Genomic DNA, 144,179 nt, shown 5'->3' with positions numbered 1-144,179 from the left:
TTTAAAAAGTAAATGTTTGATTACTGTCTAATGCATATTCATAAATTTTCTTCTATTTCTAATCCTTTCTAAGCACCAATATGGAAGTGATTAAAGAATATGATAGCTTACAACACAACATATTCCCCATTTCCATTCTCAATTTTATATGAATAAGAAAATTAGGACTGGACACTGAATTTTTATTTAATACATACATTTAAAATTACTAATATTTTATATCCAGGTTTTTTTTCTGAAAAATATTTAATCATAAAAGTTACTTATGTGTAAGTACTTCATGGACAACAAGGGTTTATGGTGAAAAGGTTAGTTCTTCCAAATTTAAAATCCGAATGATAGCATTTTTAAGCTGCAAATTAATCTGAATTTTGAACTTTTAACCATGGTAAAATGGATCATGAAGGTTATGAAAATTTGTACCCTAAAAAAAACCATTTTCATAGTATGTTAAATTATTACATACGATCATCTTTAGGTAGTGCACCAAGAATGCCCTGGAACCATGAATCTCTTGCCTGAAATGAACAACACAAAACTGTCGTTTACTACAATAAGTGTATTTTTTATCTTTAAATATTTTTATAAAGTCAGATAGATCAGTGTATATCAACATATCAACAGTTTAATTAAGCTGTAAATTTAGTTTTCAGCAACTCATTATATATGAATAGATTTTAAGGTTATCACATTACACAAAAAGAACTTATTTTACTGTGTGTTTTTCTATGTTGTGATGTTATACTATTGTTTTAGAAAAAGGGAGCAGGTTTGGATCCATTTAAACGTTTAATTCCGCTGCAAATTTTTGCACCTGTCAGGAATCGGATTTACAGTAGTTGTTGTTTGTTTATGTGATTTATACGTGTTTTTCGTTTTTTTGTATATAGATTAGACCGTTGGTTGTCCTGTTTGAATGGTTTTACACTAGTAATTTTGGGGCCCTTTATAGCTTTTTGTTTGGTGTGAGCCAAGGCTCCGTGTTGAAGGCAGTACATTGACTTATAATGGTTAACTTTTTATAAATTGTTATTTGGGAGATTTGTCTCATTGGCACTCACACCACATCTTCCTATATCTAATTATGATAGCTAAACTGACAAGAAACAAGAATTTGTCCATAGTACAAAGATGCCCCACTCACACTGCAGTCATTTTCTATCTTCAGTGGACCCAGAAAAATTGGGGTCAAATCTCTAATTTGGCATTAAAATTAAAAAGATCATATCACAGGAACATGTGTAGTAAGTTTCATGTTGATTGGACTTCAACTTCATTAAAAACTACCTTGACCAATAACTTTAACCTGATACGGGACAGACAGACAAACTGGTGGACAGACCAACAAACAGACAGAAGCACTAACTGAAAAACATAATGCCCCTCTTCTATTGTAGGTGAGGTATACAAATGCATACAATTTAGGACGACGACGGACGACGACAGACGCCAAGTGATGAGAAAAGCTAACTTGGCCCTTCGGGCCAGGTGAGCTAAAAATATATAAGTAATAATTTCGAAAGGAGTAGGTCCGGTAAGGACAAGTTTTGGCCTCAAATTTCAGGTTAATCTGACGTCTATATTTCACTTGATTAAATTAGTTTATCAATGATGAAATAAAAACTAATTTAGTCATTAACAAGAGGCTGTCACAACGACAGCAAACCGGATTTATTAAAATTTATTTGTGTCCTGGCAATATCACAAGAACCATTACTGATGATTGGTGAAAGTGAAAATCGTCAATATCAAATTTGACCTCTATTTTGTCATCAGTATCAACATATTAAAATTTGAAAAGCTTACATTGAATGGTTTGTGAGTAAATGCAACAACGTGAATGGAAACACCATTTTACGATCTTTCAAGAACCATAACTCCTGAACGGTAAAAGTCAAAATCGTCATTATTGAACTTGACCTCTATTTTGTCATCAGGCCACACCAATTTAATTTCTTGTTCTACGGATTTTTGGACTCCAAAAATTGGGGCGAGCGAGCGATTTGAAAATTTTAATAAAAAAATATTTCATTTGCAAATTTTTGAGCAAAGCTTAAAAAGGAAAGAGCGATTATAATTTTTTTTTGTAAACATAAAATAGTAGGTTTTGACTATATTAAATATATTAAAACTTGATTTATCACTTGTACCTTGACATTTCTTTAATTTATGAAGTATTGTTTCCCTGTTCAACAAGAAATAATTGAATAATTAAATCTGGTCTATGTATGTGTGACTGACAATGAGACAATTCTCCATCCAAGTCATAATCAGTTTCAGAACAACCCCTTAATGTTATGAATATCCCTTTTATGAGGGGTCAAAATATTAAAGTCATAATATATTTTTTTTGTAAAAAGTACATGCAAAAGGGCTTATATTTTCCTAAAGAACTATAATATTTGGTATTAAATGGTCAAAACCTGTCCAAGAATTTTGTAATATTCCTGGACTTTAACCATGTTAACACATTTACTTTAACAGTTTAATATTATTCAAAATATTAAAGTGGACCCATCCCTCTTTTAGAAAAGTTGTTTAAAATATAATGTATTTCTCCTCTTTTTGAGTAAAAAATTCTAAGTTGTCAAAGGTTTTGTATAGTAGCACTGTACAAATCCTTAGTATTTCTATTTTCTTTTCTACAACAGACTGAACAGTAAACATGGTAAAATGACCCCTTCAAGGCCCTTGTCTGAGGGAGGGTTGGTCCCAACCTGATAATAACAAACATAGGTCAAAGTACGGCCTTTTACACAGTGCTTTGATCAAGACCAACCAGCAAGCTATAAGGGACCACAACTTAGTAGTTTACACAATTCGAACAGGAAAACCAACGATCTAAATAATATTTCTAAACGGGAAAATACCAATGAACCACATCAACAAACGATAACTGCTGAGCGACAGGTCTCTGAATCAACCAGGACAGGTGCACAAACCTGCAGCGGGTATGACCGTCACCATACATTATAATTGCAGTTGAAGGCAAATCCTTCAGAAGTTCTTTGTACTTTATTTTAACAACGAACATTTTTTTTATAGGAAATATAAGTAAGGGGAAAGAAACCAACGTTTTGTTCTGTACTGGTATTTCTATTTATATCGGAGCACTCCCTCATGCTGAAACAAATATTCTCGCAGATATTTACAGTGTTGTGGGGTGCTGATAGGTTTAAAATCGTTATATAAAGGCTACTAGACTGTGATTTTAAAATAAAACAAATGTTGAGGTAGCAATACACAGTTAGGAAAAAAACTTAAAATTGACACTCATAATTTTTAAACACCCCCTTTCTCCTCCTGTCTAACAAAGAAGGCTTTACATGTGTGTTATGCATGTATATACTTGTAGAAAGAGAATCTTCCATAGATTTGATTTCTAATGGTCATAAGGGTGAAATATAATCCCTTTTGGGTGTAACCATGGCAACAATCTGCATTTCTTAGATACAAATTATAGCAAAAAAGGGGGGTGAACATGTCACAAAAGTCTCCAAAATTTGGTCTAAAGGAAAATTTCAATGAATTACAGTGATACCTTTCCTGAATCCATAGGTTTATATCTATCAAGTGGTCCAAAAAAAATTATATGTCTTCCTGCTGGTTTTTCCATAAAATTGAATTGAAAAGATCGAGCGCAAAATCTTTGTTGATAAACACTACAATAATTTATGGACCTATGAACGGTACGGATAGGAAAATACGGACTGTCAATCATTGAAATGGCCTATAAAACATGTTAAAATCAATCTAAATGTTCATATAAACCCACTAAGAAGGCTATATTATTCTTCAATAACCTAAAAATCAATTTTATTGTACAAAAACTTTCATATTTAAAAAATTCACAGGGGCCATAATGCGAAACTAAACTTCTAACTGTGTATTGCTACCTGAGATCTTCATATAATATTTACCAAAAACGGTGCGGGAAATGGACATGATTCCATTTCCGGATGCGGGAAGCGGGAATATAATATAAATAAAAAAAATCTGTTTTGAAAAAAATAGGTGCGGGTGGGTCCGTCGAACAAGGAATCAAACTGGTGTGGCCTCAGTAACAACATATTAAAATTTGAAAAGCTTTGGTTGACCGGTTCATGAGAAAATGCACGGGCACGAAAGGAAACACCATTTTTTCAATCTTTCAAGAACCATAACTCCTGAACGGTAAAAGTCAAAATCGTCATTATTGAACTTGACCTCCATTTAGTCATCAGTAACAACATATTAACATTTGGGAAGCTTCGGTAGAACAGTTCATGCGTAACTGCACGGACACGGCTGGAAACACCATTTTTCAATCTTTCAAGAACCATAACTCCTGAATGGTAAAAGTCAAAATCGCCATTATTGAATTTGACCTTCATTTAGTTGTCAGTAACAACATATTAAAATTTTAAAAGTTTTGGTTGAACGGTTCATGAGTTAATGCACGGACAACATTTGATTGCTGCCCGCCCGCCGAGCATCCCCAAATCAATAACCGACATTTTTGTCACAAAAATCCGGTTAATAAAAATCAGCTTCTCTCACTAACTAGGGAAAACAATTCTTATACAGTACTGTGTAAATATAAAAATAAAACCAACCTGTCAGATTAATAAATTCTTTCCTTTTATGATCATCAATTAAGATATGATTTGAATTACTGAAACATAACTAATCTATTGACAATTGTGGTGTGGAACCTTGAGATTAACCCTTTCCTCCATTGATATTTTATTTGTACATACTTGATTCACATAGGATTTTTTCAATAAAAAAAAATCATCAGGTTTAAAGTATCAATGCATTGCAAAAAGGAATATTTCATCAATGAAATTCCAGTCAGAGTTTCTCTTGAATATCCCTTTTTATATTAGATAAAAATTTTATTAGGTCTGATACAGATTTTTCGTAGTTAAGACGTTTCAACTGAGGCACTACACAGGCGTCAAAAGGCGTCATTATGGAGTAAAGGGGGTGGCGTCAAAAAGCGTCCTTATGGAGGAAAGGGTTAATAACCATCTAGATTTCTAATATGATAACAGTTTAGTGGTGATTTTTTTATGAATTGAAAATTTGAAATAAATCCTATTTCAGTCTTTTCTTAAGTCTCAATATATTCCTTTCAACAAGATAAACTATACATAAATAATTTAATTTCACAATTGGCCATTTTAGAATATGAAGAACTATGAGTAATCTCATTGTTTGTTGCCCAAATTGAAAAAAAGTCATATTGTTAGTTGAATTTCCATTTTTTAGGACATTATAAACCATTCACAGAGTTTTTGGTGTACACTTTTTACCCAGATTAATTAGATTCGGATACAGAGAATTATATAGGTAAAAGTGATTAAGCAAACCTGTAAGAATTTGATCCTGAGCTCTGCCTCTGTGAAGACATCCATACGTCTGAGATATCCTATAACACGTAGACAAGCTGGTAACTGTACATTGGTCCTTAACTGCTGTATTAGATGGTTCAACATCAGCTGTGTGGAATTCTTCACTTCATTCACTATATTCTGTGAAAAATATTACAACAGAAAATCAACATTCATCATTCCCTGTTGTGAACATGTATAACAAGAATTATGAGAGATCGAAGACTTCATACAATTTATATTCCTTGAATTGTTTTACATCTGTTTGTGTTATATGATAAATGAGGACTTGCAGTGCTTGAAAAAATATCATTTAAATCTATGTATACAGAAGTAAAAATATATCAATACAGTGGAGAAGTCTAAATGGGAACAATAACTTACATTTATCACAGATATAGAGGAATGTTTCTTTTCTAGTCTCTTGACGTGGGCTGCAAGTTCCAGAGCCTCTTCAAAGTAACCATTCCTGACACAAGTATCCATTAGCTGAGGGATTTCTAGGACCTCTAATAACTGGGTGTGTCTCTGTAGGGTCAAATTGTTCATCCTCCGACTTTAAATAGGAAAGCAAATTAATAATTATGAATGGCCTTTTTGGTTAAAAATAGGACTAAAGGTCAAAGATCCAAAAAGGGAGATCTTTTATTTCTAAAAGAGAGGTTTTCCTCCTAGACCTGGTGTTTTGGCATGTATTGAACACCATGCCCCACACAATATCAAATTATCATGTTCAGTAAACCATGAAATCTGTTCCAAAATCCTAATGAGGTATATTTTATGGAAAGATGTTTTGTACCTGGAATTAATTTCTTAATTTGCTTGTTTAGTAATAACCATTATTATTGTAAGCAGGGCATTTAAACAATGCTATGGAACATATTTTAGGTTTTACCTGGAATAAATTTCTTGTGCTTGTTGGTATCCCCCACCCCCTTTCTATGGTAAGCAGGACATTTAAACAATCCTATGGAACATATTTTAGATTTTACCTGGAGTTAATTTCTTGTGCTTGTTTAGTAACCACTTCACATTCCTCAGACAAGCTAGGTAAGTTCTGTAGTAAATTGTCCACATGTTTTTCTATAATCTGGAACTATAAAACAAAACATTTTAATGTCATGAAACAATGTTGACTGGAAAATATTCAAAATTACAAAGCATTAATATCCAACTATCATTATCCTATCAACAGACAATGTAACATGAATGTGAGGTCAAGATCAAACCATGAAAAAACTATCATACTATTTTGTTATCCTTATTACGAATCTTTATATATATGGTATATTTGTACCAGGCACCTGTTACAGGGATTAAGATAGTACTATAAGGGACTTAATTTGAACTATACCCAATAAGATAAAAACAATCTTTTACCTTCTGTCGAAAAATTCCACCCAAAAACAATCAAAGACTAGCATTCATCATTATTATTATGCCCCACCTACGATTGTAGGGGGGCATTATGTTTTCTGGTCTGTGTGTCCGTTCGTCTGTTCGTCCTCTGTCCCGCTTCAGGTTAAAGTTTTTGGTCAAGGTAGTTTTTGATGAAGATGAAGTCCAATCGACTTCAAACTTGGTACACATGTTCCCTATGATATGATCTTTCTAATTTTAATGCCAAATTATAGTTTTTACCCCAATGTCACGGTCCACTGAACATGGAAAATGATAGTGTGAGTGGGGCATTCGTGTACTGGGGACACATTCTTGTTTTCTTTATATATCAGTTGCAGTACTTCCAAGATTATTTATTTCCACAGACAGCTGTATAAGAAAGCCTAAGGTTAAGTTACACTTACATCTTCAAATATTTCTCTAGAACATTCAGCAGTTTGTATAAATGTTTTATAATGTGTAAAAGCTAAGTTCTGAGTTTCTTGAAGAATCTGTGACTTTTCATCTGACAGTCTGTCAGGCTCCATGGCTGAAACACCAAATAAAAGATTTAACACAATAGGTATATTCTTACATATTCAAAATATCTTAAAAAAATCACATTAAATCTGTACAGATACAGTGTGTTAAATGTCCCCCTTTAAATCATGACCTTGAGCTAGCTAAATAACTTGTACAAAAAGTGCCATCGTTTGAATTATTTTACATTTAGCCATGTCAGAACCTTTACAACATGCTATGCTATGTGGGTTTTTCTCATTGTTTAAGGCTAAATGGTAACCTCTAGTTTCTAGCATGTACATTGTTTGTTTCCTGGAAGATAGTTGCCGCATTGATAATCATACCACATGTCCTTCTTTTATACACATACAACAACTTACATAATTTGCTGACTCCATAGGAACTTAGTTCTGATAAATAATGGATAAAGTCAGGACTCTCTGTCCAGGAATCTATAAATAGAAAAATATGGAGAATGAATAACTACATGTTATAAGTGCATGGCTATAAACAATTACAGAGCAATCAAAATACTTTAACAAAAGTTATTATCCTGAAACTAGATAAATGCTTGTTTTAGGCCCCTTTTTTACCACTCATTCCTAAACGGTTAGGACCATCACACCCCAAAACGAAACCAGCCTTCCTTTTGTGGTATTGAACATTAAGTATAATTTTATAGAGATCCATACACTTAAACTAAAGTTATTGTCCGAAAACCAAATGTGTCTTCAAACGACAATGACATCTAAGCATTCGGCTGTTGTCTGCTCTATGGTCAGGTTAATGTCGCTTTGACACATTCCCCATTTCCTATCTTAATTCTATATTATACAAATTCAAAAATTATTTTTTAAGGTAATATAAAAATATTGAAATGGAAGGGTGCAAAGGAAATTTGTCATTTTACATGCATACAATTAAGCCTGAATTTCAAAGACATGTATATATTAAAGAGTTGCCTAGTTTTTTATGATTTAATCCCCACAAAGTTCTATAGAACTAATAATCTAAAAATCGTCAAAATTGATAAGCTAGTGTTCATGAAAACCTATTACTGAGAATTAATTTATTTTAGTGAGCGTTAAATTTTGTGAATTAAAGAAAGAAGAAATAATAATAGTGGATCTTTGATTTTGTAGGTTTACATTTTAGGTCTGCATAAGATATTGTGTTGACATCATTTATATTGTGTGAACTCTCAAAAACATGTCACTTCGTTTACATTTTTATCTTTGAGAAATTAAGAAAATATTAAGGATACCATGTACATTGATGACTACTCACACGTATAGAAGTTATTGTCAGTTAAAGGCAAACATCCTTGTTAATTTTTCAATTATTGCTTTTTAAACTTATAAGTTATACATTTTTATATCAAATTGAAAAAAAAAGTGAACAAAAGTTAGATGTTTTTTGGCATATTTATGACAGATTACCGAATACTTGAAGTAGCGATATGAAAAGCAAAACAAACATGCTAACTCCAGTTATAACCAGATGCTTCGCAGGGCGTAGCTTTATACGACCGCAGAGGTTGAACCCTGAACGGTTGGGGCAAGTTTGGACACAACATTCAAGCTGGATTCAGCTCTAAATTTGGATTGTGATTAAATAGTTGACACAGCATAGGTTTCTGACACAGAATGAATGTGTTCTAATGAACTTAAAATTTGTGTTTTCTCTTAGAGCAATTCACTATGCTGTTCAATATTAATCCTCTCAAAAAAATGTTTGAAGAAATTTTCTTTTTATTTATGAAATTTCAAATGAGAAAAATTGAACCCAATTTTTTAATCACATCCCCCTTTCCCTTATTCCAAAACTAATCTCAATTAAAATATTCTAATGGAGTTTGCAACAATAACTACTCATTTAAATACATCATAAAATATTAAGATGTAAAAAAACTGCTTGATATCACTGAATGGTAAAGATTATTTAAATTTATCAGTTGGTAGTAAAACGTGAATATACATTGTATATTGTATATAACAAAGATTTAAGTTGATTCTGGACAAAGAAAGATAACTCCAATTAAAAAAAAATCTTGCAATAAGATATTTCTTGCTTACTATTTTGGACAAAGAAAGATAACTCTAATTAAAAAAAAAATTGCTATTTCACAATATTGTGAAATTGGATATTTCTTGCCATTGCACAATACTGTGCAATTGAAAAGACTTGCTATTGCACAATACTTAATATAATAATTTGAGATCCTGATTTGGACCAACTTGAAAACTGGGCCCATAATCAAAAATCTAAGTACATGTTTAGATTCAGCATATCAAAGAGGCCCAAGAATTTAATTTTTGTTAAAATCAAACTTAGTTTAATTTTGGACCCTTTGGACCTTAATGTAGGCCAATTTGAAAACGGGACCAAAAATGAAGAATCTACATACACAGTTAGATTTGGCATATCAAAGAACCCCATTTATTCAATTTTTGATGAAATCAAAAAAGTTTAATTTTGGACCCAGATTTGGAAAAACTTGAAAACTGGGCCAATAATCAAGAATCTAAGTACATTTTTAGATTCAACATATCAAAGAACCCAACCGATTCATTTTTTGTCAAAATCAAACTAAGTTTAATTTTGGACCCTTTGGACCTTAATCATTAATGTAGACCAATTTGAAAACATGACCAAAAGTTAAGAATCTACATACACAGTTAGATTCGGCATATCAAAGAACCCCAATTATTCAATTTTGATGAAATCAAACAAAGTTTAATTTTGGACCCTTTGGGCCCCTTTTTCCTAAACTGTTAAGACCAAAACTCCCAAAATCAATACCAACCTTCCTTTTATGGTCATTAACCTTGTGTTTAAATTTCATAGATTTCTACTTACTTATACTAACGTTATGGTGCGAAAACCAAGAAAAATGCTTATTTGGGTCCCTTTTTGGCCCCTAATCCCTAAACTGTTTGGACCTAAACTCCCAAAATCAATAACAATCTTCCTTTTGTGGTCATAAACATTATGTTTAAATTTCATTGATTTCTATTTACTTAAACTAAAGTTATTGTGCGAAAACCAAGAATAATGCTTATTTGGGCCCTTTTTTGGCCCCTAATTCCTAAACTGTTGAAACCAAAACTCCCAAAATCAATCCCAACCTTTCTTTTGTGGTCATCAACCTTGTGTCAAAATTTCATAGATTTCCATTAACTTAAACTAAAGTTATAGTGCATAAACCAAGAAAATGCTTATTTGGGCCCTTTTTGGCCCCTAATTCCTAAAATGTTGGGACCAAAACTCCCAAAATCAATACCAACCTTCCTTTTATGGTCATAAACCTTGTGTTAAAATTTCATAGATTTCTATTCACTTTTACTAAAGTTAGAGTGCGAAAACTAAAAGTATTCGGACGACGACGACGACGCCAACGTGATAGCAATATACGACGAAAATTTTTTCAAAATTTGCGGTCGTATAAAAATAAAAGTCTGTGATTTAATCGAGCGTATATATATAAAAAATTTAGTCCTGGTAACTACATGACGTATGATTTTCCGTAGAAAGACCTTTTGATTTTGTTCTGACTATTTTATTTTTCTTGCTAAAACAGCCAGTGGCATAGCTAGGTCATTTTTACGTGTATGCCCGAACCTCAGCAATGAGTCTAATGACCTGTCGGTCATTCGGTAGTGGGTTCAAATGAAAAGGGGTGGGGCAAAATAATGAACTTGAAATAATAAATTTTCAGAAATATTAAGTTGCAATATTAAAATTTGTGTTTTGGGGGTTCTGTGGAATTTCAAACCCTGGTGCCCGCCTCAGATTTCTTTGCGGCAAAACAGGAATTCATCCTTTACAGCAGCTAAAAAGATCAATCATTATTTTAAGATATTTTTTATTTAATCTGGAATATTGACGTCTGCACAAGTTTCATTACCATCTAAGCATGTTTCTAAGTTGAGGGAGCTACCATTTGAATTTAAGGGGGGGGGGGGGGGGGGGGGGGGGGGGACAATTTATGTTAAAAAAAAGTCTGGATATATTAATAAAAAAAGCAGAAACAAATAAAGTGAAAAATACAAAGGTAGCAATACACAGTTAGGAGTTTAGTTTCGCATTATGGCCCCTGTGGATTTTTCAAATAGGAAAGTTATTGTGTAATAAAATTCATTTTTAGACAGATGAGTGCTAATTTAGCCTTCAAAGATGGTTTATAAGGGCATCAAGATTATTTTTTACATGTTTTATGGGCTGTTTTCTGTTTGACAGTCCGTATTTTCATAGCTAGACCGATCATCGGTCCAGAAATTAATGTACTGTTTACAAACATTCTTTTTCTACACGAAGTTTTTGACGCAATTTTACAAAAAAGTGAGATGAAAGACATATGATTTTCATTGGATTTGCTGAATGATATATGTACACATTTTCAGAAAAGGTATTACTTCAAGCAATTGAAATTCTACTTTTAGTCAAATTTTGGGGAAATATGTGACATCTTTCCCCCCCTTTTTGCAATATTTTATAACAAATAAATGCAGATTGTTGCCATGGATACACCAAAAAGAAATTATATTTTACCATTTTATATACTGAAAATAAAATCTATGGAAAATTCTGATTACATACACATGCCCATATATGACACAAACAGTAAGCTTGATATTGCAAGAAAGCAATGAAAAGGAATAGTAAAATTCATAAGGGCAAATTTTAGTATTTTTTCCTAACTGTTTATTGCTACCTTATGGCATACTTACCAAGCTCAGAATTGTATAATTTAAGACTTTTCATGCCACAAATCTATTGATATTTAGATTCAAAATCAACTTCTGAGTAAATTAAGTGTTTAAAAATGACAATATGTGTCAATTTTATTGTTTACAGTCCTTAGCAACCAAAATTAGACATTTTGACACTAGGCTTATATTTGTACTCTATCGGCTTAACGCTTGCTTCTGATGGATTGGGCTGCATGTAGTAGCCCAAGTATTGAACGCGTTGGTTTTTTTCTTGCGAATTTATATCAAATCATTGTTTTTATCAAGATTTCATGTTACATTTTGGCATATATTAAATGTATAGTTAAATCAGATGTAAGAAATTGATTCCCTATCACCAAGTTTTTTAATCAAGTCTTTGGTATGCAATAAGCATAAAGATTAACATTTTATGCTTAAAATTGCTCAATTTTGTACAATGGTGCATCATCAGAGATCTTATTATGATATTCAACATTAAAAAACTGACAAAAGAGGTACAGTTTTTAAGATTTGGCTAAAAATTGAGGTAGAGACAAGATTTTACACTTTGACTTGGCACCTTTCTTAAAATCAGTTTTTGTCGCGTTTCAGTGTCAACTGCTTACCTTCATATAATATTCATTACTCAACCAATTTTCAAAAATAAAAGGCCATTTTACTTGTTTTAGCTAGCAGAACTCAGAAAATAAGTTAAAAGGGAGAATTTGAAAAAAAAAAAAATTGACTACAGTGTTCTCCCCAGGATTTTTGGATAGCACCAGGGTAACGCGTGACGAAATGAATTTTACAATATTTTGTGTCGCGTTGCGTCGCTTATTTTTTTCTTGTTGGTTTTCGTCATTACCTTTTTGCCTTTGTTTTGTTTACTGTGGTACTGTGTTGTATGGACTTTGGGTCAGAACATTATTGGTAGAAAAAGTAAATCAATAAAACAGTTTGTATTTAAATACTTTAATATCTTTGAAAAAGAAAAGAAAGCACAATTAGTCTTTAAACTAAAGTCACTTCTTATATTTGGATCAAGCCATTGTAGTTACACTACACATTCCCTAGGTTAGATTTGACCATACTAAAACAATGAACTTTGAACAAGATTAATTTTTGTTACAGAACCTTCAGTAAATTGAAAACTACTTTCCATTCTTTTTAACAACAGTTTTATTTATTTTCTTATGCATCTTAATTATTATTTTTTAAATTTAAGTTTATAGATACTTTATTTCAATTGTACAAGTAATTCTAAGCTTACATTCCTGTTAAGTTTAGGCCCATTAAGCTTTTGTATCCATGACCAATCCGAATATATATATGGAAGTGTTTAACGACCTTGACTGGCTTTTCAGCCTTCGCACGGTCGGTAATGAACATCTATTTAATATTAAATGACAAAATGTCTGTTTATCAATAAAGGTATCATTCTCTAAAATAATTTGCAAAACATTTTTGTTGGTATGTTTTAAGAAATTTTTTATCCTTAATGTAACATTCTAATATAATTTTGCATTCAATTTGTACTTTATTTTAATTTTCAATGAAAAATTATATGTGAGGAGCATTTATTTGTAAAAAGCAAAATCAGGGGAAATAACTTCACAATTAATTTTTATAACAGTCAAATTATTTTGACTAAAGACTGGCGTAAAAGAGTTCATTCACAAATGTCTGCTTGTCCCCTATTACAAATCTATTATTAAAATTATGATCTCTAAATTAATTAAAACACAAGAGAATCATGTACATCAATTAAATCCAATCATCAATGTTAACCTCAACAGGTAAATCGATCACGTGGTGTAAACAATCTACCTGTTAATACTGGATTAAACTGGTTAGAACTGGTCAATTTTCATGTAAAATTTTAACCCTCACCAGTGGGAAAGCCACGGATCGATTCTGCGCCTCCTTCCATATGACGTAACGGCCAAAAAATCAAGGGCGACAATCGCGATTTTTCATAGAGGGCGACAGTATCGCGCCATCGCGGCAATTTGTTTACATCGTGTACGTGTGATTTTTCGAGAAATTTATCATTAAAGATAATTAAACTTGTGTCATTTCATCATCAATTACTTATATAGGTAAGTTTTACAGGTGACCATGCTATTTTTTCTTCTTAGAAGATTTTAATTTACAAGAAACGAACATCTGAAAATGGCAAGTGACGTTGTGATTTGGAAGATAAAAATATGGCGGGTGTTTTCCCCTTCTGAAAATAACTGACACATTTGCATCCTATTGGCTATTTAAATATAACATGACCAAAAATAGTATCTATGATGATAGGAGTCCCTAAATATTTGCATAAATACCCATCACTCCGTGTCAAATTGTAACTGAGGCTGCGAAAAGGAAGCACATAAATCGACGCCATTTTTCAACAGATTAAGGTTTCTGAGCTCACGAAATCCTAGTATTATTACTTTAAATGGTTAGTAGAAAGATATGAATACTATCCATAACATAATTTATTGATCTGATCGGGTTATGGCTACATGTTTGCCTCTTTTCGATTCTGAAATCCAGTAAATTTCCGTAGACCACATGTAAATAAACGCCCCTTTTCCAGCGGTGAGACTTCAATTTGAATATAAAACTTCAATTTTGGCATGTCAATGTTAGCATTTAAATTTTAATTAAATTTTTACAGTTATGTAAAGCATTTGTGCTGATTTATTTGGTTGTCTCGAATAGTAAAAAGGTTAACATTTTTATTTTTGAACCCAAAAAGTGTGACAAAAAACAAACAATAAAAATAATGGAAAAAAATAACTATCCCCAGGATAAAGGGGGGTTCCAACTATATGTCCCCATTCAAATGCATTGATCGTCCCCAAAAAAGGGAGATTCCAATCCCTGGATCTGCCACTATGAACTATGACTATTAAAACATATAAAGAATTACTCAATTAGAGAAGTATTACTAAAGGAACAAGAATAGAGAAAATTGACCATGAAATCAATAAGAAAAAAAAATAAAATAGAGCAAATGACATGCTAGTCCAAATAATTATGAAGTCTGACAAGACTACTTTTTTTCTGGGACGACTTCCTATGCATCCCAGAAAAAAATCTAAATATTCCTAGCAGCAAGCCAGAGGTCTGGTCAAAATAATTTTGAACTATTGATGTGCTAATTTATATATTGAGAAAAGAGAAATTATGGACAAGAAGTATAAAAAAAATAGAGACAAATGAACTTAAGGATTAAATGATAAAGAAATGCAGAACACCCCATCCAGACCCTTGTCTATGTGAACAACAGTACTATTATTTTTGCTGAATAGTGCATATGGGCATGTAAAATATCTTTTAAAGATTTCAGGTATATGAAATATTCACCAGTAGGAAAGTATAAATTCTGTCCCTCCTTCCATGCTAAAAAAAAAATTATGTGATTTATTGTTGAATTTTATTGCCACCTTCAGTATTGGCTAGGTGTTGTGGCCAGGTTTTATTGGCGTTGGATACATTTATTATCAATTACTGGTATGAAGAATTAAAGATATGAATGATTGAATGAAAAGTTATCTTTTAAATAACAGATACCTGTAAGATAATTTAATGTTGCATATTACGTTATACTTTATTTAAACATTATTTATATCTATTAAAAAGGTTGATATGTTATTATGGTGATGAATTTTAGATACTAAGTAAATGAATTTATAAGTAGAAAATTTCTCCAAACATCTGTTGGTGTGTATATTTATTACCTTTTCTAGAGGACCTTTTTTCGGGACGTCTGGATTGGGTATTTTTTAGCTCAGGATTTCGGGATTGATCCTTCAGATTCCAGTATTTCCTTTCAACATTTTTTTTTTAAATTGGGAACTCAGAAGATCATGTTTTTGTCAGTAGACAATTAAAATATATTATAATTTACCGATCATATAGCAACTCTTAGAGAAGTTTGAAATTAAATTCATTTGATAATATCATCTGCATAAATTATATATTTTCAGATAACAATAGGAATAAGAAGAGCAGGATTTCTATATTGAGGATTTACATGTATGGGACAGAGGACTATTTGACTTGATTTTACTTTAAAAAACTTTTTAATTTTACCAATAGTTCTCCTTAATTGTTTAAAATACTTTTTACATATTTTTCATTTTAACATTTTTTTTATGACTTTGTATTTATTCATTGTTTAATAAACTTTTATTAATAAACATTTTTATATTTTCAAATATACATACAATGTGAAACACTCCACCATTTTATATTGATAATCTGGGGTAAATGTACACGAGACACTATGCTGTTGCAATACAATATTACTTAATGTCATTGAAAAACCTGAGTTTCATTGATGCAAAGCTAGCATATTCATAGGGCCCCCCTTTCATAGGAAAAAAATGGTTGATAAAATAGGGAATCACTGGAGCGGGCCCCTCTTAAGTTAGTCAGCAGCAGCAACCCCCCCCCCCCCCATAGAAAAAGTTCTGAATCTGTCACTGGTATCAGACATATACATGTATGTACTGTAGTATTTGAGACATAAGAAAAATAAAAGATATAAAAAGTTAAAATGATGGTCTTTTATTCTTTATAAGGTTTGAATGACTTAAATGGAAAGTTTCTAGAATTGTTCACTTCTCCTAGACGTAGTGAGGTCTCTCAAGTGGCCTATCATGACATGACCTTTCACTGTTTTGCTTCCATGTAGATTTCAAAGTGTGGTAACCCCTGCACCTAAATAAATCATTTTCAGTAGATACATATCTCTTTTTTCAGACTTTTTGATGAAAAGTTTAAACTAATATACAAATTAGAAAAAAGAAAACTGATCAACTTGAACCCACAATATATAATTGATCTCAGGTCATATGGAAGAGTAAGCAGATCCTGCTCCTTGTGTAGTATTATGAATGAGATGTCTATGTGCCCTTTTCCTAGATATGTAAACACATGATTTTGCAAATTATTGCAATTGTGTGCTTTTAGAATGGAGTAAAATGTGTGGAAAGGTATTCTATTGCAGAAAAATTAGCACACAGATATAGGAATGGTATGATTCTTTATAAACTATAGATCCTGTGTCCAAGATTTGTTTTCCTGTAGATTGGTGTAAAATAAAAATGTGGGTCAAGCAGTTATATCAATGCAACAAAACAGGATCACCAAAATCAGAGTGAGACATTCATATACCATTTTTAAAGTAGACCTTGGAAGTGATAGCATTTTTTTTTTAATGCTTTAAATGGTCATATACATGTAGCTCTAACATGTATTAAGAAAATGATGTACTGGGCATTGGGCATTCCTATTTAATGTTAATCTCAAGTTCTCAAGAGTTAAATATGCCCCAGGGCCCAGACACACTCAAACATGAATAGTTAGTCACAGTGTACATCAGGTTGCTTGATAAGCACATGGTAAGGACAGAAATTTATAAACATGTGTGAGTGTTAACTTCCCACTTGCCTAGTATTTTTTATATAAACAAGAACAAAATATGAAAATTATTGATGCATCAGTAGTAGGCAGGCACTATTTGTTGATTGGTACATGTACTTTTTAAAATTGACAAGTTGAAACATTTCAGATTTATAATAATTTACAGAATCAAAGAATGACTGTAACCATTACCCTAAAAATTGGATTAAAACAAAGATTACCTGAGTGCTTACACTTTGCACTTTTGCATGCTTATTCAGACAACAACTTTTGACTAACTGATTTTTTTTTTGTTGAAAAAAGGGGGGTAGGTCTACTTCCAGACAATGGAAGTTGTTTATATGGACAAATTCGTTCATAGATTAAACCAGTTTCAATGTACTACATAAATCTCGCCCATAAATCTGTTATACAACAGCAGCATAATTAAATAACTACAGAAAATGTGATACAAGGTGTTTGAGCAACTTGTAAACATCAACAAATGACGGTGTCAAGCCTTCCACCACTCAACATTTTAAGTAAAATATATTTAAAATCCTGAAAACATCATCACCCTTCGTTGTCTCAATCAATTTTGTGCTTAGAATCTGTAAAATATGACATAATTTGCTTGATTTTGCACCGAAATAACTCCCAAAACATCTTAAAAATGTTGAATTTTGACCTCCGGTTGAAGTATTTATTATGTAAACAAGAATCAGAGTGACGGGGAATCCTGTACATAGTCATGTGCCCATATGTTTCTAGGTCACATTTATTTATATCTCGACCAATGAAATGCTTTAGGATGCATTTGTGTCAGTTGTTTGTAGTCGTGGGGATTACCCGCGGTTTTTTGGAAATCAACGGAGGTAGTCTTTTGGTTTATCATATTTCAGTAACGGAGCACTTATTTGAATACCGAATTTGGCAGTCGTGTGACAAAATCTATTCTAATGAAAAATTAACCTCAAATACTGATGGATGATAAGTTGTTTTAATAGATTTATTGTCTGAAGCACAGGCTACGTTTTTGTTTACACGCTGGTTACAGCGCCACCTCAAAATTTTTAGATTATGTCCCCTTTCCCGCGGGACTACCGGAAGTAGCTCTTCAATGTCACTGGCTTTCCCACTGCACTGAAAGTTGAAGTCATTTGAAACTTTACCGATTTTAATACAAATTTTTTACCGAAAACTTTAGCACCACGGAGAAAAATTATACATCGCGGCAAGAACGATACCACCGCGGTAGAAAATTATACATCGCGGGCCCGTGGTCCTTTAAGGGCCTGGGGAGAACACTGGACTATTAAGGTAGCAATACACAGTTAGGAGTTTAGTTTTGCATTATGGCCCCTGTGGATTTTTCAAATAGGAAAGTTATTGTGTAATAAAATTCATTTTTAGACAGATGAGTGCTAATTTAGCCTTCAAAGATGGTTTATAAGAGCATCAAGATTATTTTTTACATGTTTTATGGGCTGTTTTCTGTTTGACAGTCCGTATTTTCATAGCTAGACCGATCATCGGTCCAGAAATTAATGTACTGTTTACAAACATTCTTTTTCTACACGAAGTTTTTGACGCAATTTTACAAAAAAGTGAGATGAAAGACATATGATTTTCATTGGATTTGCTGAATGATATATGTACACATTTTCAGAAAAGGTATTACTTCAAGCAATTGAAATTCTACTTTTAGTCAAATTTTGGGGAAATATGTGACATCTTTCCCCCCCTTTTTGCAATATTTTATAACAAATAAATGCAGATTGTTGCCATGGATACACCAAAAAGAAATTATATTTTACCATTTTATATACTGAAAATAAAATCTATGGAAAATTCTGATTACATACACATGCCCATATATGACACAAACAGTAAGCTTGATATTGCAAGAAAGCAATGAAAAGGAATAGTAAAATTCATAAGGGCAAATTTTAGTATTTTTTCCTAACTGTTTATTACTACCAAAGGCTATACAGAGATTTTAATTAAAACAATGCAGGACAACATTTGTCATCATAGCCCCCTTCCCCCCACCAACACCACCATCAAAATCAAATAGTAGCTCCCTAATAATGTGAAACAAAATCGGAGCCCAATTGTTTATTGCGAAAAGGTATGTCTGTCAGTTTAGTACTGAAAACTGTATGATTTAAAAAAAAATATTAATCATGTAAAAACTTCTTCCAAAGTTTGACAGCTTATTGATAACAAATGTTACCCCCAAATTGTAACTACTTTTTGCTTGCCAAAAAAAATTCCTTTCTCAATAAAAGTACAGGGAAATTAAACATTAATTTCATCATTAACCTCTGGATAATCTGTTATTAATATGCAGTTTCTGTGCAACTTCTGTAATTTCACAACGACTTGACAAAGTTGTATATTTTATCCCTTGTATTCAAATACAATAGTACAAGCCATTGAAGAAAGAGATAAACAGTTGATGTTAACCAGTTCTTTTTATATTATTTTGATTTTATTTTTTTTCTCAAAATTCAAGTGTACGCCCAGGTGTTTTGACGTAAACGTAGCTACGCGCCTGACAGCCTGTCTAAGTCAAATTATTCACTATAAATTTAATCTACGATTATTAACTTTTCTTTCTTTACAACTTTCCTTTTTGCACGTACGCTGTGATTGTCGTATTTCGTATCACTATAATTTATGCATCCTTAACTGAATGATTAACTTCTAAAACCAGGGATTTGTATATATATAGATATATATATATCCCTGGTTTTAGAAATTATATAGCCTTGCGAAAACCATCGAAAAACAACAGGTCAAATGGAAATTGTTGTGCACGGGGGACACTGCTAATTTAAGGCTAATTTTGAAAGGAAAATTTCTAATTGTGAATAGTTTATGTTGGTTATTTTTAAGGTAATTAGAAAAATCAAAACCTGGGAAAGATTCTTTGAATATAGATGTCAGAATATTTTCGTCTTCCACGTCCGTCATTTTTGCTTGATCAATGTCATAATTTATCTTGTATTGCTTTAAATTTTCATATGTTTAAAACGTTTACATGATTTAAAGAAATAATTAACGAATCTATGACGGAAGAAGCTCCCTCCTAAATCCTGACCTTTTTGTAACCAATGTAATTTTTTAGAAGTTTAATGATCACTCCAACAGACTCATAAAAATGGCACTATACAGAGCAGATCCCAGTAGGGTACCATTATTGACAGAAGAAAATTCATTGGTTACCTTTGACGAAGATGACATTCAAAGATCTGTTATTAGAAAAAATAAAAAATCCAGGTATAGGATGTATATTAGACTTTTTATATTGATGATGGTGATGATGTTCCAATTTGTTTCATGAAAAAATCCAAACTGAAAGCAAATATCTTTACGTCACATGCATGAAGCCCTATGCCAAGGGAGCGCACTTTCTAAAAATGGATATTATATAATATTTAGGTCAATTACAATTTACTGAATTAGGAAATGAAAATTCATCTCTTTTTTCAGTGATTATAGTAAATTTTGGTTTTAAGCTTTTTCTTACCGGAGGATTGTAATGGGGGTATTTACCTGACGAATCACGGTAAAATTTCTTGTCAAATGACGTGAATGGTAATTTTTGGTACATGACGATAATATGTGCATTTTCTTTTAGACGATTAAACAATGGAATGATTTTGACGAATCATGCTTAATTTTTTTCAAAAATAACGGTAACTATTATTATTTGAGACCTCTGATGAATCCTGGTAAGAATATTTTGATGAATCATAGTAAAATGTTATAATCAATTTGACGCTAATGGTAGCTGAAAATTACGGTTTGAAGCCTGACGGTAAAGGGCATTACTAAGGTGTAGATATGAAGATCCAGGAACAGAAAGTGATCATTGTAAATATGAGCTTTATTTAAGGTCATTTCAGCAGGATAAATCTCTTCAGCTTCACTGTATGCATAGTTAATTCTTCGTTGTTGAGAACCAATATATATATGATCCATATAGTCATACTGATTTATTTTTCAGACGACAGTTTATTTTCTATGTTATATTCTCAGTCGTACTGATTTTAATGTTTGGCGCTGCTCTGTATCTTCTGTCGGGAAATCTCAGTGAAGATGATGACTACAAGAGACATGATTTTCCTCCATCAAAGTCAAAACTGGGAAAATACAAACAGGCTGCCATAGCTTCTGATAATGAAGTCTGTTCACAAGTTGGAAAGTAAGATTATGCAAAATTTATAAATAGCAATACATTTTCTATTTTAAAAAAGTACAACTCGCACTTTGAAAAGACTAAAGGATATTTATATTTTGATATGATTTAGACACTCTTTTATTGTTGGAGACCTCTGCATAGATTTTTTTTTTTTTTTTTTCAAGAAATGAGATATTTTGATGTTTGTTATTGGTATTTAATGCCAAGTGCTGATTTTTATGCATTTAACAGTTTTTCTCATTTCTTTTAATTTTTTCACATTAAATACTATAATTTTCAAGCCCTCTATTAAATAATATTTTTAACACTATCAGAGATTTATGTAGAGTTATAAAAGAATTCTCAATTTTATTATAAAAGAATTCTCAATTTTATTATAAAAGAATTCTCAATTTTATTATAAAATAATTCTCAATTTTATTATAAAAGAATTTTCAAATAACACCATAGTTATTAACATATCACTGTTTTCCAGAAAAACATAGAAGCTTGGTCTTTATACTTTTTTTTTCACTTAAAATTAATGAATATTTCAATTTTTACAATGAATTGATTCATCTTTTAGAAAAATACTGGAAGAGAAAAGGGGGTCAAGCATAGATGCTACCATAGCTGTTCTTCTATGTTATGGTGTAACAGATCCACATAGCTCTGGTATTGGTGGAGGATTCTTTATGACTATTTATGACAGGTAATATTTGTAATGGGGTACAGGTAAATATATGTTAATGAAATATTGAATCTGAAAATGTTATGGTTTAACAGAGGAGATTTGTCAGATTTTTTGCAAAAAAATTAACAGAACATGTGTCTATCAAAATGATTTTTTACCTGTGAATAGATATGTGTGAACAAAAAGTACACATACTGTTTATGTGTTAATATCTTTTTGAGCAAGGGAAAAAGTTATGAAACTGCATTATTTTTCAAAATGATGAGTTTTCTGTTGTATTGTGGCTGTATTAACACCAAAACATCAATGTTATACTCATGTACATAGTCATAGATTCTAAAAATGGGTTGAACTATGAATACAATGAATTTATGTCCAATGTGGACCAAAAAGAATATTATCCCAATTATCAAATTATCTTTATCTATATTCAAGGAACACAAAATGTTTCTAGCCTTGCAAGTTGGTTTATTGTTTGTCATATTCAAATCATTCTCATTTTAAAAAATTATATCTATATTAATTTTTACCATTGAAACTTTTGAATAAATCATCCCTATCATATCTTTATTTTAGTAAAAAAAAGAAATCAATTGTACTAGATGCTAGAGAGACAGCTCCTATAAACGCCAAAGAGGACATGTATGAGAAGGATCCTGAACAGTCTGTTTTAGGTACACATTTTATATATTATTTTAGATATCGTACCTTGAGCAACAGCGTGGTAAAATCAGTATGATTTATTTCTGTTCTAATAGGACAACTACTGCAATTATTTTAGATCAAGGCACTCTATTTGAAGGCAAATACTTGCCATTCCCATAAAGAAATACACTTTTACATTGACATAAAAGAATGAAGCAAACTTAACAAGTGACATGCTTCAACTATTTACAATAACATATTTGGAACAGTCTGTTTTAGGTACACATTGGCACATGTTAATTTGTTTTCATGATTTCGTTTTTGGGGCATTTCATGTGGAAGCAACCTTTTGAATATCTATTATTGTGCTTCCAATTTAAACCAGAGTACATACATGTTATAAAACATTGAATAAGAACCATATTATAATATCTTACCTCAAAATTTAACCTGTAACTTAAAATGTTGACCTCTACCAGGGTTCCTTAAGTCACATCATAGTTGTGTTTCTAAACTAATCCTAGTTAAAGTTTATCTTTACCCATAGCATATTGCAGTCTCATTTTATTTTTAGCTCACCTGGCTCAAAGGGCCAAGTGAGCTTTTCTCATAACTTGGCGTTCTCCATTGTCGTTGTTGTCATCATAGTCGTCAGTCGTGGTTAACTTTAACAAAAATAGAGGGGTAAAATGTAGATTTTGGTTTAAAACTCTGAAACCAAAGCATTTAAAGCAATCTGACATGTGGTAAAATTGTTTATCAGGTCAAGATCTACCTGCCCTGAAATTTTCAGATGAACTGGACAATCCATTGTTGGTTTGCTGCCCCTGAATTGGTAATTTTAAGGAAATTTTGCGGTGTTTGGTTATTATTTTTTTGATTTTAAACATATTTTATTCATTAAGATATGAAAAGGATTGAGCAACAGGCACAGCCTATAAAAGCTCTCTCCATATTACATGTTCAAGGTATAATTCAATTATAACAACTGTATTTAAAATAATGCAATATAGTGGAACATGCATGCTACTTATGAGCACTCACGAGAAAATAAATGTTTACAGTGTTACTTACTAAATGCAAAGTATATATAGGCAATTACTCATCATGTATTCAAGAACCTTGAAACATGCAAATATTCTTTATAAGTCATTAGAAATATATATAAATATATGGCTTGAAAGAGACACTAAGCTTGCTTAGTGGATAAATGAATTAATGTTTAAGTGGAGAAGAAAAAAAACAAAAAAATAAAACTAAATGAAACAAAAAATAAGTAAGTTTTAAACAAAACGATGAGTGTCACTGATATATTTATGAACAGATTTAAAAATAGCAATATTCAAATCATATGAAAATAATCTGTTTCCAAAAAGTAATAATTCAATATTTATATCAACATTATCAGCATTTGGAGTTAATGTAATCAAGAAGGATCTGTCTTACATCATTGTACTTAGGGCAAATGAAAAAGAAATGTTTGTTATCCTCAACAGGGTGATTACAGTTTACACAAACAGTGTTCTCTGATAAGAACTGATTAAACAGATGAGATTTAAGGTTGCTAGCATTATTTCTGAGTTGACAATGACTTATATTAAGTTTCCCTATCCCATAGTTGAAAGGTTTAAATATATCATCAGTCCTATAAAACTTTTCCAGTCCACTTCTAAATATACCCAAACTTGGGGATTTTTGTAAACTCAAAGGAAGACTATTCCAAAGTCTTATAGTGGAAGGAATGAAACTATTAAAATAAGAGCTAGTTCTAGCAAGAGGTGGATGAAAAGTGTTATTTTCATTCCTCAAAGTATAAGGAGTTTGTCTGGGAAGATATGGCTGAACTAACTCATATAAGTATGCAGGTGTCATCCCATTTAATATTTTATAGAATAGTATTAGCTTATGTTTATTACGTCTATTCGCCAGAGTTTCTAAACCTAATTCAATATAAAGTTTTTGTCTGGAGGAATTACGTCGTAAGCCTGTAATAATTCTAGCAGCTTCTATCTAAATACTTTCAAGAAGCTCAGACTCGTGCTGGGAGTATATTGCCCCATACAACATCACCATACTCTAATATAGGTCTAATAAAAGCATAATAAATACGTATAAGTAAACTCCTATCTAATAAATGTTTAACTTGACGAAGCACAGATAGACGAGAGCATGCTTTTTTATAAATAATATCAATACATGTATGTGAGTTCCATGAAGCTGATGACTGAAATGTTATCTCAAGATGACAATGAATATTTATTTTCTCAACCTCTTCCCCATTTATCCCAAAAAAATACAGGTGGGTGTTCCCTTTCTCTTCTAGTAAATACAATATTTTTAGTTTTCTTAGAGTTAAATTGAACAGCCCATGATTTTGCCCAATTTGAAATAACATCCAAGTCATCAGTCAAAGAAGCAGCTGCTACACCAGGATCATCGTCTACTATAACAAATAAAGAGGTGTCATCTGCAAAAAGTCTAATATCATTAGAAATGTCATTTACTACATCATTTATATAAATAAGAAACAGAAAGGGTCCTAAAACTGATCCCTGGGGGACACCTGCATTTATACTTCTTAGAGTTGACGAAAAACCTTCTGAAACGACCTTTTGTTTACGATCTGAAAGATAACTCTCTATCTAAGATAAGAGCTGATCATTTATGTCAGATTGTTTAATTTTAAATAAAAGTCCTTTATGCCAAACTTTATCGAAAGCTCTAGATACATCACAAAATACAATGGTTATTATCTTGAATAATATTATAGATAAAGATAAACTGTAAGCAACAATAATTTTTAATCTACAAATAAGTCAACATGACCAAAATAGTCAGTTGACCCCTTAAGGAGTTATTGCCCTTTCTAGTCATTTTTACTAATTTTGTAAATTTTTGTAATCTTTTACAAAAATCCTCACCTCTAAAACTACTGGGCCAAATTTAACCAAACTTAGCTGCAATTATCATTAGGGTATCTAGTTATAGAAATGTGTGTGGTGATCCAGCCAACCAACCAAGATGGCCACCATGGCTAAAAATAGAAAATAGTGGTAAAATGTAGATTTTGGCTTATAACTATGAAACTAAAGCATTTAGGGCAAATCTGATAGGGGTAAATTGTTAAACAAGTCAATATTTATCTGCCCAAAATTTTTCAGATGTATTGGACAACTGGTTGTTGGGTTACTGCCCTCCAATTTTTATGTTTATTGAAAATTTGATATTTTTATACGACTGCAAAAATTGAAAAAAATTGGGTCGTATAATAGTATCACGTTGGCGTTGTCTTCGTTGTCCGAAGACATTTGGTTTTCGCACTCTTACTTTAGTTAAAGTAAATAGTAGTGTTGTCAAACCTTACACTTTTGCCTAACCGGTTACTGGGATAATCATTCGACAGATTAACCGGTTAACCGGTAGTTAAAGTTGATATTTAAAGGCTTATCTATAAATATAACCTATAAATAGATATAAGAAGATATGGTATGAGTGTCAATATCATGTGTCAACCTCCAAACAAAGTCATAAAGTTACGTTTTTATAATACGATGAATTGAAGAAAGTTCTTCGGCATTATAAGGCTTGTCTTTGAGGATTCCCGGTGAAGTTTGACCTCTGATAATCAATGCACCGTATCAACTATGGCGTTTGTACTACTTTCAGACTGAAAAATATAAAAAAAAACTTCTTGATTTCGTAGAAATGAATATGTCTGATAAGATGATTGTTCTGTTTTTGGGGAAAGACGGAATCAAGCCGTCAATCCCCTATGGGATTGAACAGAGTGACACTCCCTCACATCATTCATTTTGTTTTTATACATGTTATAGTGTGGAAAAACCCCCAACAAATCTTACTCAGATTGAAGAGAAGGAGACCCAGAAATGAATAGTTTGACTTTAAACACTTTTTTACACATTTCCCTTCTGTTTCTCACGAAATTATCGTATCTTGAACTTTCCTTAACACTATTTACGTTTATTTTACAATCCGGAAAAATTAGTATGACGAGATATTCTAAATATATCCAACCTACATTGTATTTTATAGTGACGTCATTCTTGGAAGAAGCAGGGATATCCTTCACCAGTTCAATGGTTATTTAAATCATTCTTAGAGATCGTGCACTAATTACAAATTTGTATTTGTTAAATCTTAATATAATATTGTTTACTGTAGATGATTTAAACATCAACATACAATACTTTAATTTGTAGGTCAACAACTTTCAAAATAAACAAAGATCGAGGGGTTACATGAGACAGGGGAAAGAAACGATTTTATTACTTTTTTCGGGTCTCACTAATCAGAGACAAGAAGCGTCAAAAAGCGACAAGAACGTCAAGAAGGCTATTTAGCGACAAGAAAAAATTCTTCTTCTTGTCGCTAAAATTCTTCCTGTCGCTAATTAGTGAGACCACTTTTTTCTGTAAAAAATCAGGAGCACTTCAATTGATGAGTAATTATCCACTAAAATAAAAGTTAATGTATTTAAACACTTCAAATGTGACATTTCATTGGATAAGTAGTCTTCTATTAAAACTAAATTTTTGTGAACCTACATAATCATTGTAATGGTAAAAAAAAAGTAATGAAAATTTGCATTTTGTAGTTTAAACATATTTATTATTTAAAAATATTTCAAAATTAAGATTTGGAAACAAGCTTCACACAGTTTACATCACTCATATTGTTTTTTTTATTAGTACCTGTGATGAGAGTTGTAAGTCGGAACTTTAACAATAGAAATTTAAAACTGAATAGATTTTTCAGTCCACACTTTCTAAAGAAAAAACTTTAAAATCCAAGAGTACTGTTACAATAAATGGAAAATGGCCCTAGCCTGCAGTTCAGTGGTACACAATCAAGATTTCAAAAAATATTGTAGTTGTTGTGAATGACAGAATTCAGTTGAGTTTTAGATAATTAGCTATCAACTTTAATCAAATGTTTAGATTTAGAAGATGCAGATCTCTTCCATTGGTCTAAATTGAATCCTAAACTAAGGAAATGAAATTACATAAACAACAATTGATTTCAATATTGTCAACCTTTCTACATGTTCTAGCTGGTCTCTTTTTCATTCTTCATATGAAAACTATCAAAAGATAAAAAATGTACCCCCTTTCCAAAAACATAATTAAATAGAAACAAGGGCCGTCTTTCCCCTCAGAGCTATTCAGCTCTTTGATTTCTTGTTGTCTCCGAAAATAATGTTCAGTGTTTCAATTTGAACTGATTAAAAATGTTACTCGTACTATAAAGTAAACATTGAGTACACTAACATTGGTTTGAATTTTGCAATTTTGAGTTATCATTTCGTTTGAAGTATGACAAAGCATTTCACGACGGAGGTTACACATTCAGATGTAAATCTTCACAGTATTCAGTCAAAATGAAATAATAAAGTACATCGTAAAATTAATCGTATTGCTGATTCAAAGTTAAAACATGTATAATAATTGTGTTTCCTTAAGATCTTGCCCCGAGCTGATAGACAAGTTCTAATTAATTTTATGCAAGTTTATTAACAATAGCAATCAATATAATGGATAATTGATCTGTCAAATTAATTACCATTACGATAAGTTTTAAAAAACATAACTATTTAATGATTTCAATACAAATTTATATCAAATCTATTAAAATTGAAAAAAAGTCCGGTTAACTGGTTAGCTTTTTTGGTATTCGGTATTCGGTCGTTCGAACGGTTAACCGGTTAACCGGTTAATCGTTGACAACACTAGTAAATAGAAATCTATAAAATTTAAGCACAAGGTTTATGACCAAAAAAGAAAGGTTGGGATTGATTTTGGGAGTTTTGGTCCCAACACTTTAGGAATTAGGGGCCAAAAAAGGGCCAAAATAAGCATTATTCTTGGTTTTCCAACAATAAATTTAGTATAAGTATATAGAAATCAAAGAAATTTAAACACAAGGTTTATGACCACAAAAGGAAGGTTGGGATTGATATTGGGAGTTGAGGTCCAAACAGTTTAGGAATAAGGGGCCAAAAAAGGGGCCCAATTAAGCATTTTTCTTGGTTTTTGCACCATAACTTAAGTATAAGTGAATAGAAATCCATGGAATTTAAACACAAGGTTTATGACCATAAAAGGAAGGTTGGTATTGATCTTGGGAGTTTTGGTCCCAACAGTTTAGGAATAAAGGGCCCAAAGGGTCCAAAAATAAACTTTGTTTGATTTCATCAAAAATTGAATAGTTGGGGTTCTTTGATATGTGGCATCTAACTGTGTATGTAGATTCTCAATTTTTTGTCCCATTTTCAAATTGGTCTACATTAAGGTCCAATGGGTCCAAAATTAAACTAAGTTTGATTTAAACAAAAATTGAATTCTTGGGCTTCTTTGATATGCTGAATCTGAACATGTACTTAGATATTTGATTATGGGCCCAGTTTTCAAGTTGGTCTGAATCAGGATCCAAAATTATTATATTAAGTATTGTGCAATAGCAAAAACTTTTCAATTGCACAGTATTCAGCAATAGCAAGAAATCTTCAATTGTACAGTATTGTGCAATAGCAAAAAATCTTCAATTGCACAGTATTGCGCAATAGCAAGAAATCTTCAATTGTACAGTGTTGTGCAACAGCAAGTATTTTCAATTGCACAGTATTGTGCAATAGCAAGAAATATCTAATTGCACAATATTGCCCAATAGCAAGGAATTTTCAATTGGAGTCATCTTTCTTTGTCCAGAATAGTAGTTGAATCAACTTAAATCATTGATTTATACAATAAACAATGTATATTCACTTTTACTACCAACTGATAAACTAAAACAATCTTTACCATTCAGTGATAACAAGCACTGTTTTTACATTTTAATATTTGATGATGTATTTAAATGAGTAGTTATTAACTCAAGGGCCAAGTTTATTATAGACAGAGAAAATTGTAAGAAGCAAGAATGTTCAGTAAAGTAAGATCTACAAACACAAATCAACATCACCAAAACACATTTTTTTCATTAATCAATTTGTGTCCTTTGTTTTATATGCACATACAATCTCCGGCGCAGAGTTCATATCCGTTCCATACATGCTTTGCAATACTGTAACATATTGAGTGTAGTGTTACAAAGTATTGAACGGAACGGATATGTGATCTCTGCGCCGGAGATTGATGCACATAGACCAAGGTGAGTGACACAGGCTCTTATTAAGAGCCTCTAGTTTACATTTTACCTAAATCATATCAATCGTGTCCCTTATATGTATTTTATAGGTGGACTGGCAATAGCAGTACCAGGAGAGGTAAGAGGGTATCAGAAATTATGTGAGTTGTACAAATGTCTGCCATGGAAGGACTTGGTACAACCTAGCATTGACCTAGCTAAGAATGGCTTCATAATAACTGCCAATACAGGAAGAGCTATCGAGAGTTCAAAGAACAAAATTTATGCCAACCCAGCATTTAAGTAAGCCTACTTATCACCCACAATGAGTTTCAAATCCTTATGATGATTAACTTTTTTATGTCTTTACAACTAGATTTGTTATTTTTTTTTTATCTGTTTCCCAGAAATCCATACATGTACATAAATCATTGATAATTTTACTTCTTTTTAAAAAGAGCTCAATTGGTTTTTATTATTGATCAACAATCTATAGAGTGACATTTATGTAATGTGATTATTTAATCTTAAAGCTGACTTAGCTTTGAATATGACCTAAAAGGCATGTTTCTCTAATTTTTGTGCTATTTTCACATTTCCTGACCGGTGTGAGAAAAATATTTCTCCTCACTAGTGAAAAATCTGTCCTCGGCAAATGATTGGTTGAAATTTAATTGTGACGTTAAATTTTCTTGTTTTCTTCTGAATTTTCTTATTGTGACGTCATGAAAAAAGGCGACCATGCCTGATGACGTCACATCAAAAGTACACAACTTTCCTCAAATCTTTGAAAAGGAAGGATTAAAATCATTAGAGAAACAGATTCCATCACTGTAACTCGTGTATTATGATATTTCTCCACTCTCAACAGTTAAATTTTAATTATTCAAAAAGCTCGGCAAGCCTCACGCTTTAAATATTTAAAAATTTAACTGTCTCCAGTGGAGAAATATTGTTATACACTTGTTACAGTTGTGGAATCTATATTTATGTTTAATTGAAGAATTTAAGAAATATATTTCCCTTAAACTCAACAGTTCAATATGAACAAATAAGAAAATGTGGTATGCTTGCCAATGAGACAACTCTCCACAAAAGACCAAATAATGTAAACAACCATAAGTCACTGAATGTCCTACAATTATGAGCAAAACCCATACAGAATATTAAACTATAGAAGGCCCTGCATTGAATTTTGTTATAGGATTAAATCTTAACTGTAAGAAATCTTTGTTACTGTGATTGATCTCCAATACACCGATAACATCTTCTAGGTATATAACAAGGTATTGTTGTGTATAATGGAAAATTATTGAAACCCAAGAATAAGAAGAAAAAAAACTAAATATAAAAAAATGACGATTCTATGAACTTCTAAAAGTTTTCAAAACTATTGGCTGGAAACAGACAAGCATAACAGACAAAAAATAGATAAAAATACATGAAAAAAAAAATCAGTTTTAAAATAGATAAGACAGATTATATTAATATTTCAATATTATTTCTACAGGAAAGCATGAAAAAAAATCAGTTTTAAAATAGATAAGACAGATTATATTAATATTTTGATATTATATCTACAGGAAAGCATACACAAATCTAGTAACAAAGAAGCTATACAAGGTTGGAGAGAAGGCACGATTTCCATTACTGGCTAACACACTGAGGATTATAGCAGAGGAAGGACCACAGTCATTTTATAATGGAAGTCTGAGTAAAAACATACTGGAGGACTTGAAAGAAGCAGGTTTGAACATACTTTTATTTTTGCCGCTTTGAATGAATTTTTTAAAAAGTACTGTAAATTCAGAAAATTTTGCTACGTTTTTATTATTGCAAAAAATGTGACAGGTTTATAATAGCAATAATTTAAACTTGTATTTTGAATTACTTTATATGACTAAAAGAGGATTTTTCTCAATATCACAAAAATTAAAATTCCATTTATGTCTAAGATGACAAAGATTCAAGAACAAATGCACACAATAATTTCTGAATATACAATACTTGTGATGTCACCACTTCCATTCTGGTTGCCCATCAGCTTCAGCATAAACACAACTTACATATTCAAATAGTAGGACAAAAACTTGGACATTTCAGATAGATATGGGTTAAATCAAACAAGAATATTACACAGAAAAGGTAATTTGTAATTCTGGAGACTATTCAGCATCAGTTTACCAAATCATATTACATGAATACAGCATGTTAATATCATAGGACTATATACATGATATAGATAAATGAAGATGTGGTATGAGTGCCAATAAGACAACTCTCTCATCTAAGTCACAATTTGTAAAAGTAAATCATTATAGGTCAAGGTATGGTCTTCAACACAGTAACCTTAGCACACACCAAACAGCAAGCTATAAAGGGCCCCAAAAATGACATGTGCAAAATCATTCAAATAGGAAAACTGATGAACTCATCTATATAAAGAATGAGAAACGAGAAACACTTATGAACCACATCAGCAAAAGACAACTACTGAACATCAGATTCCTGACTTAGGACAGGTGCAAAAAAATGCATCAGGTTTAAACATTTTAATAGGTACTCTGCTCTGTATTAAACTGAATCATTGAGTCAGATTTTGACTTACAAGCCCACACATTTTAAACTGTCTGTAGGAAAAAAGTAACCATATTTGATTATTATGCTGACTCCAAGCTGAGTAGTCTTTACTCTTACTCACATACATTCTAAAGAAGAACAGTCTTAAAATTTGAACTTTGATAGAGACATTGATGAAAGCTTTAGGAAAACATACTAGAACTAGACTATACACAGAGCCAGAGCCATGTATATAAGTGATGTTCCCTCCTAAATTTATGCAGCCAGGATTTTAATATTGATTTTATAGCAAAGCAAGTACTAATGTTTTTTGTGAAAAACTATAGCTGTTAATTTCTGTGTTATTTGGTCTCTTGTGGAGAGTTGTCTCATTAGCAATCATACCACAGCTTTTTTTTATAATTTGAAATGACGACATAAATATTTTTTTTTTTTTACAGATTCCATTATACAAGAGAGAGATTTACAGAATTATACTGTTCTTCTGAAACCAGCTGTATCATCTGTTTTGAATGATGGTTCTACACTGTATTCAGCACCAGCTCCATCTGGTGGTCCTGTCTGGTTGTTTATCATGAATATTATGGATGGTAAACAATACTTTTTAGCTCAGTGCTCAAAGGGCCAAGTGAGCTTTTCTCATCACTTGGTGTCTGCCGTCAGTCGTAGTTAACTTTTACAAAAATCTTCTCCTCTGAAACTACTAGACCAAATTTAACTTATTTGGCCACAATCATCACTAGGATATCTAGTTAAAAAAATGTGTCCTGTGACCCGGCCAACTAACCAAGATGGCCGCCATGGCTAAAAATAGAAAATGGGGTAAATGTAGATTTTGGCTTGCAACTCTGAAACCAAAGCATTTAGAGCAAATCTGACATGGAATTAAATTGTTTATCAAGTCAATATCTATCTACCCTGAAATTTTCAGATGAACTGGACAACTGTTTGTTGAGTTGTTACCCTGCAGTTGGTAATTTTTAAAAGAATTTTTGCTATTATTTGGTTGTTATCTTGAATACTATTATAGAAAAAGATAAACTGTAAACAGTAATAATCTTCAGCAAAGTAAAATCTACAAATAATTCAGCATGACCAAAAAGGTCAGTTGACCCCTTAAGGAGTTATTGCCCTTTTTAGTCAATTTAAAACAATTTTTATTAATTTGGTAAATTTTTGTTAATATTTACAAAATAATTTCTTCTGTTTCTAATGGGCCAATTTCATTATAAATAGAGATAATTGTAAGTAGCAAGAACATTCAGTAAAGTAAGAACTTCAAACACATCACCATCACCAAAACACAATTTTGTCATGAATACATCTGTGTCCTTTGTTTAATCATGTTAATATGCACATAGACCAAGGTGAGTGACACAGGCTCTTAAGAGTTCTAGTTTCAATATATCAACACCCAAAATATTGTAATGGGATATCAATTATGAATGGTACTTCATTCAACAGGTCAATACATTTCTTGCACAATTTAATCATATTAATATTTACCTTTTAAGCTCTTCTGGCCCATAGCTCACCTGGCCCATAGGGCCAAGTGAGCTTTTCCCTTCACTTGGCATCCAGCGTCTGGCGTAATCTGGTGTAGTTAACTTTTACAAAAATCGTCTTCTCTGAACTACTGAATCAAATTTAATCAAACTTGTCCACAATCATCACTAGGGTATCTAGTTAAAAAATTGTGTCTGGTGACCTGGCCAACCAACCAAGATGGCTGTCATGGCTTTAAATGAAACATAGGTAAAAATGTGGATTTTGGCTTTTAACTCTGACATCAAAGCATCTAGAGCAAATATGTACGGGGGTAAAACTGTTTATCAGGTCAAGATCTATCTGCCCTGAAATTTTAAGATGAATCAGACAACTGGTTGTTAGGTTGCTGCCCCTGAATTGGTAATTTTAAGGAAATTTGGCCATTTTAAGTTATTATCTTGAATATTATTATAGAAAGAGATAAACTGTAACCTGCAATAATGTTCAGCATAGTAAGATCTACAAAAAAGTCACCATGACCAAAATGGTCAGTTGACCCCTTAAGGAGGCTCGCGGGTATAAAATTTTCCGAAAAAAAAAAAACTTTAATTTTTCATTACAAATTTTATTCCCTTCCTTAAGTAGTTTTTACTTTATCATATGATCCAAAATTCATTCCTAAAAATCAATTCGTGTTGGCCCCAGGTGACTTTTAAAATGTTGATATCACTGAAAAAGCTCCAAATTATCTCCCTTTGGTGCAAAAATGCCATTTTTTGGCATTAAAATTGAAATATCTTTGTTAACTCATCGGTGACCTATATTTTTAGCTCACCTGGCCCGAAGGGCCAAGTGAGCTTTTCTCATCACTTGGCGTCCGGCGTCCGTCGTCGTCCGTCGTCGTTAACTTTTACAAAAATCTTCTCCTCTGAAACTGCTGGGCCAAATTAATCCAAACTTGGCCATAATCATCATTGGGGTATCTAGTTTAAAAATTGTGTCCGGTGACCCGGCCAACCAACCAAGATGGCCGCCACGGCTAAAAATAGAACATAGGGGTAAAATGCAGTTTTTGGCTTATAACTCAAAAACCAAAGCATTTAGAGCAAATCTGACAGGGGTAAAAATGTTCATCAGGACAAGATCTAACTGCCCTGAAATTTTCAGATGAATCGGACAACCTGTTGTTGGGTTGCTGCCCCTGAATTGGTAATTTTAGGGAAATTTTGCTGTTTTTTGTTATTATCTTGAATATTATTATAGATAGAGATAAACTGTAAACAGCAATAATGTTCAGCAAAGTAAAATCTACAAATAAGTCAACATAACCAAAATGGTCAGTTGACCACTTTAGGAGTTATTGTCCTTTATAGTCAATTTTTAACCATTTTTCGTAAATCTTGGTAATCTTTTACAAAAATCTTCTCCTCTGAAACTACCAGGCTAAATTTAAACAAACTTGGCCGCAATCATCATTGGGGTATCTAGTTTAAAAATTGTGTGGCGTGACCCGGCCAACCAACAAAGATGGCCGCCATGGCTAAAAATAGAACATAGGGGTAAAATGCAGTTTTTTGCTTATAACTCAAAAACCAAAGCATTTAGAGCAAATCTAACAGGGAGTAAAATTGTTAATCAGATCAAGATCTATTTGCCATGAAATTTTCAGATGGATTGGACAAACTGCTGTTAGGTTGCTGCCCCTGAATTAGTCATTTTTAGGAAATTTTGCCGTTTTTTGTTATTATCTTGAATATTATTATAGATAGAGATAAACTGTAAAGGGAAACAATGTACAGCAAAGTAACACCTAAAAATAAGTCAACATGACCTAAATGGAGTTATTGCCCTTTATAGTCAATTTTTAACAATTTTCATAAAATTTGTAAATTTTAACTATTATTTTCCACTGAAGCTCTTAGGCCAAGTTCAATATAGATAGAATGATTGTAAGCAGCAATAATGTTCAGTAAAGTAAGATATACAAACACATCACCATCACAAAAACACAATTTTGTCATGAATTCAAATGCGTCCTTTGTTTAATATTCACATAGACCAAGGTGAGCGACACAGGCTCTTTGGAGCCTCTAGTTTATTGTTGTTTTCGAATAAGCTGTACATTGTAAATAATTGTAAAATTTAAGCGATTTCTGTAATCTAGTTCTTTTTTTATTTCGATATTACCGATATTTCTCCTCTTAGTTCAACAGAAAAAAAGGACATTAACAAAAATGTATACTTCTTTCGAAGGCAGATAGAGAGCATAAATGAACAGTGACCCCATTTTTTTATTTCATTTTTCTATTAAGAATAAGTTAAAGTTCGTTTATAGAAAAATATAGGTATATCCTATATTAAATAAAAAAAATAATTTAGACCCGCGAGCCCCCTTAAGAAGTTATTTCCCTTTATAGTGATTTTTTATCAATTTTTCGTAAATTTTGGAATCTTTTTAAAAATCATCTCCTTTAAACTATTGGGTCAAATTTAACCAAACTAAGATACAATCATAATAAGGGTATCTTGTTTAAAAAATGTGTGTGGTGAGCCAGCCAACCAATCAAGCTAGCCACCATGGCTAAAAATAGAACATAGAGGTAAAATGTAGATTTTGGCTTATAACTCTGAAACCAAAGCATTTAGAGCAAATCTGGGTAAATTGATATTAAAGGCAACTTGACCAAAGTGTTGATTGCTTAAGGAGTGATGGTCCATTATAGTCAGTTTTTAACAATTTTCATTAATTTGGTAAATTTTTGTAAATTTTTATAAAATATTTTCCACTGTATCTAAAGGGCAAAGTTTATTATAGCTACAGAAAATTGTGAGTAGCAAGAATGTTCAGTCAAGTAAGATTTACAAACACATGACCATAACCAAAGCACAATTTTGTCCAATCTAATTAAAATTAAATCTCTCACTCGCTCATTTTTTAATGCTTGGTCGCTGACATTCTTTTCCTTTTAATAACTGAACAAACTAAAGAAAAACAACCGTTATAATCCTAACTTGATACAGGCATTTCTTAATATAGAAAATAGTAGATTAAACATGGTTTTATAGCTAGCTTAACCTCTCACATGTATGAAAGTCACAGATATTAATGTATATTTCTACAAATAAATATTTTTTGACAGGATATAACATAACTCCTGAATCAGTTCTTCCTGAGAAGTCAGAACTACTAACTTATCACAGACTTGTGGAAGCTTTTAAGTTCGCTTACGCTAAAAGAACCGACCTTGGTGACCCAGCTTTTGTCTCTGATGTTGCAGATGTAAGTTGTTTATCTAAAAAAAAAATCAAATTAAACAGAACATTTGTGTTATGTATATTAATTATAGGCCATTAGTTTTCTGGGTTGTTTTACATATATCTTTTCAGTGCCTAATATAGTCGACTATGCAGTATTGGCTTTGTGTATTTTGGAAGGTCATAAGTTGACCTATAGTTGTTAATTTCTGAGCCATTTGGGCTCTTGTGGAGAGTTGTCTCATTAACAATCATAAAAAATCTCTTTTTTCATATATCAGATGTGATGCATTTGCAAGCACTGATTGGGTAATTGAGAATTTTGGTGTAACTCTAACAGTTTAGACAAGGGGACACTAGCTATTTTTTTCTCTCTGATTTTAGTGGGTTAAACATTGAACCATCTGAAAAAATCTCAGCTATCATTGGAAACTTATAACAAATTTGCTCTGATAGATAGACTCAGTAATTAATGCTCCTAAGCACCTGAGGTTTTGGCTTGCCTTAACCTTGTTATTCTATTAAACTTGGTTTATTCCATAAGCCATGCTAATATAAATATTTATATCAGCTTTAAAAATCATTTACATTTTGAATATACCTCATGTATTTAAAATTTTAGGTTGTTAAAAATTTAACATCACGTTCCTATGCTGATGGTATTAGACAGAAAATCTGGGACAACCAAACACATGATTATATGTATTATGGACCTACATTTTATGATAAGTTAAAGACCAGCACAGCACATTTATCTATGGTCGGGAATGATGGTTTGGCAATAGCTGTTACCACAACGGTAAATACAGTGTAAGTCTCTAATTATTGAGTAAAAATCTTATATTCTAAAAAGTCATTATTAGTACAATTACAATTTAAATGTTGATAAAAATAAGTTTAATTCTATTTGTAAATGAAATTTTAAAGATAGATATAATAGTTCTTTGTTTTCTTTTGCTAGGTTTCTGACTCATTACATGTAATTTATACTCAATATTGCTTTATATCTTAACTTCCAAAGAACAATTTGAAAAAAGAGGAAAAGTTAAAATTGGTTCTAAAATTTAGATATTTTAGCAATCTTGCCAAAATACTACTAATCTACTAATTTTTCATAGATATAATTGGGTTATAAAGCCATTCAAGGTCATTAACACTCCCATCATCATTAGCTTAAGAACATTTTGCATCGCAAGTTGTGCTTTTACGACTATATCTTAAAAATGTGCTGACATTTGTTATGTACTTTTATAAAAAGATTTGTTTTGACTTCTATCATAAAGGCTTATCAAATGGATCCGTTAAAAAGTTAAAAAAAATCCTTTCACAGTATTTAAATTGGGCTGTGACCAACACATTTTATTTGTGATATCACTGTACAATTGGTGTAATAGAATAAAAGTACTGTAGATTCATTATTATTCATTGAATACCAATTTTCATGAATTTCATGTTCAACGAATAACATAATTTCAATAGGCTTTGTATACAGAAATTGACAAAACCTCAAAATCAAATACATGTATCCACAAATATGCAGATTTTCAGCAATCCATGAAAATTGATACCCATGAAAATAAAAGAATCAACAGTATGTTTTGAATTCCAAGTTTAAATCAATTATAAAACAATAATGGACTGGTATTTAGGAGATAACTGTATTGTATTTTAAGCTCCGACGGCATCAATTGGGGATTTGATGGTCGCAAATTAAGTTTACTGGGGACGCGTTAGCGGAGACAGTAAACGGGTATTTGCGACCATCAAATCCAAAATTGATGCCGTCGGAGCTTAAAATACAATATTGTTATCTCCATTCTAATGAAACTGACAGAAAACAACATTAAAACATGTATTTAAAATCTGTCATATGCCGTCTGTGCTTGCGCGAACGTCCCATAGCATGCCATGTAAGAAAGTGACGTTATCCAACCAAATGAACGTTACAAACGTTGTTGCATTAGAATGTACTTTTACCTCTATTCTTTCAGATTTGCATCAGGTATTTTAGGATCAAGGACTGGTATTGTATTTAACAATGAAATGGATGACTTCTCCTCACCTAACATAACTAATGACTTTGGTATCAGACCTTCACCTGCTAATTTCATCAAACCTGGGAAGCGACCATTATCATCCATGTCACCATCAGTTGTTGCTGGTAAAGATGGTGACATTAAACTGGTCATTGGAGCAGCTGGTGGATCTCATATAACTACTTCTGTTTCTTATGTAAGTTATTATCTCATATAACTACTTCTGTTTCTTATGTAAGTTATTATCTCATATAACTACTTCTGTTTCTTATTTAAGTTATTATCTCATGAAACTACAGCAGTGTCTTACTAACAATACTGTCTCATATAACAAAATATGCTTTTTATGTACGATATTATCCTATATAACTACATATGTATTTAACATTGAATATAGTCTCATGTAACTACAGCAGTGATATATATGCAATACTGTCTCATATAACTACATCTGTTTCTTATGTAAGATATCACTTCACATTACCACATATATTTGATTCTAACATAAGATGCAATCTCATATAGGTACAGCAGCTTGTGATGTAAATACTGTCTCATGCAACTACGTCTGTTTTGCCTGATCAATAACATTAGCATATTTTCTTAAATGAGGTTCTATCTCATGACTTAAATTTTTCTTGTTGAAGATATCCTTATATAATGTGTTTTTTTTCTGTGATATATCAAGAAAATACAACAATTTCTTTCATAAGGCACTATCTCATGACAACCTTTTTTTATGCAAGATACAATCTTGTGGTATTAAAAGTAATTATCATTAAATAAACTACAAAATCCTTTGATTGTTATGAATTTTTATAGATAATAGTTTTAGCCAGACATTTATTACAGCAAGGCTAATAACCATTTCAAAAATTCAGACTTTCAATTACTTTGAGCTTTAACAAAACCTTCACATTTCATAACCAAAATTCAATGTTTGAAAAAAAAATATATTTTCAGATTACCATGAGAGTGTTATGGTTTAAAGAAACAATAAAACAGGCCATAGATGCAGCAAGGTTACATCATCAACTATTGCCTCCATATATTTATTATGAATCTGAATTTCCAAAGGTAAATATAGGAGTGCTTGTTAATTTTAAAGTGTTATTGTGTGCAGCTTACATTTTATACTTCAAATCAATACAGAAAAGTTAGTTTCACTTTAAAGAAGAAATATTTGCTGCACAAGTCAATAGAGACAGTAACCTTCAACACTAGTGAAATCTAGAAGTCATCAAATTTAAAAGATATAGTTGTTTAAATATGATTTACTAATATCTTATTGGGTGCACTCGACTCCAATCTTTATTGACTAGGATTGTCAGTTTTCCCATGGAAAGGTGGGCGGTGTTCTCCAGGATTTCAGGCTTCCTCCACCCATAAAAAACTTACTGCCATGAAATAGCCAAAAAATTGTGCTAAAACACCAAAAATGAACAAATCAATCTAATATCTTATTGTATTTTTAATTGTTAAACAATTTCATAAAAGATTTTATAAATTATTTTTTGTATTTTTTTTGCAGCATTTTGTAGAAGGTTTAAGGAATTTAGGACACAATATTACAGACAAACCAGCCTTCAGAACCGATGCTAATGGTGTCACTACTCAAAATGGATTATTGTATGCTAACTGTGATTTCAGGAGAGGCGGGGCTCCAGATGGATTTTAAAGACAATTATTGGGAGAAATTATGATGTTTAAACAATTATACAAATAAGAAAGGGAGAGAGAGAGAGTGAGAGAATAAAATGTTAAAAAGAGAGAGAAAGAAAGAGAAGATGTTTAACAAAAAGAGAGAGAGAGACTTGAATGCATAATAAAGAATATGAAGGAATAACTGAGATTAATGAATAATTGAAACCTCCAATTATGGGGGGTCTCAGCCTACAAGTTTGGTTACAGATGTCTGGCTGGGGTTTGAACTTCCCCTAATTTTATATATTACTAATTATTTATGCAAAAATACTTTCCCATTCAAATGAATAATTGAGATTCCAAATGAATAATTGAAACTTCTAATGAATAATTGAGACTTCAAATAAAAAATTGAGACCTGAATGAATAATTGAGACTTCAATTGAATAATTGAAACATCAAACAAATAATTGAAACTTCAAATGAATAATTGAAACTAACAATGAATTGTTGAGACTCCCAATTTATTATTGAGACTTACAATGAATAATTTGGACTTACAATGAATAATTGAGACTGAATAATTGAAACATCCAATGAAAATTTAAGACTTCAATGAATAGTTGAGATTAATTTGAATTATTGAATCTTCCAATGAATAATTGAGCTGTCAAATGAATAATTGAACTTTAAATGAATAATTGAGACTTTAAATGAATAATTGAGACTTCAAATGAATAATTGAAACTTCCAATGAAAATTTGAGACTTTAAATGAATTATTGAGAATTATTTTGAATAATTAAAACTTCCAATAAATAATTGAGCTGTCAAATGAATAATTGTGCCTTTCAGGAAAGGAAAACAATTAAATTTGAGACTAACCCAACCTTTAACTCTGGGAATTATTGCTAGTATTGTTAATAATAAGTGTCCTATAAATCTCTGATATGAAATGAGTTCTTTAAACTGTGATATGTAACTCAAAGATTTGATGAGAAAAATCATTATTTTTTTTTTTTAAAGTTGTAAAGAGGGTTGTGATTGAAATGCTCAGACATTAATGGAAGCATTCTACAAAGAAAGTTTTTCAACTTTTTACTGCAGAAATTGTTGTTGTTCATTTTTTCTACGCTATTTTCAGTCCCATTCATCAAAATGTCGGGTACATTAAAATTTTGTATTGTTATGAACTGTATAATAAAATGTAAATGGTGATCTTGTGAAATGTGTAAATATTATGTAAATACATGTAATGGACTGAAAGTTCTCATGCAATATCTAGACAACTGTAAAAATAGAAACAAGTTTTTCTAGTTTATTTAACTTTTAGTTCTAATATAAAACACATGTAAAACATATGCCTCTGTGTTGAAGGCCGTACATTGACCTATAATGGTTTACTTTTATAAATTGTTATTTGGATGGAGAGTTGTCTCATTGGCACTCACACCACATCTTCCTATATCTATATATGACTATTTTTTAAATGAACATACATAAATATTTGTTCAATTAAAATTTAGTTAGGTAACACATCTATTTTGTAACATTCCTTCACTTTATTCATTCCTGTTTACATTATATTAAACAATTGTCTTTCATAATGTATTTTTATTGTGGTTAGGCTTAATATTTTATTTGAAATCATTTTAACAGTTTCACAAATGTTTTGTCTGTAATCTTACAAGATTTTTTATGAAAAAATTGCTCAAATTATGATATTATCATGGAAAATTTAAATGTAAAATAATATATCCCAGTGCGAGCTAAAAAAGTGTCCTGTGAAAAAGAGTCCACCTGGACACCATCACAAAAAAGGTATATAGAGATGTGTCCAGTGCTGTGAAAAATTGTCCATTCCATGATAAAATACTATTAAATTCTGGTTGGTTTTAAATATGAGGACACTTTTTCACAGTAAAAGGTGTCCTTTAAAGGTAGATAGTAAAAAAGTCACTGAAATGTTTTGGTTATATTTAGTTTTCTATTACTAAGACAAACCACTTAAAGGGGCACCAGCTATGAGATATATAAAAAATCTTATATATATATTTTTTTTGCTCAATCATTGATGAAATGCAAAATAGTGAAATAAAAAATTCGCTTTTAGCATCCAGTATGGTTCAATTTTGTCAAAATAAGCTAAAAAACATTGATTATGAATTATTCACCTGCTAGTGAATAATTCGACCTCATTGAATCTGTATTCATGTGAACTTCAATTTAACCCCTTAGCTTGAGATCAATAACATGTGAATTGTATGTGGAAAGTTATTTAAAGGAAAAGAATGTCAACATTGAAAGTCAAATATATTCGATCCACAAAAAAACATTTTTATACAGGTAAAAACGATGATAAACATTTATTTTTCATCGATGATATGAATTTAAATAAACCTAGAATAATCCAACAGCACAAGTTTGCTCAATCTATTTATATCTATATTTATGTTTACACGACTTATATAGTCATCGGATGACTTTAGAGGTCAACTCGATAATTATATAGAAGGCGTCTAGACTAAAATACACACAAAACGAAGCTACATATTTTCATGCATGTGCCCTGTTTATTATTTATTTTAGACTTTTAATAGTTTGGATAAATGTTTTACATTGTTATAAATCAAATATGAGAATTTGATTAAAATCTATGAACATAAATTTGACAGCTAGTGCCCCTTTAAGAACCTGTTATAGTTTGATCAAAACACAAAATGGTGCTGGCAATATGATTAAACATGCACTAGTATTTTGTTAAGGGGCCAGCTGAAGCCTGCCTCTGGATGTGGGATTTTCTTGTGTTGAAGACCCATTGGTGGCCTTTGGCTGTTTAATATCCTTAGGTCAGGTTGTTGTCTCTTTGACATATTCACCATTTCCATTCTCCTTTTTTTTTATATTTTACCCTAGATCAATAGTAAATCATTCCAACTTTGTTAACAGGATTCCATTTTATCATTATAGAAGTTTGTGATTGCGATTTATAACAATTGTTTGTATGATATTTTAATGTTATTTTAATGTTATTTTTTATGGACCAGTGTATTTTAAGAAGTGCAGAAAAGGAAAATTTTATATCATTGTTTTTACTTTATAACTGTTTTTTGCTTATATTTGATTCACATAGACTTATCTTTGTAAACATAAGGGTTTTGGTACTTATTGATACATTGTATAGGTGGAAATTGGTCACATTTATTTTCTTTCATCAATGCACATGGGTTATAATATAAAATATGTTTCTGGCATAACATAACAGGTTGACCCTACATGGTACACTCTTAAACAAGTACCGTAATCTTTGTAAAACTTTAACCCTATGAAAACTTCATACTCATGTAGCTTTAAAAAACATTTGTGAGGAAGGTTGTGGGTGTGATCCCCAGCTTGGTGAACCAATTACTTGAATACTAATATTTACTGCTTCCCTGCTAAGCATGCAATATTTAGGAGTAAGAGCAGATACTTGTTGGGTAATGATATTATTGTGTCTGATGACATGTCTTCCAGTTAACTAGCACATTACAAATATTTTAGTTTATTGGTTGAAAACAAAGCATGGTTCATATTTAAATCACATTTACAATTTTTAATGTCTGGCTATGCATGTAATAGTTGCAACTGGACATTAAACACCAATCTATCTATCAAACATTCAGAAATAAACAGACAAATAGTTGATCTCAGTTTAACATTGTTTTCACTCAAAATAAATAATGAAAATAAGATGGTTTCATTTTGTATACTAAAGAGTTGTCATTTAAATTTCAGCTTTTGCATTACACGATGAAAATAACATATAGAAGAGATGTATGATCTATATAACTTTGTGTCAGCAAGTTATAATATTAAAACAGTTATTGATATAATTAAAGTTTAATTCTTAACCTTTCTAGATGAAAGTTTGACAGATGTATGTGTAATGCTGTTAATATTTACAGCTAATTCCATTTTGTGTATTTTATATTTGTTGTTATTTTAAACTGCAATATTTATCATGGATGTAGATTATTTACATTATTTATATTCTTTTTTGTGCTACAGCTAATTTCCCAATGCAAATAGGGTAAGACTTTCGTTAGCTTGCTTGCTTTGTTTGTATATTGACGATTGTAATTGGGATAACTTTCAATCAAATCTAAATATAATATATACTTGTTTAATAATGCCTGTCTATATTGTTTGCAGATGTCAATATTGATTACAATGCTTAAGCTTACCTTTATACAAACAAAATATGCAAGCCAGCCAAAGTTTTACTCTACAAGCATTAGGAAATTAGCTGTAAATCATGACATATATTTGTTTTGATATTGTTTGATTTTGTTTATAAAGATGCTTTAATTTTACAGAAAAAAGGTAAAAAAATAAATATATATAAAACTTTTGATGTCTTATTAATACTTGCAAAACATTAAGGTAATCCAGTAGTTTAGTTTTGAAATTGATATTTACAGACAGTTCACTGGAAATAATGCACTAATATCAAATAATTTCAAATGACCTTCATGGAACTATCTCGCAAAATCCTGGAAAGATCATATTTCTAAGAGTTCTAGCACCAGTTTTTGTAGGGTTTGTATTGCTCGGTCTTCAGTTTCTATTTAGTATTTTGTGAAATGTTGCATGTGTATTTCACTCTTGGTCATGGTATCGTTTGCCTTTATCTAATGTGATATATTTTTAATGCCCCTTAAGTGCCTTCTTAAATTTTTCAGCTGTTATTTTATATTTTATTTCCACAACATATAAAAGCTTTATCAGATACAGAACTTCCTTTTTGTTTGCATGTCAAGTTATAATTGCAAGGATGTTTTATGAATTTTAGAGTCTTGATTTCCCTTGATTAGAAATCTTGGGCTTCACCACTGGTCAAAAACAACTTTTGTCATTTCTGCTGTTTGAATGCAAGTAAATGATGAATTTATTAAAAAAAATATTATATTGTGTAGATTTGTGAAATTCCTATATCAGTACACAAATTATCAATCCTCCAAAATCAGAATTTTCAGTATTCAAACTATCTCTATTGTCACAATATTAATATACCCAGTATTCAAATTATCTCCGTTGTCACAATATACACAGTATTCAAATTATCTGCCTTGTCACAATATACCCAGTATACAAATTATCTCCCTTGTCACAATATGTACACAGTATTCAAATTATCTCCCTTGTCACAATATACACAGTATTTATTAATTCCGGGTTATCTTTCCATTGGTTGTGATATGATAGAGAATTGATATTCGTGCTGATGAACAGTTTTTTTTTCTGCATATATTGTAAAATTTCAGCTTTGAGTAAAAATATGATGAACTTGTGGGGAGGAACACTACACTAGTATTTTTGTTTAGAGGCTAAATAACATTCATCAAAATCATTGCCTGATATTATGTGCCAATTGAAAAAATAACAGTATCAGGAACAAATTAAAAAAAATATATCACCAAAAATATGATAGAATTGGAGGAAAATCATATATTGATAATTTTCATTAAAATTCCTTTCCATATTTTCACATATATTTTTATGGAGTCATATTGATCCTTTACCTACTTGAATCCTTGTCTGTAAACAATTGGGGGGAAAATTACCTTGATGATCAGATGAGGGATTCTTCCCTTTGGAGAATACAATTTAAATCTCCCAATTTATCAATAACTTCCCTGCATGTTCACAATAACTTTAAATTATTTTTTATAATTTCATGAGAATCAAAACCCTAAAAACAATAGATAACTTTTCAACTTTGCCCAAAATGATACATTAATAATCCTTTTACAAAAATGACTATTGTTTTTTTTTTTATACCAGCAACAGCAAGGGATTTTGTGTATAGGTATTTTGCTGTAGATAAAAAAAATACTGAGAATTCAAAAAATCTTTGTAAATAAGTTATTCATTACAAATCTTTACAGTTGCTTTATTTCAGTAAAACTTGAATGCTGAAGATAAAACTTTGAAAATTCTCCCCTCCCCTCTTTTGAATGCAGAGGTACATTGTCGTATGTTTTTGTAACAATATTATTTGTGGTTATCAGATATTCTATATCATCAGAGTTACTTAAGTGTTTAACTAAACAGGTTATTTACTTCTGAAAATTAAGATGCAAAACAACGCTGAATAAAAAAATAAATAGAAGAAAAAACAACACGTGTATATTGGTTCCGATCACACTAAATGTAATCTGTTGTAATACGAGAGAAAATGTAATATTTTGAAGATTTTTTGAAAGACAGCGCTTAAAGACAGATTATCTGAATAATGTCTCCATATAAAAAAGAAGATGTGGTCTGATTGCCAATGAGACAACTCTCCATAAGAGACCAAATGACCGAAATTTACAACTATAGGTCACCGAACGGCCTTCAACAATGAGCAAAGTCGTCAGCTATAAAAGGCCCCGTAATGACAAATATAAAACAATCCGAACGAGAAAATGATGTCGTAATTTATGTACAAAAATGAACGTAAACAAATATGTAACACCACATGCACTGTTTCTATCCTGGATGGGAAGTTCAACTATCAATATGATGTCGCTTTCATGTCAATCTGTCCCATGTCGATCCAGCCCAACGTTGATACGGCCCAATATTTTAAGTCAATCCGGCCCCAATAAAAAAAATTATTTATAAGGAATAAAAAGGGAAATAAATATTGTTATTCATAAATGTTTATGAATTTTATAATAATGTAAAAGCTGTACCGTAAATAAAAGTTGGCCTTTGACAATTTTTTTCATTGGCTTTTTAGCTCACCTTTCCTAAAAGGACTTGTGAGCTTTTCTCATCACTTGGCTTCCGTCGTCGTCTGTTGTCGTTAACAATTTTTCAAACATCTTCTCCTCTGAAACTACTGAATGGATTTGGATGAAACTTAGCATGATTGTTCCTTAGATTATCCTGCACAAAGTTTGTGCTTCGATTTTTGATCCGTCAAAAAACATGGCCGCCGTTACTTAAAATAGAACACAGGGTAAAATGCAGTTTTTGGCTTATATCTCAAAAACTCCAGCATTTAGAGCAAATAAGACAAGAAGTTAAAGTATTTATTAGGTCAAGGTCTACCTGTCCTGAAATTTTCAGCCGAATTGGGTAACTGGTTTTGAGGTATAATGCCCCTGAATTGATGATTTTAAAGAAATTTTGCAGTTTTTGGTTATTATCTTGAATATTATTATAGATACAGAAACTGTTAATAGCAAAAATGTTAAGCAAAGTAAGATCTACAAATAAGTCAATTTGACCAAAATTGTCAATTGACCCCTTAAGGAGTTATTGCCCTTTAAAGACTTTTTTCACAATTTGTTCATCATGTTGACTTACTTTAAAAAATCTTCTCCTTTGAAACTGCTGTATCAATTTCAGAAAACTTGAGTTTCAGAGTATCTAGTATAAATTTTATATTTTATTTCCTTGTATGTCAAGAAACATCTATAGCTCCTATGGCTAAAATAGAACATAGGAGAAAATGATTTTTTTTTGCTTTTGAAGAAAATAGGACGATTCAAAGAACATTGAAATAAATTGAAAAGCCAAAATAATCATTGATGAGAGATTTAACCAAAAAAATTAAGGTGAGCGATTCAGGCTCTTGAGAGCCCTTGTTTTTCATTGGATTAGTATAAAACAACTATGTTGATAACGTTTTCATTATAAGTTTTCAAGATTATTGGATAATATGAGGCAGTCATTACCTGTGATTGGGGACGAAGTCTGTATTAATTTTTCTTTTTAATTCCAACATGTTGGTAAAAGAAATGAAAATACCGTAACGTTTCCGATATTGGTTCTGTTGTTAGGGATTTAGTTGTGACGTTATTTAAGTTATGACATCATATCCAATGTAAACAAAGAAACGCTATTATCAGGTAACGTTTTTTCATATCAAACAATTATTAAAAATGATTGGGTGTTGAATTCCTTCCTATATTTGTTGATATGTTGATAAATATACATTTTATTTAAAGTCTCATGCCAACAAGACCGGAAACGGCAGTAGATCTGAAAAAAAAAGTTAACGATCTTGAGTTCATAAGTAGAATGAAAGATTCAGGAAATTTTCCCAAAATTTTTTTTTTTTGGTTTATTGATTTTTCTACCGTAATTGGGGACTTCGTCCCTATATAATTATAATAAAAATATATATAAAAGAATTTAGTACAATCAATTAACAGCCATCAACATTAATCAGCATTGTTTTCATATTGACTGTTATCCTAACAAGTGACAACCTGTATAATAACGAATAATTACATAAACAACGGCACAAGCTGATACACTAAAATCTTCTAAAATTAAGAAATGTTGTATGATTTGCCGAATCCTTTCTATAAAAGAGGAGACAATGTGTTTTCACAATTAACTAATAAATATAACATCAAACAAAAGATAAAACTATAAAGACATTAAGTACGTAACTTTGATAAATTAGGATTTTGATTGAATTTAGTGATTATGAGTGGCATTACCTCAGTTCTCAATCATCAGACAATTGCTGAAGAAACAAACCAATTATAGACTAGTGATTTGATTAAACATGATGCGTTAAATTTTTACCATTGGACTGTAAATATCTTTTTAGCTGTTCTATGTTCTATGTATAAATTAAATAAAATAAAAATTGACATGACATTCCAAGTTCATAAATCTTTACCTCTGGGCCAATATAGAAAAAAAACACACACACAACAATATGCACATTTCAATTCAGTTTAAAAGAAGTCAGAGTCTGATGTCAGAATAGGTAACAAAAGAATCTAAACAAAATGACAATTATACGTACATTAACACAGGACTACTATCAGTTGCTGACATGCCAGCTATTTAGCAGGTCTTATTCGCCCCTTCTGTTAAATTTTTTTCTGTGTTAAATTTACTTTTCTGTTTTCTTTACTTGCATTGGTGTACTTGGAACAGATTAAACATATTATTAATTTCCAATTTTACTTGCATTGGTACTTAAGGGGGTAGACCTTGGTCCAGGGAGATAACTCTTTAATTCAGTGATGCGTTTGTAATAGTCAAGTTTTATTAATGTATTTTAAGCATCTACCTGAAACAGACTGAAAATAATCTATGTATCCTAGAAGCTTAGAACCTATTTATGAAAATGGCTGACACAAACGTACTGATGATTTTAAGAGTTATTTCCCCTAACCTAGGTCTACCACCTTAATATCAATTTCAAATAATAATTTCAGATATTTCTTCCTTTTGATGGGTGTATAGTGTACATTGTAACACAAGATGTGAGGAGTTGAAAAAATATTGAAAGTTTTGCTGCAGAGGACTGACCACATCTCTTCACCATGGCAATAAATGTTGTTGGATTAGTTGTGCTGTTGTTGTTTTACATTGTGATTCTAGTTGTTGGTATTGTGGCAGCTCGTCGTAAAAAGAGGTCCACCAGTATGACAGCAATGGAATCGTCCATTGTAGCAGGAAGAGATATAAGTACAGCTGTTGGAATATTTACTATGACAGGTAAACAATACCATTCCAAAAGTTGCATTGTTCATAATATTATTATGCTGCACACATTTCCAGGAGTGTGTCGTCATCACTTTGTTAACCCATCATTCTATTTTTCTGTACAGAAAACAGAATTTTTTGGGATAATAGTTATGAGATTGTCACATTTTGTTTTTGATTTGGCCAGATTCGTATAAAACTTAAAAGTTAGATTTACTTAATTATAGTATAAAGTAATAATTTATAGCCTATGTTAAATGTGACTGTCAGTCAGGGGTACTACTTGTACAAGTTATTTTTATTTACTTGAAGAAGTAAAAAAACAATATACACATATAAGTAAATAAATAACATTTGAATTATCTCCCCTTAATTTTCTCAAAAATTTACTTGTATAAGTAAATTTTTCTTACAATCCCACAAAAGTCCTCAAGTTTTGTGATGTAAATTCATGCCTTAACAGATTTTTCCCAGGTTTGCTCAATTTTTTTTATTAGAGTCATTAATTCAACAAAGAAACTGATTGCGCAAAGATCTTAAGTATTTGTGCAAGGCCTTCAAAAATTGCTCCTTGGGGGCTTGTAAATGAGCAGTGTTCTGAAGATCACAGACAAATGGGATTTTCATTGTCCACGAAATTACACTTAAATGATTAGTTAAGACATCTGCAAAGGGCTATTAGAGCAAATAAATCTTAAGAATTCAATAAAAGAAGATAGGATGATTTTTTAGCTCACCTGGCCAAAAGGCCAAGTGAGCTTTTCTCATCACTTGGCGTCCGTCATCGTCGTCGTCCTGCGTCCGTCGTCGTTAACTTTTACAAAAATCTTCTTCTCTAAAACTACTGGGCCAAATTAAACCAAACTTGGCCACAATCATCATTGATGTATCTAGTTTAAAATTTGTGTTTGTTTACCCGGCCAACCAACCAAGATGGCCGCCATGGGTAAAAATAGAACAAAGGGGTAAAATGCAGTTCTTGGCTTATAACTCAAAAACCAAAGCATTTAGAGCAAATCTGAAAGGGGTAAAATTGTTTATCTGGTCAAGATCTATCTGCCCTGAAATTTTTAGATGAATCGGACAACTCGTTGTTAGGTTGCTGCCCCTAAATTGGTAATTTTAAGGAAATTTTGCTGTTTTTGGTTTTTATCTTGAATATTATATAGATAGAGATAAACTGTAAACAGCAATAATGTACAGCAATTTAAGACTCGAAAATAAGTCAAAATGACCAAAATGGTCAATTGACCCCCTAAGAAGTTATTGTCCTTTATAATCAATTTTTAACAATTTTCATAAAATTTGTAAATTTTTACTAACATTTTCCCCTGAAACTACACAGACAAGTTCATTATAGATAGAGATAATTGTAAGCAGCAAGAATGTTCAGTAAAGTAAGATGTACAAACACATCACAATCACATAAACACAATTTTGTCATGAACTGTCTGCTTCCTTTGTTCAATTCACATATACCAAGGTGAGCGACACATGCTCTTTAGAGCCTCTAGTTTACTTCTACAAGTAAAAAAATCTGAATGTCTAAGGGACATAACTCAGGCAATATTTTTGTTTACCTATACAAGTAAATAAAATTCACTTGTATAAGTATCCTACAAATTTACTTATATAGGTATATTAATATTACTTCTTCAAGCAATTAAAAATAACGTGTACAAGTAGTAACTCTGTCCGTTATCATGTGCAAATTTACAAAAAACAATTCTGTTGTAAATAAAAAGTGTTGAATATATTTATCATTTTGTTTGTATTCAATAGCAACAACAGTTGGAGGAGGTTACATAAATGGAACAGCAGAATCTATAGCAACAAGTGGTCTTGTATGGACCTTAGCACCATTTGGAATATTTATTGGTCTTATTGTGGGTAAGTTATTGTAAATATATAAAATGCTCCTCTGTCTACATACTATGTGTCAGAATGGTTGTTAAAAAATGTAAAACATGGTTGTATGGTTTGTCACTTGACAAAAACTTAGACTGATGCACAGTCAAGTATTGATAGAAATGCATATCTTATAAAAAGCATAATTAACATTATACCGAAAAATTTCCCAAATTAACATCCCAATCCAGGATATGTAAGTTGTAATGTCTTATTATATTTGAAAAGAGACAATTTTGCAAAGAAAGCGAGACATTAATGTAATTTCCAACAATTTTCATTAAAAAAATTGGAAAAGTAGAGGTACAGTAACCTGTCAAAGGCTTCTATAACTGCATTGACCATGTTGACAACTAAATAAATGAAGAAGGTTTATTTCAGATCTTTTGCTTTCCATATTGCATTCATTTACATCTGTGTCGAAACTTTGGATGACACCTATTTAGGTACCAGTCTTGTATTACAACTCCAGTTTCCGGTGCACGTCAAAACATGGAGGGAAACAAAATAGTGCATTTTTTTCTAAATTTTTTTCTGAACTAAATTTTTTCTGTTTGATTATAGGTTTATGCTGAATTGAAACATATATATAGACTTAAAAAAAAATCTTGCATCTTTTGGGGATATCAATCCAGGAAAGTGGAAGGATATCATGTTTACTGGAAGTGGTGCGGCCGAGTAAAAATAGCAAACAGAAAGTAGAAAAAAAATGTTTTGACTTCAGGATTGCGTAACTTTTTATTCGTCGTGGCAAGACCCCCTTTTTCTCTCGATTAAATCACAATTTCACATTAGTACATGCATGATATGCACATGAAATTTTTTTTCTATGTAGCATTTTTTATTTTTTTATTTTCAAAGATCAGCTGTTTTGCATGTAAGCCTATGGAGCAGTCAATTACAAGACTGCAACCTTTAGCAGTATTAGTCTGACTGTGCATTTTTATGCAAATATTAATTTGCTTTTTGTTTCATTTAGGGTTACATTGTCATTTTTTAGCTCACCTGGCCCGAAGGGCCAAGTGAGCTTTTCCCATCACTTTGCGTCCGGCGTCCGGCGTCTGTCGTCCGTCGTCCGTCGTCGTTGTTAACTTTTACAAAAATCTTCTCCTCTGAAACTACTGGGCCAAATTGAACCAAACTTGGCCACAATCATCATTGGGGTATCTAGTTTAAAAAATGTGTGGCGTGACCCGGTCAACCAACCAAGATGGCCGCCACAGCTAAAAATAGAACATAGGGGTAAAATGCAGTTTTTGGCTTATAACTCAAAAACCAAAGCATTTAGAGGAAATCTGACATGGGGGTAAAAATGTTTATCAGGTCAAGATCTATCTGCCCTGAAATTTTCAGATGAATCGGTTAACCTGTTGTTGAGTTGCTGCCCCTGAATTGGTAATTTTGTGGAAATTTTGCAGTTTTTGGTTATTATCTTGAATATTATTATAGATAGAGATAAACTGTAAACAGCAATAATGTTCAGCAAAGTTAGATTTACAAATAAGTCATCATGACCGAAATGGTCAGTTGACCCGTTAAGGAGTTATTGTCCTTTATAGTCAATTTTTAACCATTTTTCTTAAATTAAAGTAATCTTTTACAAAAATCTTCTCCTCTGAAACTACTGGGCCAAATTCAATCAAACTTGTCCACAATTGTTATTGGGGTATCTAGTTTAAAAAATGTGTCCGGTGACCTGGTCCACCAACCAAAATGGCCGCCACGGCCAAAAATAGAACATAGGGGTAAAATACAGTTTTTGGCTTAACTCAAAAATCAAAGCATTTAGAGCTAATTTGACATGGGGTACAATTGTTTATCAGATCAAGATCTATCTGCCCTGAAATTTCCATATGAATTAGACAACCCTTTGTTTGGTTGCTGCCCCTGAATTGGTAATTTTAAGGAAATTTTGCTGTTTTTGGTTATTAACTCGAATTTTATTATAGATAGAGTTAAACTGTAAACAGCAAAAATGTTCAGCAAAGTAAGATTTACAAATAAGTCAACATTACCAAAATGGTCAATTGAAGAGTTATTGTCCTTAATAGTAAATTTTTTACAATTTTCATAAAATTTGTAATTTTTTACTACCGGTTACATTTTCCACAGAAACTACTGGGCCAAGTTTATTATAGATAGTGATAATTGTAAGCAGCAAGATTGTTCAGTAAAGTAAGATGTACAAACATATCACCATCACAAAAACACAATTTTGTCATGAATCCATCTGCTTCCTTTGTTTAATACTCACATAGACCAAGGTGAGCGACACCGGCTCTTTAGAGCCTCTAGTTTCTTTTTTTTGGTCATATTTTATATATTTTTACTCCATAGGTGGTTTGGTGTTTGCCAAGAAAATGAGGGACCAGAATTACTTAACAATGTTGGACCCTTTCCAAGAGGTATATGGTAATACTTTGGTGTTTATGGTCTACCTAGCATCATTATGTGGAGATATTTTCTGGACTGCATCAATTTTATCAGCATTAGGTAAGATGGACATAAATTATCATGTAAATGAATAAATTAAAATATAATACATGATACATGATTAAAACCAGGGCTTCCAAAATTTTTCTGAGCCAGCCGGACATTTTATATCTGATCCGAATTTTAATCCCCAAGACTAAGTCACAAAAGGCAATTATGGTAATCAGATGGCCATCCCAATGATTGACATTAGATTAAAAACGATATTAAACTTTACTTTGATATGAATTTGATGTTCTGACATAAACTGTTAAAATTGGCATTGCATCATTCAAAGTGTGCACATCAGTGTACTCATATCTGCATTAGACTCTTTAATTGTGCAAAATGACGTTGTCAAGAACTTTATTTTCGTTTTTAAAGTCACATTTTTCAAAACCGGATGTTGACTTGACAATGGTAAAACATGGACCATAAACGGATACGTAAAATCCGTGTACGTTTACATAGCACGACTGAGCGAAGAAGCTCTTTCCACGTTATTTCTTCAACAAAATACTTGAAATGAATGTTAGGTACAGGTATCAATGATAGTTTTAGAATTTTGAAGAAATGTAGGATGCATAATTGAATTTCCCACCTCTGCACATGCGCACACGTGTTCTTGTTCATACAACGTAGTTCTGACGATTTTTTCATGTAAAACCTTTTTAAATGTTTCAAGAAATCAAGTTTATAAATGTATTTATTATAAATTTGATCTTTTGGACTAAATCAATTAGATACAAACCGCTGAAATGTACGAAAGTAATTGTGAATGGACGATGTCCGGTACTGAAATTAGTTTACCTGTCACCTGAACAGGTAGTTTTCAGCTGTCCAACAACTAATTAGCCTTGATTAAAATTAGAAAGTTCTGAAGTAAGGGTTGTTTTGATTGTAATTAATCAACATGTCACTTTTATGACCGGAAATGTATGGCTGTTAAAGGCAAAATGTTGAGGCAAAAAGATCGTGAATTATATTAAAATGACCGAAAAAGCCTTGAAAACTAAAAAGTATATGACCGTTTCATGCTTTTCTCAGCCGGTCTTTTACCGGACATTATACAAATGACCGGAATATATGACCGTTTTGGAAGCCCTGATTAAAACAATTGCATTAGGTTAGAGAGAATATTGGCATAGAGCATTCACTATAAAACATATTGGTGTTTTCTTAACCCTTTCCTCAATAGAATTTTTCTTTTTGCATACTTGATTTGCATAGGATTTTTTCAATAAAATGCTAAAAATATGCTTAAAGGTATTAATGCATTGCGAAAAATTCATATTTCAATAAATGAATTTAAGTCAGATATTCCTATGAATATCCTTTTCATATTGGATACAAATTTTATTAAGTCTGATGCAGATATTTGGTGGACAGAGCATTTCAAATGAGGTACTACACAGGGGTCAAAAGGCATAATTATGGAGTAAAGGGGGTGGCGTCAAAAGGCATAATTATGGAGGAAAGGGTTAATATTTTTTTTTTTCAACTCTTAAATTTTTGAAGGTGTTGGACACAACCTAACTCAAACACTTTACATTTTTTTTTAGTTTGGAACTTGGTCATTTTGTAACAATTTTTTTTAAAGAGGATACAACATTTTATTTGCAATCAACCTTCCCTCCTCATGTTTTAAATCCTGGTTCAAATACTACCAAATAGTGCATAAAGTAATTGTTGCTACTAAGATCAGGGACCTTATAACTCTGCAATATATTATTGTTGTAAACAAAATTAGAAGTTGATCTATAACTTGTCATAGTTCAGTTATGTAACAAATTTCTTATCATGATCTTTTAGCATGACGGAAAAAAAATGTGGCGAACTGATTATTTGCATGAATTTTCTAAGTTAGAGGACCATAAATTATTGGAACCTTACAAAATTCTAGGTGGATTTATAATACTTGTCATGGTCTATCTATAGATATAAAAATTTCAAATCATCAATTAAGTTTAATATCATTTTGTTCCAGTACAATGATTTTTTAACCAGAAGGGGAATTTGTATTAGGAACAAGCTTGAGTGTGAATGTTAACATTTCCTAAATTGTTGCCATAGTAACATCATTTATAATTTTTAGGGATAAACTTGAGTTTGATTATTAACATAAGAATTAGCTTTTGCCATAGTGAAATCCTCTGATTTTAGGTACAAGCTTGAGTGTGATTGTGAACATTCCATTGACTGTTGCCATAGTAACATCATCAGCAGTAACTATTATTTACACTATGATTGGTCAAATGGTTTCAGTAGCATATACAGACATAGTGCAGTTAATATTTATTACATTTGGATTGGTAAGTACCTTTTCTTGTGCATTGATATTATTTATCAAGTAGTTTTATTACATGCTGGTGATCTGTCTGAGTAGTAAATATTTTTAATGCTTTAGAAATGTCATCAACAGATATGACAGAAATCTGTCTATATTTATAGATTATCGTTGATAATTTCAACAAGATTTATTTTCTCCCTTGAGCCGGTACAGCGAAAGCGAGAAAAGCAAACGAGTTGAGATGACCAATGATAATCAGTAGCATGATATGAAAATTTATCATAAAAAAAGATCAAAAGAAAAGTGCACTAGTAGTGATAATTCTAATTATTTAGTATATTTTAATATTCAGTCTGCCTAAGAATCAGGCAGTGGTGAAAACATGACCAAAAAACCCATCCAATTTGACAATGATATCAGTTCATAATATGTAGTTATGCACAAAAATAACATTCATTTCCGCTTTCTGTTCTGGTAATAGAAGGTACAATTTGGTTGAAATGCACTAGAAATTAATGAATAAGGGGAGATAACTCTGTAATTTGCTATCATTCTAACCAATTTTCTTATCAAGTTATTTGATATTACCAGACACACACAAACGAAAGACTAATAATTTTTAACTCAGGATGATGATTAGTATTAAATAACATGATTAGCTTGGTGGGTTTTTCACGATCATTTTTTGATGTTTACCTAAATTGCCTGATTCTTACAAAGACTGGTACTTAAAAAGGCTAAATATACATTTTAATGGTATACCAGTTGTGTCCATGATTCCTTTACTTACTTTTATATATGTTTGTTTTTATTATTATATGGTTTCACACTTTCTAATGTTTAATATTCACAGCAAACTAACTTTCACAAGAAAGTGAAAACTCTGTTATCAAGTTTACAATTTACAGCAAGCTACAAGATCTTTTGTGAAAAACAAATGATAAAATTGAAATACATTGCAAGATTTTTAGCTACAAAATTTTAGATGATCATATTGGGAAATCCTTTACAGGTTCTGAGTTTGCCATTTATACTGACCAATGAAAATGTTGGAGACATTTGTCAAACATCTGAGACTTGGATTGGCTCTTTTGATATTTCATTTGCTGGTCAGTGGTGGGATCTCTTTGTTGCCATGGTGAGTTTTTATTGACATTAAAAAGACACTATCATGACTATTGAACAGCATTATGTGTGTGGCCTGTAGTCTCATTTAAAAGCATCTGTGACCTTTCAAAATATTAAAAATTAAAAATCAAATCAGCATAGAACTGGAAAGTTTGCACGACAGTGATAATAGGCAATATTAAAACTTGACCTTGTGATATAAGGGGGGGGGGGGGGGGTACCTTACTAGAACCTCTATTTTAAAAGATTAAAAAAAAACCAATTAACTGTTTAAATTCTAATGATGGTGATGGAAGATCAAAGGGAAATTTAAAGGGTTAGGTCCATGCCATTGAAGTTTTTCTTCTATAAATTTCCTTTATAGACCTAAAAATTATATATTGTATCTTATAGGAAGTCTTCTTGGAACTTGCCAAACCTGCTTTTTCCAAGCCATGCTTGTTATTATATAAAGACTAGACCATTGGTTTTCCTGTTTGAATGGTTTACACCAGTCATTTGGGACCCTTTATCAATCTATCTTCTATACAGTCAGCATTGTTGTCCTTTAACCGATAAATTACAAATTACATCATTGCCTTTTGAAATGTTACTCAAGCACTCAGATTGTTTGTCTTTCAAAATTATATTTTCGTCATGTTTACGAAGACATTCCTAAAACATGCATTGGTTCCATATTTTCCAGTACATGTTCGTTTGTTTACATATTAAACTGATCTACAAATGCAATGTCCTTCTACGAACTATTTTCTTTTATTTATTGAAATATTGAACTAAAATAATGATAACACAAGGGGTGTTTTCATATATTTGGGGGAAAAAACCATAATAGAAGATAGATAATGCTTTCAGGAACTGTTTTATTATAAATGCAGAATTGGTCGCAAAATGCTTCCAAAATTAGCCAGGCGCAGAACGATGAAGGAGGAAAGGACAACAACTCTGTTTGTATGGGAGATTGGCCCTTTATAGCTTGCTGTTCGGTGTGAGCCAAGACTTTGTTGAAGGTTGTCTTTAACCTATAATTGTTAACTTTTAACATTGTGACTTGGACAGAAAGATGTCTCATTTGCACTCATATCACATCTTATTTGTATTACTGTATTGCCTTTATCCTCAAGATGAATGTATTTTGTTTATTTTTTTCTCCAGACACTAGGTACAATTCCATGGCAGGCTTATTTCCAGAGAGTGCTATCAGTGAGGTCAGGAAGGCAGGCCCAGATCTTGTCTGTGGTTGGAGCATGCAGTGCTGTTATTCTTGTGATTCCATCTATTATAATAGGAGCTGTGGCTACAAATGCAGGTAGTATAACTATAATTTTTAGACATGATTTTTTAAAGACACATAATAACATCAAATCCATGGATAATGGCAAAATATAAGCATGTGATTTAAAAAAAAATGTAAATGTTTTCATGTTTATTTGACCTCAAAGGTAATCAAATCATAATTTATTATTTTTTAAAGACCTGTTCTGATTTGAAAACCTCCAAATTTACAGTATTTTAGATATTTGTTCTATGTTTGTACAGGTTCAGTTTAAGAGAGTCTTCTAGACTTCAACTTTTTGTAGCTGACGGTATGGGGTTTTCTCATTGTTGAAGGCCATTCGCTTACCTGTAATTGCTTACCAGTATATCGACATCATTTGAACACTGATGAGTTATATCATTGGCAAACATACTTGATCTCCTTACTTCTATATGGAACCATTTAAGTGTATCCTGAGGCTTACAGTATTTCAGATCTTTGTTGCAGACTTGAAAATTTCCAGTTTTGGAGAGTCTCCTGTGGATCTTGTAGTGTCTATCAGAATAGCAATAATGTTTTGTTCAATGAAAATAGGAATATAAACTAATACAATGATTTAAAAAACATATTAACAGTTCTGTGTGAATGTTGTTTGAAATAACATATGCAGTGTGTGCGCAAAATATGGCTGTATGTAAACAAATCATTTTATGCTTCTAAACTATATTTATGAACTGTTCAAGAAAGAGTCAGATTTTAAATTAAAAGTTGACATACTCTTTTTATCATGTTAATGAAAAAATATAACTACACAAATAAATAATCCCTGTTTCAAGTTAGCATGTAAAATGATGTCAGATACATTTAAGAGAAAATTACCAACTCTTGTACAAAAAACATATATAATAATGATTTGAGAAAATAATTGATTACATTTAAAAGAGTACATTCTCTAATTATTTTCTCTTTCATATTTTGATTAAAAATTTAAACATAACAAGCTTAATAGAATGACCTATGAACCTTAATGATACTAATACGTCACTATGAAAAATACCAGTTTGATAGTATTGTATATCTTCCTACAGATTGGAATAAGACCAGTCTTGGACAGTCACCTATGGAGCTGAACATGGGCAGTATGGTACTTCCCCTTGTTTTACAGAATTTTACTCCAAATGTTGTAGCAGTGATTGGTAGGTATACATTTTAGGAATTGGTATTTATCCCTTACATTAAAGCAGTAAATAACACAGTTTATCACATATTTTTATGAATACCTTAGGTTTTGCAATAACCTCAAAATTGCCCGGGGCAAAAAATAGTATATTGATATTGTGCCCTGATTCCAAATGACGGGACGTCATTGCATCCTTAACGACAACGGCGAATAATGGCGCTGTTGTAATTGAACTTTTTTCTCCTCTCTGCAAAACTTGAATATGTAATAAATAAATTATAACATGTCTTTTCCATATTGGCCCTGGTATCATCCCTCGACCCATATCGGCCCTCGGCTAAAGCCTCAATGCAGATATGGGAGTCTCGGGATGATACCAGGGCGGCAGGGCCAATATGGAAAAGAGCATGTTATAATCTATACTCATTGGACAAGGTTTGTAACAAGTTCACAGACTTTTCTCAAAAAGTTTGACACCAAAAAAAAACACCAATGTCAAGTTGTTGTTGACATTGAAAATATTTGCTCCAAGTTGCATGTGAAGTCCTATTATCAAACATGTCAATTAAGTTCATATAATGGATCGATAAGGAAGACACTTGTGATAGACTTGCAAAGTCCAAATAAATGTGGTTCATGGTATGTGATAAAAAATCAAATTAAAAAATATGGGGGGTTTACCAAAATCTGACAGAAACAGAGGGGTAGATATTCACAAGTTCTGAGATCAAAGGACATTTCAATGTTTTACTTTACAGGTTTAGGAGCCATTTCTGCTGCAGTAATGTCATCAATGGATAGTTCCATACTGGGATCAAGTTCAATGTTCACATACAATATTTATGCTCATCTGTTTAGAACAAAGGTAGGAATTTTATCTTTAAGATAGTATAGTTTTACTTTTCAAAAAAATATATATGGTACTTAAGATTAAACAGTTCATGTGTGTGCAGTCGTCAAAGTAAATTGCACACCCAGTTATGTGCATCTTTTGATAAACAGGGTACCACTGAGGAAATGTAAATATATGTAAAAACCATTAAAAAATGTATTTGTGATTAGAATACGATTGAAAAATTTGAAAAATATATACATTGATTTATTATTTCATTGTCTTTGGTGATGATTTTAACCTTCAAACAGTGTTAATATGACAAGAAGATTTTTCATTTATCACATGCTTGTAAAAAATTATTTTACTTCTTAGGCATCTGACAGTGAGTTGCTATGGATACAGAGGTTAGCCATTTTATTTGTTGGATCCTTGGCAACAGTAATATCAATCTTTGTTCCAATAGTGTATGGATTATTTATCTTAGCAGCTGACATTGTATTTGTGATTGTACTGCCTCAATTAATATGTGCTGTATATTTTAAATGGACGAACAGTTATGGTGCGATCGTTGGATATCTAGTGGGCGTAACATTAAGAGTAGGAGCAGGAGAACCTACAATCAGCTTGCCAGCATTTATTTATTATCCAGATTATGATGTGGATTCTGGTCAAAATTTTCCATTTCGAACATTTTCCATGGTGACTTCATTATTGTGTGTTGTCATTGTTTCCATAGTGACTACTTATATAGAGAAAAATGTGATGTCTAAGACTGAGTACAAACTGGCAGCCGCCAATGTATCAACGACAAGTAGTAAACAGTTGTTACAATTACAAACAATGGACAATGCAAGTTGAGGGGTAATCTCAGGGATATAATATGCTGTTGATCAGTAACTTTATACCATTTCTATAGTGAAGTTCTTTACACCAAAGGTCAAATTAGGCTTTGGATTTATTTTTTTTAAATCCTAATTACAGCTTATTTGATTCTACAATTTTTCTACAATGCATAGAAGTGATTTTGAGAATGGAAAATCAAGCATAGCCTAAAGATTGTGATTTTCCGAAATCTAGAAATATCATCTCGCCAGAACATATCAGAAGACCATGTCATTAGTGTTTGACCATATTCCTAACCATAACTTTGATGATCATTACAGATTGGAGTTTAATATAAAGACAAGACAATGTAATAAATTTTGTTTATATGACAGCTAATTACATGAAACTAACTTATTTGATACTGTTTTACAACACTTACCAAAGTTGAGGCATTATATTTGTAATTGTTCCTTACTGTTGCATAATCCATAATTATAACATATAAAATATCAAACTGTTAAGCTCATCTGGCTCAACGGATCATTTTACTAGTGCTATCACTTGATGTCCGATGGGATTAAGTATTGTTCTCTGTACATGCTGTAGTCCTAAACTTTTCAAAGAGCAAAATAATCAGAAAGATCTACAAAAATGCCAATACATGTACAACCAAAACAATTTGATCAAGATGAGCAATTATTTATACTTATCATGTGTATTGCCTCTTGTGTCATGATTTTATCTTGTTTTGCACATCAGACACAAAATGAACATGATCAATGCCTTTTATCAGTTATTTTTTTTTAAGACATAAATTTACATAAGATTGTTAAATTTTGATTTCTTGTTTATCATCAAAAATATACTCTCTACAGTACAACTACTTTATTATTGACAACATGCATGCCAAATTTATATGTCTCAGTGTATCAAATCAGGACTTTAAAGTGTTCAAACTAGAGGGCGTTCTTAAATAGAACCTATATAGCATTAATAACAGGACATGTGTGTCTGTATATATATTTGATCTAGTCAAAATGTTCTTGTTTGAATATATTAACCTACTTATGATCACTTATGGGAGTGTGTTAGTGAAATTACAAAATGTCTCAGATTTGACAAATGTATTGATAGAACAAATAGCCTTTGTTCAATCTAATCTCTTATCTGCTGAACCAAAAATGACTGATAAGTTCCTTAGGCTGTTTTGAACAGCCAATCATCCAAGCACATGTGTAATGATCAGATCTACTTTTGCCTTTTTCAGACAATTGTATGTTTGACATTGTTTTGCTACCAAACTTAACAGATATTGCTATATAATATACATTTGTGCTCTGCCATATTTAAATTTGTATACTGATCTCAGATTGCACACACTCATCCAATGAAATCATCTGATTTACCTCTAAATACATGTAGTCTTTTATGACCATAAATATTTGTTATATTTTCAAAGGAATATTTGAGGCATTATTATAAACTTCATGTGAAATAGTTATACATGATTCATCTCTTATACCACAATGGTAATGTCACTCCTTGTTCATCAATTATTTATCCTATTTCATGCTGAAAATAATAAATCCACATCTTTACTTCCAAAAATCCTCATTTAATATTTTTACAAGATACAGAATCTCACCTTTTTATGATAATTTTATCTTGAGTCTGCATTAACTTTTACATATGTATGCAACTTAATTCTCACATATTATGCAACTTTTCATTTCATTTTATCTCTAAATATTAACTTTTCAATATAAAGCTATTAAAAATGGAAGGAGTTTGCATAAAACTTGATAATGCACAGCCAAAGTCTTGGTAGATATTATGTGTTACCATATTTTTCGTTATTTGTTAAAATGAATATGATATAAATTGTTTATTGAATCATTGACTTTCAAGGAACAAAAGTATTTTACGCACATTACAATGTATTTTCTCAAATCAAGTGCTAGTTGTGTATTTTAATTTATTGTTAAAAAAAAAACCTAAGAATTATAATTATTTAGTTCTGGTGTGGCTAATGTGTTGATAATTGTCGAGCCTGCAACTTTTGTTGCAGAAAGCTCGACATAGGTATAGTGATCCAGCGGCGGCGGTGGCGTTATCTAACTTCTTAAAAGGTTTATATTTTAGAAGATGAAAGACCTGGATGCTTCATACTTTGTATATAGATGCCTCATGTTACGAAGTTTCCGTCAGTCACATGTCCAATGTCCTTGACCTCATTTTCATGGTTCAGTGACCACTTGAAAAAAAAGTTCAGAATTTTTGTAATGTTGAATTCTCTCTTATTATAAGTAATAGGATAACTATATTTGGTATGTGTGTACCTTGCAAGGTCCTCATGCCCGTCAGACAGTTTTCACTTGACCTCGACCTCATTTCATGGATCAGTGAACAAGGTTAAGTTTTGGTGGCCAAGTCCATATCTCAGATACTATAAGCAATAGGGCTAGTATATTTGGTGTATGGAAGGACTGGAAGGTGTACATGTCCAACTGGCAGGTGTCATCTGACCTTGACCTCATTTTCATGGTTCAGTGGTTATAGTTTTGTGTTTTGGTCTGTTTTTCTCATACTTTATGCAATAGGTCTACTATATTTGTTGTATGGAATGATTGTAAGGTGTACATGTCTAGCGGGCAGATGTCATCTGACCTTGACCTCATTTTCATGGTTCAGTGGTTAAAGTTAAGTTTTTAAGTTTTGGTCTTTTTATCTAATATTATATGCCAAAGGTCAACTATATTTGGTGTATGGAAATATATTATGATCTATATGTCAGTCCCGCAGGTTTTATTTGACCATGACCTCAATTGCACGGTTCATTGCACAGTGTTAAGTTTTTGTGTTTTTGTCTATTTTTCTTAAACTATAAGTAGTAGGTCAACTATATTTGTTGTATGGAAGCTTTGTTAGCTGTACATGTCTGCCTGGCATGGTTGATCTGACCTTGACCTCATTTTCATGGTTCATTGGTCTTTTGTTTAGCTATCTTGGTTATTGTTAAGTTTATGGGACAGTTGTAATAAAGCTTTATACTTAGGACTATCAACATAATATCAATGATTAGTAAAGAAGGTGAGACATTTCAGTGTGTGCACTCTTGTTTTAGTACTGAAACTAAATATGATCAGATGGATCTAACCTGTTTTTCTGTTGTATCAATAGATGTACATTCATATATATGTTACTACATGTATGTATGAAATTAAATGTGGATTTGAACATTGTCAATTTGACAAATATTCCACATCTCCTTTTATTCACATGATGAAAATGTCTTCAACAATTATGATGTACTGTTCAAATCATAGCTCAGGAAGCAATGTTTGTTGTATACTTATGAATAATTTTGCAAATTAAAATTGTTTGTGTATAAAGTTGTCATTTAAAAAGATTTTACAGATCATGTGAACATGGATATGTTTTTCTGTATAAGAGAAATATGTACTAGAGAGAGGCACAAAATACAAAAGGGACATTCAATCTCATAAGTATAAAATAAAACTGACTTTGCCATGGCCAGAGAAGAAATTATGTTTTGAATATTACTTTGAAAATAGAAATTTTTTTTTTTTGTTTCCTACAAAACAGGTGAACAATAAGAAATATAAGATTAGTCTTGTAAGTTGTTCAGAATGAAGGGAATTTGAAATTTTCATTTGGTAAATATTTATTGGTGTTCTTTTATATTTTATTATTTCTGGATGATAATATTAAAATATTGAGATGTGGTATTAGCTAGGCTAATGAGACAAGCTCTCCACCATTGAAGCCTTTTTTTTTTATTTCTTTTTGTAAATATACATATGCCATTTTTTTAAGTCTTACCTGAGTTAAATACTAATTGAATATGATGATTTTTAGTGGTGGCTTCTTATCTTATATACCTTTGATATCAAAATTACAAATTTGGACAAACATACATTGTCTCTTAAACAATTGAATTTCTGCTATTCCAATATTTAACATATCAAATGTCACATTTTCAATTGTTTAATAGAAGTCAATAACAAAAATATCGAGCTCTGAGGAAAATTCTAAACAGAAAGTCCCTAAGCAAATGGCAAAATCAAAAGCTAAAACACACAAAAGAAAGGATTACAACTGTCATGTTCCTGACTTGGTACAGGCATTTTCTTATGTTAAAAGTATTGGATAAAACCTACTTTGAGGACGACAATTGGTTGCCTTAAAGATCATTCTGTTACCCAAAGCCAGAGGTAAAGGGTAAGAGATCAGTTTGAGGATCAAATATCTGAGAATTACATCTGTTTGAGATACCCTTGTTTTTAGGAAAAAAACTATTCTCTTGGGCATAAAGTAAATAGCCAGGCATTGACCTTTAGTATCAGTGAATGCATTAGTTTTAAGTTTTTTTAACACATTTTATCCTTTGTCCAACTAGGCAGTTTATAGTTATAAATTCTGTAAAAAATTGAACTACAGGTTATTGAATTTCATGTGTCAGAAGTGTTTATAAACTGTATTTACATTCATCAGGAATGTTCAAAGCCAAGGATTCATAATAGTTATCAAAGGTACCAGGATTATAATTTAGTACGCCAGACGCGCGTTTTGTCTTCATAAGACTCATCAGTGACACTCATATCAAAATAGTTATTAACCAAACAAATACAAAGTTGAAGAGCATTGAGGATCCAAAATTCCTAAAAGTTGTGAAAAATACGGCTAAGGTAATCTATGCCTGGGATAAGAAAATCCTTAGTTTTTCGAACACTCCAAAGTTTTGTAAACAGGAAATTTATAAAAATGACCACATAATTGATATTCATGTCAACACCGAAGTGCTGACTACTGGGCTGGTGATCCCGCTGGGGACGAAACGTCCACCATCAGAGGCATCGACCCAGTGGTGTTAATAGTTATCAAAGGTACCAGGATAATAATTTAGTACGTAAGACGCGCGTTTCGTCTACATAAGACTCATCAGTGACGCTCATATCAAAATAGTTATAAACCAAACAAATACAAAGTTGAAGACTATTGAGAATCCAAAATTCCAAAAAGTTGTGCCAAATACGGCTAAAGTAATCTATGCCTGGGATAAGAAAATCCCTATTTTTTCGAAAAATCCAGTTTTGTAAACAGGAAATTTATAAAAATGACCACATAATTGAGATTCATTTCAACCCGAAGTGCTGACTACTGGGCTGGTGATACCCTCGGGGACTAAACGTCCACCAGCAGAGGTATCTGAAACAGTTTAAGAGCTATTTCACCAAACATGACATGAACATAGCCAAATTCATCTAAGGCCAACTTTACCTGAGTTAGTTGAAACCTTATTTTCTTTTTAATTTCCAAATTTATAAACGAACCTTTCAATTACTTTTTGGGAGCAAGGACATAGTTTTTCAAAACCCTCCAATGTCCATGTACTGTATTATCCTTTTCTCTCTAGAATTGATTGACTGCAATATCGCTGTCTCCCAAGACCCAAAACTTGACCTTGACTACAAAAGGAAAATATATACACAAGTTTTATGGTAAATGTTTATAAACTCACAATTAATGCATCAATTTGATTTAATAGGTTGAAGTGAATTGTTATAATATTTAACCTAGCCTTAAGGACATTATGTATTTATAAAATAAGAAAAAGAAAGGAGTTGAAACACGGGTACCTGAAATGAGGTCAAGATCTGTCTAAAAGTTAGAAAGACGGAGCTGTGTATGCAATTCGTGGTTTATACATCAACATAAAGATTTTTTCTCAGAATGGGATACCTTTAATATTGAGTCAACTATGTTTGGGTATAAAGTATTGTTTGTCAAAAAGGGTCAACTGACCTTTACTCCATTTTCATCATTCATTGGACAATTTTTTTGTTCAAGTATAAGGTCCGTTTTTCAGCTAAAAAAAATAAATAAGTAATTGACAATTAAGTGTTTTTTAGAATGTAAGGTGTATATAGGCCTGCTATCAGGGCTCATCTGGTCTTGACCTTATTTTCATGGATCAATAATAATGCTAAGTTTTTGTTATAACTATAGCAAATTATGACATTAAAAAGACTTTCAAAATAATTTCAATCATAACCATGAGGACGAGATATTTTACCATAACATCCACACTATTTTTTGCCCTTAAGGTGGTATGGGTGTCTTTCGCCATCTTGGATTGTAAAAAACAGAGAATCTAAGGTCGATATTTTCTATCAAATTAGCAAAATTTGATGCAAGAATGCAGATATTTCATGTGTTTTTACATTTAAAAGATCCAATTTACAAGAATATAACTTATAAATATAAATATATGTACAAGTGTAGATTATTTTTGGTTGTTTTTAAATATTTTGAAATTGTCATTTTAAGGGGAGGTAACTCTAAAACAGTGCATTTTCTGTTGGACTGTTCATGGAATTTTTCAACTTTGTATTTTAGCCGGAAAAAACGCACGGTGACCCTATCTTTTCTTTTGATATTATCAAAGCATTGTTTGAAAGCTATATTTTCCTAATTTATTTCACAATTCTATCATTTCGTTTAGTTTCTATTCAGAAAATAGTGTTTTTTCCTGTATAATCCATACAAAATTTGTCATTTTGTCACGACCCGTAGCTTGAAAAAATGCACGGTGACCTATCATTTTAATAATATTTTTTAACATGTATCAATAGATACTACATTTTGGCAAAGTATGAACAAATTCTATCATTTTTATTTTAGACTCCCATACCACCTTAACAGAACAGTGCTCCTAATAACTCAATTTTAAATCCGAACCTGATAGTTTTATCTTTTAAATGTACTTAACAGTACTTGTAATGTGTATAACTGTATGATAGTAAATAACTATATGTATTTTTGTTATCTAGTATGTAGGCCTTTCTTTCGAAGTTAGAAATGGTATATGACTTGTAGTTTAACATCCTGTTTATACTTTGTAACACTACTAGTATTTGTCATTATGTGTAGACTCATCTTATCATATCATATTATTTTGGAGGGTAAACCTACTTCATGTAGGACTTCAATGTAATTGATTTATCTTCAAACATTTATAAACTTATGGACTTTAAAACTTATCAATGAATTACTTTGGCTTATTCTAACTTTTGAAGAACTTCAGTGAACCAATTTATTCTAACATGCAAATATTGGTCTATACATATAAGTCAGTTTACTACAAATTATTACCTTTTACCTGAGTTATGTAAAGGTAAGATAGTGACATTTCCTAAATGCTAATGAAAGTGTTTTTCATGTAGATGTTCTTTCAGTGTGAAACGGATTGAGGAAAGTTTTACAACAAAGGTCTGACCACTATTCTTCAACATGACAATAAATGTTGTTGGACTAGTCGTGCTGTTAGTGTTTTACATTGTGATTTTGATTGTTGGTGTTGCGGCCGCACGTCGTAAGAAAATGTCCACCAAAGTGACAGCAATGGAATCGTCCATTGTGGCAGGCAGGGACCTTAATACTGTTGTTGGAATTTTTACTGTAACAGGTAAATATTATCAGTACACAGGAGCCTATAGGAGGCTATATTGTAATTACGTAATTCGTTTGTCGGTCCGTCGTAGGTTTGTCCAACGAATATTTTTGTCCATCTTTTCTCGTAACGTTTAACCATAATGACCTCATATTTAGTTACCAATAATAGTGATGAGTTGTAACTGATGTCTACTTTCTGTAGAACATCGATTTGACAAGTGATGAGTTGTAACTGATATCTATAGCATACCATGTTTATAGCATACCATGTTTATAGCATACCATTTTCATCGGAGACAGTTGTTACCCTTTGAGTTATAACGCTAGATTTTGTCAGTGTTTATGGACTTTCCCATTTTGAATTTAACTTTGGAGTTTGGTATTTTTTAAATATTTTTTGTCATTAAAATCATAGGCCAAACCACTCTATTTGATTGACAAATTACATCTCAATTGTCTATACAACGCCTAATTTTGGTAGGTCTGCCTTATGCTCAACAAAATATCTATTAGAATTAAGGACGGCTATAATATTAGCAATTAAAACTGGGTTTATAATAAATGTGAATGTGCCTACTTGGGAGGAGATAACGGAGTATATACCGATTTTTCACCTTTTGCACCTAACATTTTTTACAAACACATGTTATGGATCTCAATTTTACTGAAATTAAAAATAAACCACTGGATTGCATCTATGGACGATGCCCGTTTAAACATCACTGAATATTACTCATATGGCAACACGAAAGATACCACAACTGCTAACCATTCCTTGGCACATAAATTTCTTTATTGAGATTGTATTGTTCAATCTTTACTTTTGGTGTAATGTTTTAAGTGAACTCTTCTTTTCATATGTATTGACATATGTTTTGACCATGGTTTTTTTTGTCTGTTTCCCTTCGGCTAGTGGATTATTGATTCGACTCTTGTATGTTTTTATGTTTGCTTCTGCAACGTCCCTGGTCGTGATCATTATTGAAGAAAATAAACTCTCATCGACCAAAAACAAGATATAAAAAAATTGTTTCGTTGTTCTCTTTGTATTTAATAGCTACAACAGTGGGTGGAGGTTACATAAATGGAACAGCAGAATCCATAGCAACCAGTGGTCTTGTATGGACCTTAGCACCATTTGGAATATTTATTGGACTTATTTTAGGTACTGTATAATTCTTTACAGTATGAACAGTTTTGCGATCTCATTAAAGTGGAATATTTATTGGACTTATTTTAGGTACTGTATAATTCTTTACAGTATGAACAGTTTTGCGATCTCATTAAAGTGTATGGTTCACGCAAATAATTCTATATTTGTCAATATGACATTTGATTCATATATAACAAACCCTAAAAGGAAATTTTTAATATGTTTAAAGCAGGGACACATTTGAAACTTAACTACAAGCAGATGCTCAAGAAATTGTTTAACGAATTACATAGGTTGTTCTGTCGTTTTCTTATATAAGTATGGGGAAAGGGAGAATGCAGTTGATACAATCAGAGAAAAGGAAGAATATATACATAAAGAGATCAATAAAATACTAATGTTCAGATTCAAAATTCCAAAACATAACTTGCATTGCCTTTACCAGAACACAAGAAAAACCCGAACAATTGACAAACAACAGTACACACATTGTTATTTCCAACTGTCTTATATTAAGGATAGGGCATACTCGTGTCAAGGGCAAATATGTTTATTGTTTATATTATTGTATAGAGTAGGGGGGTTTATATTGTAAGCTTTGAAAAATTAAGTATCCAAATCTGATTCATAAGTCCTCAAGATTGATAAGTTTCATTTGAGGCTTGGTTTTTATTTATAAAAATCTGCTTATTATGTAGAAATGCATTTCGCAGTTCTGTTGGCAGATTAAGGAATATAAATAAAAGCAACAGTAATATACTGCTGTTTTTAAACATTGTTTATAATAACACTTATGTTATTCGGGCAGCCAGTTTAGCGAACGACGATTTTGTAGTTCTTCATCTGTGGTTTAAACTTCAAAGGAATATAAAACTGACCTTTGATTGTTTTTTAAGTAAGTGTTCTTGGAGTATATGATGGGTTTCCAGATTATATGTTATAATAATAGTACCTAATTACTTCGTTAGCGAAAAGTAAAATCACAAAAATACTGAACTCAGAGGAGAATCCAATCGGAAAGTCCATAATCACATGGCAAAATCAAATGACAAAACACATCAAAAACGAATGGACAAGAACTGTCATATTCCTGACTTGGAACAGGCATTTTCAAATGTAGAAAATTGTGGATTTAACTTGGTTTTAAAGCGCTAAACCTCTCACTTTGATGTCAGTCTCACCAAATTCCGTTATATTTACAATGATGTTTGAACTAAACAGACATATAAATAAGAGTCAAAATATGGGTTCAGCAGTCATCATCGTGTTTCAATTTTGCAAAGGAAAAATTTAACAGAACACACAAAAAACAAAACATCTATCTACAAACACATTCATTGATTCGCGTGTCTGAAGTCAGAAAATTTTATTCGTTACATGAATTTGTCGTTCAATATACTATATACAAACAATTTAAAAAATTTCACATCGGCAATGTTAGCATACGGGGTAAAAAAAAGTATGTTAGAATTAATTTCAGAAGTAGACCGAGATTTAAATAGTCGAAAAGTTATATAGAATTCTAATATAAGAATCCGTAAATAGTTCATTTCACTACGCGATTGATTAATTTTGACGTTTGTGGTTCAACGTATTTTCTAATTCATAAAAGAAATATATCATAATGACATATTAAAGAACAGTATCATATTGACGGGATATTTTAAAGTACAATATACAGAGTCACGTTATAACGAAATGCAATTGCATGTAATGCGGTTCCAAACAAAAGAACATAGTCTGAACTACAACACATGTTACATGTTTCCCATTTTTTGGTAGGATCATATTGCTTAGTCTTTAGGTTTTTTTATGTTTTGTCTTTTGTACTATTATTTGTCTGTTTGTCTTCTTTTTTTTTTTGCCATGGCGTTGTCAGTTTTTTTTTTATTCATGAGCTTGACTGTCCCTCTGGGTTCTTTCGCCCCTCATTCATGAAGTTAGGACAAGTATTAGGATTTTTGTTTTGTCCTTGGGATAGACGACACACTGGTTTAAACAGATCCATGTCGTATTTATCCATAGTTGTATCATCTTAACCCATTTGAATGGAGTATCTACCTCTTTTTCACGTTTAATCTATCTTCTGGAATAATCTTCCAATGAATCGGTTATTATTTTATAGTTTTGTTTCCAGCTTGTTGATTTTGTCTCAAGAACTGTTGGCCCTCATTGAAGATATTCCATATTTGCTTTTTTATATGATACTATTCAATTAGGTGGTTTGTTGTTTGCCAAGAAAATGAGAGACCATAATTACCTGACCATGCTGGACCCATGTCAAGAGGTATATGGTAATGCCTTGGTGTTTATGGTGTACCTTGCATCCTTATGTGGAGATATATTTTGGACTGCATCCATTTTATCAGCGTTAGGTAAGATATTTAAGGAACCATTACACTAACGATACGCACAGAGCAGAAAATGATTTATGACCATTTATAACCGTTTATAAGTGTTCTATTGTCTAGTTGTTCACTAAGCAAAGAAATATTATAGTGCAATACGTTCGTTAACTGCATCTCAAAGAAAATGAAGAGACATGCTCATGAATGCTACGACCCCTCCTTTGTAACTGTTATACAAGTAAGATGTTTGGCTAGCTATTACACCAGGTAAATTCACCATTTTCTATATAAATAAATGCTTTATCATGTCAGGAATATGATTATTCGTTTGATTTGTTTTGCACTTTTGATTTTTTCATTTCATAAGTGACTTTCATATTTGAATTTTCTTTGTAGTTTGGTAATTATCTATAAATCATTGACTGAGGTCAAACTAAAGAATTGACAAAACAAAATGTTGATGGGGTATATACCTGAAGCCTCATTGGATTTTTTTAGCTGTAATGCATGTTCCTCGTGCTTCTTTCTTATGAAAAATTGTGTCATCATATGAATGTCATAATGAACATATAAGAACAATACGCATAAGACATACAGTAGAAAGAACATACTAAATGAACCAGAACAAACTTTCAATTTGCTAACGATAGAAAAATCATATTTGAATTATGACTTTTTCAAATAGTATAGTCTTTGCAATTTTAGGGACAAGCTTAAGTGTAATTGTCAATATTCCTTTGACTGTTGCTATAGTTACATCTTCTGCAGTAACTATAATTTACACCATGATTGGTCAGATGATTTCTGTAGCGTATACCGATATAGTGCAACTAATGTTTATTACATTTGGATTGGTTAGTATTTTTTCAATAAAATAAATTAATAATCTTCAACTTTCTTCAACCATTTAAAGAACTCTGCTTTGAAAATACATAGGAACTGGCCATTTTGTGTTCTCTGTGTAATTTATTATTCATATTATCTATAAAGTGAAGGTTTTCATTCTCATAGTGAAATACATATCCCATTCATGTAATTATTGTTTAAAATCTAAATTTATTTTTTAAATGGTCAAGAAAGTACGACTCAAACACCTACATATAATATTATGTGCGAAATTCTTTTGAAAAGTATTTGCAGATAGCAAGATTTCGTATTCATCAATAAACGGAATGATCTGACAAAATTAAACATATATATAAAAATTTCCATTTAAGGTTCTCAGTTTACCATTCATACTGACCAATGAGAATGTCGGAGATATAAGCATATCAGCTGATACTTGGGTTGGAACTTTTGATATTTCATTTGCGGGTCAGTGGTGGGATCTCTTTGTTGCCATGGTGAGATTAAATACTAGTAGCATTTTACATAGAGTTCCTGAGTGTACAAAATATTTATCTTGCAAAAAGCTTGATTATGTTCTTAAGTTACAACAGTTTTTGTTTGTCACCCGGATTTATTTATTTTTTTCTCAATCGATTGATGAATTTCAATTTCGAACAGCGGTATACTACTGTTGCCTTTATTTGCTTTATCTTCTTTCAATAGTAAGTTTATCATTAGTTATAGCTTTTTAGTAGTCGTGATTCATTACATTCCGTGAATGCTTACAGGAACTGATCAATGCTTAAAAGCAAGCAGCATGTCGATTTTTTAAAGCAATCCTCTTCAATTATTTTTAACAAAATCAAGGTTAATGAATTCATAAGACAAAGACATCAACATCTAAACATTTATGCAAATGAGAAAATACTTGCCCATAAGAATGTTCCGTGTAAAGATATAGATATAGTATGCATAGTTTTTATCCATCTTCACTGAATATAAAAATGATCCTGTATGGAAAAAAAATCAACATGATGCTTTGTCAGTAAGGCAGCATTCCAAAAGTTAAATTAAACCCCATCACAGTCTCACCCCTTACAAATGGCTCGCCCTTGTTAGCTATGATTGTCGTGTTTGTGAAGATAAATTTTATCAGAATCTAATATTTTTTTCTAGACACTGGGAACGATTCCGTGGCAGTCATATTTCCAGAGAGTACTATCAGTGAGGTCAGGAAGGCAGGCACAGATGTTGTCTGTTGTTGGAGCATGCAGTGCTGTAATTCTTGTGATTCCATCTGTGGTTATAGGAGCTGTGGCTACAAATGCAGGTATTGGATCTGTAGAATTTGAGAATTAAATTTCAACAACATACCAGTTAAATCAAACCCGTGTTAGTGAAATATGCACATAAAACAAAAACAAAAACCAACAGAAACATTAAGATGTAGCATAAAATAAACCCTAACGAGTTTCTTGAATATGAGGCAGTGTTACACAAGATTTTTAAATGTAGTTCTAACTTATTTCAATCTCTATCAGTAAACATCTATTTACAGATTGGAATAAGACAAGTCTTGGCCAGTCACCTATGGATCTGAACCAGGGCAGTATGGTACTTCCCCTTGTTTTACAGAATTTTACACCAAATATTGTAGCAGTGATTGGTATGTATTAATTGCAGAAACCACTAACAGTTATGTTTGGGATTATAAATATGTATAGAACACAAAGGAATACAAACCTTCAAACGTTAAGGGCAACAGATTGCACTTCTTAGGTGATGTAGAAAGCGAATATGATCTAACACTAAAACGTAATTCAATAAAAAAAACTGAACTCTATGGAAAAATCAAAACAGGAAACTTCTAATCAAATGATTAAATAAAAAAACTCAAACACATCAAACGAATAGATAACAACGGTAATATTCCTGACTTGGTACAGGCATTTTCTCGTGTAAAAAATGGTGAATTTATCCTGTATTTATAGCTAGCTAAACCTCTATCTTGTATGAGAGTCGCATAAAATTCCACTATATTGACAACGATATGTGAGCAAAACAAACAGACATAATAGGCAAAAATGTCAAAATAAAGGGTCAACAGTCAACATTGTGTTAAATAACAATAAAACAAACATATGTGTGATAAAGAGGCACAAAAGGCATATAATTAAAGCATTTTAGAAAAAAAATGAAGGATAAGAATATAATAGCGCAATAACACAATGACGGGATGTTTATGTACAGATCAGTACAGAGCCACATCAGATGTTTCAAAGAAACACAAAAAGGCATTTAGACAAATCACTTTGGTTAAAATGTAAGACAAGAATACAAAATTTTACCATCGAACAATAACACAATGACGGGATGTATAAGTACAATGCAATATAAAATGGATATCACCAAAAAGACTAAACAGTAAAGGTATATTCGTAAAGACATATAACATAAAACAATAGCACGTCATTACGGTGATAAAAAAAAAACGTCAGTACCAAGAATCTATACTCCAAGACGATCGAGTATTAAATTGATACAGAATATTTATCAACAAGGTCTTGGTACCTTCCGATGAAAGTTTAAAAAGAAAAAGGACGAAACCTTCTTTGAAAACCCCCTGGTTTGTCATCTTTCTGTGCCGGCACTGGGAAATTGTACAAAGTCTGGGTAGGGGCTGCAAGCTCTTGCATACCAAATAAGTTGGCAAATGCATTTATCCTTCCAACAAGTTTTCACCCTTTGATAAGATACTATAGGTAAGATTCATACTTGATGTTTTATACTTTTGTATTTTTCAAAAAGAAAGAATCCACTATCGGAAAAGATTAGCCGTTACTTTTGTGGTGATCTTATCTCTTTTTATAAGAACTCGATAGTTCGCAACCTCAAAAAAAAAAGAGAATGAGAATTGCTTGACAAAATAGGAAATATGGTAGTTCTGCCAATGAGACAACTTTCCACCAGATTCTAAATAACGTGGAAAAAACAACAAGAAGTCACCGTTGTGAAACAAAAAAACACCCATACGGAACCAGTTAGGACAAAAGAAAAGGTTAAACAATTTCAATGGGGTGATATCTGTCCGATGTATGCTAAAATAGTAGATGAAAAAGAAATACGACAGCCAAACACAGTGATTTACGTGGGTTATAAATAAATGTGTGGAGGCTATGAACAAATCCTTTACCCAGACTCATCTAATTATTAATTATTTAACAGGTCTAGGTGCAATTTCTGCTGCAGTAATGTCATCTATGGACAGTTCCATTTTAGGATCAAGTTCCATGTTTACATACAATATCTATGCTCAACTGTTTAGAACCAAGGTAGGATTTTCACCATGATTTTTTTATATTTTTTTATAAACTTCATGCGCTTAAATTTTAACCAATGGTTTACTTGCAGATGTAAAAATAAAATATATTATATAGTTTGCTTCGAATCAATACTAGGTTGAAACAAAAAAAGAACCCGAACATATTGAAAATATTTTTGGGAAATTGAAAGGTTTAAGACTTGAATAACAAAATAAGGATTGATGTGAATTTAGTTGTTACATAATATTTACGTTGCTGATGAATTAACAATTGAAAATTAATATGATGTTAAACTTTTTTAACCTATTGTTTTTGTTTCCTCCTCAGGCATCAGACAGTGAATTACTATGGATACAGAGGCTAGCCATTTTATTTGTTGGAACCTTGGCGACAGTCATATCTATATTTGTTCCAATTGTGTACGGATTATTTATTTTAGCAGCTGACATTGTATTTGTGATTGTACTGCCCCAGTTATTGTGTGCTGTATATTTCAAATGGACGAACAGTTATGGTGCTATTGTCGGATACCTCGTAAGTGTGACATTGAGAATCGGCGCAGGAGAGCCTACCATCAACTTTCCAGCATTTATTTTTTATCCTGACTATGATGTCGAAACAGGACAAAACTTTCCATTTCGAACATTTGCCTTTGTAACTTCTGTACTATGTATTGTTATGGTTTCAATAATAACAAGATGTTCACAGAAAATTGTGAAGTCTAAGACTAAATATAATGTGTCGAAAGCGAGTGGATCAAAAAGCAACAAAAATATACTAAAAGTACAAACATTGAATGGACAATGACACTGCATAGAACTAGGAGTCTTAGATATTTATCATATATTTTGATATTGATTGCTGTAAATGTAAATCATTAATTAGGAGGATAAATTTATTAGTCTGATTCTTATACCTTATAGCTAATGATTAAATTTGGAACTAATTCATGAATCATATTGAAAGGACATTTTTGATTTTTTTTAAAGAAAAATCCAAACTGGCCTGGAATATTCAGAATAGCTTCATAGCCAATATATAGATTCTGAATTATTGATACAAGTTTTATAGAATAAACTATGAACACCACATAATACAATGGACGTTTGATTAATAATAGTAATATCGTTTGTTCATTGTCAAAATGAGAACACACAAATGGTATTTTTTTTCAAATGTTGTACTTTTATTTCCTAGCTCATGTTAAAGGGTTCTAATGGTAGCTGAATGATATGTCTTTTTAAGGTTTTTCTCTTACGAATTATGATCAAGATAGACATGGAGTAAAAGTTACAACATTACATCGGTCAGTCAATTCTTGTTTGTGACTGTAAAAGATTTGTGTGTCGATTTCAATTGTTCTTCCTCATGACTATGTTGGGGCAGTATTATTATACAGCGGCACCTCCTATTGATAAAGTAAGTTTATTGTTAACATGCACGAGCGTTATGTATTTTGATTAAGATATAGTTTCGGTGATGCTAAAGTGGCCTTAAGCTGGGGTCACACATTCATGATTTTTACTACCGTCCTTGACAGGACCATTCCCGATTAAAATGTATTAAAAGTCTGATCAAGATCCTGTGAATCGTGGATGGAATTACAAACTTAAATTAAAATTTGTAAAAAAAATAATTTGATCACGACAACAATCAGATAGTGTTTAGGAAGCGTCGATATTCAACCGTTTCTAAGCGAATTAGTACCGATAATCCCGTTCTCAATCAGCTTCTAATCCGATTTGTATTTTTCGCCAGGTAAACTTCGACCGAGTCTGTCACGACTGCGTCCCAACTCTACCGAATGTAATCCGACAGAGATCAGACAGTGACCAGACAGTGAACCGACGTTGACGGAAGTTATCCGTTCGAAAACTGTCGGCATATTCGGGATGATCAGGTACTGTCGGAACGTAATCCTATCACGGTCCGCTCTATCGCATTGCAAACGGCTTTGTCGGGTCTCAGTCGTATTGTATTATGTAATTGTCGGGACTCTGACGTGGGTATCATTGACGAATTTCGTATTAATAACGGGACTGTTTCGTAACGGTTTCGGCAAAAAGCGGTTCGCAATCGACAAGATCAGGATGCTATCTGGACTCAAACGGCAGAAAAACAGCTATGAAAAATTACTCCAGATCATTCCCGTTCCACAGGACACCGTCCAGAATACACAAGACATTGTTCGGAATTCGATCCGATACAGCAGAATCTGTCATGACATAGCCACGATTGTAATCCGACTAGACAAAATCGGCTGAGTTGCCCCGAATGTTACGGGACGCACCTAACTATCAGGGTGCTTTGCCGAACTATTGAACCCCGCATTAATGACAAGTTCACCAACAGACCACTACAGATGGCAGTACCTCACACCTGTCTTTTGGAAAATATGTTCCTATTCAAAATTATCTAAATATATATAAAAAAAAAAAGAAAAGAGGGGCGAAAGATACCATGGGGAAAGTCAAACTCGATCATAGATTGAAAATAAATTAACAACGTCATGGCTAAAAAATAAAAAGACAAGCAGACAAATAATAGTGCACAAGACACAACATAGAGAACTAAAGACTAAGCAACACGAACCCCACCAAAAACTGGGGGTGATCTCAGGTACTCCGGAAGGGTAAGCAGATCCTGCTCCATATGTGGCACATGTCGTGTTTCTTATGTTATCACAAATCCGGTATATAGTCTAATTCGGTAGGTCACATTCTTGAAAAGTGGATGGTATTGTAGTTACGACATAAGGAACATATCCAATATCATCTGTGAAACGATTATTCCGTAACGGACAACCAATTCGTGATGGCGTCCGTAAAATTTACGAAGGAATGATTTTAACTTCACAATTACGAACTCTTGGTTTAAAAGCTTTCTGGTGAGCAGCAACCCTTAATCAAGGAAATCATGATAGGAAATACAAGCACGGGAATATCGTATCAAAATCAAGGGATATATACTCCGTATGAAGGAGCTGTTGGAATGTTGCTACATATGAATGGAAATCATCTCTTTTGTAGTAAAGTTTAGTTTTCAACCGTCCCTCATTGTCAGTTTCTAGATGCAAGTCAAGATATGAGACAGACTTAAATGTATCTGCAGTATCCATTATCTATAGTTCGATGGGATAGATTCGTTCAACATAGTCACCAATTTTGTATTATTTAGTGAGAGAACATCATCTTATATAATATAGCGGAAAGTAAAATTAAAGGATATTGTTAACTTCGTATCTTTATTCCTAAGAAGTTCCCGACAGACATTGCCTAAGAAGAATTGTTTGCAACACTAAAAACACTCTTCAAACAATAAAAAGCGGGAATAAAAATGTGTATCAGGAAACGATTAACGTAAGGTTGATTGTATTTGGCCTGTATGACTGTATGAATAAGAAATTAAAAGTATTCAGAAAAAAACTAAACTCCAAGGAAAATTCTAAGAGGGAATATCAATAAAACATGGCAAAATGAAATGTTAGACAATAATCAATCAAGGGAAGAATAGAAAACATCTGCCATACTCCTGACTAGGTACAGGTATCATCCTAGGGAATGATGAGTTGAAATCAGCTTTTATAGGTAGCTCAACCTCCTACTTAAATTTCAAACAAGAATTATTTGACTGGTTTATAAGTCATATGATCCTTCAAATGTAATAAAAAGATTGAAATGTTTTATACCTGTACATAAAAGGGTAATTTTATTACAAAACAACTTTCACAGGCTTTTGTTTTAAAGAAAATCTTTTTTATATTTCATCAAATTGTAAACAATGTACTGCTGTTGTTTACATTGTATTATCCTTTTGTAATCCTATTCAGATACAACTTTTCCCGTTAACAATGACATCTCTAAATATACATTCAGCAATCCCAAGGAGCCGGTGACAAAGAAAAAAAATGCGACGAAGAAAAAGTAAACAAATTTAAATTTTACACTAGTAATTTTGGGGCCCTTTATAGCTTGTTGTTCGGTGTGAGCCAAGGCTCCGTGTTGAAGGCCGTACTTTAACCTATAATGGTTTAATTTTTAAATTGTTATTTGGATGGAGAGTTGTCTCATGGGCACTCACACCACATCTTCCTATATCCAATTAAAGTTCGAGGATGAAATTATTAACCGATTCTAAACGAAAAAAAGTGAATGCAGTTGAGTCTAACAACTGTTGTGCCTGAATGTTAAATCAACAAAATCGGAACACAAGGAAAATAATTAAAAAAAACCCCGCTTAATAATCTCATTTATTGTTCACCTGCTCAATGCTATAATGTGCTGATTGTTCATCAAGGTCATATTTTGGTTCACTTCTATTCCAAGACCTTCAAATTAGTAAGCATTCTTAGTTTCCTTTCAACAGTCACCAAATTAAATAAGATTTGTAAATTATGTTTACGTTATGCATTTTTAAAATAAAAAAAAAAGTGATTTGACAACTTTATTAGAATAATTTTTATATGAATGCAATAATATCTTTATACGGTATACCAACAATAGTTTACTGCACAGAACTTTTTTTTTCAGGCTATCTAGCTGTTGTTTATTCTTTTCTATATTTTGATCTTCAATTAAACAACAAGATCACGTGATTACTTTGTTATAAATAGTACACACAAATTTTACAGTTAAATATTTTAAACTTCCTTTTCCGTCATTGTTGACATTTAAATTAGTAAAAATGCTCTCTACATTGACGAAATATTTACTCTTTTTATAAATCCAGACAAACAGAATGAAACGACTACACCATCTACCAAAATAGGTAAGCAGACTTTATATATTGTTGAAAAAACCTAGTCTACTTGGCGACTTTCGGTTTGGTTTCAAGCAACGGGATATCCAAATGAATATGTGAATTTTACATTTTTATCTTCCAGGAAGATTTTGCAGGTAAAATATTTATCTTAAAGAAAATAAAGATAACAATGTTTATATTATGTCTTCTTTACTAAGTTAATGAATGAATATAAAATTGTCTCTGAAACTACACCAAGGAAATCAGCTGATCGACATTCCTTGTTTCACTTTACAACTAAAAAAATAAAAACCAAAATTGGAATGAATAGTTGTAAATATCCATGCATCCACTTAAGAGATAGTCTCTTAATAAGATATTATAGAAAATCTCCGTAACGAAAAACAATAATTAATTTTTAAAATCAACAATTGAAGCGAATATCAAACGATTGAAAATACAGGAAATGTGGGCACTCACAACATGACATTTTATATTAAAGACAATAGAAAAGGATTTTGACATGACTCAACAATCTTCATAATAGCGATCACTTATAATCTTCAATATTGGTTAAGCTAAGTTATTGTTTTGTTGTGAACATCGTCCCAATCGATCATCAAGATCATACTTATCATGCTTATTTGGCCTTTTTATTTTACTTTAATTCAAATGTCACAAACGAGTCAATGCGCATCTGGCATGCAACATTGTAAGTGGTTTATGATGAGTTTATTGTAATAGAATTGCTATTCATTGTTTCCATATTCTTCTAAGACATTAGAACAAGTAAGATTTATTTTGTAGATCTATATTAAAGAGCAGTAATGGATACTTCAGGGGAAAATAGTCCTATTGATAAAAAGAAAAAAGTTCAGTACGTTAACAATTTCCACACGGGGAAAACAAAAGTGATAGAGAAGAACGTAAATCTTGGTAGATCTTTAAACAGTTTTTTTGACAACACTTGTTCATCGCTTGTATCAACTTCCTCAAAGGAAGATGACGATAAAGGAAGAAATAATGAATCTTTGGATGAAGCTAGTCGTCCCATATTGAATGATTCACAGTTTCCTGAAAGATATAAAGATGGGGAAAATCTCGTCCTTTCTAGTCATGAACACATACTCAGACCCGAGGTTCCAGGGGTAGATTTAAAACCAACTTATTCAAAAGAAGAAAATGTAGGAACTTTAATACATAGCACCGACCACACAGATGGTTATTGTGACATTCTTTGGAAGGACACAAATGAAACAAAGTCCTCGACTCATCTGGAAAAAACTATAACAGGACAGTCTGTTATTGAACTCTCAAAACCTACAGGTCAAGAAGATGAAATTATAAAAACATATCACCCGATATCGAACGAGGTTTCCGGTCAAAACACTGAAGAAATAATTGACACCATAGAGACAGACGATATATTAGTAAATATGAATGAGGGAGAAGAACACAGAATGTATAGTACTGACAACTCTGACATGAGGAGCAAAGCAATGGAAGTATGTTCACCATTTGAAGAGAGTAGTAAATTTCACAGTGAAAACTCAGAATGTACCAATAGTACAACTGATAAGCAATTGTGTAACAAAACAATTGAGGAAAATGAAATTTGTTACCTTACAGCGGAGCAAACGTCGAACGGCATGATGAAATTCCCAAGAAAGGACTCGGTATTTCCGCAACAAAAGGATCCAGTAGAACATTCAATAGGTGCAACATATCGAAAGAATGAAGTTTTACAAAAACAACTAGAAATATTCGACGAAGTCGAAACTGAGGAGAAACTGAGAAATGCTAGTGTTTCATATGAAGGGCCAGAAAAAAATACGAATTCCTTGAAAAGTGAGGATGAAAGTACTTCCATAAGTAGCCTTGAGAGTGACAATGATCAAAATACAAATGATGGCATCGGAGGCGAAACTAGTCACGGGCTTGTTGTCACCAAAAATGAGATAAACGATGAAATAAAACAGAATCAAAAAGACAAAAAAGAAATATATGGTCAGCCTGAAAACTGGAAATTAGATGACACCATGAACTCAAAAAAGAGTAATCTTAGGATTCAAAAGCAATCGTTGGAGAGTCAGAAAACAGGTCGAATAAAAGACTGTGGCACACAAACTGATTTTGTGTATTCATCGGTTAATGAAATATACAATATTTTATGTGAAAAATGTGGGAATATAATAGATATGAAAGAAGTATTATTACATATTCTGAAATACCCATTGACATTGAAAAGCAGTCATAAGTGTACTGAATCCGACGAGTCAGGTTTAGTTGATAAAAATAACGAGAGAGCAGTGACAAATAAAGAAAACGGGTCGACATTGCAAATGGCAAAAACGAGTATGGACAAAACTTCGAACCAAGGAAATGGTTTATTGAATAAAAATCCACATCAGTATAATGTGATGAGTTTTCATCCAACCGGAATGCCGTGCCATGAGGTAAATATAGAAACGTGTCAACCCAGCACGAGACCACCTATCAAACACAGTGAAAAACAAGATTTTATTTTAAAAAATAGTATTTCATCCAAAATTCCAAACAACAAAACATCAAAAGAAATAGTTGAAGAGAACAAAATACAAGAAAAAGCTTCTTCAGATGTAAGAGAAGCATCGAGCTTATACGCTGGACTTAAGGTGCAACGAGCCAGAGAAGAGTTTGAACAAGCTGTTGAAGGATTTCAGGATGTCTACACGTCATTTCCGCCTGCAAGTAAGGAAGGAGAAGGATATAACCAGGAGCAAGATCTATCATCCAGGAATGAGTTGTATTCAGCTGGTATGGAGGTAACAAAATCAGTTATAGAAGTTGTAGCAGAAGCTAACAAGCCATTTGACGACACGGAGGACGCCAAGGAGGAGTATGAATTCAATGATACACATAACCAAAGCAAAATGCTTCCACCTAGACAAGAAGAACACCAACATGACAACGGAAACCATGTTCTGAAAGGATCATGTCAGACTGTCCATCAAACCAAGTCATATAATAACCCATTATATATTCAAAATCACACTAACAAGAAAGGACTGTCGTATAATAAAATATCATACCCAAAAATGAAACATGGATACAAGACGAAATGTAAGTCAATAGTTATACTTGGTCTTGTATAAAATTATATTTGAATTAATAAATCTTACAATTGTGTTTCTAAAATAAGGTCTCCAACATCAAACAAACCAGTTTTGAAAATAATACTAAATGAAATGATAGTTCTAAATATAAGATGACATAAAAATTGCCATGCTTTTATGCTATGTATAAGGTTTAACTTCTTTTGTTTTATAAAGACAACACACATAAGTTATTAAAAGAGATAAAAATAATACGCCTATATCGGAAATGTTCCTTTGGCATATTTTTACGTAAGATTTTTCTTTTACAGATAAACATAGATGTAAAGCTGATATGATGGACAAACTTTCTATATTTGCTGATGAAAATTTCTTAGATGTCCATAATGTTAGTGCTGATGGTAATTGTATGTTCAGTGCAGTCGTTGACCAGCTGTGGATAAATGGAAACTTTAGATTTACACCAGACTCTCTTCGAAAAGAAGCTGTAGAGTCAGTATTTTACTCCATATGCATCGTATTATATTTTTTTCCGTCTTTTAAGATTCACCAAATTATGAAATTATACCTTTCTTAGACCAAATGTGTAACAGCATCTATACAGTCGCATGTGAAGCACAGTCATTTTAGTAGAAATAAAAATAACGAACAACGACTCAAATTTTACAAATGAAAAAACATAAAAATCACATATTTGTGGTTGATTTGTCGTGACTATCAAAATATTTAGTATACATGTATTTTTATTGTAATATAAGGAATTGATAATTCATGCGTTGATTTTCTTCATGTATTTCATATCTTTAAGGTTTCTAAGGAAGTGTCCGACCCATAGAGACGGAACCCACCTCGACTCATTTTTAGATACTGAATCGTGGGACGAATATTTACGTAGAATGGAAAGAAAAGGAGAGTGGGGCGACCATATGGTTTTGCAAGGTGTTTCAGAAGTCACACATTGTAGAATTCTAGTCATAAACTCTGATCTTGTGAAAACAGAGCTCAACCCTTGGCACTCTACTCATGATGAAACACAGATAGATATAGTTTTACTTGGACATATGGGAGAATATCACTATGTTAGTCTTAGACCAAGTAACTGGAAAGAAACATGGGCAATACGTAAGTCATCAATAAAGCTTCTGTATTCACTTATGTTCCGGAAAAGTCTTTATATATTGTTATTAAAGTGAGAGGGTTAGCGCTATAGAACCAGGTTTAATCCACCATTTTCTAGATTTGAAAATGCCTGTACCAAGTCAGGAATATGACAGTTCTTGTCCATTCGTTTTTGATGCGTTTTGTTTTTTGATTTTGCCATGTGATTATGGACTTTCCAAATTGATTTTCCTCTGAGTTCAGTATTTTTGTGATTTTACTTTTTATTATTATATTTCGAATCAGTATCGTTAATGGTTTACAAGTCATGCATTTATCTCTGGTATTTAGATACAAAACAGTCATCGTTTTAATCTGCGGATAATTTTGTTTTCGTGGAAAGAATTAGCGTCAGTAGTCATTATTACAAAAAATCAAGCTTTGTAAATCATGCAAAGGTTTTATAACTCTTAAAAAGTAAAACCACAAAAATAGTGAACTCCAAGGAAAAATCAAAGTCACTAATCAAATGCCAAAATCAAATGATAAAACACATCAAACGAATGGACAACAACTGTAAATGTAACAGAACACTAATAACTACTTTAATCAGAAATGAATTTTGTAATTCAGTGGTTGTCGTTTGTTTATGTGTTACATATTTTTTTTCGTTCATTTTTTTTATATAAATAAGGCCGTTAGTTTTCTTGTTTGAATTGTTTTACATTGTCATATCGGGGCCTTTTATAGCTGACTATGCGGTATGGGCTTTGCTCATTGTTAAAGGCCGTACTGTGGCCTATGGTTGTTGATGTGTGTGTCATTTTGGTCTCTTTTGGACAGTTGTCTCATTGGCAATCATAACACATCTTCTTTTTAGCTCACCTGGCCCGAAGGGCCAAGTGAGCTTTTCCCATCACTTTGCGTCCGGCGTCCGTCGTCGTCCGTCGTCTGTCGTCCGTCGTCCGTCGTCGTTGTTAACTTTTACAAAAATCTTCTCCTCTGAAACTACTGGGCCAAATTGAACCAAACTTGGCCACAATCATCATTGGGGTATCTAGTTTAAAAAATGTGTGGCGTGACCCGGTCAACCAACCAAGATGGCCGCCACGGCTAAAAATAGAACATAGGGGTAAAATGCAGTTTTTGGCTTATAACTCAAAAACCAAAGCATTAAGAGGAAATCTGACATTGGGTAAAATTGTTGATCAGGTCAAGATCTATCTGCCCTGAAATTTTCAGATAAATCAGTCAACCCGTTGTTGGGTTGCTGCCCCTGAATTGGTAATTTTGTGGAAATTTTGCTGTTTTTGGTTATTATCTTGAATATTATTATAGATAGAGATAAACTGTAAACAGCAATAATGTTTAGCAAAGTAGGATTTACAAATAAGTCAACATGACCGAAATGGTCAGTTGACCCCTTTAGGAGTTATTGCCCTTTATAGTCAATTTTTAACCATTTTTCGTAAATCTTAGTTATCTTTTACAAAAATCTTCTCCTCTGAAACTACTAAGCCAAATTGAACCAAACTTGGCCACAATCATCATTGGGGTATCTTGTTTAAAAAATGTGTGGCGTGACCCGGTCAACCAACCAAGATGGCCGCCACGGCTAAAAATAGAACATGGGGTAAAATGCAGTTTTTGGATTATAACTCAAAAACCAAAGCATTTAGAGGAAATCTGACAAGGGGTAAAAATGTTTATCAGGTCAAGATCTATCTGCCCTGAAATTTTCAGATGAATCAATCAACCCGTTGTTGGGTTGTTGCCCCTGAATTGATAATTTTGTGGAAATTTTGCTGTTTTTGGTTATTATCTTGAATATTATTATAGATAGAGATAAACTGTAAACAGCAATAATGTTAAGCAAAGTAAGATTTACAAATAAGTCAACATGACCGAAATGGTCAGTTGACCCCTTTTAGGAGTTATTGCCCTTTATAGTCAATTTTTAACCATTTTTCGTAAATCTTAGTTATCTTTTTACAAAAATCTTCTCCTCTGAAACTACTAGGCCAAATTAATCCAAACTTGACAACAATCATCTTTGGGGTATCTTGTTTTAAAACTGTGTCCGGTGACCCGACCATCAAATCAAGATGGCCGCCACAGCTAAAATAGAACATAGGGGAAAAAGGCAGTTTTTGGCTTATACCTCAAAAACCAAAGCATTTAGAGCAAATCTGACAGGTGGTAAAACTGTTTATCATATCAAGATCTATCTGCCCTTTAATTTTCAGATGAATCTGACTACCCATTGTTGGGTTGCTGCCCCTGAATTGGTAATTTTAGGGAAATTTTGCTGTTTTTGGTTATTATCTTGAATATTATTATAGATACAGATAAACTGTAAACAGCAATTATGTTCAGCAAAGTAAGATTTACAAATAAGGCAACATGACCGAAATGGTCAATTGACACCCTAAGGAGTTATTGTCCTTTATAGTCAATTTTTAACAATTTTCATAAAATTTGTAAATTTTTATTAACATTTTCCACTGAAACTACTGGGCCAAGTTCATTATAGATAGAGATAAATGTAAGCAGCAAGACTGTTTAGTAAAGTCAGATTTACAAACACATCACCATCACCAAAACACAATTTTGTCATGAATCCATCTGCTTCCCTTGTTTGATATTCACATAGACCAAGGTGAGCGACACAGGCTCTTTGGAGCCTCTAGTTTATATTTAAAGTCAATAGGAAAACTGATAATTTAAGAGACGAAGAAGATAACAAGGGAAATTCGTAATTGTACATTGCAATATAGCTAACGATCAATTTAATGCAATATGTTTTTAAGGTGCCAAAATGAAATCAATGCACGAGTTACAGAATCCACACAGTCCTAACCAAGACCATGTTTTTGACGATGACCAGCAGAGTGTTTTGCATACAAGAGAAGAAGGAACTGACCTGGCAGATAAAGAAATCATACATATAGACCAAGACCAAACTGAGGATAATCATGATAGAACAGAGCTGACGGTTGACGATGAAAACTTGGAACAAGGAAATAAAGAGACTGGCGTATGTGATACGCAACAAACTGATAAAATGTCAGCATGCAATAATGAAAGCAATGCTGCTAATGGTGAACTAGATTTGTCCTACATAGCTTTTCAAAATACAGAACTGCTACAAAAATCGCATAATTTCAAAGCAACAGAAATACTGTTTGATACACAAGGTACACATATAACTTGAATAAATCATTGCAGGAATCAGTAGATTTAACTGAACGTACATAATGTCATTTACACCCATATAAGATTAAAACCAACACTTTAGGCATTTTAATCTAATATTTATGAAAACGTCATTTTAATTAGTTATAAAAAATACCAGGCTTATTAAAATGCCCCTTAATAAAATCCATTATATGCACACATGATACAAACAAACTGTCAATTAATACTTGTCTTCATCGTACAAGTTTAGGATGTAATGAATTCACAAGAGGGGCGGGAGATACCAGATGGACATTTAAACTTAAAGTCGAAAATAAACTGACATCCTCACTTATATCTTTTGATTGTATTTTGAGAAAATTATATTATGCATGGCCATATAGACTTTTTATATATATTTACGGTTAAATATATCTTCATGTAGCTTTTTATATAGAACAGTATTTAACAACAAATATCTCTATTTGTTGAGTTATCTTTAAGGTACATATAAGTAAGGTGGAAAAAAACGTATTTCGAAAAATTTAATCACAATTGCTTTTACATTAAATTACATATAGCGCCTGTGATTTACAATTTACAATAGTTTTTATTTATTTGTAGATCTCAATAGACTAGTCATGGAAGCTAATTTCATCGACCCACTGAGTGGAGTTCCAACGCAACATCTCTCCTTCTATTTAAGACAACTACTTGAACCATCGGAAATTTATGTTGACAATAAATTGAACAATTTAAATTATCACGTGAAAACTTCTGCCAGAGACCAAAATGTTGATGTCGTAGTTTATGGGTCAGTCGGCGAGAGAATGGTAGTCTCTCTAAATTGGTGTTGCCACCACACTACAATTCAGCCTCAAATAATGTTTTACCAGTCAGACGTTGCCAACATTGTATATGAAGCTGAAAGCGCTATTGGTCCACATTCGCTTCTGGTTGACACAAATTCCTGCGCTCCTGGAAATCTAACACTTCAAATTCCATACCCAGAGTATTTTGAATCTAGTACAACAGAAAAAATCAAAGAAACTGTTTACCTTCGTGCGCTTAATTCTGAATTCACAGTAACTTTCTGTAATCAAAATATTCACCCAAAGATTACACAAGGGATAGAATGTTCACAGTGGCCAGAATCGTTAACATCCGAATGGCACACAAGAGAAAGACCGAGTGGATTCCCAGACTCAGAAATGCTGAAAGAACTTGCCAGTAGAGCATGCTACGTTCGCAAATACAGTAAAAGCTCTAATCAGAACTCTGATATTGAATGGCAGTTTGTATTTCCAACCGTCGAAACCGACCTTTTGCGAGATATGATGAATCCAAATATGAAATATGCCTTGAGATTGTTTAAAATGATAACCAACTTTCAAACTGAGACCGTCCAACGAGGACTTCGAACGAACCATCTGAAAACTGTCATGCTGTATAGTTGTGAAACTGTCCCAATCTCTGTCTGGTCAACCAACATTGGTGGTGGAATTTTGTTTTTGATATCATCACTCATTTTATATCTACATCGTCGTTGTCTTCCTCACTATATAATGGCTTCAGTCAATTTGTTAGAGGAATATTCAGATTTAGAAATGGATAATTTACTCATGTGCTTAGAACAAATCCGTCTATTTCCCCTTATGGCCTTCAACGTTTTTGCCGAAAACAACCACCTAAGAAATCAATGGATAATCGATCCAATCGTCAACGATTTGCATCGATTCCGAAATGACAGAGATCATTTAAAATCGGTAGAGCAAGCTTTCTGTCCAACTCTCATAGAACTTGCTAAGCGTCTAGTAATGTTTGGAGTGCACGATTTCGAGAAAGGGTTTAATATGATAGAGCGGGCATATGACAGTATATATGACCTTGAAAAACAAAGAAAGGTGGACATTCCACAAACATTTGAGCAGTTTATTGAACCTTTCGCTTATGCAGTAGAGGACCCAATCACTCGATATTTTTTCACCGACTTTGTTGACAGTAAATTAACAACGAAAGTCTTAAGTAAAATGGTGGACTCGGACAATGTGCGTATTGTGGGAAATGTTGGAGGCAGAGAAGCTGGCGGGAAATATAATGAATTTCCTATACCTGATGGGAGCAAACTGGATGACATTGAATATTTGCAAAGTCTTGCTAATTATTTAATGACGATTGACAAAAAAGAATCGGCAGCCCATTTTTTCCGATGTGGAATAGCTCTTGGAAGATGTGCGTTTAAGGAAGAAATTATTGATGTGAGCGAAATAACTGATGAGGAAGTGAAAAAACAGATTGCAGAAAAGAATATTAAAACCACCCAGAACTTTCACTATACATTGTATAGTTTGTACAATAATTTAATCGATTGTTATAATCACATGAAGCAAACAATTTTGTTTCAAGAATTCATTCATGATTTCGAAGAACTAGTTGAAACTTTATCATATCCATGTTACTTTAAAAGATTAGCAGAAACATGGGACGCTCTTGGGAATGTGGAGAAAGCTGACCTGTATCATGGAAAAGCTGATCAACAGCAACATAATAAGCACAGCACATGCGTTTAGATTGGCAGTGCTATACATGGAACTTGTCTATATAAAAAAAACATGCTTAGATTATGAACGTGATTACAAAGAATGATAATACGAACATCTGTCTCTTATGTATATAAGTTTTTAGACAAACGAAAATCTGTTAAACATACCTGATTGTCTGGTTTTTCATTTCTTGTTTGATAATTTATACATACACGAATGCTGACTTTCAATAGACATGAACATTACTCATTTAGATAAAAGCACTGATATTATAACATTGCCATAAGACGACTAAAGTTTGGATCTAAAATTAATTTACTTTAATTTTAATTTTTTTTGGTTCCATTATCTACTTCTTCCGTTTTGCAATTTAAAATCGTCGAATCTCCACCTTTTCTTTTCAGCTTTCAAGAAATAAGATAAACCATTTTCCAACATGTAAAACTGAACATAATTCGCATTTGAACAATTATATATCGTTTGGTCGAATACCTACTCACTTGTGTGAAAACGTTTAAGAATATGAATAAATGCAATAATTTTGCCAAATTTGGTTCAAACATTTTCATTCTATTTTCGAACTGCATGTTTTCATTTTCTTATATAGTAATATTCAAGCAATACAGCGCTCTGCTGATATAGTATTTCAGCATTATTGGTTTTCATGAAAGCTTTCCTGAAAGAGATAAAGCTAACTAAGAATCAAATCAAGTTTATCGGGTTAATCGCTTTCAAATACATTTTTTTGAAATTTTGGAATAAAGATATTTATATGTTATGTGCCAGAAACCTTTAAATTTATTCTGAAAAGACGCCGAAAAGTTTTATGTTGTCAATAATATTAAAAATATGTTGATTATGTTAACCATTTTATTTGAAATTTATTGTATATAAACATGTTGTTATATTTGTTATCTTTTCGAATAAATCTGTACAGATTGGCTTATGTATAAAAAATGAATCTGTTTATAATCGTGTTTTGTAATGGTATGCATAAGCTTAGAATATTGAATTAAATTGAATTGGTAAATGTGATATAGACGCGTCAGTGTCGCTCTAACAAAAACAGTGAAAATACCGCTTGCTGAACTGAAGATTGAATTACGATTGCTCCAAAATGGCCGAACTGTTCCTTACAGTAAATACTTATGTCTTAAGAACACTTCAAGATTAATGAAAACCTATATCAAGAACCATTTTTTTCGATAAAAAAAATAATGCGAACATTACTTTCGATCATTGCTTCAATAATTATCAACCCATTATACAATCTGCTTGTAGAAAATACCGGTTGTTGTAATGCAACTTGACGCAATAAGATTTATTAAATCATAATAAGACCTATTTATATGAACAACACGATGGGTGCATGTATAGTGGGTCCTGCCTACTGTTCTCGGCGCACCTGAGAACACCCCCGATAGTCCGTATTGCTCTGAGTCCATCCAGCCGCAGACTTTTTTCCATGTTGTGATCAGTATACTGCTTTTGACTTTTGGTCTTTATCTTGTCAGTTGTCAGCCAAATTCGATTAATGAGTTTAAATGTCTCATTGGTATCGTTCGTCTCTATCTCATATTAATTAATATGTATTCATTCGTATTGCGAGATTATCACCAGTACTTTGGCAAATGAATGACAAAACGTATATATTGGTTGATATAAATTGGGAATACTATCGAAATCATTTTAAATTAGGGCATACATTTCACTGATTCATCTCTGATACCTTCCAGGTTTGAGATTTACTTTGTGTTCTTTTTTGTTTTGTTTTTTTCTATTAGGTCTTCGACGGTTAGATCAGATTTCTGATTTTTAGATATGAAACAAAATTCGTTACATTACAACTGAAAAAATAGCGAAACACATCATCGACTTTCCAAGTAGGGACTCGATATTTCCTCGGCCAAATGAACCTTTAGATTATTCACTAGGCATTAGATAATAAAACACTCTAAACACTAAAAAGTCAAATCACAAAAATACTGAACTCCGCGGAAAATTCATAAAGGAAAGTCCCAAATTAAATAGCCAAATCAAAACCTCAATTACACCGAACGAATGGATATTACAACTGTAAAACGAGTGACTTGGTACAGGTGTCTTCTTAAGTTAAAAATGGTAGATTAAACCTTGTTTTATATCTAGTCTAACCTCTCACTTGTATGACAGTCGCATACAATTCCATTATATTGACAACGATGTGTAAACAAAACAAACAGACATAATAACAAACGGACATCGGTGTGAGCCAAAGCTCCGTGTTAAAGGCCGTACATTGACCTATAATGGTTTACTTTTTTTAAATTGTTATTTGGATGGAGAGTTGTCTCATTGGCACTCACACCACATCTTCCTATATCTATAATAGATTAAAATGTCAAAATTAGGGATACAGCAGGCAACATTGTGTTATAAATTATTCACTATGAAAACAAACAAATATGTATCAAAGAAACACACCAAGGCATATAGACAGCACAGAAGCAAAAATGAAAGACAAGAATACAAAATGAAAATAAAATAGCACAATAACACAATAACGTACAAAGCTACGTGATGTTACAAAGAAACACAAAAGGCTATATAAAAAAAAGCACATTAGCAAAAGTGAAAGACACGAATACCATAATACAAAAACACAACGACCGGATGTACAGAACGACGTCCAATAGATATCACCAAAACATTACTAATTAATTAAAGTATTATTTGATGTTATAGTATGAAGTTACACCAAAACAACTAAAAATACCGGACGAAATCATAACTAAGGTAAAACTGAGCAATGTATATGTTTCCTATGAAATACCGGAGAAAAAACAAATTCCATGAAAATTGAAGTTTACAATTATTATAATAGTAGCCTAATTGAGACTGAGATCTCCAATGAAAAATGAACAAAGGAGGGTATCGGAAGTGGATTTTGTAAAATACTAGTTGTTGCAAACAAAAAATGAGATACAACCAAAAATGAGATAAACAGTGGAATAAAACTAGATCATGAGGTCAAATAACAAAATATACATGGACAGTACAAATACCCAGTATGAAAAAGGATTTAAAAGAACATTGAGTGACACCATTGTGCATCATTAATACAAAATTGTTAAATAGATGTATTATTGTATGCCTATCGTTTAGTGTTACATGTTTTGTGCAAATTAACGACTTAAATACACTAATAGAAAATGCAACAGAAATAGGTTCTGTTACATTGGTCGACTAGTATGAAGGACTAAAATTTCAATTACGACTGGGAAATGCTAATATAATTTATTGGATAGGGGTAAACATTGACAGGAATCCACACAAGGCATCCCTGAAAGAGTTATTGCAGTGTTTTATTCTATCGAACCGGACGTGGCTGTGTTCTAGTAACAGACTCCCCACTTTTGATATCACTCCACTGTTAGAATGGATTATCATATTATTTCAATCAAACATTTTCTGGTAAAAGATTAAGGCACACCAAATTCTTTAAATTTGTATGTTGTTCGAGGGATACAAATATATATATTTAAATTTTATATAATATTTAAAAAACTAAAATGATCGTTCTAGTTTAATATCTCAAAGTTTGTATGTCGAGTTTTGATTAGAACAAAAGTATTTTTTAGAACTTATATAACGCTTGGATAATAAATCTCTAATTGGATCAGAAGATATTGTAAGTAATAAAGATCTACTGACAACAGGAAATTCAAACCAAATTTATTTTGAAGAATAAAATATAGATTTATGGTATTGTTCAGAATAATGACTATAGCACCTTTAAATGCTATAAAAGTTTATATCTATCATCTACTGTATTCAAAGACTATGGGAACTAGATGCCAGTGGAACAGCATACAATTGCAAGTAAAATTATTTTCTTGCAAGTGAGATACGAATCAGAAGTGAGTATTGTGTACAAGTTATGTCTACGATCGAAACCAGATTACTAGGTATAGCATTCGGTATTTATTGAAAAATGCAATGTGATCCGTCCGAAGCGTTTTCCTGGATTTATACTTTCATCAGAAACTCTCAAAGACAAATGTTTGAAAGCCAATGAATAGTAAGAACCGAACAGTTTAAGACCTATACGACCAGAAAGAACTCCAAAAATAATAAACAAATTTATCTAAGGTCAACTTTGCCTGAGGTCGTTAAACATGTTAAAGCCTTTGTTATAAATTTCTAAAATCATAAATGGACACATAAACATGATTAAGAAAGGTATGTATAAAATCATGTAAGGGCCAAAGTACTGACTGTTGAGCTTATGATACCCTCGGGACTTGGTATACCACCAGCACCGGTATACACCTGGGTATGTGCTATAAAATTAACATGAACAGAAATGGTCAAAGCCGAATAGTTGAGCTCCAAGGATGTATAATAACCGAAACAGTTGATTAGCTATGCGACCAAAAAGAATAATGTTTATGATAAAATGTGAAATTAGAATAATAAATTCATAACAAATTTTTCATTAAAACAAATCTTCAAAAATTATGAAAAAAAGGTTACTATAGTTTAAAAACGACAACCACTGCAATTTGCGATTTTACCTTTTTGCATGTGTATTGTTTATAGTCAATAAAATTGAGAATGGAAACGGGTAATGTGTCAAAGAGACAACAACCCGACCTTAGAAAAAACAACAAAAGAAGGTATCCTTCAGCTGGCCCCTAAACAAATATATACTTACTAGTTCAGTGATAATGAACGCCATACTAATTTCCAAATTGTACACAAGAAACTAAAACTTAAATATACAAGACTAACAAATGCCAGAGGCTCCTGGCTATAGATAAATAGGTAACGGACTTTGTTGATATTATTTGATCAAATGAATGTGATATTTTACATATAAAAGAAATTATTTTTACTGCATATCATGCAGTCTATGCCTAGTTTATTCTTTCTGATATAAATATTATAAGTTAACACACTGTAGCGTTTACTCGTCTGTTTCAAGTCAAGTCGTACGCAAGGAAATCACAATCATTTTAATTAATCTTTTGTTATTTTTGTTTTTGGTTTTGATGAACAATATTGATAAATCCAATACTTTCGGCGACATATTTTACAATGAACATATTTAGTAGTGATAACAAAATTAAGCTTCCTTAATCTAGAAATGCATTAAAACTATTACAGAGTTGAAAGAGTTTCCTTAACTTAAAAAGCGGATTTTGACAGTTCATTCTTTCTTACTCCGTTTGGGAATTTTCATATTTTTTTAAATTAAATTTAGTTTATATTTAGCATTAAATTTTAAAGGTTATATTGTAATAATATAACCTTCCTTGTATTTAAATTTTATAAATTTTATTATGATTATTTCCCTTTATCTAGTTGGGAATTCTCTACTTTCGATTCAGAAAAAGGAAGTATTGCTTTGGTAAGTTATATAATGTATATATTAGTTATCAAATTATGATGCAGAATTAACTTAAAATGATAAAAATGCTTTATTTTTAACTAACGACAAATATACTTCTCATTCGAATACAATGCCATAATTTATGGAACATCAAATTTCATAGTTTCAAGACGATATTCAATGTGTGTTATTTTGGGTTGCTATAACATTGATAACCCCATATATTCAATTATTCAAACATTTTGATACACGTGTGCATTACTCACTACCGAAAAAACAATCTTAAAAGTGTTTTTTTTATATGCAAATACGGAGGCTTAGTACGGAGGATTTGTTTGGAATATAAAAAGCAGGAAGCTATATTGAACTATATCTATTTTTCTTTTCTCATTGCAACCTTTTTTCTCATTGTAAAATATTTGTCTCCTCCTACGAGTGAAAAATATGGTCCGTTGTGATCAATCAAATGTGTTTCTGTATATTACTATGATCTGTTTTGTGATGAGGATTGTCGGATGGTACAAATAAATAGAGCTGATTGAGTGGCAAAATTAACCATACATTATAGACATTATAGGGCAAGAGAATAATAAGTATTTCAGTGATTTGGGATCTTGATATGTTATGATATTTAGACTGTTGAAGCATTTATAAATTGTACATACTATAAATTAAACACACATTCTTTCAGACTCACCGACTTTTTGAATAAAAACTTACCTTCTGTGGGAAAATGGACGACGACGAAGAAGAAGACAATCTTGTGACAGGAATCATGTGCAATGGACCGAAGACCAAAAACTCCAAAATTTCTTTCATATGGGGATCTCCTCTACACAGGATGACAGATGTCCACGAAACCGATCCATATGATACTGTTGATCTGGACGATACTAACTCAAAATCAGCCAGTGACGTTAGTATGCAATTTAATAATTACTTGCAATAAATGTACAGGTAAAAACTAGAAATTGATAAATCCATCTAAAAACTAAGGTAAAATGAGTGTCTTTGAAATAAAGAGAAATCAACATAAAACACATAAAAATAAAAAAAAAAAAAGGAGATCGTTTGTATGATAACATTTGGAAGTATAAGAAAACACAATGCAATGATTTCCAACTGCTTCCAGTTGTAGTTTAATACATTTGAATATTTACACTTCTATTTAACTCCATGGTAGATGCTTTTTTCGATTATAATGAAGAGTACAAGAGAAATATAAAAATAAACGGAAAATATAAGTTCCTATTTATAATACAGAATTTTCTAGATGCAATGCAATTAATTTTCTCACATTAAGTCAAACATCATCAGAACAATACCGTAAGCAAAGGGTTTAGTTTCAGGGGTATCGTAAGTTTTATTTACGTTGAAGGACTTCAACAATTTTAACTCTTTTTCAACACATTCTATAGTATCCATGGTAGACAATGATGTAAAAAAAAAATACATGTTTACCATTGTTTTCCAGTAAAAAAAAAAACAGCAATAAAAATCTGCAAATGATCAATTAATTTTCAAAAAAAATACTCTAACATTTCTCTGTCGAAAAGAAATTGCAATAAAAATGACAGACGTTAAAACTAATAATGACTGAATGCTATTTCCTAATTTGATTATATTGTTATACAGAACCAGAGAACCAAATTTACGCCTAACCTCCTAAACTCTGAAGACGAATTAAAATACGATTCCGACACTGAGAATTCACAGAACACTTTTGCTTTATTTGGATACGATAACCTGGGGGATCTAGATACTTCTGACGAAGAGACTAATGAAATAAAACCAGATAAACCCAACACCCAGTTGTTTCCAAGGAACTCCCAAAGAAATCACAAACAAAGTAACTGGTTGCTTGACAAAGTAAATGCTATTCCTACATATGTACATCCGGATGCAACGTCAGAGCTTGAGGAGGATCATACTGAACACCCCTCTCACAAACAAGATAACTATGAGGTGACAAAGTCCACACATTTGATATCGACCATAGAGGATGACAAAACGAGTTCCGAACTGGACGAACAGAAGAATAACACCCTGGAAATGGTGTCCTGTAATGGATTAAGTCACGACAAACATAGACAGGGAATAAACGATAATAAGACCAGTGAGGCAAATGATGACAAATGCTCCTTTGAAAAAACATCTCCTGCAAACGCAACATCCTTTAAAGAGCAATCCAACATGGAAAAACATGAACTAAATACGATAAACAATGTTGAGAATGATTCTTCATTAATGCAACCATGCAACGAAGGACTACAAACGAAACAATTAGATGTCGCTTCAAATGAAGAAGAAAGTGAGGAAGAATTGATTACAGAATTTGAAAACCAAGCAGAATATGATCACCTTCAAAAGTTATCTCGTGATAAAGATAATAACAATAGTGAGAACAATATGGAAAATTATGTTTTGGAAACAACAACTTTTTCAGAAGTAAGAACAGATATCAGCAAGAATCTTACCAACCAGACACTGGAAAATAAAGACGAGATACATGATCAACACCAAATAAATGCAGCTACAAGAGCACCTAGTGAAGACGAGGGTATGGAGGTGCCTACTGAAATGCAGAGACCAGGGCAGTACTCGAACTCATTTGAATTTTCCTCTCTGAAAACTGAGCATAATGTAGAAATGTTGTCATTATCCCACACTGAAAATAAGTTAAAGCAAACATTAAATGAGAACGGAAATGAATCAAAATCTGAAAACCAAATGTTAGTATTCGACGAGAAATTATGTTCTTTAAATGATGAACCATTTAATAAAACAGAACATGATATCAAGTCGGAATTGTCGCTTAACTTTTCAGCAGAGAGTAAAAAGAATGCAAGTCCTACAGAAAGAAAGAACAATCCAAACTGCTCCAAGTCATCTTCACAAACGATTTCGGATAATGAAAACTATTTTACAAGTGCAACTTCTGAACAATTCGGTCAAAGAAAAGGGATATATATGTTTCACTGTAATATAAAACCTTCTTCTGTCAACACTAGCCATTCCTTTCAAGAGCATGCGGAATTAGGTAAGAAATACAAGGCACCAGTAGTGAAAAAAGAATTCGATAATTCTGTAAACTTTATGAAAGATTTGTGTCTTATCGGATCAATAAACTTACAAAAAAACAAAAGCCCACAAGATGATAAACAGAATTTAAACAAAGCTTCAGAGTGGAAAATGTCTCCATCGATTGAAAAAGACATCGAATTAGAAAGCATTATGCCTACAAATGGGAATACCATATCCAACCACAGACATTCTCCCAAAGATAAAAATTCAACGGAACTATTGTACAACAATGAAAACATGGAAAGCGTCTCAGTTGGTGATGAAATTTTAGAAATTACTGAAGAAACTAAGCAATGCGATGAGTCAGAGAAGAATACGTGTGAGCAATCATTTATGATAAGACATTTTGGAAATAAAGACGATTTAAACGAAGGTCAACGTAGAAGTGCATTTGACAAATTAGGACAATCAAAATCAAGTTCGTATGGAGGAAAAGAAAGCATCGAATTGAAGTATAAAACTCGATGCGAGGAAATAGAGCTTTCTAAAACTCAATGGCATGATCCTAAAACAAATAAGTCTTTATCCAATCTTTATCAAAGCGAAGAAGGATCATCACAGTGTGGTACATGGAGACGTCGGGGATTTCAAACTGTGGCAGCGGAACATTCATTTGAGATGCAAGCAAATCAGCCTTGGAGCACGGGATCAAATCAGTCCATGAATCTAGATGGATATGACCCATGGCAGCCACAATACAACCAGATGTCCTCGATGATTTATCCTCATCCCCAACGTCCGGATACAACGATTTTTTCACATAATGAATTACATTCAAAGCATAATGAAGCAAGACGTTCTTTTCACAAGCCAGAGTATCATAATTCCCAAGAAGATAAAATGTATGACCATGAATATTCGAAATATCCAGCAAGCAGTGATCATATGAAAGAATGGCATAGCAGTTCTACCGAACAAGACGAGGACTTTACCCACAGCACACAAAATAACCAACTCCTGAAGTCTGGTAATGAACAACTTTGGAAACCAAAGGAAAATGTTTCCAATAATCCTATATCAAATGAACCTCTAGTTAGAGGACAGAGAGGTCAAGGACGAAGGTCGTGGTATACCACTGAACATTCGTCAGAAGGTAAGACTTTTGTTTCGAAAGGGTTTTACGTCGATTAATTTTCGAGTCTGATTATTTGACCCATTAATCAATTCTTTACTCGTTTATGAATAAACAGAAGGATAAAAGAAACTTGACTCATACAGTCAAAATCACGATATTGAAATCGAGTTTTTATTTTACTTTTACTAAATTATGGTTTCCGTATTATGAATAAATATGTTAGCGGCAATAAGTGAAATTAGGCATTAAGCTTAAATCCTAGGCAATAAGCTAACGCCTAGGCAGTAAGTCTATTGCCTAAATGATCCTTGGATTCAAGCTTAAATCCTGAAAAATGTGTGAAGGCATTAAGCTTAATGCCTAAAATATAAATGCGAGTAAATAAAAGACATTTATTCATTTAAATAAAAATATATTTGTTACATAATAACATTATGAGAACTAGGTTTATCGAAATTATGCTGTCCTAAGATTGGTGCTATAAGATTATATTCCTAGGACAGAAATTATGATAAGGTAAGGACCGACTTACGACAAGTCTCAGCATGCACATCGAGGCTATTTGAGCTTTATCTTTGAGGATTATCCTAGCTAGAATGATCTAACCGCTGTCCTTAGTATTGACGTAAAAGAAAATAGCAAATGAAAAAATTTAAATATTGTAACAAATTTAACCAACAACTTTAATTTAAAAAGCGATTAATTATTAGAAAATACCTTAAAATTTAAATTTAAGGGTAATAAATAATTTTGATATCATAATTGTACATTAAACTCTTTGAAACCAAAAAAATATTAGAATTGAATTGTAAATATAGATAAAATTAAATATATAATCGTACATCTTTCATATAAATACAGAGTACCTCAAATATTTTATTTTATTACTGCAAAATAAAAAAATAAAAAAAGAAGATGTGGTATGATTGCAAATGAGACAAATGTCCACAAGAGACTGCAAATAGAATCACTAATGAAATATGTTATTAATATTAAAACGCATCAAATAATAATTTAAAAAATATGAAAACTTGATAGAAATTTTACTTATTTAATAAAAAAAAAATTGAAAAATAGTGTGAGCAAACAATCTTATCTTATTTTCGTCTACTTTTGGGCAGTTCAAACCAACTCGACTAGTGGAGTGTACAAATTTTCAAATAAATATTATATTTATTCTATAGAATCGCCCCCTTTTTGTAATTGGATACAATGGCTTTTTTTTTATTTCAAATCTTTTTTAATATTTTTATAAACTGTTAACATAACTAATTAAACATACTTTTGAAGATCTGTCAAATGAATGAATATTTATACATGTAATATTAGAAATATAATTGAGATGCGACTTTATATCAAGTCTTTCTGTCAACTTTTGAACCTACCCACTGTGACAGATTTAGCATTATTCAGACAATTCACTTGCAGTCACTTAAGATCTTTTAGTCTATGCCAAGATCATTGAGTAGTTGTTATTTTCTTGTTCACACCAACATTAGGCTTGATTGTCTGGAAGGCTACAGAACAGTACTGTGAATGGACTGCAAGCGTATTGTCTGAACAGCACCGAATTGGCCGCAGTGAATAAGTTAGACAGTTGACTGAAAGATAAAACATGACTGCACAATTCATTTTCCAAATTTTCAGAAAATGTTAAGATGTCAAAATAACCGTTTATGTTGAAATACTTTTGCTAACGTCCAGTAAATACTAGTATTGCGCGATATTTTCATACCTAAGAATAAAAACATTATCAGTTTAACATAAAAATATTTCAATTTTTATCTACAGGCAATATGACGTGTTTGTTCTCCTATATTATAAATATTATCGAACCCGTGTTGATTCTATATAAAAATTATTCGGTTTCATTTGAATGATTTATGAATGATAATAATATTTTTACGTTTTTGTTTCAATTGATTTCCAGGCGACTGCCAGTGTTCCCGTTGTATGATAAAACAACATCTTTCAGGTTTGACCGAATTTATGGAGAAAATGGGATATGAAGTTAAAAACGTTTCAGGAGATGGTAATTGTCTGTTTGCTGCAATTGTTGATCAACTTAGAATTAATGGTGACTTCTCCTATACAGCTGATCGACTCCGAAAAAAAGCAGTGCAGTAAGTATGTAGAAGCGTAATGTGTTTATGAAAAAAAATGTAAAATCATAAAAATACTGAGTCCGGAGGAAAATTCAAAAAAGATAGTCCCAATTCAAATGGCAAAATAAAAGGATCAAAAACTTCAAGCGAATGTATATTTGCCTAACAAGAAAAGTCTATACAGTTTTAATTTAAAAAGTTTCAAAAGTTTTTTTTCTATTTTATTTAGCAATACGTAAATTAATACTGATTTTATAGATATCTCTTACCATACATTCATAAAAGGACGGAGCTGAGCATTAACTTTGAAATTAATACATTATTGTCTTCAGGTTTCTTCGAGAAAAACCTCATGTTGATGATGAAACACACATGGAAGCTTTTCTGACAAATGAAACTTGGGAAGAATATCTTTTAAAGATGGAGATTGATGGTCAGTGGGGAGATGATATTATACTGAGAGGTATTTCAGAAATGACTGGGAGGAAAATAGTGGTCTATAGTTCTTTCATGTCTATGACTGAATTGACACCAACGAATCTTTATGAGGAAGAAAAACTATATATCGGGCACATAAGGACTATGATGCATTTCGTCAGTCTGAGACCAAAATCTTGGGAATATTCCTGGCCTTTACGTAAGTAAAACTTTTACCTGGTTTGAATAAGAATAACAGGAAATAAAGATTAACTTCAATGAGACAGCAACCCAAGACACAATGAAAACAGAAAAGACATTTACAGACCAATAGAATAATCTGTATTGATTTCTAAACGCAAAAGGTGTTTACATGTGTTTCTTTTTCGTCAGGTTCTTGCAATATAGATTTTTGATGTTCTTTCGAAAGTGTTTTTAAATTATTGGGTTTACTGTCCCTTTTCGTAGTTTTAAAGGTTTATAAGGTTTGCTGTTATTTTATAGTGGTGATATTGGTTCATTGATTTTATTCGTTTTACTTTCATATTACTCATATCTGGCTTCAATCAACTTTACAAAAATCTGTATATATATACACGTCTAAATATGAGACTACTTTATGACAGCCGTTCTTCATTTGATAACTCGTGGTTATACAGTGCAAACACCATACATTTTTCTATATACTTCTCAAATTATTCCGACGATATTGCCGAAATATACCGCAATACCAATTAATCCTGATTACTACAGGAAAAGACAGTAAAACCAATTAAGTTCGGTTTTAAACTGTATAACTGAAAAGATTGTTCAAGTTAAACTAGAAAAAAAATGAAATGATTTATTTTACATCCCCATAATCATAGTGATGAAGGGTATCTGTCAAAAGAATATTAATAGATAATTTAATTTCCGTTTTTTTTTTTAATTTGGAGTTGTTTTGTACACTTTTTATCCAGTTGTTACTACTTTATGTATCGATTCATTTGTTAAATAGGAGCACACATTCGGCGAGGCACACAGATTATCAATAACGGAAATTTGGATTTAACTATTGCTGCTTCTGTGGGTGAGGAAGCTTCTAAGAAAATTGCTAACTTGAAAGAATATATGAATGCTGGTAAATTTGAGCATTTTCAGAAAGAAAAAGAGGAAATAGATGAAATTTTACGCATTTGTAGAACACCAAGACAAACAGGAGCAGATACATATTTCAAAGATACATTAGGTAAATTTCTATACTAGTGTCCAACTGCTCAACTGTCTAAGCGTTATATCTGAATATGACATGTTTTTACATTATGTAGCAATTAAAGCTTTTATGATTTGAATATATGGTCTTAAAAATCAGTAAGCTTTCTCATGCTTTGTATTTTTGACCCCCGTTTGTAGCCCCACTGGGACGACTATGTTTATGATCCCCGTCTGTCCAACACATGGGGACATAACTAAGGTCTATATTTGTCCGGAAATCATCAATTACGAGAGACTGTTTGATATAAAGGTTTTCTACTTTGTTCTCAATATATCTTCATTTTGATTTGGCATTTTTTATTTAAGTGACGGGATTTTTTAGTATTGTAACAATGACATCTTGTTAACAAAACTCTAAAATCGTGTTTACAAAAAAATACTTGATATGGTTATTTGCCATCATGTGTAGTAGAAAATTTTGCGACACCATTTCGTTTCGATCATTATTATTGGAGAAATCAGATTTTAAATTATTGTTACAATAACACCTTTTGGATTCAACTCTGATTTCGTTTTACAATAAGCTCACATACATGCTAGAATTGTGTGTGTGTGTAGTTGACCTGCATATTATACCTCATTTTGATCTGACCTTTTATGATACTGGGTCTTTCATGAAAAAAAAATGCAAAACAATCAAAATACATCAAAAGAAGATAAAAAATAGAACACAAAAATAATTATTTAAAATTTTGTTTCGTAAAAAACAAAATACAAAATATGACGAGCGACGTGAAGATAAAAGCAAATATACATTAATAGAAAAAACAATTTTGGGAGTTTCACTTAGCAAAAATCATATGATTGCGTTTTCTGGGGATGCTCAGTTTATATTAGCATTTTATCTGAAGACTTTAAACTAAGCGTGAGAACTGTATTGTCCAGTCACAGATGACAATGACTTGCAGATATAATCCAGTCCTCCTTTCTTTCATGTCTGGTTCCTTAAACGAAATATCACTAGACTTTTAATTGTTGTAAGCAACACTAAGGTTGTCACTGTTGTCGCAAGACTGTTCTTATAAGCAGCCACTGTTGGAGAAATATACACGAAATTAAGTGAGGTCCGTGATGCTAAGTCTGTCGTTTCTGTATAGTGTTTGTGAACTATTGTTTCGCTTTTATTTGTTCATTTATTGTGTTTTAATTGTTTATTTGCCATATACTAATCATGTTTTCACATCCAGCGGATGATTGAGTCTTGTATTGTATCAACGTCTTTTATAATTCTTTTTTATTTCTTTAGAAACGATGAACGCATTGGTCAAACAGAAATTTGAAGTGGACACAATAAGTGGCATCCCAATGGTCCATCTCTCATATCTGCTTAAACTTCTTGTAAAACCGAAATTTTTCATCAGCCTGCATGAACATTTCGACAGTATATTTGAAAGTCATAAGGAATTTATGACTAGAATAGGAAGCGGTTCGTTGGGTTTAGACAGTAATATGATGGATTTTACAGCAGCTATGCAACATTTCGAAATACTTGAAAATAGGACACCTAAAGATAAAAATCTAGCATCGCTTACATTTGTTATGAAACTGCCAAAAAGCTTTTGCCCTATACTGGAAAGAGGTGGAGACCAAGCATTCGATCTTCTAGGAGCAAGTGTAATGATTGATGACAGTGATACACTTCCGGGATATACACGTTTAAGACCGACAGACACCACAGCCTGGACTGGGTGCATAGAGTGGTTAAATGGCCAACAAGCGTTTTTACGTTCGTTGCGAAACAGAGATAAACCGATATTTCCAGAAAAGTCTGGAGGAGTCTCTTATAAAATCTTTGATGGACTTGATTGTGATTTTTGGCCACACCAGGCACGCGATTGGACAAATCGGAATCCAGTTTCAGGTTGGCCTTCTGCAGAAATAATCAAAGAGGTGGATGAAAGAGGGTGTACAGTTATTAAACGTGCACATGAATTTAGTGAAAATCCAGACATAGAATTTCAGTTTGTATTCAATGAAGTAGAAAAGGTTTTAGTTGGCTCATTTAATGATTCGATGATGCATTGTTTTCGTGTATTCAAAGCACTCGTAGACCACCATACACGAATTCTTAATGTAAAGCTGAAAACATATAGTCTTTTGACAACCATGTTTTATTGTAGTGAAGTAATTCCACAGCATGCATGGTCTTCCAATCCAGGAGGTTGTATTATGTATAAAATTGCTTGGTTGTCACAGAGGATTGCGGAACAAAATCTTCCAAATTACTTTATTCCAGAAAATAACATGATAGAGCACGTAGAAGAAGAAGACCTGCGGAACATACAATACCGTTTACAATCTCTGCGGTGGTTTCCATTTGCATCCGTTTACTTCTTACTAGAAAGTCATTCGTTTATAACTCTGCCGGTAATAGATCAGTTGGAATCGTCCATAGAAGATTATAAAAGGTCGAAGGACAAACATAAATTAGTTGAAGCCGTGTTCGTTCCAATTTGTTTTAAATTAGCTACAAATAGCATGAAGGCCAAAGTTCTCATTTTTTACAACCAAGCTTTGCAATACCTTGAAGCAGGTTTTGAAGAGACAGTCGATGTTGCTGATAACGAGTCCGGTACAACGTTTGAAGATTTCATACAAACGTTCCTGACTTCATTCAGCGATACAGACAGTGTATTACCTTTCGCACAAGTAGTGGATAAAGAAAGGAAGACGAATACATGTCGGGTTTTACTGGCAGATAAAGCTTCCTTGCCTATTTCCGCCATTCTTGGTGAGGAATATACAGGTGATTGGGGTCGAGTATACGTTGACATCACCGACGACAAGTGGAATTCTATTTATGACCTTACTGGTCAATTAGCGATAGGAGGAGAATTTGAAGAATGTGCCGAAATTCTCCGTTGTTCAATTTCCGTCCTTCAGAAAGATTTAAAAAGTGACGAAGCCAACCATGATGAGATCACGGATGATGACACTATTAAGCAGATAAATCAGTCCAGATATAAGCAAGTGTACTGTTCTTTGAGGTACTTAGTTACATTTTACAAACACTTATCAAAATGCTATGACGAAATGGACAAGATAGAATTATTCCAAGAACATATCTACGATTATGAAGAAATCGTAGGCCGCATAGACAGCCGCATACACTATGAACATGTTGCGAAATTATATCGACAGTTGGGTAACCAAGAAAAGGCAAAGGAATTGGAAGTGAAAATGAAATCAATTAAAACTGACGAAGATCAAGGTGGGCCGAGACTCATGATTCTAATCAGAACGTGATATTCAAAGCATAAAAGGGGAAGTTTCGTCGTCTACGTAGAAGTATAATCTGATGATACGTTCAAACAGATTTTTATAAGTCTATGTAGAAGTAATACAGAAAATATTTAACATTCCAAAGTATGAAAGTTTATTGTAACGAAATATATGAACGCATATATCAATTCCAGTTTTCCTGATCATCATTATTTTCAGTTAAACTTGTCTCATTTCCTTGCTATATATATATAGTCAGTGTTATATGAGGGGCGTAAAAGGGGGTATCTGCACAGAAGAAAGAAGAAATGAAATTACCTTTTCACAATGAACGAACAATTAAAATTTCTTGCACGTTGATCTTTTTGCCGATTTCACGAAACACGGTCAATAATGAACCCTTTTCACGGCTGCACGTGAAATTTAAATGGCAAACACGTTGCACGAAAATAACCCTTTACCACCCTCTGATATTTCATACTTTGGCTATATATATAGAAATAAAAATAATCATCAGGTTCTATGAAAAATGGAAATCTGTCCCTTTACAACAATATTGGATTTGATTTATTGAGATAAAGGACTAAAGGTCCATCCCAAACAATATTAAACGTGATAATCTGACATGACAATTGAATATTAGGACCCACTACTATTCCCAATTGATACCCAGTGTAAAGTTCGAAGTTAAAATCACAAATTTAAGAATTTTTTTTTTTTAAAAGGAGTTTAATGAAATCTAATGTACAGATACAAGATGTTATTCCAAATCGATTTCCTGTTAAATATTGTTCTTTGGCCACCATTTTTCAATGGCTGCAGTACACATAAAACAATCAGTCAGCTCAAAATTTATTAAAATTAGTACTAACTTCAGACATATTCTGATTTTTTCCTGGTGTCTTGAATCCCTACTATTAAATGCATTGCTTTGTTTGTTTAACGGAATTAATTATTTGTGTGTGAATATCAGAATTTAATACTTGAATTGAATTCCGTGAGAAACCTTCTGAAAAACAAAAGTTGCTAAACACCAACCCATCAATACAGTCAAATTTCCGCTAAAATTAATATGCTAGTTTCAATCCTTAATCCAAATAACAAGGTATGTATGAACTGCATTCATCGGTTATTTTGTAACGTTTTGTCTATACTTTTGTAAGATTTTAATCATGTGTGTATATGTTGTTTTTATACGACCGCAAAAATTAGAAAAACAATGGTCGTATATTGGTATCACGTCGTCTGCGTTGTCGTCGTCAACGTCGTCCGAAGACAGGTGATTTCCGGATAATAACTTTAGTATAAGTCAATAGAAATTTAAAAAAAATAACACAAGTTTCATAACCACTAAAGGAAGGTTTGGATTGATTTTGGGGGATTTTGTCCCAACAGTTTAATAATTACTATTAGGGGTCAAAAGGGTCCAAAATTAAACTTTGTTTAATTTGATCAAAAATTGAATTATTGGGGTTCTATATATGCCGAATCTAACCGTGTATGTAGATTCTTAATGTTTGGTCCTTTTTTTCAAATTGGTCTACATTAAGGTCCAAAGGGTCCAAAATTAAACTTAGTTTGATTTTAACAAAAAATAAATTCTTGGGGTTCTTTAATATGCTAAATCTGAACATGTACTTAGATTTTTGATTCATGATGGGCCCAGTTTTCAAGTTGGACCAAATTGGGGTCTAAAGGGTCTAAAATTGAACTTTATTTGATTTCATCAAAAGTTAAATTATTGGGGTTCTTTGATATGCTTAATCTAACCATGTATTTAGATTTTGGATATTGGACCATAAAAGGTAAAAGTCCATTTCAAAATTTCAAAATTCATAGACCACATTTGTCATTCAATCTGCGTCAGAAACCTATGCTGTGTCAACTATTTAATCACAATCCAAATTCAGAGCTGTATCAAGCTTGAATGTTGTGTCCTTGCTTGCCCCAACTGTTCATGGTTCGACCTCTGTGGTTGTATAAAGCTGCGCCCTGCAGAGCATCTGGTTTGTAAACACATATCATGTGCTTCTGCAAGAATTTTTTTCCTCTGTTTTGTTATACATGTAGTGTTATAAAAATATGTTAAATTGTACATATATTGGTAAAGATGTTAAATATGATAATCAGTATTTTTATGAATAAATTCATGTGATCATCAATTGAGTTTGTCTATTGTCATACTCAAGAGGAGGGACGACATTCTGCACAGGGCAAGTATATTTGTCATACGTATTGATCGTTCACCCTCACTGAAAAGTACTCTTGATAAACTCTAGAACTCGGATTTAGATTGATTGATTGACATTCATGAGTTTGCTTTACGCCACATGAGTACAAAAAGGCTATATCATGGTGAGAGCTTATTCAAATATTTTAAGAGTATGCTTTACGCCACATGAGTACAAAAAAGGCTATATCGCGGCGAGAGCTTATTCAAATATTTTAAGATTTAGATTATCATTTTATTAAATTCAAAAAATATATGTTGGACTTACGAATTCAAGTCCTTGACAATAAAGTAATGTTCCATTGCACTTTTAATAGTTTGTAATCTTTAATATATTTAATACATTTCAAACAACAACCAGATGCTCCGCAGGGCGCAGCTTTATACAACCGCAGAGGTTGAACCCTGAACGGTTGGGGCAAGTATGGACACAACATTCAAGCTGGATTCAGCTCTAAATTTGGATTGTGATTAAATAGTTGACACAGCATAGGTTTCTGACACAGAATGAATGTGGTCTAATGAACTTTAAAAAAAAAATTTGCCTTTGAGCAAGTCACTATGCTGTTGAATATTAATCCTCTCAAAAAAGGTTTGAAGAAATTTTCTTTTTATTTATGAAATCTGAAATGAAAAAAAATTACCCCCCAATTTTTTTTTCACATCCCCCTTTCCCTTATTTCAAAACTGATCTCAATTCAAATTTCTAATGAAGTTTGCAACAATAACTACTCATTTAAATACATCATAAAATATTAATATGTAAAAAAAGTGCTTGTTATCACTGACAATGACTGAATGGTAAAGATTGTTTTAATCTATCAGTTGGTAGTAAAAGTGAATATACATTGTATATTGTATAAAACAATGATTTAAGTTGATTCAACTACTATTCTGGACAAAGAAAAATAACTCCAATTGAAATCTAATTGGAATTTCTTGCTATTGCACAATATTGTACAATTAGATATTTCTTGCTATTGTGCAATACTGTGCAATTGAAAATATTTGCTATTGCACAATACTGTGCAATTGAAGATTTCTTGCTATTGCACAATACTGTGCAATTGAAGATTTCTTGCTATTGCTAAATTTATAACTGTGCAATTGAGAATTTCTTGCTATTGCACAATACTTAATATAATAATTTTGGATCCTGATTTGGACCAACTTGAAAGCTGGGCCCATAATCAAAAATCTAAGTACATGTTTAGATTCAGCATATCAAAGAAGCCTAAGAATTCAATTTTTGTTAAATTCAAACTTAGTTTAATTTTGGACTTTAATGTAAAACAATTTTAAAACGGGACCAAAAATTAAGAATCTACATACACAGTTAGATTTGGCATATCAAAGAACCCCAATTATTCAATTTTTGATGAAATCAAACAAAGTTTAATTTTGGACCCCGATTTGGGGCAACTTGAAAACTGGGCCAATAATAAAAAATCTAAGTACATTTTTAGATTCAGCATATCAAAGAACCCCAAGAATTCAATTTTTGTTAAAATCAAACTATGTTTAATTTTGGACCCTTTGAAACTTAATGTAGACCAATTTGAAAACGACCAAAAATTAAGAATCTACATACACAGTTAGATTCGGCATATCAAAGAGCCCCAATTATTCATTTTTTGGTGAAATCAAACAAAGTTTAATTTTGGACCCTTTGGACCCCTTATTCCTAAACTGTTGGGACCAAAACTACCAAAATCAATACCAACCTTCCTTTTATGGTCATAAACCTTATGTTTAAATTTCATAGATTTCTATTTATAAATACTAAAGTAATGGTGTGAAGACCAAGAAAAATGCTTATTTGGGTCCCTTTTTGGCCCCTTATTCCTAAACTGTTGGGACTTAAACTCCCAAAATCAATACTAACCTTCCTTTTGTGGTCATAAACATTGTGTTTAAATTTCATTGATTTCTATTTCCTTAAACTAAAGTTATTGTGCGAAAACCAAGAAAAATGCTTATTTTGGCCCTTTTTTGGCCCCTAAATCCTAAACTGCTGGAACCAAAACTCCCAAAATCAATCCCAACCTTTCTTATGTGGTCATAAACCTTGTGTCAACATTTCATAGATTTCTATTAACTTAAACTAAAGTTATTGTGCGAAAACCAAGAAAATGCTTATTTGGGCCCTTTTTGGCCTCTTATTCCTAAAATGTTGGGACCAAAACTCCCAAAATGAATCCCAACCTTCCTTTTGTGGTCATAAACCTTGTGTTAAAATTTCATAGATTTCTATTCACTTTTACTAGAGTTAGAGTGCAAAAACTAAAAGTATTCGGATGACGACGACGACGACGCAGACAACGACGCCAACGTGATAGCAATATACGACGATTTTTTTTTCAAATTTTGCGGTCGTATAAAAAACGATCACTTCTTTAAAGACAGTACTAGCATAGAGCTCTTGTAATTAACCCAGTTACCTTAAAAAAATGAAAATCTTCAAAAATAAATGTAACACTATTTTAAGATTCTTGAGATTCAATTTTTTATATCACTTTATCTCAATGCATCCTTTTCAAGTTGGACAGTAGCTTACCTCTATTTTGAATTGCCAATTTGGTAAAATTTTGAGGTAAAATTATGGCTTTAATTTTCCTTATTCTTTTGTGGTCCCTTGATGTTTTCAATAAAATAAAACCCATCCAAATGTTATCGCTATACACCTATCAGCATTCATGGTCCTAAATTCTGCGCATAATTGTATTTTTGCATTGCACAAGTTCGTGTTTTCTTCTGATTGTAAATGATGTCTTAACACTAATATGCATCCCCAAGAGTGACTGGGGAATAGAATTGTGGTCACTATAATGTGCTCTGCCAATCAGCAGTTAAGAATAAGAATGCAGACACGTCCTCTCAGAAAAGAGACGTAAAATCCATTGCCTCATGTAGAGATAGCACCATGCTCTCTTTATGATAAGAACTCTGGCAACAACTTATTAAAGGTCCCTAATACAATATGTCCTCATTTTCCAATGACAGTCCAAATTTCCCTGACCTTCATTCTGGACAGCCTTTATTACAGAATCTACAGTACAGGTCACCAAAAGTCATGTTTAATCTAGCCACATTCCAGTCAGGAGCATGTATTTCAGGATTTCAGAGATTGCTGTTTGTTGCTGTATATTATATTTTCTAAATAGCTTTTTTGCTATTTTTTTTTTTACATAAATCAGACTTACTTTTTTGATTTGAATTGTTTTACATTTTACCGCTTTCAAGCTTGCTATGTGGTATGGGTTTTGCTCATTGTTGAAAGCCTTACTGTGACCTATAGCTGTTGACTTCTAAGTCATTTGGTCTTATCATAAAACTCTTTTGTCTCTGTAACTACTTGGCATAGTGAAACGAAACTAAGACAAAATCATTCTTCAGTGTATTGTTACAATAATATGTCTGATGGTCCAATATACAAACCAATGATTGACGTGGCTTAAAATATAACACAAAGTAAAATGCAAGCAATGTACATGTATTATATCTTGAAAAGCTTGATATAAAGACAATAACACCTTTTTCAAGCCGAGTACAAATACAGCTGATATTTAAAGACACTAAACAGTTATTGTCTTTATCCTGCAATTAATTCTGTATATTATTTGTGTTTTGAAAGACGCTAACACACATGTTTTGCATTTATTTTCGATTTGAAATCCCTTGAGGCATGTGTAGTAATACGATACAGTAATCACACATTCATTTGAAGACGGGTTCGCAAAACAAGAATCTCAAATGGTCAACAATAATACATCGCTCAAGGTGAATAATTATCTATTTTAACATAACAACTAATTTCAACAGTAAAACAATTAACAAAACATTGTCCAATTTGAAAGAGGAATGTACGAGTTGTCCTACGCTTCAGACTTGACATTCACTAAACATGCATGCTGAAATTGACATGGTTATTTTTGTTACACAATCAAACACATTCAAGTTTTGAAATTGATAGTTGTCATCCTACAAAAGACTGCTGTTCATGTGTGACTGTTATCAGAAAATTTGTGTGATTCTTGCTCTTAAAAAATGTTTGAAAACAAACAGAACATACAAAAGTAATCGTTAATTCACAATTGATACATCATTGGAATGGGACTGCAATAGAAATTCTGAGGTCACGCAGGTTCATACAATACTCAGTCCGGCAGTGGGCAGAGCTTTAAAGCAATATTTGTAAAGTATATAGATACAGCATAGCGATATCTGTAGGGCTGTATCTGTATAGTAGGACACCCAATTGCAGGATAAAGAAGTGGAAGTGCTTCATAAAAAAGTGTGAACAAGATCAAGGTTTTTAAAACCCTATCTCAAGGGGGTGATATCATGTGCTCTGGAAGGGTAAACAGATTCTGCTCCACATGTGGCCCCTGTCATTGTGCTCATGTAAGTACACACTTGTTGATAAGTCTCATTTGGTATGTCACATTTGGGGAAAAGTAGGATGCGGTTTAAGTTACAGTGGGGGATCCAGAACTTTTCCTAAAGTGTGGGGGGTGGGGGGGGGGGGGGGGAAGGCTCCAGTCATGCTTCAATGATCCCTATATAATCAACCAAATGTTTCCCCCTTGATCCGCCTAAGAGTTATGAAGATCATATAAACAAAAAATCTGCAGACCCTTAACAATAACTTTCATTGCCATTGACATTCACAAAATGATAATTCAATTAAACATTTTATCAAAAAACTTTATTAGGATTGTTCACAGCATATGTTTTTTGATATAAAATCTATGTATATAAAACAAAACAATAACAATTGTATAAATCTCTAAAATTGTGATATATAAAAACTATGGCAGGTGATATCACCTATTGTGTAGACGACTAGCAATAATAAGCACCCCTAAACTTGTCCATAAATATAGTCCTGGTCCAAGCACATCCCAAAAACTTCTTTTTATCACTATGCTTGCAAAAAATAAAAATCAGAAATAAGTTACATGCTCAAATAGTGTGCTGTTAATAAGTCATATATATATTATGTTAATTAATTCAAAACACTAGTTTCCCTAAATGCTGTGCATTTCTGAGATGAAGTATTGTGTTTTAAAAAGTTGTGAACATCCATTGGCAATGTTTACAGTTGCAAATTAATTAACAGTCTCATACAAAATTTAATCCTTGTATCTATGATGAGTTTATTATATAGATAATATGCTGAATCGTGCATTACTTATCTTCCTATGTATTTCATATTCAAAATGGTAAGAGCCAGTAAAAGCACATTTCTAATAACACTATCAGTTTAATTTATTTGCATCTATTAACATATCCAACCTTTGTTATTTTAAATCATTGTTTAGTGTACACTTTTCCAAATAAGAAATTTTGGTTTAGCATGTTCTTTTTCTCAACAAAACTATATCCCTTTTAATGGCAAAAGTTAACACAAATTTGATTTGGTATGCATGTCAGTTTTCCTATAAATATTCTAGTTATGTCATCTAAACATTAGTTATTGTGAGTTAAGAAATGTATGCAATGTTTTTTTTTAAGTGAAAATTACAATCTAATAGGTATCACTGTTAAATTTTGTCATAATTAAGTGTAGCAGTTTTTACTAAAATCATAATAATTAGCCTTGCATTTGTGTAGATTTTTCAAACAGCAAAAATTTCTGAATGTGAATTCATTGTTTGTCATAAACTTACTACATTTCATATAGTATTGCATGTTCTTTTTTATCGAAATCTTTCTTTTACAGAATAATATTGAAAACACAATCTTTATCACAATGTTTTGAACAAGAATAATTGAAGGAACAAAACAAATTTCCCATTATTTTTTCAATTGTAAATTTTTAAATGAGAATCAATTTTTTAAAGTATTACCTGTATCTGGTTTAACGTCCCAGTGCATAGATCTTTCTACAGCCATTTTCCATCTAGCAAATCTTACATCACGATCTACAATGGTAAAATCAGCAGTTCATTAATGTTCATATATTCTGCTTGAAAAAGTAATTGTTTTTTTATTATTTATATCTTTTACAGCCTTAAAATACAGTACAGTTATCTTCATTCTAATGCAGAATATTAAAATAAATACCATTTAACTAATATTTTGACATAAATGATACAAATTAAAAAATCCTCAAAACTGTTGCATTGTCTTTAGCAACTAAACAATGTGACGTCTTATGTATACTCACGATGTCAAACATAAAACTCTTGATGTATTCATACCCTTTGAACGCTTCAGAATGGTTATAACATTGACAAAAAGAACATTTTGAGGCTTAATATGTGATTTTCATGTTTATTTAGTAAGAAATTTTATACTAAAAAAAAATCAGAAATTTTAAAATGGTGGATCTATTAGTTAAAGACTAATAGAATGTGGATTTTACCCCTTCAAAATATTTGTCAACATCCAATGAAAATTATTGTTACAAACGAATAGCATTAGAAAGAAAAACAAACATCCACACAACCATGGTGACGACAGCCATATCTATACAAATTATAAATGCAGACTTTATGAAATAAAATAAAATTGAAGCAATAGATGAACAATGATGTAAGTTAAAAAACAGAAATAAAAATTGATGTTTGAATTTTTTCTGGTGACAAATTATTGGAAGACAGTGCAGTACCTGATACTCACCAGCTCTAGTGGTAGATTGGTATGGTATTCATTTGCTTGAGGTATGAGCATATCAAGTACTCTACTAATCAGACTGAAATGGCTGAATTTATAACCAAATTCTTATTTCATAAGCCTGAACTAGTAATTAAGAACACTAATGACAAATAAAGTTGACCAAACGCCCTCTTATTGCTCCAGTTAAGTATTGTTGACCCTATCCACCATTCAAAGTCATAAATGAAGTATCCTTAAAACAGGCCTGAGTCTTGGATGTACTCACTACCTATATATATAGATGTACTCACCACTCTGGGGTATGGAAGGAGTAAATAAGTCTGTTGTAATTGCTGCTGAGTTATTGATATCCCAGACACCAATGGCTGACCCTGCGGCCATAGCTGCTCCTAATGCTGTAGTTTCTGGCATTGATGGTCTCACTAAAAGAAGAGATGAGTTTGTATACCATATCTATTGACTAATTTAAAAATATCTGTCTACAAACAGATTTAGCTGTTTACTTTCACAGAAATAAATAGTTGTAAAAAATTGTGTAGATGAGATGAAAGTGAAAGCAAATTCAGAGGCTTGTTTGAACATCAATTATTGAGATATACATGTAGATGGGCTGTGACAGTTCAACACAGAAAAAAATGTTTGTCAAAATATCTTAAATCCCATTTATATTTAAACATTTGAAACTGTAACCCAAATTATTGATGTGAGCAATTTGATTTTGTAACTTTGATGAGTAGAAAAATTGTCGTAAATATGTCAAACTTGGATCATTCCTAATTAAACTACATCACAAATTAAAAGTGGATTAAAAAGGGTAAAGAATCCACGAAAAATGGATTCACTGTAATTTGAATATGCCTTCTTGCAATACAGGTGACCTAACAAGGGCTAATAAGACAATCACAAAATGTTATACCTACCAACACCAATGCCCATTAAATCTGCTTGTAGCTGCATCAAAAGGTTATTTATTGTCATCCCACCATCAACTTGTAAGGACTCTAATGGGATTTTACTGTCTTTTACCATTGCTTCCAGCAACTGTAATATACAACTTAATACATGAAAATATGAAATGATGAATCCTAAATGGTCTCAAAGATTATATTTTATTTTGGATTTTTCTGCTGATTTACATACCTAATTAAGTATTACAATTTGTGGTTTTAATTAAAAAAACATCCTTCATAACAATAAATGTTAAATAGGGGTTTATCACAATGAGTGTTGAATTTTGTACCTTCATTACTTTTTCTAATAATTACCAACAATAATTTCAATTCTTAAGAATTTATGCAATCTTTGAATTTATATTCTGTGTTTTAACTCTGTGCATTTTTTTTTAATATCTTTTAAAATTGCCAAATGCTTCAAATTAATTAATAATTAAATAAACAGATTGCCATAATTTATACCAAACTAACTAATACATGCTAATAGATTACAATAATTTAACTATTGAATATCACTTAAGGTGGTACCCAACACTTGCACTAAAATTAATTTGGCTCGTTTAATTTTCATAAAATTTTGTCAAAGTACTTACTTTGACCCTTCAACAAAAGTATAAACATTTAAAAAATTTTGAACCAACCGTTTTGTCAGAAAAATTACACTGGTTATATAGCAGTTTGACAAACACCAATTTTGATCATTGAGAAGCTTAATGATCCTTTTACAACACAACGTCATTAAAACGTTTTGCTGATTTTACATAGTTATCTCCCTGTAGTGGTTAGGTACCACCTTAAGTTTGACCTATCTTTACCTCTCTAGTCTGAAAACAAACAGCTTCTAAAGCTGCTCTAGCAATATGTTCTTTGGTAGTAAACTGTGTAAGGCCACATATAATTCTGAAATATAAAACAACATCATCAAATTACTTTGTTGATTAGCTTAAATTCAATGGAAGGTACAATATATATATATATATTATCGACTACACTTTTTTTTTAAACTATCAATGGCTATATTGAGAAAAAATGAAATTCTAGACCACCAATAATAAGTACACCTTGAAAAGAAGAACAGTCACATAGTTTAGTCCTTCTATATTATATTGTTTTGTTTGGTCCATGGTATAAATTTAAAACAGACTCTTTTTGGATTGAGAAAATATCAACAGTTTCGAAATTATATTTTCCCTAATTGAGAAAATATTGAGAAAACATTCCACTTCCATAGTTTTGCATTAATTATTTTCTTTGCTAAACATTTGAATTAATAATTATATATCTGGTGGTGCTCCTACTTAAGGAGGGAGATACGGAACATACATACATATCCACTAAATCCATAATTATCCCACCAATAATAATGAATCTATAGTATTTAAATTCAATATCTAAGATTCTGAAGTGTCCTCAGTGTCTTCCCTAGAAAATTCTTGATGCATGGTGGGTCTAAGATGAATTTGCAACGTGGCGCGCAGCGTTGTTTAGTAGAATTATTTTTATCACACTAGTGAAATGAATTGTGCATGTTAGTTTAAAAAAAAAAAAAAAAAAAAAAAAAAAAAAAAAAAAACTTCACATAAATCTGCAATTCAGTCAGGAACATGCAATACTTAACATTTTCTCCAAAGGGTAGCCTGGATCCAAAAGTTTTTTTTAGGCTCTACCAGGTTTGTTTTTACTACAGGTACATACATATTAATAGTATGGAATGTTCTTATTTAAAAGCCAAAAATATATGTTTGAAATACCTTATACATGTAGCTTGTTTCTGATTATGATGGTAATAATAAAGGTATTACATAAACATGAGTTTTTCAGAATTAAAATCCATTTAACCATGTATTTTCAGACTGGTGAACGTTACATATTTGTAATATTATTGGAAAAAAAACAGAAAAAAAACCAGCCCCCCTTTCCATTCCCCTAGATGTAAATTATTTAAAAAAAAAGTATTATAAGTTTCCCCCCCAAAAAATATTAATTTTTCATGAATAAATCTTAGCAGTTAATCAAAATGATTTTCAAATGAAATTCTTACTGTCTATAAATACTATGAAATGTAACTGTTTCCTGTGAATAAGGGGTTTCCCGAATTTTCCCGCCAAAAAGCACATGGCTTTCAACAATTGTAAACAAAGCATGCGATTTGTGATCATGGATTACAGCTTTAATTAATTTAATTTGGATATAGATATTCAACTTAAGGTAACACGATACCGAATGGCATATTTCCTGATTTCCAAAATTTTTGGCATACATGTTCTTTAAATCGAGTTACATCGGAATATGTAATAAAAAATGGGGGTCACCATTTTTGTTTTCTTTGTAATTTGCATAGGAAAACGTCAATTTTGGCGACAATTTACTTAGGTATATAGGGAAAATGCCTTTTTTGGGGCTTACCTTTTAAGATTTTCCAATGGATGGCTATTTTCTTATATGCGGAGAAAAACAAAAAACTAAAATAAAATCCAGGATTGCATACTGAATCCATACATGTATAGAAACTCATATGTCACCATCCTTGTTTTTAAGATAAATGGCTTCAAAGTTGATCGATATGCCTAAAATTTGACTTAAAACGTGTGACGTTATATAGTATACAGAAGATAACGTTATCCTTTTTCAGAGAAATGATAAACAAAATATGTGCCGGGACCTGAATGAGTTTATTTCATTTTTTTATAACCCCTGTCGTAAATTCCGAGTAGTGCAATATAAAATTCTACAGATATTATTTTATTTCGTCCTGCACATGGAATTTCATTCATATGAATTAACATTAATCTCGTCTGATTTCCACATCAAACGAGCATATACTTGAACTGGTTAGTTCCACGTGAATATTATATTAGCTGCAGAACCGTAGCTCTTAGTCCTTATGCTATTTTTTTTAACTTCTTATGGTCCGCAAAAAGTCAAAAATAACATAAGGACCTAAGAGCTACGGGTCTGCAACTGATAATAATTAATATGATATATGACAATAGTTCATGCATAAATCAAAGAATTTTGTACGCGTTAGATTCATGTAATTTTTTAAAACAAAATCGTTCAAATAATGTCTTTATTCTAAAATTTAATTAAAATCATGAAAAATGCCTTCAGATTTTTGTAAATGCAGAAAAATAGTACTTCCCAAATTTTATTCAGTTTTTTAATTGTTCGGTTTGATGGTGGAAACATTAACGTTCAGTGGCATATAGTTCATGCATTTTCGGGACAATACAATACAATTTTGAAAATAGTTGTTTATTTGATTCTGTTATTTTTGAAAATTATGAGGAAAAAACAATCCTAGCTAATGTAAAACATATTCTAAAAAATAAAATAACAAAACTCAAAGAAAATTTAAAACGAAAAAGTCCCTAATCATATGACGGAATCATAAGCTCAAAAATATCAAAAGAATGACAAAAATCCGTCACATTTCTCGACTAGGTAGATACATAGGTATAGTGTACTCTGCGTGGTGTAAATTTGTGAAAAATTGTTTTCAAAATAGATTTTGAAATCATTTTCTATATGACTAAAAGAAATTGCTAAATATAAAATTTCCAGCTTGAATTTCCACCTGAAGGACATGTAAGCTGGAGTTTGCACTCTGCGTGCCTTTATGTGTAAAAATGTCTAATCCAGCAGCTTCTCGCAGTCTAGGTTTTTAAAACTATGTTGATTTCTTTGAAAAAAATAGAGGTAATGATTCAAATTTAACAACTTAAGGTTCACGCTACGGTTGTAGATTGTAGGATTGATTGATTGAATTGCTGTTTGGTTAACGTTCAGTGGCAAATATTTCATGCATGTTCAGGACGAGAACATGTAAACAATAAATACAATACTAGGTAGGTTTTGCAATACAGGCAGGCCATCCGGGATGATGGTCGGGAAAATTTGGTATGACACTGGAAAATTGGATAGGGACAGAAATTTTGCCTTGCAACAACCTACGGATCCCTACGGGTTCTTGTGTGCAAAGAGCGTGGAACTCTATTAACACTGCAAGGCATCGGATTTAACGCCCCTGTCTGACCAGACATGGAGGGGGGGGGGGGGGGGGGGGGTGGGGGGAATGTACATTTAGATGTATATAAAATCTAAACAATTTCAAGATCTAGCATTTTTTCAGTCTCTTTCTGCCGGTTGAATAATAATAAGTCAGTCGTTTGAATGTAAATTTCAGAAAAAAAATCAATAACGGAATCAGGTACCACGGAACCAGTCTGACTACAGCCAACTCTAACTATCAACTTGCGTTTATAGACGCAATTAGATACTGGGGGCTGGCTTAACTCAGACTGTGACGGGACCTGATTTTCTTAAATTTTATTTCTGCCGAATCAAGTGCCCATGTATTTTTCAGCTTTCGTTAACTTTCTCAATGCCTCATTCCAATGTTGCTGTCTGTCCTGTGTAGACTTTATTTTTAAAATGTTTCCAAAACTATATCGGACTTACTCGGTACAGACCAATGAATTCCAGAGACTTATATTTATGAAAAAATACGCAAAAAAAAACACTTTTATTTTACATTCTATACAAACGAAATATTTCTGTACGATTTTCAATGCTGCTTGTATTGTGCTTTTTCGCAACATTATATACGCATTCTAATCCAGACAAATTTCAATTTTGTCCGAGTGGTGTTTTTTATGACAATTTTAAAACGGGGAATAGTTGTATAATATTCCCTGTTTTTTCACACATCGTCCTAAGCTTCTATAAATTAGATTTCTACTTTAAAAACAAAATTTCATGGGGATACAACGTGAATCATGAATAAGTATTTATCGCAAAACTGAACCAAGAATAAAATGCAGTGATTAAACTCGGTCTGTTATGCAAGAACATAATTATATTAAATATATATCGTGCAGATGCTTAAGTATCAAAGAAACAGAATGTTTAACAAGTAAAGTAATACTTTTTAAAGTTTAACAATGAGCAGAAGTATTGCTGGAGAACGATAAAGGTGTAACACCACTAATTCGGGTCCGGCCAGAAAGCCATACCAGAAAGTAGTACATATTTAACACAAAATAGTTCCTACGCATGAGTTTAACTTTGGAAATATGTAGAATATTTAGGTACTTTTGGTATCAAATGAAAGCTGAAGGACTGGTGATCATTGTAGAACACATTTTGACTTTTAATTTTGAATATTAAAAAAAATGCACCAAATTTTAAAAAGAGGGTACATTTTGTCTGTTTGTCACATCTGAAGTATCTGTTTTGGTACATCCAAAGTTCCGGGAACCAGTTCTTTCTTATATGCAATTTAAGGTATGTTGATTTTTTCAGTACAAGACACCATAAAGTGTTGCTTTGAAATGCATTGATTGCCACTTTATTTGAACTTAAAACAAAAGAGGTGTGCCTGCTTGAAACGGAGGAATTTAACATAGAAAGCAATGGAACAATGAATTAGTGGTGTACTTCCTAAAGCAATCTATGTCAAAATGTCAAATAACCGTTACGTTTTGAAACAAAACTATCGGCATCTAGGGAAATTTACCATTCAAAATGTCACATAATTACCAACAAAAAAATAGTCTGTTATTATTTAATTCCTTTGTGATTGCAGACTCTATACTCCGCTGCAGTGGCTTGTATAAATATATAAACGTTATTCAATACCGTCAGGAACGATAACTCGTGGCGTAACGTCATTTGGTATCGTGTTACCTTGAGGTAGAGTCAAGCAATGTTTTTACTTTCTTCTGGATTAAAACTAGTTTGAGAGATCAGTTTGAAAAATAAAATAATTTTTGACATCAAAACAAAAACAATCAGTGACCCATAAATTTTTTGAACTCTCCTACGAAGGTCAAAGTTACATCATGTTTCAATCCAATGATGTGTTTTCTCTTTTACAGCTAATAAACTGCGTTTGATATATAAAAATTTCGATGTCAGACTTATGATTTCAAACCGTAAAATTTACACTGCAAAAAGTTTACTTTTTATTTTTTCACTGAAGGATATTTGAAATCTGTATCAGGCTATAATATTTATCATTAAAACAATTTGGACTCCCGATTTCTATTATGCAATCGAAGTCTTGAATGTTGTTCTATCTAAATAACGTGGTTGTAAAATAAGAGCGTTGCATCTAATTATGATCAATTATCAGTCCGGTGAGTTTGAAACACCTGTAGAGTTTTGTCAATTGTCACTGTATCTTATAAGATAATACAAATTTCACACATAGCGGGATGCATAGCGGGTATGATGAATGCATAGTGGCCGAAATTCTATGCGTAGCGGTACCGCACTGCACGAATAGCCTAGGGAAAACACTGGTCCTAGTTACTTACCCTCTTGCATCATCCTGCCAATAAGGACAAAACAATCCCGAGAAAGCTGGTACAAAATAACACCCATGTGTACTGTCTACTTTCTGTGCTAATGTTTCTGTAATATATGTACATTGTTATTTGAACTTATGCTCATTATAAGAAATCAATAATGGGAAAGTAAATCTTAACAAGTATCTACTGCCTGTTTGTATTTCATGACACAAAGTTCAATATTTTAATTTTCTTGTGTCAAAAATTAAAAACAGACAATAAATACATTTTTATATTAAATGTTAATTATTTTACTTTGAATGTACACATATCTAATAATTCAATAAAAACATAACTACTTATCTAGAGTCAGGATGACATTTTTGTACTTTGCTGGCAAAACTAAGTACAAGGAACAGCAAGCTTATAACATAAGTTCTTAATCACCAAGTTTAAAAACTAGAGGCTCTCAAGAGCCTGTGTCGCTCACCTGTTACTGTATTTACTTATGTGGGCCATCTTGGTTGTGAGGCGGGGTCATCAGACACTTTTTTTAAATAGATACCCTAGTAATGAGTGTGGCCAAGTTTGGTTAAATTTGGCCCATAGTTTTAGAAAAAAAGATTTTTGTACAAGTTACAAAAATGACGAAAAGTTGTTCAATATTGACTATTAAGGGCAATAACTTCTTTAAGGGTCCTCTAACAATTTTGATCATGATGACTTATTTGTAGATCTTATTATGCTGACCATTATTGCTGTTTACAGTTTATCTCTATATCTATAATAGTATTCAAGATAATTTGGATTCATCTGAAAATTTGCGAGGGGGTAGATCTTATTCTGATGGACATTTAAATTTTGAAAGATTTGCCCACGATTTGCCCTAAATGTCTTAGTTTCAAAGAGCTGAATAGCTCTGAGGGGAAAGACGACCCTTGTTTCTATTTAATTATGTTTTTGGAAAGGGGGTATCTTTTGAGTTTTCATATGAAGAATGAAAAAGAGAACAGCTAGAACATGTAGAAAGGTTGACAATATTGAAATCAATTGTTGTTTAGGTAATTTCATTTCCTTAGTTTAGGAATCAATTTGGACCAATGGAAGAGACCTGCATCTTCTAAATCTAAACATTTGATTAAAGTTGATAGCTAATTATCTAAAACTCAACTGAATTCTGTAATTTCACAACAACTACAATATTTTTGACATCTTGATTGTGTACCACTGAACTGCAGGCTAGGGACATTTTCCATTTTTTGTGACAGTACTCTTGGATTTTTAAGTTTTTTCTTTAGTAATTGTGGACTGAAAAATCTATTCAGTTTTAAATTTCCATTGTTAAAGTTCCGAGTTACAACTCTCATCACAGGGAAACAGGTACTAATAAAAAAACAATATGAGTGATGTAACTGTGTGAAGCTAGTTTCCAAATCTTAATTTTGAAATATTTGTAAATAATAAATATGTTTAAACTACAAAATGCAATTTTTTATTGTTTTTATTTTACCATTACAATGATTATGTAGGTAAACAAAAATTTAGTTTTAATAGAAGACTACTAATCCAATGAAATGTCACATTTGAAGTGTTTAAATACATTAACTTTTATTTTAGTAGATTATTACTCATCAATTGAGGTGCTCCTGAATTGGAGGAAGATTCTCAGAATTTTTACAGAAAAAAGTGGTCTCACTAATTAGCGACAAGAAGAATTTTAGCGACAAGAAGCGACGAGAAGAATATTTTTTTCTTGTCCCTAAATAGTCTTCTTGACGCTTCTTGTCGCTTTTTGATGCTTCTTGTCTCTGATTAGTGAGACCAGAAAAAAGTAATAAAATCGTTTCTTTCCCCTGTCTCATGTAACCCCACGATCTTTGTTTATTTTGAAAGTTGTTGACCTACAAATTAAAGTATTGTATGTTGATGTTTAAATCATCTACAGTAAACAATATTATGTTTAGATTTAACAAATACAAATTTGTAATTAGTGCACGATCTCTAAGAATGATTTAAATAACCAGTGAACTGGTAAAGGATATCCCTGCTTCTTCCAAGAATGACGTCACTATAAAATACAATGTAGGTTGGATATATTTAGAATATCTCGTCATACTAACTTTTACGGATTGTAAAATAAACGTAAATAGTGTAAAGGAGAGTTCAAGATACGATAATTTCGTGAGAAACAGAAGGGAAATGTGTAAAAAAGTGTTTAAAGTCAAACTATTCATTTCTGGGTCTCCTTCTCTTCAATCTAAGTAAGATTTGTTGGGGGGTTTTCCACACTATAACATGTATAAAATCAAAATGAATGATGTGAGGGAGTGTCACTCTGGTCAACCCCATAGGGGATTGACGGCTTGAAGCCGTCTTTCCCCAAAAACTGCATTTTACCACTATGTTCTAATTTTACCCATGTCGGCCATTTTGTTTGGTAGGCGGGGTCATCGGACACATTTTTTAAACTATATACCACAATGATAATTGTGGCCAAGTTTGGTTAAATTTTGCCAAGTAGTTTCAGAGGAGAAGATTTTTTGTACAAGTTACAAAAAATGACGAAAAGTTGTTAACATTTGATTATAAAGGGCAATAACTCCTTAAGGGGTTGACTAACAATTTTGGTGATGTTCACTTATTTGTAGGTCTTATTTTGCTGAACATTATTGCTGTTTACAGTTTATCTCTATCTATAATAGTATTCAAAATAATAACCAAAAACTGCAAAATTTCCTTAAAATAACCAATTCAGGGGCAGCATCCCAACAACAGGTTGTCCGATTCGTCTGAAAATTTCAGGGCAGATAGATCTTGACCTGATCAACAATTTTACCCCACGTCAGATTTGCTTTAAATGTTTTGGTTTCAAAGATATAAGCCAAAATATACATTTTACCCCTGTGTTCTATTTTTAGCCATGGCGGCCATCTTGGTTGGATGGCCAGGTCATTGGACACATTTTTTAAACTAGATACCCCAAGGATGATTGTAGCCAAGTTTGGTTAATTTTTGCCCAGTAGTTTCAGAGGAGAAGATTTTTGTAAAAGTTTACGGACGACGGACGACGGACGCCAAGTGATGAGAAAAGCTGTGAATAGATTTTATAGACACTACCATATCAATGGTTTTATTTCATGAATGTAAACTCAAAAACAGAAAATAAAGCAGCGTACATTGATGGATCTTTTAGTGTTTAACACCTCTTCAAACACTATAAGGTATTTTGTGATTGCCTTTATTATTAGTGGAGGAAACGAACGTGCATACAACTCAAATGTATATTTTAGTGGAACAGCTCTTACCTACTTCTGAAGCAGTTTTTATGATGCCAAGATTGTCTCTCAACCATTTAATACTAGCACCAGTAATAGCTATGGCTCCCTGAAAATGAACATATTAATATGATGATTCATTCTGTTCAATAATACAGAAGACTACTTCTTAGTGTATTCAAAATATTTAAAGGGTCCACAAATCGAAAGCAGGTGTCTGACAGATAAGAAAAATAATGTGTTCTAAAAACACTATCATTTTCTATGTTCAGTGGACCATGAAAATGGGGATAAATTTATAATTGAGCATTAAAATTAGACAGATCATATCATAGAGAACATGTTTACCAAGTTTCAAGTTGATTAGACTTCAACTACTTCAAAAACTAACCCAACCAAAAACTTTATCCTGAAGCAGGACAGATGGACGAAGGGACGGACAAAGGGATGGACAAACAGATGCACAGACCAGAAAAAATAATGTCCATAAATGGGACATAAAAATGGTCACATTTTACCACTTATCACTGTGAAACTGCTTACCAAAGATGAAGTCAACCTGTTCAGATGTACTTCAGGAGTGTGCAGAAATATAATTATTGGCCAACTGACAAGGTGAATGCAATATTGGTGTATAATGATATCATATAAGTATTTGGTAAACAGAAAGTCTTTGAGAAAGGAATTTGAAAATGCATAACATATTAAAAGTATTCTTGCACAAGGCTTAAAGAGACACTTCATGAAGCCATAATTTATACCTTTAAAATTTTCATGGAACAGATGCATGCAGAGATTAACAAAGTCAAATTAGTAAACTCCTCCTTCAATAAGTGGTTATCAAATTTAACTGTGACTGTATGTGATCCATTAAAAAATACTACAGGTATCAAGGAATTTGTCTGATTTATTTCATGTGTTTAATATAAATAAAGATACCTCTAATGCGTAAACAGCTGGTTTCCCTTTTCCAAACTGGTACCCCACTGTTGTAAGAAGTCCTTGCTCTGATTGTACAACCTATGAAAAAATATCTTTCAGTTTTCGTTCAAAATGTATTTGTTATGTATAATTAGAAAATATTTAAGATCTTTTTCCCATCTTTTTTACTTTAAGGGATTGCAATAGTATTTCAAAAAGGTAAATTGTTTAGGGAAAACAATTCTTAATATTCAAATAAACTTTATGCCCTAAATAGTTCTTGTTGCAAATCATACAGAAATTATAGTGCTGTTTTACACCTCTTTTTCTAGTAAGGGGAGGATTTGGCTCTCACAAACATGTTTTACCCTACTTTATTCTTTATTTGCCTTTCCCTAGTTGTTTGTTGCTGTCTGTTATATTTGTTTTATAGTTTATTAATTGTCATTTATCAGTGTTTGATTTTCCCTTTAAACTTTTTCACCTTTTTCATCCTTTTGTAGCTGACTATACTGTATTGATTTAGCTCATTGTTGAAGGTGGTAGAAAATCTATAGCTTATCAAATCCATGTCATTTAGACTCTGTTAAATGTTTGTCTCATTGGCCACCATACCTCACATCCTTCATTCATATGATTGAAGAAAAGGTAGATATTGGATGGTATATTATCCCCAAAAAAGTCTTGATTATCACAAAAATTCTACAGCATGGAATATAATGATGCAAATTTCCAGTAGAATTTCTTAATACAAGTATATCAGAACTATAAGAATTGGGAATACTGTAAACCAACTTATTTTCGCAACATTCGTGAGTAGAAATATAAATGGTTGCAAATATGTAAAACTTCGATCTTTCCTTATTAAACTTCATCAAATAAATCAGAAAATCACGAAATTAAATAGCCGCGAAGTGGTAAAGAAAGGGTAAAACGAAAATAAAGTATCTGTGAAAATCAGTTGGTTTACAATACTTCCTAGCTATAAACTATATCTACTCACCTCAGTACCTGTGTTCATCAACATAAAACATCCAGTGCCATATCTATAAAGAAATCAAATACCACCATTACAAATAACAATTTATTATTTTGGGTGAGATAAAGAGACTTCAATACAATTGGTTGGAGTTTGAATTGAATAAATTAATCTGAAATGGTATGTTCGAGTGATATTTTTTTTCAAGGAATCAATATGGCAATGACCGTTGTATATAAAATTTTATCTGTCATAATTGTATTCTGTAGTTGTGAAACGTTAATTTATTTAAGTTTTATTTAAATTAATAATTAATTAACTAAATAAATTGAATAATCTTCAATAAATATCATAATTTTACAGCAGGATTGCAGTTTCTACTTTCTTTCTTTCGCCTTTAACTTACGTGTTTTTAGCTTGGCCAGGTTTAAAACATAGCTGTCCTACCAGGGCAGCTTGCTGGTCCCCTAATATCTGCAAGAAAAATAAGTTACCAGTAGTTATGACATTATCCAAGCTGGAATATGTCTACTGAGCTTGACTGTCCTATTTTTTTCTTCTTTTGTCAATTGTCTATAGCTAGTATCCTCTCCATATATTTTCTACTTTCTTTTAAAATAATGTTACCTAATAAACTAAACAATCAAATATCATAGAATACTTCTACTTTGTATCCTTTTTGTCTCTTTAAACTATTCATCGTTTCAAATTTTCTGGTAATTAACGAAAACTCTGAAAGTTGGTAATTTGACTAAATTTGCAGTTAATTATGAAGTTTTTGGAAGTAACTATACTGGTTACCATATTAATAATACATACCCCTGCTATTGGAAGCCCTTTAAGTGCGCTAACTTCCATGTTCCCATATATTTCTGAAGAACTTCTAATTTCTGGTAATACTTCCTTTGGTATGTCAAAAAATCTTTAAATGAAACATACATTTTTAATATACAAAGTATCACAATAAATATTACTGGAGATTATAATTTGCTTTAAATACAAATTCTTTTCTAATTCAAAGCTATTTGATTTATCATATCTGAACAAGCAGTTATAACTAAGAAAAATTATTACTATTTTTTTTATCTCTTTTCTCTAACAGTTTGTCATCAAACAATTTCAAACCAGACATGTGTGATTTAAAATCTTTGAGAGATCATAACAGACTTACTGGCACAAAAAATTATCCTATAATATCATATTTGAAGGGGGATAGGACCTTTATTGGGACTCCAGGATCAGGTGTTTTTAAGCTCGGGATTTCAGGAATGACCCTTTCGGGATCCCGGAATTCTTTTTTCGAATTTCAGGACCTCAGGATTTCATGTTATTAAGTCCGGGATTTCGGGATTTCGTGTTTTTAAGCCGGGATTTTTTAGGATCAGGACCCCTCCTATCCCCCATCATATTTATAACACAACTGATTTCTTTAGACTTATTTCTCTATGAAACCATCTTTACCGCCACTTACTGACAGAGATAATCATCCCACTGTAGATTATGAATATTCATTAACATTGTACGACTAGCATTAGTAACGTCTGTTATGTGTTTCCCACCATTTATACCACCAGTGAAATTCTAAAATGATAGATTATGAATATTCATTAACATTGTACGACTAGTATTAGTAACGTCTGTTATGTGTTTCCCACCATTTATACCTCCAGTGAAATTCTAAAATGATAGATTATGAATATTCATTAACATTGTACGACTAGCATTAGTAACGTCTGTTATGTGTTTCCCACCATTTATACCACCAGTGAAATTCTGAAATGGTATATTTTGTATATATAGTATGTAAAAGTATAACATAAGTTATTACTAAGAACCTGACAATTAAATTGGACTTCAGATTAAAGATGAATATATAATTGAGCCTAAAATATTGGTTGTAGTTACGTTTTGCTCAAAATATTTACATTTAAAGACACTAGCTCCTATTTCTTAAACTGGTGAGTACTGAGGGGTAAAAAAGTGCTTACATTTAACAGTGGATTTTGCATTAAATTGGAGATATCTTCATTTTCCATAATTTGAACCAATTAATGCAACTACAATGATAGACAAAGGAAGATAAGTCATATTTTAAATATAACTTTAACATAGTCATCATTGATATTTTTAGAACATATAGATTCATGTACTATGCTCAGCTTGTAAAATTTCTTGACAATTATGTTCATTCACATCATGAAAGTTAAATATCAAAATTTACAAACAGCTAAATTATATTTCATTTTTTATAAATTTTACCACCATACATAAACACAAAGAGAACTTCCAAAAATCTATTATTAAATTTAAAAAAATCAATTATTTTTCTATCTTATAAAGAAATCGGGATATTTTTGGTGGAAATAACCTATATACAAAATAACTACTGGAATATATCTAAATACATACCCACAATAACCAAGAATCAACTGTTCCAAATAAACATCGGCCATCTTTGACAGCTTTCCTAACTTCTTCACTAGTGTCCAGTAGCCATCTCAGTTTTACAGCACTGAAATAGGTTGTTATAGGCAAACCACAGTATTTCTGAAATTAATGAATAAGTTTAATAAAAAAAATTGAGTAACACATATTGCAGACTTACAAATGTATGCTTGAAATTAAATTGATGTAGAATACATTTAATATCATGCAATTTATGAATATAAAAAGTCAAGCAAATATGAATGCTATTAAATGCAAATGTATTTATTACACATTATTGAGAAACAAGAATGTGTCCAAAGTACACAGATGCCCACTCGCACTATCATTTTCCATGTTCAATGGACCGTGAAATTGGGTAAAAATATAATTAGGCATTAAAATTAGAAAGATGATATCACAGGGAACATGTGTACTAAGTTTCAAGTTGATTGAACTTCAACTTCATCAAAAACTACCTTGACCAAAAACTTTAACCTGAAGCGGGACAGACGGACAAACGAACGGACGGACAGACGTACGAACAGACGCACAGACCAGAAAACATAATGCCCCTCTACTAACATAGGTGGGGCATAAAAGACAATACTGTATTTTAAGAGTTGCCAATATAAATTCAGGATGTAATGGCAGCAAAGGTAGTTTTAAAGGCAAGGTATTAAGAAGTGAGTATCTTAGTGATTTATTTGTTTATTTTTGTGCCATGCTTAAGCTATTATCAACTTCTGACATATCTGAAAAAAGCTAACATGTGACAAGTTACAATCATTGACCAAATATACAGCCATTCTGTTTTGTCGTTTCTTGCATTTTTTTTTTATCTATTTAAAATGGACAGACAAGGCAATAGCAATATAGAACCAACTTAAGTGGGAGTATAAAAATGAAAAATCCAGCAAATATGCACAATAGATTGAAATTCAACATCTTCTATGTTATGTCATGATGTTATTTTAAGGTGGTACGTTACCTTACACCTGAACTAAGATTAATTTGGCTCGTTTAATTTTCTTTAAATTTTGACAAAGTATTTATTTTGAGCCTTTGACAACAATATAAAAATGTCAAAAACTTTGAACCAATTGTTTTAATCAGAAAAATTACACTGGTCATATAGTAGTTTGACAAAAACTTATTTTGATCATTGAGATGCTTAATATTCCCTTAACAACACAACGTCATTAAAACGTTCTGCTGATTTTACAGAGTTATCTCCCTGTAGTGTCAGGTACCACCTTAACATAAAAGATAATCCAATTCTTCAGCTATAAAATCAGAAACCCAATGTAATTTCCCATGAATAATAGTTTATAAAACATAGCTCAGCCTTCCTTGGACTTTATATACTGGTATATGAGACTAAATATTTACCCTTAAAGAATCTTTACTTTTCTGTGGTGTTTTGGCTATTAACTTTGCGACTGTTGAAGATGTCCTTACATCCAACCAAACTAAAATAACAGACAAACAAACAAATTGGTTTTGAGATACTAATTCTAAATCAAATGCTTTGCTATTGGTGAATTGCCTGACATGTTTTTTCTTGAATCACAAATTGGTTTTTTTCTTAGCAAATATAGTTTGTATATTTTTGGCTATTAGATACTTTGTAAGATTGATGCAATGTATGGTATATAGGTTTATTAGTCACCAAAACATCTAAAGGCAGTTTATATTTCACCAAAAATTTAACTTAAATCACAATCACATTGTATTATAAAAGTACTGGTTCTATCTTTTATGTAGAACCCTATCTAAATATGGAAAATTTATAACTTTACAATTGAATCAATATTTTGTACTAGGAACAATATCTATGCCACAGCTCAATTAAACACATACGTATAGCATTATACAATGGTTTCCCTGTTTTTCTGTCCCATGCCACAATGGTCTCTCTCTGGTTAGTTATGCCAATAGCTACAAAGATAAACAATCTATATCATTAGAGCTTACACTAGAGCAAAGAAACATATTTTAAAATTATTGAACTCCCTATAGCTAAAGGTATTCAAGTCAACTCCATTTAGTTTTGTTTATTTAACAATAAAAAAAGAAACACAATGAAAAGAATTTAAACAAGAATATGTCCACCGATGCCTCACTCGCACTATCATTATCTATGTTTAGTGGATCGTGAAATTGGGGTCAAAACCTAAATTAGAAAGATCATATTATAGCTATAGGGAACATGAGTACTAAGTTGATTGGACTTAATGTTCATAAAAAATTGCCTTGATCAAAAACTTTAGGCTGTATCAGGACAGTCACAGACGGGCAAACGGACTCACAGATAAAAAAAATAAAGCCACTAGGTGGGGCATATAATGATATAAATACACTTGATTTATATCCTTTAGCCTATTAACAATGGCTTAAATGCAATGCTTAGCCATAGCACGTCTTAGAGCATAAGTTTATCAATTTGATCTAAGCAATCAGCTTCAATTGCTTCCTTTTTAAAAAGGCAATGTCTAATGCAACGATATCTTAACATTGTGTTATTTTGAGACAACATAATATCAATGTTGTTAAGCCACAGAAAGAGCTAAATGTTCAATGACATAATCTAAACATATTGACCTAGAAACTTGAAATTTGTCCATATACAATTAAAACACTGTTTTTAATTTATCAAAAAAGGAGAAAGTACATGTAATCAGAAAAATAAAAATATATAATAGTACGCATAAAATATAAATACAAAGATAAAGTTTTTTAATTTACAATTGTATAGGAACTTCAACTGTTTTTGTGTATACATTATGAATCAATAAATCATACTTAATCTATTGAGAACTTTGTAATATCAATGTGCCAAATTCTAAAAATGTCAACTTTATCGACTTTTTTAAATTGATTGCTTTGTTAAATCTTTATATAGATTACCTTTTATACATGCTGGGTCTTTATCAAAAGCTTTCAGATTTTCTACAGCTTTATCAATACATGCAGTGACAGAATTCAGTATATCCATAGGGTCTTGTTCTGCCCATCTAGAAAAATCCACTTTGTTATAAATAATGACTATTCCTTTAAAGCAAAGTAAAATTGTACAACACAATATATAGTCTTAAATCTTACCCTAAATTTTGACTTTCAGAGAGGTCACATAAAGAGATCATATTCACTTTTAATTACATGTATTGGTATGCTAATCATACATTTTTTTGTAGTTCTTGTATCATTGAAGACTTCATTTCAAAATTCAATATCTTTTCATGCAGAAATGCTTGTGTCACATTTATCCAAAAATTAACTAAAATCAAAGAGCTGAATAGCTCTGAGGGGAAAGACGGCCCTTGTTTCTATTTAATTATGTTTTTGGAAAGGGGGGGGTATCTTTTGATAGTTTTCATATGAAGAACGAAAAAGAGAACAGCTAGAACATGTAGAAAGGTTGACAATATTGAAATCAATTGTTGTTTATGTAATTTCATTTCCTTAGTTTAGGATTCAATTTGGACCAATGGAAGAGATCTGCATCTTCTAAATCTAAACATTTGATTAAAGTTGATAGCTAATTATCTGAAACTCAACTGAATTCTGTCATTTCACAACAACTACAATATTTTTTGAAATCTTGATTGTGTACCACTGAACTGCAGGCTAGGGCCATTTTCCATTTTTTGTGACAGTACTCTTGGATTTTTAAGTTTTTTCTTTAGAAAGTGTGGACTGAAAAATCTATTCAGTTTTAAATTTCCATTGTTTAAGTTCTCATCACAGGGAAACAGGTACTAATAAAAAAAAACAATATGAGTGATGTAAACTGTGTGAAGCTTGTTTCCAAATCTTAATTTTGAAATATTTGTAAATAATAAATATGTTTAAACTACAAAATGCAAATTTTTTAATTTTTTTTTACCATTACATTGATTAATGTAGGTACACAAAAATTTAGTTTTAATAGAAGACTACTAATCCAATGAAATGTCACATTTGAAGTGTTTAAATACATTAACTTTTACTTTAGTGGATAATTACTCTTCAATTGAGGTGCTCCTGAATTGGAGGAAGATTCTCAGAATTTTTATAGAAAAAAGTGGTCTCACTAATTAGCGACAAGAAGAATTTTAGTGACAAAAAGCAACAAGAAGAAGAATTTTTTCTTGTTGCTAAATAGTCTTCTTGACGCCTCTTGTCGCTTCTTGACGCTATTTGTCTCTAATTAGTGAGACCCGAAAAAAGTAATAAAATCGTTTCTTTCCCCTGTCTCATGTAACCCCACGATCTTTGTTTATTTTGAAAGTTGTTGACCTACAAATTAAAGTATTGCATGTTGATGTTTAAATCATCTACAGTAAACAATATCATGTTTAGATTTAACAAATACAAATTTGTAATTAGTGCACGATCTCTAAGAATGATTTAAATAACCAGTGAACTGGTGGAGGATATCCCTGCTTCTTCCAAGAATGAGGTCACTATAAAATACAATGTAGGTTGGATATATTTAGAATATCTCGTCATACTAATTTTTCCGGATTGTAAAATAAACGTAAATAGTGTAAAGGAGAGTTTAAGATACGATAATTTCGTGAGAAACAGAAGGGAAATGTGTAAAAAAGTGTTTAAAGTCAAACTATTCATTTCTAGGTCTCCTTCTCTTCAATCTAAGTAAGATTTGTTGTGGGGTTTTCCACACTATAACATGTATAAAAACAAAATGAATGATGTGAGGGAGTGTCACTCTGGTCAACCCCATAGGGGATTGACGGCTTGAAGCCGTCTTTCCCCAAAAAGAAAATAGATTCAAAATTTCATGAAAAATTCAGTTTGCTATTGAAGATATTGAATCTTAAAGAAAAAATTCTTAACTCTTGTGCTGCATTTAAAGCCTATTTTTATGAAAAGGGTTGATATTGACAATAACATGAATTGAGGTACAACTATATAACATCACATATCATTAATGAATACAATGTAGGTACAAATGTATTTGGCTTATATCCTGCTAACAAATATAAGAAAAATGTAAAAAAATAGTAAGTTTCTATTTTACCCTTCTTTTGGACAAATCTGTTTCATCTCTGTCTGGTGATATGTAATTAGCTCTCCTGTTGTACTGGAAAATATCTGAAAGAAAAGATTCTTTTCAAGAATCATGACATAGGGGTTAAAGGCCTAAACTTAGTCATCAAACTGATATGTTCTCTTGATGCAACTTTAAAGACAATATCATTGATATATCACAAGTAGTTCCTATCAAATTGTTAATTTTTTTCTTTCAAACTTGCATCTGAATGTAGTACCAGTATATCACTATCAATGTGTTTACAGTATCCTTGAAGTAGGTGTACTTGAATGATATCCTTTTAAAGATAAAATTGAGAAGATTTTGTTTCATGATTTGTTTTTCATCGTTGATTGTTCACTGTTCATGAATAAAGTTTTTAATCTAATGGTTTAATCTTTCTTTAGAGTATTAAGAAAAAAAACTAAATCATAATGTTTTATTCCTTTCTTCAACTTTTTTCATTTATTAATGTCATCATGGGCATTGGCCTTGACACATAAGAAAGAATAAGCTACATTTTTATGATATTAATATAAAGGTAAACACTTTAGTTCACCAGATATGCATTTCAATAATGATGCTTGAGGCCAAAATGTTTTATTCTTTTCATTTTAATACACATACAGCATTTTGATATTTTCAATGGAAGAACAGAAGCTTAAGGACCCCCAAACAAACATGACAAAGCAGGACAAAAAGTACAGCCAAAGCTGCACAAGAATCAGAGCTTTGCATGATGGAGATGGAGATATGTTCATTAATTTTATAATTTTATTTTTTATATCTTAAAACTTTGGGTTAACAGGTTAAGGTGTCTTTAAAAATGAATAATTGTTTTATGATTTCATACATGTATACATAATTTCATGCTTGCATCACAGCTGCAGATTGAGCAATCAGATAATTAGATTGTGCATGTGTTTATCTTAAATTTGAATATTGGAGTTGAAGTGTTGGCAAATCCTCGGGTTTTAACCATATATAGGTACACAAACTTAAAACACAATTCATGTTTTGTTGAAGCATTACAATTTAATTTGAGACCGTTTTTTTCAAATCTTCTTTTCATATTTAAGACATATGTTTTAAAAATCTTTGTGATATCTTTTACCATTCATCAGTCAGGGGAATTACTGAAATAAGTGATTTTTAAATCACTTATTTGAGAAGCAAATTCAAGGTTTTGTCACAAATTGGGATTTTGTATTTTTTTCAAAATTTTAAACACATAGGTTTAAATATATAATATCTTTTAATTAGTAAAATAAAGAAAATATGAACTTTTTGCTTCTTTTAAGTAGCAATGTTTATGCCTTTGATGCTATCATTTAGCTGAAAATTCTATTTTAGTTGAAAAAATGCTATAATAATGGCTTTACATGTACATAATGAACTGATACTTTTTTAAAAGATTTTTCCCAGCAGTGGGAGTATTTTTCCTGTAAAGTTCAAGGTTTCATCTTTCAGATTATGTAATTAAATTCTACTGTTTGCGATAAAAATTTCACTGTTCGAGGGTGTTGAAATTAGTGGGGTTTATTAAAAGAATGATACTTAAAGAAGTGATTTTTGGGAGGGAAATTGAGGTCTGATATTTAAACAAGTGATTTTTATGTCATTATCCTAGATTCAGTAAAAGGTTATCACCTGAAATGACCTGGTCATCCTAGACAACACAGATGTTGGTTCTGATAAGTTTAGAAACATAATTAGTCCCTGGATCATTAGTATTCTATATTTAAAGCTTCAATAAAATTAAATCACTTCTTCTAGTGATTAATTTTTACTACTTAACTGGTGATTATTAAAGAAAGACAACTCTAACTTCCAACCTTTTTGGAAATAATGTTACTTGAATCAGTGATTTAGAAAATCACTTGTTTAAGTAAGTCCCCTGACTTCATGCCATTTGGTTTTAAATTGGAATTAAAAATTGTATTTTCAAAAGTTTGAGGTAAAACCCAGAGAATCTCACCTCATCAACTCATAGCAATTTAATGTGCCAGGATGTTCGAAAATATGTTTTATCCTATTTGAATATCAAATTGTCATCAGGTACAAAAATGTTTGTATACTATACAATGCTATATAGATAAGTTTACATGTAGTTGGCTGAAATAAATAAGCTTGTTGTTACAATTCAAACTTGATTTTTGTTTTGAGGTATTAAGCACATGTTTCGTATCATTTGGCTGAGGCTGGCATTCGCAAGTTAGGGAAGAGAAACGAAAAATTCAGCAATTATTTCATTCCTAAAGGGCATAACTCTAGAATGGTAAAAGCAAAGTCATCAAAATTGAACTTGATCTGTGTTTTGTGCTTGTAAGCATTGTGTATACAATTTTTTGTAAGTCTGATAACATTTAGTTGAGTCTTTCCATCTATCTTCATATTTCAGACTAAACATGCTAAAGTAAAGATAGTTTACTAAAGTTGGAGTGCTAATGAAAACCAATTTTGGGAGGAATGGATGAAATCTATTTTTTAGGCAACAAGTTGAAAACAATTTTTTTCTTTCAATTTTGGCATTACATATATAGTGGCAGCTGAGGGGGAAACAAACAATTTCCAAAAAAAAACATGGTCTTACTCTTATCATATGATAATTCACAAGAGAGATTACTCTGTCATCACGACAAAGATTGAAGAAGATGAACATGGGTAAAATTTAATGATCATCCCTTCTATTGCGTGGACATAAAAAGAAGGTGTTGTATGATTGCCAATGAGACAACTCTTCACAAAACATGAAGAGCTCCAAATGATAAGCATAGCCATTACGGCATTAGGTCACTCAGTGGGTACAGCCATGACTAGGTTTCTTGATTTGCAACAATATATTTTGGATGAGGTGTTAAATAAGAATATTACCAGAAATCTGGAACTACTTGTTCCATTATCAACAGCACCAACATAACTTTCTGTCGACATCGTTCCAAAGTGTCTAAACAACAAAATAACGCTTCTATCAATGCAAAATGTCGCTTAGAGCAATCGCAAAAAAAAAAACAAAGGTAACACTAAAGACCTGAACACAGATCTGAAAGAACAACGCATAATAATGACCCTTTTAAATAACCTTTTCGATAATGTCATAAGAAACCTCAAATAACAAAAAAAATAATGCATATGTTTTTTATAACTCAATCGATAGTTTTCATTGTAAAACTTATGTACATATACTTTTTTTCTGAAGAAAATTCTTTAATTTATTCATATTTAGAAGAAGTTTACTTTATTTGAATTGCTTCCTTCCAGCAAGCAATTCCCCCGATATATTTTCCGTTTGCAAGGTGACCTCAGTGTGACCCATCTCGTAAAAATCCGGTGACCACAATACGCATGGATGTCCTTAAAATAAACTATTATCTGAATTTACATGTTAAACACGTGCTCAATTTCCATGCTTTTTTGTTTATTTTTCGTTAATTGTTGACAAACAGGTGACAATCGTTAAACTTCGGCTTCAAAACACGAACTTTAATTACCTGCCATATTTTCACAACAACACTGACCGATTGAAAAAAAAATTGACGATTATACGAAGTTTACACGAAAAAAAATGATAAATTCGAGCACAGAAGACTAAGTTTATGATGTTTGTATGCATTGGTTTAAGAATTGGAAGAACATTATTTTTCACCGGTCACTCGCTCTTATGACTTTAAGGAAGTTTGCTACTCAGTTTCAAAATAAATAACTTTCCATAACATTTATTAAGGAATAAAAAAGCAAAAAAAAATTATAGAGGTCCATGTGCTTGTTTTCGAAATATTAGGCAGCAGCCATTTGATTTTTCTGGGGGGGGGGGGGGGGGTGGTGGCTATGGATTTTTTTTCTTCTGGAAAACTTTTTTTCGCAGCGAAAAAAATCTATTTTTTTGGCGACAAGTTGAAAACAATTTTTTTTTCAATTTTAGCATTACATATAAAGTGGCAGCTGAGGGTGAAACAAACAATTTCCAAAAAAACAAACATAGTCCCCCCCCCCCGAAAAAAAATCAAATGGTTGCTGCCTTAGCCATTGAAATTTTGGCGAGAAACTGATTTTACATAGCTTTATCGTTGACAAGTTAAAGTTCTTAAAAGCTATTAAAAAATAAAGACTTTTATAAATGGCTTATCATACATGTAAAAGATTTAAAAAAAAGAAAAATGGGGGTCATTCAATGGCCATTTTTTTTAAAGCATTCATATTGATAACACCAGAGGGTGTTTTACCATTTTAGATTTTAAGAACATAAAAACTATATATCATATGAAACCACACAAGTGCATAATTTTACCCACTATCAAGTATTTGTATAGTCATACTATACAAAAACTATACTAGTCATACTATACATTTTACCCATTATCAAGTGTTTGTATAGTCATACTATACAAAAACTATACTAGTCATACTATACATTTTACCCATTATCAAGTATTTGTATAGTCATACTATACAAATACTATACTAGTCATACTATACAAATCCTCAATAATACTGAAAAATAAATCATATAACACCTTCTTTTTTTTAAGAGAATTTTACAAACAACTGGTAAGCTACTATTTTATCCATTTTAAAGTAAATGTAAAATTTTGTAAACTCACGTCAGTCTGAGTACGTATAGGGTAAATACAAGTTCCTGTTTTTGTTTTTTTTGTTTAGTTTTTTTTGTCCTATTCTAAGGACTTCTAACTCTGGCTGTTTCTATTATTATTATTTTTAACTAGAACTAACAAAAAAACAACTTAACAAAACTTTTAATAACGCATTTTAGAAAATAGGGTGAACAAAAGACAATATGAATTTTGTGAAATAAAAGTTTCAAGGATTTTTCTTGATTATACTCAGTTATATTCAGTTTACTTAAACGTAATGTTTGATGTTCAATAGTTTCCACAGTTTTTACACTATGTGGCCGAGACATAATCAAACCAGTTTTCGAAGTATTTGTAATGATACGGCATCATGAATATCATTAAGAATAAAGAGCTGGTCCACAAAGGGCATGCTACGCCCGTCGCTTTTTCAAAGTTCAATAACTCCTCATGTCATTTTAGAAATTTATAAAGAAACAAAAGGGAGATTATTTTAATAGATTTAAACCAGTCAGCTATGTTTCATTTAAACTGCTCAAGCATTTTTGAGTTCTAGTCCGAAAACTGGGAAAATCCCCATTTTTATTGAATAAAACACCGTAACTCGTAAACGTGAAATCCAAAATTTATAAAGATCGAAAGGGAGCTCATGACATCAAATATAGGTAATTCCCCAAAGTTTCATTCAAATTGGTTAAAATGTTTTTAGTTGTTGTTGGACATGTTTACGACGGACGGACGAACAGAACAGATGGCCGGACGGACAGACATACAGATATACGGAGAGACAACGGTATTCAATAATACGTCCCATAAACGGACGTTTAGAAATTCTTGCTGCACATTTTTGTAATTATAACTTTTTTTCAATGCTATAATCAGTTAGTTCACCTCATATAGACAAGTTGATGTTAAAAGTGGGAAATCATTTATGTATAACATGAATAATACAGGACCAAGAATACATACTTGTGGTACTCCTCATATTTCCTGAATCGGTAGATGATTTCATGTTTTATTGGCATTATACTAGGTATCAGTAACTGCTGCTTATTCTATGAGGGGTCTTCTATGGATACATTTGTGCAGTATAATAATGAGAGTTATGGTGCTGTTAAATTAATACCGTTGGTGTCCATTATCATCTCATCATAGTCCCAAAATGTAAATCAGGAATCTTGTTCATTTTAGAAAAAAGGCGAGAAGATATTATATATGCGGATGGTCTGACATAACGGATATTGCATGTACCAGTAAGATGATAATATTTTGATATTTTGTTGTAATTTGAAATACGGAAATTATTTGTTCGGTTGTTATGTCTCATTTTTCATTATTTGTTTTAAAATGCACAATTGCAAACAGAACGTGACCTAGGCAAACGCATTGCAAAGTTTCACTAACTAAGTTACAGGTGAAGAAAATCTTGATTAGAGCCGAAATAGCCATATATCACCTTTTCTTGTGTAGTTTTTAATTTCGTTTTCTTACTGTAAAAATTGTACTTGCACTTGCAGATTTTTAACTATGATACGACTAAACTTTGACACTGCAGTGAATTCAGTTGTAAAGTAAGTAACCCCCCCCCCCCCCCTCACCAACCAACAATGCAACAGTTTCTATTCTCTTGGTCTCAACTATTGCACCAGACACCACATTTTTATGCGTCTATCGTTTCACGAGGCAGGCGTATCACTGGTAGGGGTATCATGAAATTTAAGAGCCTAACAAAATGATTAGTTTACAAAAATTTATTACAAAATAATTTATAGCAATCGATATTATAGTACAAATAAACAAAACATATATATTTGAAATCTATACTCAAAGTAGTATCTGAGTTTTCTAAATTCAAATCTTTTAAGATTTTAAGATTTGTATTAGTTACATTGCAATTGAAATATTAATGAAGCTGTTCCATTTCTGGGGACATATTTGTTGTTAAAACCAAAGTTTACCAGGCAAAAAAAAAAAAAAATCAGCAATTGAAGATTTAACAAAATCGGAACACAATTTACTACTTTCAAGACAACAATGTTTCTCCACAATGTGCCAACTAATTTAAAAAGTGGATATTTTTTTGGTCCCATT

At 31.8% G+C, this 144,179-nt stretch overlaps 6 protein-coding genes across 8 annotated transcripts in view; 4 read left to right on the top strand and 2 right to left on the bottom strand.

Moving 5' to 3' along the window:
* Window positions 1-20,385, bottom strand: part of LOC134721045 (conserved oligomeric Golgi complex subunit 8-like) — a 27,868-nt gene extending 7,483 nt beyond the window's left edge. The window contains exons 1-7 of the mRNA XM_063583743.1: window positions 20,314-20,385; window positions 7,658-7,729; window positions 7,181-7,305; window positions 6,368-6,471; window positions 5,760-5,931; window positions 5,355-5,516; window positions 467-518 (exon numbers count right to left, since the gene is read on the bottom strand). Coding sequence (XP_063439813.1) covers window positions 467-518; window positions 5,355-5,516; window positions 5,760-5,931; window positions 6,368-6,471; window positions 7,181-7,305; window positions 7,658-7,729; window positions 20,314-20,371 — 745 coding nt within the window. The 5' untranslated portion in view covers window positions 20,372-20,385. The remainder of the gene's footprint in view (window positions 1-466; window positions 519-5,354; window positions 5,517-5,759; window positions 5,932-6,367; window positions 6,472-7,180; window positions 7,306-7,657; window positions 7,730-20,313) is intronic.
* Window positions 20,386-20,442: 57 nt separating this feature from the next.
* Window positions 20,443-45,458, top strand: LOC134721046 (glutathione hydrolase 1 proenzyme-like). The gene is made up of 12 exons (XM_063583744.1): window positions 20,443-20,677; window positions 21,408-21,605; window positions 22,168-22,293; window positions 22,852-22,949; window positions 30,174-30,366; window positions 31,647-31,810; window positions 33,084-33,233; window positions 37,272-37,411; window positions 38,009-38,196; window positions 39,378-39,618; window positions 40,386-40,499; window positions 40,954-45,458. The coding sequence occupies exons 1-12, from the start codon at window positions 20,559-20,561 to the stop codon at window positions 41,098-41,100; spliced, it is 1,878 nt and encodes a 625-aa protein (XP_063439814.1). The 5' UTR covers window positions 20,443-20,558; the 3' UTR covers window positions 41,101-45,458.
* A 1,750-nt stretch (window positions 45,459-47,208) lies between these two features.
* On the top strand, window positions 47,209-62,548 carry LOC134721044 (high-affinity choline transporter 1-like). Of its 2 annotated transcripts, none has more exons than XM_063583741.1 (10): window positions 47,209-47,287; window positions 50,284-50,566; window positions 52,337-52,444; window positions 54,800-54,955; window positions 57,098-57,246; window positions 58,237-58,362; window positions 59,505-59,658; window positions 60,696-60,803; window positions 61,546-61,652; window positions 61,995-62,548. In XM_063583741.1, the coding sequence occupies exons 2-10, from the start codon at window positions 50,392-50,394 to the stop codon at window positions 62,478-62,480; spliced, it is 1,569 nt and encodes a 522-aa protein (XP_063439811.1). In that variant the 5' UTR covers window positions 47,209-47,287; window positions 50,284-50,391; the 3' UTR covers window positions 62,481-62,548. The 2 variants fall into 2 exon arrangements, with proteins under 2 accessions (XP_063439811.1, XP_063439812.1); XM_063583742.1 differs by having other exon boundaries at window positions 47,213-47,260.
* A 7,142-nt stretch (window positions 62,549-69,690) lies between these two features.
* Window positions 69,691-78,492, top strand: LOC134721043 (high-affinity choline transporter 1-like). Its single transcript, XM_063583740.1, has 9 exons — window positions 69,691-69,936; window positions 70,981-71,088; window positions 73,296-73,451; window positions 74,130-74,278; window positions 74,642-74,767; window positions 75,429-75,582; window positions 75,811-75,918; window positions 77,478-77,584; window positions 77,903-78,492. The coding sequence occupies exons 1-9, from the start codon at window positions 69,762-69,764 to the stop codon at window positions 78,380-78,382; spliced, it is 1,563 nt and encodes a 520-aa protein (XP_063439810.1). The 5' UTR covers window positions 69,691-69,761; the 3' UTR covers window positions 78,383-78,492.
* A 3,711-nt stretch (window positions 78,493-82,203) lies between these two features.
* LOC134722464 (uncharacterized) lies at window positions 82,204-109,153 on the top strand. The gene is made up of 13 exons (XM_063586085.1): window positions 82,204-82,342; window positions 83,123-85,417; window positions 85,722-85,902; window positions 86,219-86,532; window positions 89,319-89,705; window positions 90,310-92,200; window positions 97,575-97,620; window positions 98,324-98,518; window positions 99,238-101,779; window positions 103,692-103,884; window positions 104,199-104,503; window positions 105,281-105,511; window positions 106,784-109,153. The coding sequence occupies exons 2-13, from the start codon at window positions 83,143-83,145 to the stop codon at window positions 108,781-108,783; spliced, it is 10,560 nt and encodes a 3,519-aa protein (XP_063442155.1). The 5' UTR covers window positions 82,204-82,342; window positions 83,123-83,142; the 3' UTR covers window positions 108,784-109,153.
* Window positions 109,154-115,675: 6,522 nt separating this feature from the next.
* LOC134721042 (glycerol kinase-like) lies at window positions 115,676-140,500 on the bottom strand. Of its 2 annotated transcripts, none has more exons than XM_063583739.1 (18): window positions 140,371-140,500; window positions 137,485-137,558; window positions 135,369-135,475; window positions 134,322-134,399; window positions 133,851-133,930; window positions 132,444-132,581; window positions 131,506-131,615; window positions 130,854-130,956; window positions 130,441-130,508; window positions 130,059-130,101; window positions 129,074-129,154; window positions 128,165-128,243; window positions 124,887-124,983; window positions 119,382-119,466; window positions 118,534-118,654; window positions 117,904-118,035; window positions 116,842-116,916; window positions 115,676-115,918 (listed from the first exon to the last, which is right to left on the bottom strand). In XM_063583739.1, exons 1-18 carry the CDS (start codon window positions 140,428-140,430, stop codon window positions 115,914-115,916), a joined length of 1,536 nt encoding a protein of 511 aa, XP_063439809.1. In that variant the 5' UTR covers window positions 140,431-140,500; the 3' UTR covers window positions 115,676-115,913. The 2 variants fall into 2 exon arrangements, with proteins under 2 accessions (XP_063439809.1, XP_063439808.1); XM_063583738.1 differs by having other exon boundaries at window positions 115,676-115,913.
* Between the last annotated feature and the right edge of the window lie 3,679 nt (window positions 140,501-144,179).

Source organism: Mytilus trossulus, chromosome 6 (genome assembly GCF_036588685.1).
Source record: "Mytilus trossulus isolate FHL-02 chromosome 6, PNRI_Mtr1.1.1.hap1, whole genome shotgun sequence".
Classification (NCBI taxonomy): Eukaryota; Metazoa; Mollusca; class Bivalvia; order Mytilida; family Mytilidae; genus Mytilus; species Mytilus trossulus.
The sequence above is the reverse complement of the archived record's forward strand: the minus strand, read 5'-3'. Positions and strand labels throughout refer to the sequence as shown.

Excerpts from the sequence above, each read along its gene's own strand:
- LOC134721046 (XM_063583744.1), top strand. The coding sequence starts at position 20,559 with ATGGCACTATACAGAGCAGATCCCAGTAGGGTACCATTATTGACAGAA. Across the intron at positions 21,606-22,167 it reads GTCTGTTCACAAGTTGGAAA|AAAAATACTGGAAGAGAAAA; the intron begins GTAAGATTATGC and ends TTCATCTTTTAG. Across the intron at positions 39,619-40,385 it reads TAACTACTTCTGTTTCTTAT|ATTACCATGAGAGTGTTATG; the intron begins GTAAGTTATTAT and ends ATATATTTTCAG.
- LOC134721044 (XM_063583741.1), top strand. The coding sequence starts at position 50,392 with ATGGCAATAAATGTTGTTGGATTAGTTGTGCTGTTGTTGTTTTACATT. Across the intron at positions 50,567-52,336 it reads TGGAATATTTACTATGACAG|CAACAACAGTTGGAGGAGGT; the intron begins GTAAACAATACC and ends TGTATTCAATAG. Across the intron at positions 57,247-58,236 it reads TATTTATTACATTTGGATTG|GTTCTGAGTTTGCCATTTAT; the intron begins GTAAGTACCTTT and ends AATCCTTTACAG.
- LOC134721043 (XM_063583740.1), top strand. The coding sequence starts at position 69,762 with ATGACAATAAATGTTGTTGGACTAGTCGTGCTGTTAGTGTTTTACATT. Across the intron at positions 74,768-75,428 it reads GGGATCTCTTTGTTGCCATG|ACACTGGGAACGATTCCGTG; the intron begins GTGAGATTAAAT and ends ATTTTTTTCTAG. Across the intron at positions 75,583-75,810 it reads AGCTGTGGCTACAAATGCAG|ATTGGAATAAGACAAGTCTT; the intron begins GTATTGGATCTG and ends ATCTATTTACAG.
- LOC134722464 (XM_063586085.1), top strand. The coding sequence starts at position 83,143 with ATGGATACTTCAGGGGAAAATAGTCCTATTGATAAAAAGAAAAAAGTT. Across the intron at positions 98,519-99,237 it reads ACTCAAAATCAGCCAGTGAC|AACCAGAGAACCAAATTTAC; the intron begins GTTAGTATGCAA and ends ATTGTTATACAG. Across the intron at positions 101,780-103,691 it reads CACTGAACATTCGTCAGAAG|GCGACTGCCAGTGTTCCCGT; the intron begins GTAAGACTTTTG and ends ATTGATTTCCAG.
- LOC134721042 (XM_063583738.1), bottom strand. The coding sequence starts at position 140,430 with ATGTCGACAGAAAGTTATGTTGGTGCTGTTGATAATGGAACAAGTAGT. Across the intron at positions 130,957-131,505 it reads TGGGATGATTATCTCTGTCA|ATTTTTTGACATACCAAAGG; the intron begins GTAAGTGGCGGT and ends TTTCATTTAAAG. Across the intron at positions 115,914-116,841 it reads GGACGTTAAACCAGATACAG|TGATAAAAAGAAGTTTTTGG; the intron begins GTAATACTTTAA and ends TTGCAAGCATAG.